This window comes from Macaca mulatta, chromosome 4 (assembly GCF_049350105.2).
Source record: "Macaca mulatta isolate MMU2019108-1 chromosome 4, T2T-MMU8v2.0, whole genome shotgun sequence".
Taxonomy (NCBI): Eukaryota; Metazoa; Chordata; class Mammalia; order Primates; family Cercopithecidae; genus Macaca; species Macaca mulatta.
In genome coordinates, this window is record NC_133409.1 from 145400478 (window position 1) to 145517881 (window position 117404).

The 117404-nt window shown below is 51.7% G+C and overlaps 1 protein-coding gene, 1 long non-coding RNA gene and 1 pseudogene across 40 annotated transcripts; 1 reads left to right on the plus strand and 2 right to left on the minus strand.

Moving 5' to 3' along the window:
• The first annotated feature begins 14552 nt into the window (after nucleotides 1-14552).
• Nucleotides 14553-110865, plus strand: CPNE5 (copine 5). 38 transcript variants are annotated; one of them, XR_013416461.1, is made up of 22 exons: nucleotides 14553-15269; nucleotides 31477-31517; nucleotides 32409-32455; nucleotides 51848-51951; nucleotides 53398-53437; nucleotides 53651-53727; nucleotides 57254-57313; nucleotides 59429-59479; nucleotides 59779-59842; nucleotides 72441-72544; nucleotides 76302-76406; nucleotides 86037-86078; nucleotides 88412-88487; nucleotides 95395-95448; nucleotides 98640-98701; nucleotides 103423-103469; nucleotides 105107-105288; nucleotides 106157-106284; nucleotides 106520-106622; nucleotides 107151-107410; nucleotides 107913-107986; nucleotides 109179-110865. XR_013416461.1 is itself a non-coding variant. In XM_078000082.1 (22 exons), exons 7-22 carry the CDS (start codon nucleotides 57222-57224, stop codon nucleotides 109395-109397), a joined length of 1461 nt encoding a protein of 486 aa, XP_077856208.1. In that variant the 5' UTR covers nucleotides 14553-15269; nucleotides 31477-31517; nucleotides 32409-32455; nucleotides 51848-51951; nucleotides 53398-53437; nucleotides 53651-53751; nucleotides 57219-57221; the 3' UTR covers nucleotides 109398-110865. The 38 variants fall into 38 exon arrangements, 35 of the variants coding, with proteins under 35 accessions (XP_077856208.1, XP_014991740.1, XP_028703451.1 ...); XR_013416462.1 differs by having other exon boundaries at nucleotides 109857-110865; XM_078000082.1 differs by having other exon boundaries at nucleotides 53651-53751; nucleotides 57219-57313; nucleotides 107353-107410.
• LOC144340397 (uncharacterized) lies at nucleotides 61157-95556 on the minus strand. 2 transcript variants are annotated; one of them, XR_013416468.1, is made up of 3 exons: nucleotides 95372-95556; nucleotides 94308-94347; nucleotides 61157-63624 (listed from the first exon to the last, which is right to left on the minus strand). It is a non-coding gene; the product is annotated as an uncharacterized LOC144340397 (long non-coding RNA). The 2 variants fall into 2 exon arrangements; XR_013416469.1 differs by lacking the exon at nucleotides 61157-63624 and adding an exon at nucleotides 90374-90508 and having other exon boundaries at nucleotides 95372-95506.
• Nucleotides 110866-113616: 2751 nt separating the features above from the next.
• Nucleotides 113617-114577, minus strand: LOC106997917 (uncharacterized; annotated as a pseudogene).
• Between the last annotated feature and the right edge of the window lie 2827 nt (nucleotides 114578-117404).

Sequence of the window (117404 nt, forward strand, 5' to 3'; positions counted from 1 at the left end):
ATTTAAACCATCAGATCTCGTGAGATCTCCTTCACTATCATGAGAACAGCATGCAGGGGGAAAATGCCCCATGATCCAGTCACCTCCCACCAGATCCCTCCCTCAACACAGAGGATTACAATTCGAGATGAGATTTGGGTGGGGATACAGAGCCAAACCATGTCGGGGGGATTGCCTGTAAGTGAACCGGGTGGATGTGCTAAGAGACCTGCACCATCCCTGGAATTTGCAGAGGGCCCACCTGTACATTGTTGTGGGACCAAGGGCAGTATGTGTTGTGGTGTTTGCTTCCTTAAGCTGGTAGCTCCTTGAAGAGGGGATTATAACTTTAATGTTTCTTACTACTCTATCAATTTTGGAAATGGTGATTTACTTTATGGAATGGCCAAACAAGGTTCTGTTCCCCAAGCCTTCCCTACCTTCAACCTCTTTCTCTACCTTTCTCTTTTCTCTCAGTAGCAAAAAAGCAAAACCCAACAACAAACTATATAAATGACTTTGTAACTTCCCAGAGATGATTTTTGTATGCAAAGTAATGTTCTACACTCTGGAAAAAATAGAAATATATTTCTTTCAGCCTGAACTGGGTGGACATAATTGGATCTGCCTCTGAGAGCAAGGAATAGCACCTGTTCACTAACCTCCCAGATTCGTAATCCTGAAAATCTCCACTTTCATCCAGGGCACAGGGGTGGTGGAAACATATCATGGCTACTCTGAAGCAAAGAAGGTTCTGCATGCCTTGGGAGGAGAGCCACACAGGCACAGTTCCTTGTTTTTGGAAAGGGACACCAAATACATGTCAAGGCAGTCATGTGGGCCTGTGCCAGTTTTCATAGAGGATATGACCTCAAAGAGTGAAGCTTGAATTGCTTCACAATTTGTGGTTCTGCCAATTAGCCAGAGTTGTAGAAGTTCCTGTTTCCTTATAAGGGAAGCTTGTCTAAAAGGAATCCTGCTTAATTCTTTGGTCGTATGAGTGTTTACATCCTGTCAGGATTAGTACCATTGAGACAGGTCTCATAAAAGTGGGGTGTACTAGGGATAGCTCATTTTTGTTATATCTCGTCAGAGTGAGGATGGCTTATCAGGAGAAAGCAAGGATAGGTTTAAAACTTGGATAGAGATGATCGAAGATAGGTATGGAGGACCACTGAGGGCTCATCAAGGCACAGGAGAGATACAGCTCTCTGCTGCTTCTCATGTGGGAAGAGAAAGAGATTCTAGACATTTGGAGAATGCGTAAAGTTGGAAGTAGATAAACCAATGGAAAAGGCTTTCAAACAGGTGCCCCTGGGATGATGGATAAGAGAAGCTTGGCACTCAGACTATAAAGAATATGGTCCAAGGGCCCTAGCCCAGGGCTTCCCACACTTGACTACATGCAGGAATCACTGAGGGAGTCTGTTAGGAAGCAGCTTCTGACTCAGCACTCAGCCAGAGTCTGCAGTTCTCGCCAGCTCCCAGGAGATGGTGACTGCCGGTCCAGACAACACCCTTTGAGTAGTGAGGTCCTAGAGGTCACATTTGTCCAACATGAAACTGGGGAGGGGGATTTTCCTAAAAGCAAGGGCAGTCAGGACCATGAGCCAATCTTCTGCCTCTTGGAGCAGAGCTCTCCACCTCATCCTGGTGATCTTGGAAGAGTGAAGAGGTTCAAGGCACAGGATGAGCTTCAACAGCTGCTGGCTTTCGCTACTAGGATTGAGCTTTATGAAAGTGTTCTGTTCCCACGACAGTACAACATGGACTTCAGACCCTGGTATGTGGCACTGAGATACCCTGTGTGGACACCAGGGTGGGTAAGATTGTGTGGTCAGTAGACATCACAGAAAATGCAGGGAAAAGAGCATCAACAATGATGACATTGAGGGAAAGAGCTCTGGAACTTGACTGTCGGGGTTCAGATCCCAGCTCCACCACTTACCAGCAGCATGAACTTAAGTTTCTTAATTTCTCTGTATTTTACTTTCTTCCACTATAAAATGAGAATAATGGGCCAAACCTCAAGGGCTAATGTGAAGATTAAATGAGCTAGAACAGGTATTTAGAACAGGAACTGGCATTTAGAAAACACCCCCAAAATGCTAGTTGTTATTACCAGTGGCCCTGGAAGCCACCACACACCCCTCCTGCCTCTTCATCTCAACATGTCCACAGCCTGACCTGTCTCAGCCTCTCACCTCACAGTCTCTCCCTCCCACTGGGCTAACCTCTGAGAACAAGGACCTTGTCTAACTCCCGTCTGTGAGTCTTCCCAACACCTTGTGTAGTGCTTTGAGGTTATTGCTGAATGCATCAAATAAAATGTTCTCCATCAGAAAAAGATTGAGATCCTCTTATAGAAATCACTGTACCCCAACTCTCCAAACCCAGGCTTCAGCTGGTATGGCAGCCAAGCCTTTCCACTGAGCTCTCTGGAAGTCCTCAGCCTGATGTATTTTTGGATTGTGTCTCCAGAATATGTCAAAATAGCGTTCCCCACACAAACACGATTGCTACCCCCAGATCCTCGAGCCAGTCAGAGCCGTCACTGGGGCCCCTTTTGGCACCACATTCTTGCAACATGTGGAGGAGGGAGCATTGAAAAGCACGGTAAAGCGGTGGAGTTTACTGCCTACAAAGAAGCACTTTGTGGTCTCAGAGTCCTGTCACCTAAAGAGTGAGCTACTACTTTTTAGGTAAATGCCAAGATAGGGGAATCTTCCAGCAACACTCTTACAGATGAGAGAGAAGCAAAGTGGGAAGAAAACATGTTAGGGTCTTACCCTAAGGTTGGCTTGGCCTGATTTGGGAATTGGGTTCCCGATTGTCCTTCCAAACGGATAACTCAAGATACTTAATTGCATCTGAAACCACAACCTTGCCAGTTGTGGGCAAGGTTTATGGACCGAGGGCTGTGAGGCCTTTTTGTGACCTTGGATGAATCACTTTACCTCTGGAACTTGGAGTGCTCATTCATTAAGGGAAGATTTGAACTAGCCCCCAGTTTGGGAATCTAGGTCATTCTGAGAAGATTCCTCCAGCTGCCAAGTTTCCATTTAGCATGCTATTTTGGAAATTTGCCACTAGAGGCCACTGTGAATATAGTTTAGCCTTGCAGCTTTTTCTAAAGGCAGAAGCCTGCGGAAGCCTTTCGTGAGTTACTAAGACATGCCTGCTATTTCTTGGTTGTGGAAAGCCAGCAACTGATCAGATTGTGAGAGGGTAGAGTTGAGACGTCCGCCTGGCACAGAATGATCCTGTAAACGTGCTCCGTTGGCACAGGCCGGCCAACCTTCTTTATTGTCTGCGGGGCTGGATGGAGGAGCCCTCTGTGCATGGAAAGGTTGGCTGAGTCCTGTGACTGGGTGCTGGTTCTGTAGCGTACCTTCTAAAGGGCTAGTTCCCTCTTGGCTGCTTAATATTCTGCTTTACAGTTGAATTCATTCAGTCAACAAGTAATTTTGGAGCTCCTCTTGTACATCCACCACCAGTAAATATTTTCATAGAATCAGAGAAAGTCAACGAAAAGGAACCTTAGAGGAAAGCAAAATGTTATTGTCCCTTCTGTGTTTCATGGTCTGTGGATGCTCCTTGTACGTATTTTTCTCTCAATCCCCCAAACCAGCCTCCCGAAGTTGATATCATTATGCCCAATTCCTGGATGAGCAAACTGAAGACCAAAGGCAAGTAGCACAAAGCCTTGTACAGACTGAATGGATGGAATAAAGGGCCGGACCTTGCAAGGCTAATAAAAGGCAGGGTTGGGGCTTGAATATGGGAATTTGGATCCCAAATTCTGCTCTTTTCCTATGATCTCCACCTTTGACATACAGAGGAGGAAGATGAGGTGCAGGAAAAGAATAATTTGGTGGCAGGACAGAGGTTAAAACCTGAATCTCCTGCCTTACAGGCTGGGGGTGTTCAACTGACTTCTCCATCCTAGAGTGTCCCCAGTCCAAGCTGGCTGGCTGGCCCTAGCCTTAGCTGTCTCCACGCTCCTTCCAAGCAGAGCCTGAACCAGGCCTGTGGAGACGCAGCAGGAGGGAGGGCACACAAATGACCCTCATCAGGATGTTTATTGGACCATAACTGTATTATCGTCACCACTCAGCTAATCTCCTAGAAATCACTTTCCTCTCCGTGAGGATCTGGCCACAACTCCATTAAGAGCTGCTGCCCTGCATACCTGTGAGGAAGCTCTTGTACAGCAGAAATAGTGGAGAGGAGGGAGAAGTCATATTTCTACTTCCTCATTACACTGACGGGAGCAAGTGGCAATTTCACATTCACTGTATAAGAAAGGCCCTCAAAGGAAAGGGAGTTCGAAGTTCATGATTTTGGGGGCAACATTCGGCTCTGAAGGAAATGTTTCCTTTGTGCTTCCCTTTTTTTTTTTTAAGACAGAGTCTTGCTCTGTCGCCCAGGCTGGAGTGCAGTGGCGCGATCTTGGCTCACTGCCAGCTCTGCCTCCCAGGTTCACACCATTCTCCTGCCTCAGCCTCCCGAGTAGCTGGGACTACAGGCGCCCACCACCACGCCCGGCTAATTTTTTGTATTTTTAGTAGAGAAGGGGTTTCACCGTGTTAGCCAGGATGGTCTTGATCTCCTGACCTCGTGATCCGCCCGCCTTGGCCTCCCAAAGTGCTGGGATTACAGGCGTGAGCCACCGCGCCCGGCCTGTGCTTCCCTTTTTGAAAGCATTTGTGTTGCTGTTTAAGATCAAATAAGAGAAGGGAAGGAATTTGTGTTTGAGGAACTCACGATATAATAACTCATGTTATTCCATTGATCCTCTCTGAAGAGCTGTGGACCCGGCATCACAATGCCCCTCTCATAGATGAGTCCATCTCATAGATGAAGGCACTGCCTTAGTTGGCTGGGCCTTGGCAGGGCTGAGCTAGGAGTCTATTCTCTCCCTCTATTGCACTCTCACTTCACACAGGGATGGTTTCCCTTCCATTCTTTTTCCCCTTCTCACTCCAGCTGAAAAAATATGGAAACTAGTTTTCAGGCCAGGACTAGTCACTGTCTGACTTTGGTAACTTCCTTTCCCAAGCCTTAGTTTTTCCATCTGTAGAATGAGAGGCCCAGACTCTCATTCTAACTGCATCTAGTTTAAACCTCTATGATTTTATAATGGTATTTTTCTCCCAGAGAGCTCCCAGCACATCCTCATCTAATTGGAATCTTATGCCAATTCTGGAAGGAATGGTAGTATGGTTATATTGTTAACCCCATTTTTAAGCTGGAGGAAGAGACCAGAGAACCCGGCACTCTGTTGCGAACTCCCCCCTGGCCCCCGCCTCAGCAGGCCCATTATCTCCGAGGAGCTGTCAGCAGCAGCTCCCGAGCCTGACACCTGAGCCTCACCCAGGCTCCTGACAGAATTATCAGAGAACTGGGGAACAAATACTTCCCGTCATCGGGGCAACGGTTCTTAGCCAGAGGTGGAGGAAGCAAGATGTGAAGTGTGTCTGATGAGTTCCTCTCCCAGTGTAGGGTCAGAGCTAATAAAACCCAAGGAAATCTCGGCGGACTGCTGGAGATGCGAGCAGGCGAGCGCTGGGGGCAGGGCCACCGGGACTTAAGCTTCCACACAAAGCCAGGCTTGTGGCATTTTGTGCATGTTTCAGTTACCTTCGGCAGCCAGGCAGGAAAATACAAGCAGCTTGGCATGAAAATGAATTTAGAGCTTAAAAGAAAAAAAGCGTTTCACCCTCAGTGGCTTCTCAGGCTGCCTGGGACAGGTACAGCCAGGGGAGGCAGTTCCCAAGGAGCAATGGTGACAAAGAATCTAAGGGCTGGAGTGAAATGTCAGTTCCCTTCCCCTCCCACACACATGGCCTGAGGGAGGGAGGGGTGGAGTCCTGCAGCTTGAGCCGAAGACCCTCACAGGCTGGAGCAGGAGAGAAAATCAGCTGCTCCGTCTCCGCCCTTGATGCCAATCGAGAAAGCATCAAGTGTTGGGAGGCTGAGACTTCAGGGTGGGACCTGGTTTGCTTTTAAGCATCCGAAGAAATGTGAGGACTCATTTTCCATTTCCCAAGATGCTCAAACAAGAGGAAATGAGTTTACATTGAATGGAGAGAGAGAGTTCAGGAGGCCTAAGAGTAGACTGGCTGGCTGTGGGGGTAATGTACTTAAATGAAATTAAACCCAGCACAAAGAAAGAGAAGGAGGCTGAGGCTGAGGCTGGGAAAGGCCAGGCTGTGGAGTACAAGGGTTAGAAGGCCCAGCCCCTGCCTTCAGGGCACATCCCCTGCCAAGGGAGAAAGGGGGAACAGGTCCACCAAAGTGAAGAGTTTGGGTGTTCAGTGGAAAAAGAAACTTGGTTAGATTGGGAGAATCCAGGCTAGCTTCTTGGAAGAGATGGTACTTGAAACATGGGTAGGATTTGGGCCGGGCAGAGAGGAAATGGCAGGAAGAAAGGCCCAGGTGCAACCATATGGGACTGGTTCCAGTTGGATATACCTGGTATTGAGGGTGGGGCAATGAAAGGTCACTTTGGTCTTCCTTGTGCCAAATGGCACAGATGGCACATCCCTGCTTATCAATCAACAGAAAGTCAAGGCAACCCATCCCCCTTTGAAGGAGCTGAGGTGAAGGAAGAAAGGATCCAGGAGACCGATTCCAATCAGGGTGTCTATGAGCTCTTGGCTCTAATTGCTGCTTTTAACCAAACAAACAACGTTGGTTGAATTTCTTTCCTTCTCTAGACCTCAGTTCCCAGATCTGTAAAATCTAGGCGAGTTGGATTATCTTTAAAGTCCTTTGCAGGACTGAGGCCTCTAATCCCATGACTGACAATATTAAGCTAAACATTGGGTTAAATGTGTATGAGGTTGGGGGTGGAGGAGGTTACAGACTGGGATGTCTACACTTGGACATAGTGAAGAGTGGAAGGGTCACGGCCTGGGCACAGATACTGTGGCGCTGGACTAGGCACTGCAGATGTGTGAGGGGCTCAGATCTGGGCCTAGGCCATGGCAGAGGCTGAGGCTTCTAGACAGGCCCCTGAGCCAGGCCGGGGAGCAGAGGCACTGCCCTAAGGAGCAAAGACAGCAGCTTTGGACACACATCGTTCTAGGTTTGCACCGTCTCTGCCGCTGACCTGTGTGAGCTTGGGCAAATTAAATTACTGAACTACTTTGGGCCTTAGTGTCCTTATCTGAAAAGATGAAGCAAGTAATGCCTATTATTCTCCTACAGATTTCCTAGAACATAAACTCAAAATTCACGCTGTAACCCCACTGGACCGAGCTTCTGAGGAGACTGTGTCTCCCTCATCTTACTCTCCCTCATGGTGAACTATGCACAGCACATGGTACAGAGGAGCACAGTTTTGTTAAGTGGGACAATGAGCTTATTGTGAGGATTAAATATGTGATGGAGGCCAGGCGCAGTGACTCACACCTGTAATCCCAGTACTTTGGGAGGCCGAGATAGGAGGATTGCTTGAGGCCAGGAGTTTAAGACCAACCTGGGCAACACAGTGAGATCTTGTCTTTAAAGCATTAAATTTAATTTAAAAAATAAGGTTGGGTGCGGTGGCTCATGCCTGTAATCCCAGCACTTTGGGAGGCCAATGTGGGTGGATCATGAGGTCAGGAGATCGAGACCAGCCTGGCTAACATGGTGAAACCACTTCTCTACTAAAAATACAAAAAATTAGCTGGGCGTGGTGGCGGGCGCCTGTAGTCCCAGCTACCCGGGAGGCTGAGGCAAGAGAATTGCTTGAACCTGGGAGGCGTAGGTTGCAGTGAGCCGAGATCATGCCACTGCATTCTAGCCTGGGCGACAGAGCAAGACTCCATCTCAATAAATAAATAAATTTTTAAAATAAAAAATAAATGTGTGATGGATGTTAAATTCTTACATGCTTATTGCATGGTGGGTCCTTAGTAAACACATAAGAATCCCTTCCCTTCTCTGTGGTGTTGGTCACAATGTGATAGTTGTTAAACAACAAGTAAACAGCTGAATTTATGACAGATGCTGAATAAATGCTTGGGGGTGGGGAGATAGAGAAGATGTGTGTGGTGGGGGAGATTCAGGCCCTGTCTGAGACTGACACATGGTTACCAGGGGTCCTCATGAAGGAGTCACTGTTTTGAAAGCCAACAGTGGACTTGGATATAGTCACCTCACAAACTGGGCACCTACCATGTGTCAGGCCCTGCCCTAGGAGCTTGGGATGCAACAGTGAACAAGACAAAGTCCTTGCCTGCAGAAAGCTTCTATCCTAGTGGGGGAAACAGACAAGGATCATGCTATGAAAAAAAAATAAAGGTGTTTAAGGGAAATGAGAGCAACACGGTACTATGTTGGGTAGTGTGGCCAGGAAAGCCTCTTCAAGGAGAGGGCATTGAGGCAGAGACCTGAGGGGCCTGAGCGACCCAGAGGAGAGTGGTCTGGGCTGAGGGAGTAGCAAATAGAAAGGCCCTGAGGCAGGTGCCTGCAGGGCCAGTGAGGGGCCAGTGTGGCTGGAATGGAGTCAGTGTCAGGGAGAAAGCAGAGATGAAGTCAGGTCACGAGCAGAGCCCAAAGTCCAGCAAGTCCTTTTTCCGCAGAATGAGATGGGAGCCAGGGGAGGGTCTTAAGCAGAGGAGCGACATGACCTGACTTTGGTTCTAAGTGGATACCCTGGTTGCTGTGAAGGTTCTGGTTTCTAGATTGTAAGCACGGGGGCCTCCCTCACTTGGAAAAGCAGGAGTGGCTGGAAGGAAGAGGAGGCTAAGAGAAGTGAGCAGGGAGCTGGTGCCCACCAGGTTGCAGACAGATGCCAGGGCCAGGCAGGGTGGAGGGGTGGATCCTGGGGGCAGAAAGGGCTACTGGGCTGGCAGCAGGAGGGCCATGGGGCTTCTTGCCCAGATAGAACATGGACTGAGCTAGCTGACACTGTGACACAGGGAGAGGCAGAAGGGAGGGGCTGCATGGGCTCTGGTTGGGATGGTGGGTCATTAAGCAGGGAGGCTGCCACCCTTCCAGCAGGAATGAGGGACTGGAGACATGGAGAGCCCCGTGGCTGGCCTCTTGCCACACCTTCGGAGACAGGTCCTCATTGCTCTTCAGAACCTGGCCTCGCTGTTATTCATGGAGTTTCTTATCAAGGGAAGAGTCGGATGACCTTGAGTCCATCACTCATCCTCTTTAAGCTTTTCAGTAAAAGGAGTTTAACCTGGATGGTCTCCAACCAAGTCCCTTCTAGGATTTCTATTAATGGGTGGAATCAGACACTGCATCTCCCCTGCCTCTCTAGTGCGATGATGGTTTCAGTTCCCGCCATGCCCTGTCTTTCCTTCTCTCCCTGGGGCTACCATGAATAGTGGTGCAGGGTGTTTAGTGCACAAGGGCACCCAGCCGAGGGCGTGAGTGAAGGCTCAGTCCAGCCCACGTTCTGCCCAGCAAACCGTGTGCCCTGCCTGACTCAACGTTGCATTTACCCAAAGTAAAGAATGCCTTTTTCTAGTTTGTTCTAGGTGCAGCTGGGCAGCCCCACTTTCCTGTCCCCTGCACAACCCCGCTTCTGCTCTTCTGTGCCCTTTTCTCCTACCATCCCCAGCCTCAAACAGGGGAGAGGAGGGCAGCATTTATAAGTAGTGCTTCGGGAGGGGTGAGGGACAGCAGCTGTCTCTTCTGTGAGGAGCTCTGCCCCCTAAGCCCGGTGGTGCTTTTCCTCTCCTTATCAATGCTGTGAGTTGCCTCTCAAAATTGCTCTGCCGTCATTAACACCGTGGATTAGGTCAGATGAGAGCATGTTTGCAGTCTTGGATGGCAAAGGCAAAACGCTGATGCTGATTATTCCAGATCTTCTGGGCATGGCCCATTCCGTGCTTGACGTTCTTAATCAGAGGGACGAGCGGTAGTTACGTGGCGGGTGGGCCAGGGCCATGGTTGTTTCTAATCTGGCTGCCGGGCCCAGACGGCACGTCTGCAGCACCTGCCAGCCCACGCACTGGCCTGCCTGGACATCACAAGTGACCAGGGTTACTCGGCACTATCGTATCTCTCAAAGAAGAAACAGCTCCTCCAATGGCAACATCTGTGGAGCTGCTTTTGAACCATCAGCAATTCATTTGAGCAAGAGCTGGGAGCATTTCTCCCCTGGGCCTGATCAGTAAGTTTTTTTCTTTTTCTTTTTTTTTTTTTTTGAGGCAGAGTTTCGCTTTGTCGCCCAGGCTAGAGTGCACCGGCGTGATCTCAGCTCACTGCAACCTCCACTTCCCAGGTTCAAGCAATTCTCCTGCCTCAGCCTCCTAAGTAGCTGGGATTACAGGCATGCGCCACCACGCCAGGCTAATTTTTTTGTTTTTTTTTGTTTTTTTTTTTTGTTTTTTTTTTTTTGAGACGGAGTCTCGCTCTGTCGCCCAGACTGGAGTGCAGTGGCGCGATTTCGGCTCACTGCAAGCTCCGCCTCCCGGGTTCACGCCATTCTCCTGCCTCAGCCTCCCGAGTAGCTGGGACTACAGGCGCCCACAACCGCGCCCGGCTAATTTTTTGTATTTTTAGTAGAGACGGGGTTTCACCGTGGTCTCGATCTCCTGACCTTGTGATCCGCCCGCCTCGGCCTCCCAAAGTGCTGGGATTCTGAGGTCAGGAGTTTGAGACCAGCCTGACCAATATGGCAAAACCCTCTCTCTACTAAAAATACAAAACAATTTTTAGTAGAGAGAGGGTTTTGCCATATTGGTCAGGCTGGTCTCAAACTCCTGACCTCAGGTGATCCATCTGCCTCAGCCTCCCAAAGTGCTGGGATTACAGATGTGAGCCTCTGTGCCCAGCTCCTGATCAGTAAGTTTTATGTTCTGGTTGGCCACACAGCAGCAGGGTGTCTTTCAGACCGCCCCTCCTCCAGTGTCCCCTTCTGAAAAGGCTCTGTGCCCAGCGGAGGTTGTGGCCTTGCGTCACGGCCCCTCACCTCCTAGCCTCATATTCTACCTCCACCAACCCTGACCCTGTGCTTCAGCCACACTCCAGCCCCCAATCACAGATCTCTGGCCCTTCCTCATGCTGGTCCCCTGCCAGGAATGCCTGCACAGCCTTGTCCTCCAGGCAGAAGTTCATCATCTGTAGCAGCCGCTGCCTTGCCAGTGCCCACCGCAGCCCCTAACTTTTCCCACTGCAGTGTGCTTCAGTCCCACGCCAGACTGCATTTCTTTGCCTGAGGCTTTCTCTGGCTTCTGGAACCTGCATTGCCCCTCTGTGCTGGTTAGGCCAGAAGTGCCAGGAAATTAATATCCTCCAGAAGCAGCCCTCAGCCACTGAGCCAATGACTGGCAGAAGTTGATATAAACATATCCCAGCTTCCTCACCCCTCTGCAGCCTAAGTTTGAAGTGTGTCCTACAGTCTCCCAGAGTTCTGCAGCAGGACTATACTCTAGTTGCCTAGAGCGATGACTGGCTTGATAAAGCACCTTTTATTGTCTACCTTCCCTTCCCCGTCTCACTTCTGCCCTCATGAATGGATTAATGCCCTTATTAAAGGCATTATCCCTGAGCTAGGCCCTTTTTTGCCATTCTGCCTTCCACCATGTGAGGAAGTGTTTGCCCCTCTGGAGGACACAGCAACAAGGACCATCTTGGAAGCAGAGACCTGGCCCTCACCAGACGCCATACCTGCCGGCACCTTGATCTTAAACTTCTCAGCCTCCAGAAGTGTGAGAAATACATTTCTATTATTATATAAATAATATTTATGATTATAAAGTATTTTGTTACAGCAGCAGGAAGAGACCAAGACACCTCCCGAATGTACTACTCACATACAAATCTTTGTCTCAGGGTCTGCTTCTAGGGGAAACAAACTTCTAAGACATCATCTCAATGTCCATCTCAGTATCACTTCCTTTTTGCAGTTTCCCCTGACCCTGACCCTCCCATCTTCCCATTCCTGGGGCAGAACCATTGGTCACTCTTCTCTGTTCCCAGAGCACATATTTTTTTTTTTTTTTTGAGACGGAGTCTCGCTCTGTTGCCTAGACTGGAGTGCAGTGATGCAATCTAGGCTCACTGCAACCTCTGCCTCCCAGGTTCAAGCAATTCCCCTGCCTCAGCCTCCCAAGTAACTGGGATTACAGGCGCCTGCCACATACCCGGCTAATTTTTTTGTATTTTTGGTAGAGACGGGGTTTCACCATGTTGGCCAGGCTGGTCTCAAACTCCTCACCTCGAGTGATCCATTCACCTCAGCCTCCCAAAGTACTGGGATTACAGGCGTGAGCCACTGTGCTGGGCCTCCCAGAGCCCTTTCTACCTAGCTCAACAGCATTCCTCATGCTGCATTGCAGTTTCTCCCTCTTCATGTCCTGGGGTCCCTAGTAGCCTGGGAACTCTTTGGGGATAGATACTGTGTCCTTTTTGCCTTTTTATTATCTGAGCCTAGGACTGCACCTAGCACACAGCATGTGTCATATACTTACATATTTTTCTTTCTTTCTTTTTTCTTTTTTTTTTTTTTTGGCCAAATAGCCACCAGTGAAAGTGCAATGACTTAAAGGGAATGGAGTGACACAGACAAGTGTCTACATTTTTCTAGAAAGAGACCCTGGGGCTGCTACTCCAAATGCTGTCACTTTGCAAGGTTACTGGATAGAACTTCCATCTTACTACTCATTTGCTCAACAACCTGCAATGGCCTCATTTCATGGATGACTTTCCATTGTCTGGCCCTATCCTAAGAGAGAGTGAAACCTCTTGCTCAGAGTCAGGCTTTGGTCTCAACTGCCTTGTTTCACATTCTCACTATGCCAATCCCCAGCTGGGTGATGATGAGTAAGTTACTTAGCCTCTCTGGGCACTGGCTTCCTTACTTATTAAATGTAGACAATATTAGGTTGGTGGAAGTAACTGCAGCTTTTCCCATTAAAAGTAGTAATATCTCACTTATAAAATTATTTTGAGAATTTAAAATCATGCGCGGTCCCTGTGAATATGCTATAAACCACTGATATTTACAGTTTAAAATGGTAATTTTATGGTATGTGACTAATATCTCAAAAAAAAATTAAGCATGGTGTCTGGCCCAGATCTTTGAAAATTAAACGATGCTAATTATTGTTATGAACAAGGTTTCCCAAAGGCCCTATCACTGGGCCAGGCACACAGCAGATGCTCAGTAAATACTCCTGGAATGAATGGAGAAAATATTCCACAAGTATGCTTTGATCATTGTTTATGCCAGGTATGTGGGGGATGGGGAACATAGAGATTCCGAGTTCAGTTTTGCATCCTCAGGAAGGGAAGACAGAATTATTATCCGTGGAGTGGGGCCTCCTGACCCAGCCGTGCCAGGCTGTCAGAGGAATTACAGCCTCTGCCCCTTGCTGCCTGTTCCAGGAGGCAGAACCCAGTCCAGCTGATTCTGAGCCATGGGTAAATTGTCCTAGGCAGAGGAATGTGTTCTTGTATTTATCTTTGACTGACAGTATATGATGTTCTGGGAATTGAGTTCAAACAGAATCCGGAGGAGCCCCTTATAGTCCCGCTGCCACAGACAAGGCCCAGAGGGCGCAGCTCTGCCCAGCCCAGCACCAGGTTTTTGGCCTCCGCGCCAGCCCGAGGCACATCGGCTTCGATGTGCCAGGAGGTGGATGAGGAAGTGGACGCTCCAGCTCTGCAAAGCTTAAGCTGAGGCTGAGGATGGGCTAGAGTCAAGTCTAGGTGTGCAGCCTTACTCAGGGAGACGCCTCTGCGCTGCAACCTCAGGCCCGGGAGGGCAAGGCTGGGCTAGGGAGGGGGATCGCGAGGGGCTTGGCTGGGAAGAGGACTGCAGGAGAGGTGTCCCAACTCTCCCCTCGCTCCCCAAGCACACAGCACGCGCCTACTCGGTGCTGGTTGCATAGAAGCCCAGGGAGCTCGGGCCGATCTCCCAGTCTGGTTGCCACCAGACTGGGTGGCAGGAGCTTCTAGACCTGGAGGCTGGCTCAGTCGTGTGGTCACGACGGGCGGGGGAGTGGAAGGGCGCTGGCGCGTGGTTTCGGCAGCCGACTTGGCGAGGCCGCGGCTGGCGGGAACCACGGATGGGGGAGGCGCCCATGCACCGACCCCACCTGGGCCACTGGGAAACCGAGGTAGTCCCTCCTGGCACCGGGGTCGCCCCCACACACCTCCCCAGAAGGAGATGTAGGGTCTGTTTCTGGACTGAGACCTGCCCCCGAGTAGGGCGCACACTTAGCAGAGACCCTCCTCCCCAAGCCCCTGGGAAGGGATCTTTTTTGCACACCTCCCTCCCACTTATGCCCCCTCTCCGCCTTGCATAGACCTTTCTCAAAAAAAAGAGACCTCTCCCTCCCCCAGGATGGAGTCCCCTGATGGGAGATAGGGGTGGTGAGTGGGGGCGGGAGCACACGAAGGCGCGCGCGACCAGGACCACTTCTTGCTGTCACCACGTCCCCAGCATCTGGACCGCGTCCCCCGGCCCGCCACGCGCGCACACACACACACACACACGCGCGCACACACACACGCTCACACTCACCCTGCGCGCAGACCCCGCCCGCGGCCCCGCCCCGGCCCCTGCGGGCGCCCCCTCTGGCGCTCCCGGGTGGCGGGAGGCTGCGGCTTCGGGCAGATTTGATTTTCCCGCAGCCCGGGCGCCCAGGAGCCGAAGCCCGAGCCGAGGAGGTGGCGCTCGCAGCCGCGTCCCAGCCCCGTCGCCGCCGGCGCCGAGACCCAGGGAGAGGCGGCGCAGCCCGGGCGCCCCGGGCTCCGCGCTGCCGGCGCCCCGCCACCCCCGCTGCCAGCGCCCCATCCGGCGCCTCCCGCCCCTGACGCCCCTCTCCCTGTCTCCTGCATCCCTTCTACCGCTGCCCACAGACGCGCGTCCCTCTCCTGGTGCCCCTCTCCACGACTCCGCGCGTCCCTCCCGGTGCCCTCTCCCCGCGCCCCTCTGCCCGCGCCCCTCTCTGCCTTCCCCGCTGTGGCCCCGCTCCCTGGGCTCCTTGCCCTTCCCCGCTGGGCACCTAGCCTTCTCGCAGCGTCACCCGAGCCCCCACCTCGATCCGCGGCCCCCGCTCCCTCCGCCCTCTTCCCTCTCTCACTTCCCACGCCCCCTCTTCGCGCTCCTCTCTCCTCCCCTTGCCGCCCAGCCCTGGCTCTGGAGTTGGGGGAGAGCCCAGGGCTCCAGTCGCTCCGGAGGAGGCGTGAATCGCGCAGGGATTGACTAATTTGGGGTGGGGGGTGCGGTGGGCGATGGAGCAGCCTGAGGACATGGCGTCGCTGAGCGAGTTCGACTCCTTGGCGGGCAGCATCCCGGCCACCAAGGTGGAGATCACCGTGTCCTGCAGGTGAGCCTCCCGCTGGCCGGGTCCCCTTGCCCCCGGCTCTGGTCGCAGAGCCCCGAGGCCCCTGCCGCTTCGATCCTAAACCTCCGCGCGCCCCCTTGCCAGAGTGTCCTGGTCTCCAGGACTGCCCCCCTGCCGATCTGCCAAGAGCCCCTGTCCAGCTGCGGGTGGCGACCGCAGAATAGGAAGCCAGGCTGGGGTCATATCCCAGAAAGTTTGCGCTCCAGGCTGTTGCTTCGAGGAGCTATCAAGATACAGGAACAGGGGGTCCAGGCACCCAAGTGGGGAGAGGCAGTTGGTAAAAGGCTGTACTACGGTCTCTGCTCAGGCTATCTCTGATCACCTCATCCTCAAATCACGAAGTGAGTGATATACTCTCATCCCTCCCAGGCTTCTCCAGCCTCTCCCTTCTATGCCCTCCTCTCTTCTCTCTTTGCCCCTTTGCCCCAGCATCCCGATCTCCCCTCACCACTCTCCCCCACCCCACTGTCCTAGACTCTAGGATTTTAAAGCCTTCCTTCATCTCCCTCAACAATGAAATTGACTCCTGGAAAAAGATCAGATTGACTCGTTCATACTGAGGTGTGGATACATGATAACAACTTAAAGTGGCATCATTAAAAAAATAACTTGGGTCAAAAATGTTAAGCCAAAGGAATAGAACACTGATTGTGAAATTGTAGAGTCCAACAGAGGAGGAGGGGGAATATTTTTGTGGGCTACCACGCCCAAATTCTCACTCATGTCACACAGGGTTTGGGGGTAACTTCTTTGTCTAAGAACTGGGTCTGCCCCAGGTTCTCCTAGCTCGGGGGAAGGCTGCCCCAGGCAGTAAGAGGGTATGGGTGGCAAAGGGGGATTTTTCCCTAGTTCACTCTCTGTGGTTGGCCTAGGATCATGTGCTACAACGCAAGCATCACCCACTTTGAGTTTCCCCCACAGATGCCATGCCCCCTGCCCCAAATAACTGGCAGCCTTTCTGGAGCCCTGGCTGTGCCCTTGTTCCAAATCACCCATCTCATCCTCTTCCAGACTGCTCCCTGGTCAGACCCTTCATGAGAGGTAACCTTGTTGCCCCCAAGCCTGTATTACAAAGTTGTGGCATTGATGAGGTGTAGGTAGAGCCAGAGAGGCTGGGCAGGGGCATGAAAGAGGGAAGGACTCAGGGTGACTTTCTCTTGAAGACTTGGAGGTAAGTGAGAGTGAAGGCTGATCTGGTTGAACGTAGCTGCCCTCCTAAGCCAGGCCCTCTGGGGGCTCCTGTAATAGCTCCCAGGTCCCATACACCATGTCCTCAGGATCATCTCCCAACACCATTTGTCATTACTCTGCTGGGCGATTCCTGATGGCCCATTAGCTCCAGTCTCACCTCCTCAGCCGTCAAAAGTAGCACGGCCTCCCCTCCCTTATCCTGCACGCATATCCCTGCGCCTGGGGCTCCCTCCCAGCCTTCAATCATGCCTGTCCTCTTCAGTTGTCTTGGGATCCTTCCCACCTCCAAGCCTCTGAACAGCCCATTCCCCATCCAGATTTCACTCTTCCTTTATCTCTGCAAGTTCATGACCCCCTTCCCCCGAAAAGCCTGGCCTCATGCTCCCCACTTCCAGGCATCCTCTCAACCATGAGGCACACAGCTCAAATCACTGTCTTCTGGGTCCCCTGGGCCCTAGGTACTCAGCCTGGGCCACAGGGTCACTCACATACTGAGGATGAAACCTCTTGAGACATCTCAGGTGTGCAGATGTCATCCCTCCCCTCTCAAAGCAACTGTGTAAGCATTTGAGGGCAGGGATTCCCACCCTGAGACAGACCCATGCACCCTCTACTCCAGTGGAGAGGAAAGGAGATGGAGGGCAGATATTGTGGCTTTGGAGTCAGACACCTTGAAACAGAATCTCTGCTTCACCACTTGGGGCAAACTTTAAGCCTCAGTTTCCCCCACTTGTCAGGTACAAACAATAAGCAGCATGTACTCATGGAGAAGCCTTGTTCACCAAGGTAGCTTGTGTGTTTAGAGCAGTGCCTGGCACTGTGCCAAATACTGTTGGAGGAATTAACTTGCAGGAGTGGAGGAGCATGAAGCACCTAGCAAGCTACTTTGCACTTGCTTGGCACACAGTAGGTGCTCAATAAGTAGCTACAATGATCACCAGAAGGCGGTAGCACCTGGCCCCTCCTGTCTGCTTTCTGAAAGTAAAGATGTCCAAAGGACTCAAACCTCTTGCATAAGAGGCCTTCCCGGGGGATGTGGTTCTGGGGCTGACCCTGGGTCAGTTCCCTTTCGGGGGACATGATCCATGAGCTGAGGAAGACCCTGACCTGGGCCCTACTCATGTTCTCCAGAAAACCAGAGGTGGGGGGAAGTGGGTTTTGGTGGGGAGGGATGAGGAGGGAACAGTCACTTAGAACAGAGGGGAGGTGAGAAAACAGTCTGGGTGGCCTTGAAATTGTAGATGCATCTCTTTGCCTCAGCCTGGCCCAACTATTCAGGTTCCAGAACAGAGAGAGAGGAGGAGGAGGAAAAGGAGGAGGAGAGGAGCACAGGGAGGAGGAAGAGATGCAGAGAGTGGCTTTCTCCAGCATATTCTTCACTCCACGGTCGCCAGTTAAAGAGTCAAGTACCTCCCCCCTGCACTCTGTGGTCAGTGCTGTCGGGGCCCCAGGAGAGGCTGCTCTGGGATGCTCTGCCTTGAGCATCTAAGTGACACCTGCTGGTGGGCACAGAACAGTAGGGCAGGCAGAGGGGCTGGCAGGGTGAGAACTCCAGAGGGTTTCAGGATAGGCAGCTGGGGTAGAGGGGCCAATGTTTCAGGGAAGATTATGAGTTCCCACCTCTGGCTCCCAGGAACACTTGTTTCCACTTGCCTTCCTCCTCATGAAGGGGCCTACCATTTCCTGCAGCCCCAGGAGCCTTCTGCTCTGTGCCTAGGGGAGGATCTGGCACCTGCTGTGCCCATCCTAGGGCTCAGCTAGCTAAGCAAAGCTGCCTGGCACAGGGGCACATCTGAGTCAGAGCACAGGGCCACCATGGGGCCAAGTCTCCACTGAAGGCAAATGACACTGTGGGATGGACAGTTTCAGGCCCCTGATTCAGGTAGAGTATACGATACTCCCAAACAATTATTTTTACTGACTATAGTAAACTCAGGCCCCAAGATTAGAAAGCCTTTCGTTATTTGGCACAATGGTTATGAATGTGAGCCCTGGAATCTGTCTCCTTGGTTTCAAATCCCAGCTGTCTTCCTATGACCTTGGGTAAGCTACTTAAGCTGTCTATGCCTCAGTTTCCTCATCTGTAAAGGAAGCATAATGATCCTTATCAGTTATGAGGCTTAAATGAATTAATCCATGAATAGCGATTGATGTTGTTGCTTATTTGACACCTGGAAGTTAATAAAAATTTGCCTCTATAGCTGGCTCCCAGGGTCTCTGTGTGTCCTGGAAATCTGATCAATCTAGAGATTTTTTTTTTTTTTTGAGATGGAGTTTTTGCTCTGTTGCCCAGGCTGTAGTGCTAGAGCGCAAAGGCGCGATCTCAGCTCACTGCAACCTTGCCTTCTGGGTTCAAGCAATTCTCCTACCTCAGTCTCCTGAGTAACTGGAATTACAGGTGCCTGCCTCTACACAGGGCTAACTTTTGTATTTTTAGTAGAGACAAGGTTTCACCACATTGGCCAGGCTGGTCTCGAACTCTTGACCTCAGGTTATCCACCCGCCTCAGCCTCCCAAAGTGCTAGGATTACAGGCGTGAGCCACTGTGTCCTGCCAATTTAGAGATTCTTAAGGGTTGTTTTGGGAGTGAGTAGGGCAGATGGTTTATGGAACTAGATACCAGTAGACATTGTAAAAAATGTGACTTTAAAGACCCTCCTCCCTTGAGCCAAGAGCTCTTCCTTCCTCTGATGGCCTGTTCTAGACCCTTCCTGACTGTGCAAGCCATCCTGCAGTGTCAATCAAAACTTACCTGTCCGACGTTCCATTATCCAAAGGCCCCACTATTTTTCAGGTCTTCATGCAGGAATCTGGCCCAGCATGTTGGTTAGAAAGAATGATTTGCATTTTTTACATAACAAGAAACCTTTGCACTTGCGCAGGGTCCTGCTGGAGAAGCGATGCACATTTCCACATCGTGGGTTCCCAAGACCCAGGGAAGATGGGGCGGGGCAAGCTGGAAGCAGCCGATTGCTTAGCCCTGCTGGCTGCCCTCTCCCCACCAGCTGGTATGGGGCTGGTGGGCAGCTGTTGTTCTGCCCCAGAGATATTGTTTTCTGCTCTCTGTTCGGGTTGGCGTTTTGCTGCCCTGGAGCCCGAGAGGCAGCCCGGCTCAGGAGCTGTGCCCTGGGCCTCTCAGGAGGGGTGTGAATAGCTCTGAGCGCTTTCTTCTGACAGGCAGGGAGAGGGTGGTTTGGGGGAGGGAGGAGCCTGGGGGAGTGCGGCAGCTGTCAAAGCCAGTGCTAGGAAAAGAAGTCCACTTAGCCACTGAATACACCAAGGTACTCAGGTCAGTGGAGCTAGGGGAATAATAACAGTGGCATTTGCTGAGTGCCTACTGCATGCTAGGCACTTTACATTGTATTAGGCTGAACCGTATGCAATTTCTACACTCAACTTTTTAATTTAATTTTATTTTATTTATTTATTTATTTTTTTGAGATGGAGTCTTGTTCTGTCACCCAGAGTACAGTGTTCTGTCAGCTAGAGTACAGTGGCCCAATCTCTGCTCACTGCAACCTCTGCCTACCGGGTTCAAGCAATTCTCCTGCCTCAGCCTCTTGAGTACCTGGGATTATAGGCATGCACCATCATGCCTGGCTGATTTTTATATTTTTACTGGAGACAGGGTTTCACCACTTTGGTCAGGTTGGTCTCAAACTGCTGACCTCAGGTAATCCGCCTGCCTCGGCCTTCCAAAGTGCTGGGATTACAGGCATGAGCCACCACACCCAGTTGATCTGCTTTTAACCTATTCAAATAAATAGCACCACTTGTTTTTCTTTTCTTTTCTTTCCTTCCTTCCTTCCTTCTTTTTTTTTTTGAGATAGAGTCTCTGTCGCCCAAGCTAGAATGCAGTGGTAGTGGTAGAGTCATAGCTCAATGCAGTCTCCAACTCCTGGGCTCAAGCGATCCTCCTGCCTTAGCCTCCTGAGTTGCCAGGACTACAGGCACACACACCACCACACCTAGCTAATTTTTAATTTAAAAATTTATTTTTATTTTTTAATTTTTTTGTAGATGTGAGGTCATACTCAATTGCCCAGGCTGATTGGCTGATCTCAAACTCCTGATCTGAAGCAGTCCTCCAGCCTGTGCCTCTCAAGTGCTGGGATTAGGTGTGAGCCACTGCACCTGGCCTCACATAATACTTTTACATAATTCAAATTTTATTATATTAGTTCTCAATTGCTACGTGACAAATTACCACAAACCTAGTGGCTTCGATCTACAGCCATTTCTCATTTCCTAGTTTCTGTAGGTCAGAAATCCAGGCATGACATAAAGTGGCTTTTCTGCTCAGGGTCTCACTAGGCTGGAATCAAGGCATTGGCAGGGCTGTGGTCTTATCCAAGGCTCTGAGTCCTCTTCCAAGCTCACTAGTGGGTGTCAGAATTCAATTTCTTGCAGCAGAGAGATTAAAGTTCTGTTTTATTTCTGGTTATTGGACCAGAGTAACTCTCGGCTCCTAGAGGCTGCCCCCAGGCCCTTGCCACATGGCCCCCTCACAGTATGGCAGCTCACTTCTTCAAGGCCAGCAGGAGAATCTCTCCCTAAACTGCTATGACAGAGTCTTATGTAAAGTAACTGTAATCACAAGAGTGAATATCTGATCACCTTTGTTATACAGCATAACCCAATCACCTGAGTGACTAACCTATCATACTCCCAGGTCCCGCCCACTCTCAAGGGGAGGAGATTATACAGACATGTGTGCCAGGAGACTGGAATCTTGGAGGCCATCTTACATTTCTGCCAATCACAATTGCTATGTCTTTTAAACTAGGATAGATAGATAGTAGTATTTTCTCTTTTTGTTGATTAGGAATTTGAGGCTCAGAGAGGTTAAGAGATCTGCCCAAGGTTACACAGTGAGTACATTTTAGAGAGAGGGATCCAAATCCTATTCCCTCAGACTTCAAGGCCTTGAGGGCTTCTTGAGATTGGAGGTTGGGTTCTCCAGGAGGATGGTGGTGGAGGCCTGAGTACCAACTGTGGTAAGTGTGACCAAAAGGTAGGCACTCTCTCCCCAGGGATGGGAGAGGCTTCCTTGCTAACAGATGCCTCTGGTTCTGAGCAGCAAACCAGAGAGAGTCACAGGATGGAAGTCAGCCTTCAATGCCATCCAGACCACACAATAGTAGCTTACCATCCCTCCTCTCCCAGCTCACAGTTCACCCTGTTCAGACTCAAGGCGATCACTGGAGATGTTCTACCCTTGGGAAGAAAGGGTAGGGAGGAGGCTGGGGAATTAGGCTGGAAAGCTCTGGGGCAAAGAGGAATCAGGCTTGGGTAGGAATGATTCAGATGTAGGTAACAGAAAATCTGACTAATGGTGGCTTAAACCTGAAAGGCATTTATTTTTCTCAGATCACAGTGAGTCTGGAGGTAGGTTATATCAGGGCTACTTTGTCAGCTCACTTTATCATCAAGGACCCTGTTGTCTTTCTGTTTTGCTATCATCTTAGCAGTAGGCCTCATTGTTACAAAATGGCTGCGTCTGCTTCAGGCATCACAACTGCATCCAAAGACAGGAAGCTAGGCACGAGGCCAGAGTCCTTGCTCTGAAAAGTTCTTTTTACGGGGAAAGTACAATCCTTTCCAAAATCTCTCAGTAAACTTTCCTTTCTATTTCAGAGGCCAAAGCTGGGTCTCATGTGTACTCCTAGACTAGGGACAGGGGCCATCTTCCTGGATTTCAGGGAGTCGTCATCGGATCTAAACACTGTAGATTCTGTCAGCAGGAAGAGAGTGGGCAGTGTTTGCTGGATGGGCAACCATGGCATCTATGGGGCCATTTGGAAAGCAAGGAGGCTTTCCAAGAGCCTAGAATTTGCATCTCTGAGGCCTGCTCCTCAGGGTTTCCTATAGTCAATGGACGGTGGACAGTATTAGGTGACTGACTCTCCAAGCACCGCTTGGCTGGACCCATGACTGCTTCTCTTTCTGCCAGTTTGCCAGCCAAGAATAAAAAGGCTTAGTGTGATTTCAAAACATTGCAAGGTTCCCTAAGGTCTCTTCTGCTGGCCTCACAGACACCTCACAGTAGCAACAGGACAGCTTTATACCTTAGGGTATGCAAGAATCCTGACCAGGACACTGAAAGTCAGTGCCACTCCTGGCTTATCTTCTCTGGGATCCTGGCCAGACCGTTTAAGTTCTCCAACCTCAGTTTCTCCATTTGTAAACTGGTGAAAAATACTGGTCCTGTCCACATCCTCTGTCTTCATTGTTCTCAAGACTAAAGAGATTAAGTCTATGACATTCTATATAAACTGCAATGTGCTAAATCAGCTTAATTGTGGTAATAGGTACCAATAACTGAACACTACTGACACATTCATTTATTTGATAATTGATATTGATCTTCATTTGCTATTGAGAAGCTTTTTTTTTTTTTTTTTTTTGAGATGGAGTCTTGCTCTGTCACCTCTCCCTGGCCAACATGGTGAAACCCCGTTTCTACTAAAAATACAAAAATTAGCCAGGCGTGGTGGCGGGTGCCTGTAATCCCAGCTACTCGAGAGGCTGAGGCAGGAGAATTGCTTGAACCTGGGAGGCGGAGGTTGCAGTGAGCTGAGATTGCACCACTGCACTCCAGCCTGGGTGACAGAGCAAGACTCTGTCTCAAAATAAAAAATAAAAAGAGTCCGGGTGTGGTGGCTCTAGCCTGTAATCCCAGCACTTTGGGAGGCCAGGGTAGGCAGATCACTTGAGGTCAGGAGTTCCAGACCAGCCTGGCCAACATGGTGAAACTCCATCTCTACAAAAAATACAAAAATTAGCCGGGTGTGGTGACACATGCCTATAATCCCAGCAACTCTGGAGGCTGAGGCAGGAGAATAGCTTGAACCCAGGAGGCAGAGGTTGCAGTGAGCTGAGATTGCACCACTGCACTCCAGCCTGGGCAACAGAGTGAGATTCCATCTCAAAATAAATAAATAAATAAATAGAATTCTGGTCATCATGAAGAGAAGGGGCTGGTGAAGGGTAGAGAGAGGCAGGCATGGAAGCGCATTGCTAGGCAGAAGACTACTGAGGCCTCCAAGTGAGAGATGATACTGATGGTGGCATGGGGAGGAGTGAACAGATTTGGGGTATATTTTGAAGTAGAAATATTTAAGACTTGATGATGGGACAGGAGGGGGAATAAGGGAAAGAGAGGAATTGAGTGTGTTTCCTACGTTTCTGTTTGAAGCTGTTGACTTTACAGCAACTCCACAGGCAGGTATGTGACCCCATGCCCAGATGAGGAAACTGAGATGAAGTAGTTTGTCAGGGCCACATGTGGCCATGTGGGGACTCCAGTTCAGATGCATCTGAGGCCAGAGCTCCTGCTCCCTTCCCTTGGCCATGTAGTGTGAGAGGGACAATTATTACAATAATTAATAACAATAAAAAAGCAAATTGCCCCAGGAAGGAGAGCTCTTTAAGCCATGTGAAAATTGCTTTTTAGACCTTGGTGAGGTTGCTTGGCAGGGAAACAGAGCACGCGGGTGAGAACGGGATCTGAAAGGGGAGATGGGTAAATGCCAGGGGCTACGTGCCAAGGCCTCTCTCCTCCCAGCTCCCGCCCTGCTTTCCTCGGATTACTTCTGCCTTTTAGGTCTGGGAGCCGGGCGGGAGGAGATGGGAAACCCTCCAATTCTCCTCCTCAGTCATTTGTTTGGGAGCAGCTCTGAGAGGCTGAGGATGGGAAGCAGGACAGTGAGGATAAGAGGGAGCATTGCTGGCCCAGATGGTGCTTTGGGAGACCTTGGCTTTGGTAGTGCAAGCACTCCCCAGGGCACCTTTAAATGAGCTTGAGTTTCAGAGTTCAGAGTTCAAATTTCTGCATGCCTTTTGACAAGCCGGTGACACCAGGCACATCACTCAGCCTCAGTGGCCTTGCCTATAGAATGGGAGCAAAGTCTACTTTCTGGTATTGATATGGAATGTAAATAGAATGTCATAGGCTAGGTACATAACAAAGGAATTGGCACAGATTATATACCTGATGGGTGTCATCTGTCTCCCACCCCATTTGCCAGATGTTTATGGTGAATTGCTCTATCCAGAAATGGGGTGATGCTGGTCGGTACCTCAGGGGCCTCTGTGGGACCATCAGGATTCCTGTTTTTGTTGTTGTTGTTGTTGTTTTGTTTTTTTGTTTTCGCAATTCCTACACTCAACTTTCTCAACTTTTTTTTTTTTTTTTTTTTTTTGAGACGGAGCCTCACTCTGTCGTCCAGGCTGGAATGCAGTGGTGTGGTCTCGGCTCACTACAACCTCTGCTTCCCGGGTTCAAGTGATTCTCCTGCCTCAGCCTCCCAAATAGCTGGGACTACAGGTGTCCACCACCATGCCTGGCTAATTTTTGTATTTTTAGGAGAGACTGGGTTTCACCATATCGGTCAGGCTGGTCTCGAACTCCTGACCTCAGGTGATCCACCTGCCTCGGCCTCCCAAAGTGCTGGGATTACAAGTGTGAGCCACCGTGCCCAGCCTTCTGTTTCTTTTATTTATGTATTTATTTATTTTTGAGACAGGGTCTCACTCTGTCACCCAGGCTGGAGTGCAGCAGTGTGATCACGGCTCACTGCAGCCTCGACCTCCTGGGCTCAAGAGATCCTCCCACCCCACCCTCTTGAGTAGCTGGGACTACAGATGCACACCACCACACCCGGCTAATTTTGTTTATTTTTTGTAGAGACAGGGTCTCCCCTATATTGCCCACGCTGGTCTCAAACTCCTGGCCTCAAGCGATCCTCCTGCCTCAGCCTCCCAAAGTGTTGGGATTACAGGCGTGAGCCACCAGGCCCAGCCAGGATTCCTGTTTCTACCTGACCTTGGCTCTCCTGTCCCCACTCTCTCCTCAAGGAAGGCTGTACAACCAGTGGGCAGTGGTGGGCAAGGGTAGTAGGGCTTGGGTCCTGCTAAAGCCAGGCTTTAGGGAGCAGAGAGGGGAGAATGTGGAGCATTCTTAGGTGCCATCTTCATTCTCCACAGGCCTTTATTGAGCACTTATTGTACGCCAGGCACTGCATTGCAACTTACTATGTGAGTTTAATCTCAGAAAACTCCTGGGAGGGTGGGACTGTTATTACCCCTTCTTTACACATGGGAATACTGATGCGCAGAGAAGCTAAGTGACATGCCAGAGGCCATACAGCAAGTAAGGGACAGAGTTGGGTGTTGGATCCAGAGAGGAAGCTTGAAGTCTATGTTCTCAATGCCCCCACTTTTCACCCAGGGTTGGAGGGATGCTTAGGGTGAGTTGTTGGGAGGAAGATAAACCATCTTTTCTTGACCTTTTTAGACTCATGAATGTCTTTGGGTATCTAATGAAAGCTCTCCATATGTATGGTATCCATATATACCAATATGCCATACTTTGCTTATTGGGGACCCATGATCTCCATTAGGGGTCTTGCTGCAGGAAAATGTTTCTGTCTATGCTGCAGCCAAAGCCTTTGCTCAGTGCATTGATGCAGCACTAATGGGCTTTGTTTAGAGACAACCAGGGATGGTCAGTTCACCCAGCATCTCAGCTCAAGAGCACACATGTCTCCTCTCTGGCTGAGGAGTCCCTGAGGCAGAGGCTATGTCTCCCGGTCAGACTGGGCTCCCTGAGGGCAGGGTTGTATCTCCCTTTCAGACGGGTACACCCCAGCCCCTACTGATACCTTTCTATTTTTTTTTTTTGGTTTGTTGTTGTTTTAGAGATGAGATCTCACTGTGTTGCCCAGGCTAGTCTCGAACTCCTGAGCTCAAGTGATCCTCCCTCCTTGGCCTCCCGAGTAGCTAAGACTATATGTGCCCAGCTTCTTTATTAAGCCCCCCCAGATGGGAGGTGTTACCCTGTGGCCCCCCTTTTAGCACCTGCCAGGGGCTCTCATTTTGCCCTTCCAGTGCTTTCTGTCCTTGCTGGGGCCTTAGAGACTTCTGACCTCACAGTCCAGTGAATGACCGTTTTCTCACTGCCAGTGAATTGGAAATGGTTCCTCAAGGGTAAGCGGGGAGGAAAGGGGCTCTTGGCTCTGCTTCCTTGGCCTTGATTTAAGGGACAAAAGAAGCCAGGCTCCAGGCTGCTGTGCAGACAGCGGAAGGGTTGTATGCTCTTAAAAAAAATAATACGTTTTTCCTGTTAAAAAAAATTTCTCTTTGTGCTCTCCAAAGACAGAAAGTGGAGAAAAAGTACTTGTGGTCTGTTCTTGTCTGTGCCCTGGTGTCTCGGGCCTTTCCTCAGGGCGGAAGACCCGGTTTCCTCCCCCAGGCTTTTGGCTGTGTGCCTGTGGGCAAGTGACTCGCTGCCCCTGGGCCTGGAAGTCCTCAGTGGATCAGGGTGAGGATCAGTGGGGGAAGGTGCTTTACCTTGAAGAACCTTCGCTGCACATGTGTGTGGTGTTGTCTGTGACTTTGCAGCGGGGGAAACTGAGGCCCTAAGAGATGGTGTCTCAACATGTGGTATTTGGACGGCTGCCATCAGAGACATAATAGTGGGATATCTGGGGGGCACTTGTGTAAACATAGCTTCTGGAGCCCTGCTTCAGACCTACACAGCCAGACTCTGGGAACAGAGCCAAAGAACTGCCATTTTATACCCGAGGGCAGGGGTGAGCCCCAGAAGTGCGAGGCCCATTGTTCATGGGGAGAAGCCACCTGTCCAAAGCCAAGAGAGGAGGTTTGGCAGGCCCTGAGGCTTCTGTCTGGACAGGCAGTTAGGGAGAGGGATGGATGGAGGCACGTGTGGACGAGGTGTGGGATTAGAGAGAGTGTAGGGTGCAGGGACCTAGGTGAGAGGCAGAAGGCCCTCGAGGCTGAGAGTGGGGAATGGAAGGGAGGCTGAAGAGGGGCTGAGTTGGGGAAGGGACTCAGAAGGGAGCCCTGGAAGTGTGTTGAGGCGGGCTTCTTCCTTGGACCTGCAAGGGTGGAGGTTGCTTGTGCTGTGCTCGTTACCAAGTGTGCCTGAGCATCCACTGGGAGAGTGACGGCTCCGCTCAGCACTGGGCCGAGGACGGCTGACCTCTCTGACAAGGCTGATGAGGCCCCAGGTGCTCCACATATCGAATCTCCACAGCAGCCCTGAACTATTTTTACTTCCCCCACCCCGCTTTACAGATAGGGAAACTGAGGCACAAGGTGAGCAAACCCAGCTTGTCTAACTGCAGAGCCCATGCACTTAACTACTACATGCCACCGCTGAGAAGAAGTGCAAGGGGCTGTCCCTGAGCTTGACCGGGCGCCACCCAGGTGGGGAGACAGAGGCTTCACTCACCCATCTGGCCATTCTTTTTGGTCGTCCTTCATCCATCCAGCTTGCCAGGCCACTACTCTGACTCAGGTGCTAGGCTGGCCTGTGGTAGGGTGGAGAACCCGGTCGTGGGAGGCATGCACAGCCTGTGTGAGAGACAGATACACCCATGATTTTGCAACCGAGCGTGTACAGAGTATGTAATGGGGTCCCACAAGTCACAGGGCTGCACACTACAGTCCAGAGAGCGCTCAGGGGAGAGAGAGGAAGTAGCTGTCCATCAGTGTCCAGGGAAGGCAAAACTGAGGAAGGATAGGAATAGTCTGGAAGGATGACAAGAATAATTTCAGGAGAGTGGAGGAAACAGGGTTTGCTTTATCCTTGGGTGCTGGTTGCCAGGGTGACCCACGTCACAGGACTCAGTGAGGGTCTTGAGGTCACCGGGCAAGGAGCCAGGTGGTTAGACTGTTTCTTAGTCTAGCTGTGTGCCTCTAGCCCACCTGGGAAGTGGGCAGGACCAGGAAAAGCCCCATCTACTTGTCTGATAAGACCTCCCCTTCCCACCCCCCATAACATAACACACACGCGCACGCACACACACGCGCACATACACACACACGCGCACGCACACACACGCGCGCACACACACGTGCACGCACACACACACACACAAACACACACGTATCTAGGCTGACGTCCAGGGTCTCACTCTCTCCCTAGCCTGGATACGACCAGACCCGAGTTCTAGAGCCACACTTGGAGGAGACCCAGACCTTGGAGGAGTCAAGTGTTGCCCCTCGGAGTCTCACAGTCCTGATTTGTAAAGGAGTTGGGAAAGGTGACCTCTGAGGTCCTCTCCAGCTTGAACATTCGAGGATTTTATGTCATTGCTGAATTTCATTATAGAATTCAAAGATAAACCTAAAGCGCTTGCTTTAGTAGAGAAGTCCCCCTCCTCCTTATCACTTTCAGCTCCTCACTGTGCCTCAGGTTCCACTACTGCAGAGTCATGTTTGGTCTCAAGGCATTTGTCCTTTGTTTAAATCAGGATAGACACCCCTATCCCCAAATTTAGCACACTTCAGGATGAGAATGTAGGCCCAGGGATGTCAGCCCGCCTCGGTGTGAATGATTGTATGTAGAAGTGGTGTCTTCAGAGAGACTGTGGTGACTTCGGAGAGACTGTAGAGTAGAGCTGTCTCCAGGGTGAGTGAAGTAGCAGCCCCTGCTGCCTACTTCTCAGAGCTGCCTTGTGTGTCGTTCATCTGATGCTGTCTGTGGAGGGCTGGGAGGTTTATCAGATGGTTTCCAGAGTGACAGCTGACTGGGAGCAGGTCTGATCTGGTGGAGGGGCTGGTTGGGGCCAGGAGAGAGGTGGTTGCCTGTGGGGTCAGGGAGGCCTAGCTTGGGGCGGCTGCCTTGGGGGAGTGGCCCCTGGATGTAGAGACTGGAGTCAGGGAGGGGTGAGAGTTCTCCAGGGACTGGTTTCCTGAAGCTGTTTGGGAATTCCTCTCTTGGTGGCATCTGTGGAAATCTGCTCAGGGACTGGAGCTGGGGGGATTCATGAATGCGATCTGGGGCTTCCCCAGGCACCAGAGGATGCCATGTGTAGGCCTCAGGTTACTGCTGCGTCTGTCTGTCTGTTGGTTGATCTTTGGCTCCCACCTTAGGGTGCGGGGCATGAGTGGTAGGGTTGATTACGAGGTCAAGTTGCCCAACAGACTGTCACTGCTGAGGGCTTTGGTGACAGTGACTCAGGGTAAGGCCTCCTTCTAGACCTTTCTGTCTCTACCACTGCTTGCCGTGGGCCATGGCTGCCCTTTGCCTCTCCCTGGTCTTTCGTGTCCCCATCATGGAGGAGAAAGAGGAACAGATCCTCCTCAGGGCCTCATCTAGCTCTGACATTTGTTTGTTTTGTTTTGTTGTTGTTGCTGCTGCTGCTGCTGTTTTGAGAAAGGCTAGAGTGCAGTGGTGTGGTCTCAGCTCACTGCAACCTCCATCTCCCCGGTTCAAGTGATCCTCCTGCCTCAGGCTCCTGAGTAGCTGGGATTACAGGTGCACACCACCATGCCGGGCTAATTTTGTATTTTTAGTAGAGATGGGTTTCATCATGTTGGCCAGGCTGGTCTCGAACTCCTAACCTCAAGTGATCCACCTGCCTCAGCCTCCCAAAGTGCTGGGATTACAGGCGTGAGCCACGGTGCCCGGCCTAGCTCTGATATTTGAAGTTGGCTTTCACGAAGCAACACAGACCAGTGTTGACTGTTTCTTTTCTCTGGAAAAGCAGTTCAAGTGGCAGAGGCACCTGTGAGGGGTTTGGGAGTGGAGAAGGAAGGTGACAAGATCCCTTGGGACCTCTGGAAGGGAGGCAGGACAAGGCTGACATGGTTGGGAAAAGAACCAAGACTTGAGGGCAGTGTTGGCAGGAGCGGCCACACAGGCAGGAAGGGCTTGCCTGGCAGCTCACCAGGGGAGCAGGGAAGGGGAGACCTGGTCAGCATGGGACACATTCATGGGTAGGTCTCCTGGCGGCCCCTGGGGCTCAGTCCTTCTGGGACTTCAGAGAGACTGTAGGGCAGAGCTGTCTCCGGGGTGAGTGAAGAAGCTGAGCAGTTCGTCCTCTAGCACCTTCCTGTTGGTTGAGTGCTGCCCTTTGGGAGCATAAACTTTCCAGCTCTTTCGGACAGCCTGCCCGAGAAAGCCCTCAGGAGAGAAATAGACACAAGAGGAAACCATGGGTGTGTACAGGAACTGTGAGGGCTAAGGGGATCCAGGCAGGGCATCAACAGCCTTCAAGACTGATACTACCGTCTTGTTGCACTGATGAAGAAACAGGCTGAGAGAGGTTGAATGACTTCCCGGCCAAAGACTGCGTTTCCACTGGGATGTGTTGCTTCCTAACAGCAACAGGTCACTGTGAAACGAGGGATACCAGATGTGCAGGATATAGGCGCTTCCCCTCCACTTCCACATCTTTAAGATGGGACAATGCCTGCCCAGGACCAACCTTGAAGGGCAGCATGAGAATCAGGGAGCTCATGTTTGTAAAACAGCGCACTGCCTGACCCGTCACTGGGGCTCAGTAAGTGGGAGCCTTTATTGCATGGAGGCAGGACAATGGGAGCTTAGCACCTGTTGAAAGACAGTTCTGTCCCCAAATGTTGTGTCCATCATCTTGCTGCTGTGTCGTCCAGTCTGATTATCAGGGCCATGTATTAGCCTTAGCCCTGGTCTTGACCACAGAAGGACGTTATCCAAATGAGTTTCCTTCCCCTGGGAGGTGTAATTCATTAATCCATCAGCACAGATGAGACCATCGAATAAACTGACTGTAAGTAGAGCCTTGAGAAAATGGGAGACTAGATGGATATGTTCTGATTGCTTTATTTTATTTTTTTGAGAAGGAGAGAAGTAATTAAAGGAGAGCTTCCAGAAAAGGCTAAGACATTGGGCAGTTTGGGAAATCGCCCGATGGTGAGGGGCTGTGTGACACAGGGCACCAGGGCCAGGGCACCTACCTGGAGTGCTTGTGGTGATGATGGAGGTGGGAGGTAGGGAGCTCTGCACACCTTAGGCAGGTGGGCTGAGGAACCTCCAGGGCCTGCCCAGTGCCTGGCTTTTAATGAAGTCTAATAAACGATTGTGGAACTCTTTTGCTTGAGGCAGGCCAGAGGCAGCCTCCAGGTCTCAGTAACAGCCTGAATCCCCTGAGGTCGCCTCCTCTCAGCTGGCTGTGCTAACCCCTCCTCTCTCCTCCTCTTTCAGGAACCTCTTGGACAAAGACATGTTTTCCAAGTCCGACCCACGTAAGTCCTGCTCTGACAGTAAGAACGGTAACAATAATAGTGACAACACTATGACTAATTACAGTGGCAATGCTTGAGCCTTTACTGAGTGCTAACCATGTGCCAGGCGCCGTTCAAAGTGTGTCAAGCCTGTTTAATGTTTCGCCCATAGTGTCTGAGAAAGATTACTGCGGAGATTTGACCATTCTCAGCCCACATGCTTGTGAAGCCTCAACACAACAGAGCAGGCTGGGAGGAGCTGGAGGTCTGGGGCCACAGGGTCCCAGAGAAACCAGTATGCCTAAGAGCTCCAATTGGCTGGCAGGTGATCTGGTGGGATGAGCACTGACTTTGGAGTTTCCAGGTTCAAGCCTTGAGCAGTGCCACCCAAGTGTGTGACCTGGATGGGTCTTTGGCCACCTCTGAGCCTCAGTTTTCCCGTCTGTAAAGTGGGACTGATGATAATCAGAGGCCTCATGAAACTGCCCTGGGCTGTAAAGGAGCAATGCGGGTTTCTGATGCTCTCCCCCACCACACCTCTGCCTGTCCTCCATCATGCCCACCTGTCTACCTGCCTCACACTTCAGACCCTTGCTGTGGCCTAGAAGCCAATGGCCCTGAGCCTCCTCCTAAAGGTTGCCCCTTCCAGGCACACCTAGTCTCCCTTCTCCAATGCAACCCCTCTGAATTGGTGTATCTAGAACCCTGTCCAGGCTTGGGGGGCCAGATTCCTAGACTCACTCACCAAGATCTCAGCCACCCCAGGAGACACCCTCTACCCCTACCCAGATCCAACAGTGCTACCCAGGCTGGGTCTGCTGAGGCGCCTGCCCATCCAGGATCCTTTTCATCTGGGACCCCTCCTTCCTCTTGGCCTGAGGTATTAATCTATTGTTTCTCCTCTCCCTACAGTGTGCGTCATGTATACCCAAGGGATGGAGAACAAGCAGTGGCGGGAGGTAGGTGCAGTCCCTTCCCACACCAGAAACACCAGCTTGTTCCTGTCTGTCTGCCTGTCTGACTCTAATTTGGGAGCAATTTCCCTGACGTGTTTCTAACTGCAGCATCTAAGCCCTGCTGAAGGCTAGCAAGGTATGCAAACCACGGAGTCCCATCCCTGTTGTTGCATGAAGAGACTGAAGATGGAGGGGATGGTTCCTGCCCTCAGGAAGCCCCAGTCTGAGGGGAGACATAGCCATGTCCTCAGGGAGTCCCAGTCTCAGGGAGATGCAAAAGGAGTCCGTGCCCATTAAGACCTTGTCTGCTGGCTGGAGGCATGAGTGCAGGTTCTAGCACCAGGCCTCATCCACAGCAACCTTCCTTCCCACGGTTTCTGACTACGGTGAGCGTGGCTTCAGTGAGGTGACTTCCCTGCTCAGAAAACTTTGTTGACTCCCTTCTGCATTGAATCAAGTCCCAGCTCCAAACCCCACCCTGGCTTCCAAAACCCACCCCAACCCAGGATGACGCCCTTTTCCAGCCTCATCTCATTTCCAATTCCCTCCCCACCCCCACTCCATGTGCCTTTTGTCCCTTGTAACAGGGAGTAGGGGGAGAGGGCTGACTTAAAGGGCCCACTCCCAAGAATGGCAGGGACATTTGTGAGGTGAGTGGGGTCTCCTAGATACCCTCACTCTATTTCCCACCCCGCGGCCAGAGGAATCCTATTAAAATCCAGGTCAAATTCTGTCTCTTTTCTGCTCAGAGCCTTCCTGTGGCTCCCATCATGCAAAACCACTGTGCCTTCATGGCCTCCAGTCCCCACACGTTGTGACTTCCTTTCCCTGCCGACCTAATCTCCTGACGCTGAGCCCCTCCCCACTCCACTCCAGTCACACGGCCCCTCCCGCCTCAGGGCCTTTTCACCTGCTCTTCCTTTTTCCTGGAGTGCTCTTTTCCCGCATGGCTTAGTGGCCCTTCCATGCTTCCCTAAGGTTTTAACTCAGATGTCACCCTGTGGAGGCCTCCTCTGGCCACCCTGTCTGACGTTCCAACCTTCCAACACTTCTTATTCCTCTTCACTGGTTTTTATTTGAGACAGGGTCTTCCTCTGTCGCCTAGGCTGGAGTGCAGTGGTGTGATCACGACTCACTGCAGCTTCAAACTCCTGGGCTCAAACGATCCTCCGGCCTCAGCTTCAGGTATTTAGGACTGCAGGCACATGCCACCATACCTGGCTAATTTAAAAAAAATTTTTTTTTTTCTTTTGTAGATATGAGGTCTTAGCATGTGTCCAGGCTGGTCTGGAACTCCTGGACTCAAGCAATCCTCCTGCCTTTGCCTCCCAAACTGCTGGGATTACAGACATATGCCACCCTGCCAGGCTGCTTATTTATCTTGTTTATCATGTTGTCATGTATCAGCTCCATGAGGGCAGAGATTTTCATCTGCAGTATTCACTACTACATTCGGAGCACCTAGAACAGTCCAGCACACAGTAGGTGCTTAATACATGGTTGTTTAAAAAATGAATGGATTAGGAATTAGCCAGGCGTGGTGGCGCATGCCTGTAGTCCCAGCTCTTTGGGAAGCTGAGGCAGGAGAATTGCTTGGACCTGGGAGGCGGAGGTTGCAGTGAGCCAAGATTGAACCACTGCACTCCAGCCTGGGCGACAGAGCGAGACTCCATCTCAAAAAAAAAAAAAAAAAAGAATGGATTAGGAAAGGGAGCTGGGCCTACAGAGGCTGACAAGGCCATGGTGGCTGTTGCCACATTGCTACCTCTGCCTCCTCCCTCCCTCACTGAGTTCTCGCGGGAGAATGTTTTCAGGTGAAAAGAGGAAACAGAGGAAGGGGAACTGGGTGAGGATGCGGGGTCATGGGAGCCTCTAGCTCCTGTTTGAACAACAAAACCTCCCTCCTTTCTCTTGGAGAAGAGGATCTGGCTGAGCAAGGACAAGGTTGAAGTCCAGGAGGTGAGGGGCCGAGGGAGGAATGTTGTTTTCTTCCACGGTGGGAGGTGGGGTGCGCTTGCTGGGCGGCAGAGCTGAAGCTGGCTTGCAGAGGCCTTCATGGCTGCCTGAGCTGGCTGGAGATTGCACTTGCTCCAGGTGATCAGAAGAGGCACCAGAATGGGGGGAAGAGGTGATTTAGCCAAAGGTGTGGCCCTATTGGCCTTGGCAGCCCCACCCCATGCCCATCTCCACTGACTCCTGGGAGGGAGGCTGGTGGGCTCCTGATAGAGACTCTGCCTGGGGTCTCCACTAAGAGATGGGTAGGAGGCAGCTGTGAAGAACAGAAGGATGCAGGCTCGTCCCCAGGGTCCAAGGAAAGGGGAAGGGAGGGGGACAGTGCACAAAATGACCGATGCCGAGAGCCTGAGGGTGAGGAGGCCTTCCCAGACTTAATAAAGGCTTAATAAAGTCTTAAATCAAGTCTGAGTGACACTTCAGTAACCCAGGCTTTGTTAATGAATTTCCCTTCTTCGTTGGTGGACTGGCCGGAACTGTCTCCCTCTGCCCCCGGTCCCCAGACTTGGTGGGACCAAGAGGTTGAAAGGGGTGAATTTTATTCATGAAACATGTGGGAAGTTCATCTGTAAAACAAATACAAAAAAGAAAGAAAGAAAACATGTGGGGGCCGGGCTCAGTGGCTCACACCTGTAATCCTAGCACTGTGGGAGGCAGAGGTGGGCGGATCACTTGAGGTCAGGAATTCAGGACTAGCCTGGACAACATGGAGAAAGCCCATCTCTACTAAAAATACAAAAATTAGCTGGGTGTGGCCCATGCCTGTAGTTCCAGCTACTTGGGAGGCTGAAGCAGGAGAATTGCTTGAACCCGGGAGGCGGAGGTTGCAGTGAGCTGAGATCGCGCCACTGCACTCCAGCCTGGGTGACAGAGCAAGATTCTTCTCAAAGCAAAAACATTGCCATTGCACCTGTAATCCCAGCTACTCCGGAGACTGAGACACGAGAATCGCTTGAACCCAAGAGGCAGAGGTTGCAGTGAGATAAGATCGCGCCACTGCACTCCAGCCTGGGTGACAGAGCGAGATCCTGTCTCAGAAAAAACAAAAACAAAAACAAAAAAATGTGGGAAATATTTCCACAGGGGCTGGGCTAAAGTTTACTATTCCACCCTGTCCAAGAGTCTATGCCAATTAAAGCATAAACCAGATTGCTAGGGAAACATTTAGCCTGCTTAAGTGAACTACTTACTTTTGAGGCCTTTTGGCTGCGCTTCATAGAAACGAGGAATGTGTTAATGTCTTCGTGATTCTTGAAGGAAAGTCTGGAAGGGCTCTTCAGAAGGGCACTCTTTGGTGAGCCATTAATTACATTCTGTAATTGAGAGTTGTCTCCATTTGGTTGAGGGTTTCTAATTATTCAAGTCACATCTTGTTACTACACCCGCCGCAGGGTGGAGTAGAGGCAAGACCGGTGGCCTTGGTGTGCAATACACCTGTGCTTGCTCCTGACTCCAGCCCTTTCTGGAGGTGGGACCTAGAGCAAGTTACTTAACCTCTCTGCACCTCAGTTTCCACATCTGGCATCAGAGGGTAACTCCTACCTTATAGGCCTATAGTGAGGGTGAAACGAGATGACGGAAGTAAAGTGCCTTGGTGCATGGTCAGTGCTTAGTAAATATTCATTATACAGCATCATCCAAAGTGTTTGGGGCCTTGCTAGTTGCTCTTCCCATCTCAGTTAATATTTGCAACAGAAAGCATTTATGAAGTGCCAGGCAATATACCAGGGGCTGGGGAAGATAGGGAGATGGGTCAAAAGAACAGAGCATCACCAAATGTATGAATTGGAACTAGATATGCAGCCTGGGAGGGGAGATGCATGTGGATGAACAATCCTAATAGGAAATGATGAGAAGGGAAGTATGGATGGAAGAAAATGGGAATTCAGGGAGGGAAAGTCGCAGCCGGAAGGCCACGTTCAACTAAGGCATTTTGACAGGTCATTTGGATTTTTTTTAATGGAATTTGAGCCCAAATACAAGCCATTTGCCTGGGGTGCATGATGTGGAGCAGAGGAGGTATGGGTTGGAAGGAACTTTCAGGATCATCTGGCTCAACCTCCTCATTCTACAGATGGGGCAGGACTGGCCTCAGTCTGTGGAGAAGCTGAGTTGAGCTGGGTTTCAGGTTTCAGTGATGTGCGAAAACCCAGGGGCCCAGTAGCATCCTGCACTGTTGAGGGATGTAATAAAGGGGTGGATAGGGTTCAAGGAAATCAATGAAAGACGGTGAGTCTCAAGGGTAGCAATAGGAGGGAGCCATTACTACTCCAGGCCTGGGGAGGAAGGGGAATCCTGGTTTCTGGAACCCCAAGGGACTTCCAAACAGGACCAGGAGCCCCAGTGGAGGGACGTAGTCAGCTCAGGCAACCTCATTCTCTTCCTGCCTTCCTATCTCCTGCTGGTGCCTCCCACTGGTGGAACCTCACTAGGAGACCTAGGGCCAACAAATCACTGGGGCAGTCAACTTGGGTCAGCCTTCCTGGGCACAGAGCAGTGTGGGGAAAGGCCGGGAGTGGAACCAGAGGGGCCAACGGAGGCCATCCAGCACAGACAGAGGAGCATGGCTGGTGTTCAGGGTGTGAGGCTTGCAAGATAGAGGAAGAGTCAATACAGGGAGTTCATGGATGTCAGGCTGAGGACAGCTGGAGTTGTAGAGTGAGAATATCAGAACAGAAGGGTCTGTAAAAATCAAGGAGGCTGACCTCATTTATGAGAAGTGAGCAGGACCCATGCCCAGACTCCAGGAGTGAAGATGGCAGAGCTCAGCCACATGGGCCACCCCTAGGGCACATGCTGTTTCACACAGCTTTATTTATTTATTTATTTTTGAGTGAAGTTTCATTCCTTTTGCCCAGGCTGGAGTGCAATAGCATGATCTCGGCTCACTGCAACCTCTGCCTCCCAGGTTCAAATGATTCTCCTGCCTCAGCCTCCTGGGTAGCTGGGATTACAGCTGTGCACCACCATGCTCAGCTAATTTTGTATTTTTAGTAGAGACGGGGTTTCACCATATTGGCTGGGCTGGTCCTGAAATACTGACCTCAGATGATCCATCCACCTCAGCCTCCCAAAGTGCTGGGATTACAGGTGTAAGCCACCACACTCGGCCTTCACACAGCTTTTTGTGGAGAAAGGAAGATGCATTTAAACATACTGGGGAGAGCCTAGCCAACATGGCAAAACCCCATCCCTACTGAAAATATAAAAATTAGACGGGCATGGTGACGCACACTTGTGGTCCCAGCTACTTGGGAGGCTGAGTCAGGAGAATCGCTTGAACCCAGGAGACAGAGGTTGCAGTAATCCTAGATTGCACCACTGCTCTCCAGCCTGGGCAACAGAACGCGACCTTGTCTTGAAAGCAAACAAACATACTGGGGATGGCAGAGGGGCTGTAATTCCTTGCTTGATTCTCTGTGCGACCCACAGAGGAAAGTATCAGAAATGGAGAATGAAAGAAAAGTCCAGATTGTCTCTATGGAGCTGCCCCTGGATGGAAGACTGCCCTTGCAAATAAACAGGAACCATTCCCGCCACTCCTCCATCTAGTTCATTGCCCTTCAGGAACAAATCACCTCTCTGTTACCAGAATCTTGGCTGAGATATAATAATCCTGTGATCGGGGGTGGGGGGAGTCAAGTGCAGGCACAGCACTTTCTCTGTAGCGGGGTTTGCATGAGGCTGCAGATAAGCCAGTCCCGGGAGGGATGAAATCTGCTCTCGTGGCCCCTGGCTGCTGGCTTTCAGCTGGTTTTAACCATTTGGATCATTTTTATGCCTTCTGAGAAAGCTCCATCTTCCCAGCACCTAAATATGTCACCGCATTTCATGAAAATTGACTCAAGATGTAATTTTAGCCTAGAAAATCAAGCACTGTTTGCATCGAGGCGGGCCAGGGCCTGCTGCATGTCCTGGGGAAGGTGGGATGGCCGGGTGGGAAGAGTCCCAGAAATGCTCTCACTGGGAAGAGGGACACGAGAGGGAACCCTTCTAGGCTCCCCATTTGAAAAGTGGGTATGGAGATACCTACCCCTCCCTTACCAGGCCGCTGTCTTGGCTGAGGGCCTGTTGGAAAAAGAAATGGGAGTCACAGAATCTTAGGGTGTCCGGCAGATCGCCCCATACCACTGCAGTCATGTGGCCCCAGCCACCACACCCACATGTCCCTGCCAAAGCGCTCAGTCTCTTTTTTGAGCAAAATTATCCTGTTTAACTTTTCACCGGCAGCTGAGATTGATGGTTCATCTCTAAATATTCTGAACCATCTTCCTCGGGGCAACTTGACGTGTGTCTTCGAGCATGTGTTGGGCACCGTCTCAGTCTTTTCAGGCTGCTATAACAAAAATACCATAAACTGGGTAGCTTATGACCAACAGAAATTTATTTGCACAGTTCTGGAGGCCAGTAAGTCCAATATCAAGGCACCAGCAAATTCAATGTCTGGTGAGGGCCGGTTCCATCTTGCTGTGTCCTCACATGGTAGGAGGGATGAACACACTCTAATCCCATTCATGAGGGCTCTGCCCTCCTGACCTAATCACTTCCCCAAAGCCTCACCTCTGAATACCATCACAATGAGGTAAGAATTTCAACATGGATTTCAGAGGGACACAAACATTCAGACTACAGCAGGCACCTACTATGTGCCAGGGAATGAATGTTGGGGGTGCAAAGGGGGACCAGACACTGCCTACAACCGGAGGAGCTCACTTTCAACCCAGGGAGATGATACCAACAACAGTAATGATAATGGCAAACATGCGACAGTAATGTGCCAGACACTGTTCTGTTCTTTTTGAGATGGCGTCTTGCTATGTTGCCCAGGCTGGAGTACAATGGCACAATCACTGCGCACTGCAACCTCCACCTCCCGGGTTCAAGCGAGTCTCCTGCCTCAGCCTCCTGAGTAGCTGGGATTACAGGTGTGCGCCACCACGCCTGACTAATTTTGTATTTTTAGTAGAGATGGGGTTGGTTTCAGGCTGGTCTTGAACTCCTGACCTTCAGTGATCCACCTGCCTCGGCCTCCCAAAGTGCTGGGATTGCAGGCGTGAGCCATCGTGCCCAACCATAGACACTGTTCTAAGTACTTTATCTGCGTTAACTCAATGAATCCTCACAACAATCCTATGAAGGAGGTATTATTATTATTGGCCCCGTTTAACAGAGGAGGAAACTGAAGCTTTTTATATCACTGTTTCCTGTCCCTTTACCAACCTGAGCACTCCTCCTGGACAGCATGTGTCCCCGTCATTCCCTTCTGCAGCCCAGAGCATCATGGGCTGGCTCCCTCCACACAGGGGCTCGCCCTAGATCCTCACTGTCCTCCCTGCTGGCCTCTGCATGTTATGTGTCTGCTTCTGAGGATTGCACATCTAGCGACACTATCTGGTATCCCGCTGATCTTTTGGCAGGTGTTTTTGACTTAATTCCTATTGAGTTTGGGGACTTCTGTGTCTTTCTCCATGAGTTGCTGTCCAAATAGCATTGCCAAGTTCCCTACCTCGGACTTGGCAATGAGTTTTTGAACCTAAATCTGTGATTTCACATTTATTGCCTCATGTGTCGTTTGTTGGATTCAGTCCGTTGTTACAGTTTATGAAGACCAAGGTGGATTACGATTGTGCATTCAGCATCTTGGTCATGCCTCTTGGTCCTGGGTCAGCTGTAGTCCTCACCCACACAGATGACAAGGAATTGAATGGGATGGAGTGCTGGGTTCCTCCACTAGAGACCTTTTCCCAGATTGACCTCAGTTTTTTAATTGACCTTTGGGGTGGGTCGTTCAGTTACCTATGTGTGTATTTTCCCATTTGGTCCCTAAAGACATCATGAATAACAGTCAAATGCATTTGTCAGATGAGGCCTGAACTTGATGTCCAAAACCCTGGGTTTTCATACCAGCTCTGACATTTACTAACTGTGTGACCTAGGTGAGTTATTTATCTTCTCAAGTCTCAGCTTACTAATCTATAAAATGAGGCTGAGAGACCTTCGTGGGTAGACTAAGGTAATGCTTGTGAAAATGCCTGGAAATATTAACTGCAATCTACCATTGACCTGGGCTCTCCATCACAGTGGGAAAGGCCACCCTTGGAGGTCCTGTGAACTAAGCCAACCCTGGTGGCACTGGAGCTGCGGCCTGAGTGGTGCCATGCATCATTCTGAGGGGCAGGGTGCTCTAGGTGGAGGGAACAGCGAGTGCAAAGGCCCTGAGGCGGGAGCAAGCTTACAGCATTTCAAGGACAAAAACAAGGCTGGTGTAGTTTGAGTGGTATGAACAATGAAGACAGTGGGCAATACAGTCACAGAGGTCATCAGTTTCAGATCCTGTAGAGGCCATAGAAAGAGTTCCAATACTGATCTAAGTGTGATGCTAAGCTATTTGAAAGTTTTATTTTGTTTTGTTTGAGATGGAGTCTTGCTCTGTTGCCCAGGCTGGAGTGCAGTGGCTCGATCTCGGCTCACTGAAACCTCTTCCTCCCGGGTTCAAGTGATTCTCCTGCCTCAGCCTCCCAAGTAGCTGGGACTATAGGCATGCGCCACCATGCCCGGCTAATTTTTGTATTTTTAGTAGAGGCGGAGTTTCACCATGTTGGGCAGGCTGGTCTTAAACTCCTGACCTCAGGTGACCCTCCCACCTCAGTATCCCAAAGTGCTGGGATTACAGGTGTGAGCCACCACGCCTGGCCTATTTAAGGGTTTTAAGTAGGGGAGTGATGCAGCCTGGTTTATGGTTCAGAAGGACAGCTCTGGCCACTGTGTGCAGAGTGGACTGCAGGGGAAAGGGCAGAAGCAGGAAGATAATTTGCAGTCTTGTGGAGGTTTTGGAATAAGACTGTGGTGGGCAAGGACACTGGGGATCCAGTTTGTTGAATGCCAAGAGTTTAAATCTGAAATGAAATAGCCGTCTGCCTGCCAGGCCTTGAGCCCAATTTAGGCTCCCTGTTGACCTGGCCTTGGTCATTCCATATAGACCATAATCTAAAGATATAAAGGAATGAGTGGACCATCAGCATTGCTAAGGCACAAAGCGGAAGGCAGGCCTCTCAAAGAGGTGGACTCCAAGGCAAGCTTGGGGTTGTCTTTCTGGACTCTCCGCTTTTTGCAGAGAAGTCTGCCTCTGCAAAGAGAGGTCCCTCCTGAGCCTTAGGTCACTTGGAAAGCCTTTAGTGGCCTTTGCTTTTGTCATGCAGCTGAATTTTCAGGGCTCTGACTCCCTGTGATCGGGGTTAGGCAGTCTAAGACCAAAGCTTTACTTTAGGGACTAGATGGGTCTATGGGCACCAACTCACAGTCTTAGGGTTAGGGCTTTAAAACCTGCTTTGGCACAGTGAGGTGCTGTCTGGGATGTCCCTTCGAATCCTGACTTTGCCACTTTCTCCTTAACCTCTCTCTGAGCCTTGGTTTTTTTCATCAGTAAAATGGGATCCCGATGCCTGCTTAGTGGACTGTGGTAGGGACCACATGGCAGAATCACTTAGCAGTGCCTGCCTGTGCTCAGGACTTGTAAACATTCTTTTTATTATTATACAGTACCATCAGGCAAGCTGTAAAGAGGCTGTATCCCCTTTCCTGCCCCTCCTTAAATAAGAGGGTGACTGACATGCCTTCTACCCTGTACAGTCTCCACATCAGCAGCACCCCATTGTCTCCCTTGGCCCTCACCACACCCAGATGAGGAAGCAGAGCTCAGAGGGATCCTGGCTTCGCCCAGCAACTCAGCTAGAAAGTGGCAGAGCCAGGATGTGAATGTGGTTTTCCAAGTCGGGGTCCCTGGTTTTCTCCTCTGCCCAGGCCACTGACTTTCAAAGTGGGCTTCTCTTGTTTGTTTGTTTGTTTTTGAGACAGAGTCTCACTCTGTCGCCCAGGCCGGAGTGCAGTGACACAATCTCAGCTCACTGCAACCTCCACCTCCTGGGTCCAAGCAATTCTCCTGCCTCAGCCTCCCGAGTCGCTGGGATTACAGGCACACACCGCTACCCCTCGGCTAATTTTTGTATTTTTAGTAGAGACGGAGTTTCACCATGTTGGCCAGGCTGGTCTCAAACTCCTGAGCTCAGGAGATCCACCTGCCTTGGCCTCCCAAAGTGCTGGGATTACAGGCATGAGCCACTGCACCTAGCCCAAAGTGTGCTTTTCTATCCCCAGGATTTGAGGGTGGCAGCTCCAGGACCAACTGTGAATGTGTGTGTAGCTCCTGCCTCCCTTTCCTCCTTCAAGCAGAGGTGTTCATTATTTCTGGGTAATACATTAGACATGAGCCTGAGATTTCATTTGAAGAAAGGAGTTGGCTTTTCTAGTAAACCCTGAGTTCTAGGCCAGGTCCCCTGGTGGCTGATAGATCTGTTTGCTTTTCAGTGTTAGTGTCCAGGTGCACTTTAGAGTTGTGGCTGAGCTGTTGAAAGTGTGCACTCCAAAGTCAAGTTTAAAAATGGGCCTGCCACCTGCCCAGCTGGGGGATCTCGGCTGGTGCTTAGGCTCACAAGCCTGCTGTGAGGAGTAAATAAGCTAATTCGTGTAAAGTGCCTGGCCTGCAGAAAAAGCTCAATAATGGCTCTTCTTATAAGAAGCCCTAAGTGAGAAACCAGTGCTTTATCTGGAGGAAGGAACCATTGACAGTATCATTTCAGACATCGTGATGCCATTGGGCAGGAGCTATCAATGTTTTGGGGTGAGCTGGGGGACAAGTCCCAGGACCCCCTCGATGATGCTTGCCTTCCTTTAGGGTGGGGACTGCTCAGGCCTCCCACCCTCTACAGTCAGATCCGGGGCTAGAAGGCTGGGGGTGGGGACAGGGCGGTGGAGAGTGTTTTGTCGGTAGCTTGGCAGCCAGGCTCATTGGTAAAGGGTCATTCCCCCAGGAGCTGGGATGATTGAACAGATTATCTGAAACAATGGCTAATTAGGAACTAAGCTTCTTGGCAGGAAGTCTTTCATTCTAAGCTTGGTAAAGTTTCACACCCTACCCTGGTCGCTGGGCAAGATACCGAGATATGGAGGCTTCTCTGTCCAGGCCTGAGAACAGGGAGGCCTTTAGAGCCTGGGCTCCCCTAACTCAGGGCCCCTGTCTCCACCTCTGCCCTGCCTTACCTGGAAGCCATAACAAAACAGGCAGCCATTTGGGAGGTCACCGGGCCAAATAAAGGAAAGGTGCCAAGGTCATGGCTCACTCCCTGTGATTTTAGGCAAGCCCCATCTCTCTCTGGACCTGGTTTTCCTCACTGCAACAAGGAGGGGTGGCCACAGAATTCTGGACTCCTTCAGTGACAGAACCAGAGAGAACCTTCCAGACCCAAGATGGTGGCCCGCCTGGCATGGCCAGATCCTCCGTGCTCCTCCAAATCCCCAGGCCCTCTTTTCCTGTCCCCAGATCTCAAGCCACTCTTCCCAGCCCCTGGGCTCCCCAACCTGGCTCCTGTTCCCAGGGCCAGCCTTGGAAAGCACATTCCCTTTTTCCGTTTCTATTTGAGTCAGGTAGCTTTCTGGCCTCTAATTTTAATCCTGGTGAACATGATTCATGAGGGGCCAGGGCTGGGCTCTGCAGCCAGGCTTTTAGAATCCCCAATTAAGGAGCCATCAATAATATATGAAAAGATCACAGGGAGTTACAGCTGGGGAAAGGTGAGAAGCTTGTGAGGTGGAGAGCAGTCTGTCAGCTCCAGCCTCCTATCCCACTGGCACAGCCCCTGGGGGCTTTGCAGCTGGGGGATGGCTCCGAAGCTCCATCCAGTTGTAATTTGTAAAAAGGCAAGAGCTGCCTAAATCCAGGCCTGTGAAGATTGTTCAGGCTTGCGGTGAGCCACCCATGCAGGCCTGAGGTAGGGGCTGTGGTGAGCACGAGGGATGCTCTGCCTTTCTCACTCCTGCGAGTCCTGGCCCTTCCTCACCCACCATGGGTTGCCTCTGGGAGGGCTTCTCTGGCCTCCAAGAGCTCTGTTCCTTCATCGGTCAAGTGTGGATGATAATAATTTCATCTCCACGGGGTCATTGGAGGGGTTAAATGAGATCGTGGATGTGTGGAAGTGTTTTGAAGCTGAGAAGTCAGGATACCAAGCGGAAGGAGGAGGAGGAGGAGGAGCGGGAGGAAGAAAGAAACCTGAGCAGGAGTGTCCCCAGACTTCTGGGTGAACCAGGGCTCCACTCAGCGCTGGGAGCCCCACCGGCTGGGTTACTGTCAGCATCCGTTTTCTAATGAGCTGTGTGACCTGGTCAGAGCAGCCCCCCGCCCACCTTCTCTGCCTTTGTTTTCTTTATGTTCATTGAGAGGATTTGGTTCCTTCCAGCTCTAAAATCAGGTCCTAGGTCAATTTGGGGTTTTTTTTTGGTTGTTGTTTTGGTTGTTTTTTATTGTTGTTGTTTGTTTGTTTGTTTGTTTTTGAGACAGGGTCTTGCTCTGTCGCCCAGGCTGGAGTGCAGTGGCATGATCACGGCTTACTGCAGCCTCAGTCTCCTGGGCTCAATTGACCCTTCTGCCTCAGCCTCCCAAGTAGCTGGGACTACAGACGTGTGCTTCCATGCCTGGCTAGTTTTCTTATTTTTTGTAGAGATGGGGTCTCACTGTGTTGCCCAGGTTGGTCTCAAACTCCTAGGTTCAAGCGATCCTCTTGCCTCCCAAAGTGCTGGCCCAACTTGTTAATATTTTTAAAAGGAAATTGCAGGAGAGTGGAGGACTATCTCTCTCCTCTCTCTCTCTGTCAATCTCTCTCTCTCTCTCCTCCCCCCTCCCCTCTCTCTCTCCTGTCTCTCTGTGTGTGGGGGCTGCAGGGAAAGGGATAGAGGTTGGGCAGGGTATTAGGTCAGGGACACTCACATTATCACCTGATCTATGGGTCCACCCAGACCCACAGGAAGTGTTAACAAGGGAGCTGGCACAGTAACCCAGAAGTTCAGAGACTGCGCTAGGGAGTAGAGAAACTACAGGGAGGAAAACTGTCAGACCTAGTCCCAGCCTCCATTCACAGCATAAGCCTCTTACAGGTTAGTTAGCACCCAGGCTTGCATGGCGATGGGAGAAGGCAGTGCTGCTCTCTGAGAGGGAGGTAGAGGGCCTGCCTCGTGGGGTCTGTGGTCCTCGAGGGAAGCAGCCCCTCCTAGAACCATGGAGCTGAGGCTGGGCAGGAGTGGGAAGAAATACCCCAACCTCTGTCTCTTCCGTCTCCCATCTGCCAGTGCCTCCCACTGGCCAAACCCCACTGGAAGCCACAGGGTGAGGAAACAATAGTGATCCTGTTCAAAGGGAAGCAATCTCCTGGAGGATGAAGATGGGAGCTGGGGTGGGCAGCAGGCAGCAGCACGAGACTCTCAGCCTCCAAATCAGCCCAGGCCCGACTGCCAGCCCCAAGAGCTCCCTGCGGGCTGGGCGCCTATGTCTCGACAGAGGCTGGCCCCTCCTGGCCCCATAGTTGGATGTGGGGCAGGAAGACCTTGCTTGCCCCACCTGGGTTCTCAACCTCAGCCCTGCTCTGGGCTTCCCTCTGAGGGCGGTCTGGTGACACAGCTGCCTACCTGCCCCATACCTCCCAGCTCTCCTGTGTGGCAGAGTCCCAGGGAGTCACCTAATTTAGTCTCCAAAGAAGTTTCAAGTCTGCCCCCACTTTGAGGGTCTCGCTAGAGCTGATGGTATGTAATTAATGCTGCTTCATTGATATTCATGGAGCTTAGTCATAGAGGTTTTAGGAGCATCTCTTGGGGCATGTCAGCTTTTTCCACTGAGTTTTGTTGCCAGGGAGAGAGCCTTTCAGAAGGCAAACTCCCTCATTTCCAGGCTTCCTTCTCATTTGTACTTTTTCTTTCCTTCTGCCCAGTAAGAGGCCATCCCAGCCCCGGGAGTCAGGGAGGTCCCCTGTCACCTCCCCTGTCACTCAACCTCCTGCCTAGTTTTCATCCCTCAACCTCCCCAGTGCACACTTGCCCGCCTTCCCTAACAATTCTCTAGGGCTCTCTGCATCACATCCTGCATGCAGATCTCTGGGTATCCTTCAGCCTTTTTCATCAGAATTCCTGTGCTTACCAGTGTTTGGTGGTCTGTGAGCAAAGTGAGGATCCCTCACTCCCAGTATCCTCAGAGCCCAAAGTGTGGACAGAGGGCTCAGAAAGGCTTGGAAGCATGGACAGGCACGCCCAGGGAGCTGGCAGAATGAACAGGGCTGGCTGCGCTCCGTATTACAGGTGGTGAGGGGTTAACCCCCCTGCTCCTTCCCTAAGCAGGATTTGCTGTACAGCAGTTAGATTGCATGCCTTCCTGTGGTTCCCAATGCTCGGGTGCTAATATCTCATCTCTCCAAGTCCCTTCTGGCTTGAAAACTCTATAAGTCTATGTAGAATGAAATACAGCCGCCAAATTGATTTTTTTTCAATGTCTCTTCAGTTGTGTTTCTGCCATCATTAATGGGGTGTACATTGGGCCTGACGGGACCTGGTGGCTTCTCAGATTTTAAAATCCAAGTTTTAGCATTTTTTTCCCCTTTGTTATTCATCCAAGTAATGAAGGCTATAAAACATCTCCAGTAAGTCCCCAGATTGTGGATTTGGCGGTTGTTTGTGATCTGCATGTCTTAACTACCTCTGAGGCTTAGTAATCTTTCACTGTCCAGCCTAGCTCGTGTGCCCCTTTCCTGCTCTAGGAGATATTGGGAGTGGGCTTGCAGTGTCCTGTTTCCGGGGGAACTCCATTTTTTTCTTAGGCAGAATCAATCTCTAGGGTATTCCCCTCTATTGAAGCTGCAAGTGCCATTTTAAAAGCAGCCTTGTCATCTTCCTTAATGGGTGTTTTCCTTGGAGCCTATGCTGGGGGTGGGGCGGGGTGGGGAGGGAAACTGCGTAAAGGATGCCTGCTCCTTCTGGGCTGGGGCTTATCTAAAATCCTGCTAGAGGGATGCTTTGAGGTTGTTGAAGGAGGAGGGCAAGTGTACTGAGAGGAAGGAAGGAAGTCCCTTCCTTAAAGGAGGATTTTCTCAAACCTGGGTGTTTACCTGGAATATTTTGCAGGAAAGCCATTAAGAGACATGTTCCTTTTGTCTGAAGGCAGGAGGTATTCATCAAGAAGAAGAGCAGGAGAGGAGAATGCAGGAACTCTTTTGGAACGGGGTTATGCATTGTAAGATTGTTACTGAATTTAGGGGGTGGGAAAGGAACCCAGTCTTATTCAATCTGATGTCCTCTCCATTGCTTGACACACACTGGGACTGGGATAAATGCTTGTGAAGTAAACCTCATCTTTATTTGATTTTCATAATGCTTGATGACTCCTCACAGTTAGATGCAGTAGAAGTATAATGGGCTTTGGAGTTAGATATACCCGGGTTTAGGTCCCAGCTCTGCCTTGCTGTGTGATCTTGGGCAAGTTACTTAACCTCTCTGATTTTTAGTTTCCTCGTGTGTAAAATACCTCACAAGATTTTTGTGAGAATTGAATGAGATAACTTAATGATCCACTTAACCTGGTGAGCATTTAGTAGGGGCTCAGTAAATGTTAGTTTCCTTCCCTCCTCCTGCTATATTCTCATTTGTTAGTGATTCTCAACTCCATCTGCACATTATGATCAGATGGATCACATTATGATCCCTTTTTTAAAGGAAACTTTAAAAAAGCAGTTGTTCAGGCCCCACCCACTGAGATCTGGATTTAATTGGTCTGTGGTGGGGCTTGAGCATGAGCTTTAAAAAGCACCTGTTAAAGCATATTTTTTTAAAAAGATAAAATCATGACTACCATACAAGTATAAAATTAGCATGACAAGTATTTATTATCAAAGCTTGTTAATTAATGAGGAAACCAGTAAGATGTTGCAACCAGTTCAAATAATTCAAACAACACACACATATAGATGATCAGGAATGCTGAAATGAATTTACACATAGATGCAAAATTGGTCAATATCCATATGGCACAAAATGTTTAAAACCGCTCCTCGTGCATTGTATGTATTCAATAAACAGCAGCTGTTATGATCTAAACTTGCGACTGTGTATTAAATGCTGTTAGGTCCTGGGCTGCAAAGATGAGGAGAACTTGGATTCTCCTGCTGCTTGAGAAGCTCACAACCTAGAGGGGTAGAAAGAGACTCAAAAAACTCAGTAGATCATTATCAGGCCACGCAGTAAGTGCAGCCTTAGAGATGCAGGAGGACAGTGGGCGCGCACAGGAGGGGTGGGGAGTTGGAAAACAGGATGGCCAGGGAGCTAAGGCTCCAAGCATTAGGAATTGGCACATGTGGGGCCCCTTAGGAGGCTGCCATGGTAGTCAAGGTGACAAGGTGAGAAAGTGATGAGGCCGGACCAAGGCCACAGCAGAGGAAGAGATTTAGCAGATGAGATTGATTGGAACATGAGATTGACTCGCCAAGGGAGTGAGGGACCACAAGATGCCAAATCTAGTGTTCCATGTTACCTGGAGTGGGAGCTTCCCTCTCTAGTGAGATGGAGTCTTTCTCTGTCACCCAGGCTGGAGTGCAGTGGTGTCATCTCAGCTCAGTGCAACCTCCACCTTACACTGGGTTTAAGTGATTCCCCTGCCTCAGACTCCCAAATATCTGGCACTATAGGTGTGTGCCATCACGCCCGGCTCATTTTTGTGTGTGTGTTTTTTTAGTAGAGATGGAGTTTCACCATGTTGGCCAGGGTGGTCTCAAACTCCTGACCTCAAGTGATCCGCCCGCCTCAGCCTCCCAAAGTGCTGGGATTACAGGTGTGAGCCACCATGCCTAGCCCCTTTGGAAGTTTCTAACTTAATTCAGGGTAGAAGGGACACTCAGGGTAAGCCCCAGGTAACCCAGGGCCTCATCTACCACATGTGTGAGGGACCCATGTGCTGGTGTTTTCCTGGACTGCAGAGCCCCATCAAGGAAGACTGACACTCTGACACTCAGAATTATTAAAAAGAATTAACAGCCCATTTAAAATATTTTGCTTTGCACCTGCCTGTCTTACTGCTTTGAGACTCTGGTAAATATTGTAACGAACAGCACCCCTGCCTTCATGTAGCATACAATGTGGTGGGTTTTTCGTTCATTTGCTTTTGTTTTGTGAGACAGGGTCTCTCTCTATTGCCCATGCTGGAGTGCAGTGGTGTGATCATAGCTCACTACAGCGTCACCCTCCTGGGCTCAACCATCCCCTCACCTTAGCCTCCTGAGTAGCTGGGACCCCAAGTGCATGCTACTATGCCTAGCTAATGTTTTTCATTTTTTAATTGTGGGAAATAAAAGCACATAGCATAAAATTTTCCATCATAACCTTTTTTTTTTTTCTGTTTTTGAGATGGAGTCTCGCTCCGTTGCCAGGCTGGAGTGCAGTGGCATGATCTCGGCTCACTGCAACCTCCACCTCCTGGGTTCAAGCAATTCTGCTTCAGCCTCCCAAGCAGCTGGGTCTACAGGCATGCGCCAACACACCCAGCTAGTTTTTGTATTTTTAGTAGAGACGGGGTTTCACCATGTTGGCCAGGATGGTCTTGATCTCTTGACCTCGTGATCCGCCCGCCTCAGCCTCCCAAAATGCTGGGATTACAGGCATGAGCCACCGCGCCCAGCCACATCATAACCATTTTTAAGTGTACAGTTCAGTAGAGTTACAAATTTGCATTGTTGTGAAACAGGTCTCTAGAACGTTTTCATCTTGCAAAACTGAAACCCTTAACCCATTAAACAACTCCCCCTATACCCCTCCACCCTGCCCCGATCACTGCCATTCTACTTTCTGTGTCAATGAATTTGGCCACTTTAGATACCTCCTGTAAGTGGACACATACATTATTTGTCCTACTGTGACTGGCTTATTTCACTAGCACAATCTCCTCAAGGTGCACCATGTTGTAGCACATGACAGGATTTCCTTCCTTTTTTAAGGCTGAATGATAGTCTATTGTAAATGCAGTGGTTTTGAACTTCACCTCTTAGCCCCCACCCCTTTTTTGAAACAAAAATTTTGCTCAAAATGTCTACTGTATTGAGCAGATACAAAAGAGAGCTGCTTTGATGGGATGGTTGGCCTGGACTCATGCCCACTCTGCCCTCCTCTAAGGCCTATGGAGCCTGCAGGAGACTTGGATCCCAGTGGACCACCACCTAGCCCAGTGGTTCTCAAAGTGGAGTCCCCAGACCCACAGCATCAGCATCACCTGAGGACTTCTAAAATGCAGATTCCCAGGCTCCATGCTAGACCTACTGAGTGACAGCTTCTGGAGTGAGGCCCTCCACAATCTGTATTTTACCAAGTTCTCTAGGTGATTCTGATGCCCAAAGATGGAGAGTGACTTGGCCTAAAGTCATTTGCGAAACTGATTGGGATTCAATTATTGACTGCCTATTATGTACAAAATTCTAGAATATCAGCTGCAAGGGCAACCAAGACAATTCAGTCTCTGAATTAGTTAGCTATTGCTGAGTAATAAATCACCTCAGAATTTGGTGGTTTAAACAGCAGGGAGGAATCTGAGTGCAGCTTTGATGTGTCCTCTGGCTCAGGGTCTCTCACAAGATCACAGTGAAGGTGTGGGCTGAGGCCTCAATCATCTCAAGGTTCAACTGGGCAAGATTTGCTTGCAAGCTCACCCAGTGGTTGTGGGCAGGATTTCAATTCTTACGGATGGGCAGATTGACAGCCGCTGTTCCTCACTGGTGTTAGCCTGGGGCCTCCTCCTTTCCTTGCCGCCCTCTTCATAAGGCAGCTCACAACATGGCAGCTGGTTTTATTAAGTGGGCAAGCAAGACAGAGCAAGAGAGGGTGCCCAGACGGAAGTCATAGTTGTTTATAACATAACCTTGGAGGAGACGTTCTATGACTTGTGCGATACTCTGTTCAGTACAAGTGTGTCACTAGGTCCAGCTCACATTCGAGAGGAGGTGATTATGCAAGGGCATGAATACCAAAAGGTGGGGATCTTTTAGGAGGTGGTCTCCTACGGTCCCTGCCTCTGCCCTTGTGTTTGCAACTGGGGAATCCAATAAGTACACACCTAATTGTGGAATCAATTCTCAGTCATGGAGTGGGCACCAGTCAGAGAAATAAAATTCTCTGGCTGGAGGAATCAGGAAGGCTTCCTGGAGGAGGTGGTATTTACATCAGGCCTTGAGGGAATGAGGATATGCCACTGGCAGAGACGGGGAGGCCAGGTGAAGGGAAGGGCCTGCTCAGGTATTAAGACCATCAGCTTGCATGGAGATGGGGAGAAGCCATGTGGGTTGGAGCCATACTGTACGTGGCTTCCACTGTCAGATGCAAGAACTCATGCTTTGATTGGGAGGGGATGGATGTCAGGAGCCTGGAGAGACAGGGCTTTCATAACTGCCAGAACCAGGACTAAGGGGCTCTGAGCCCAGTGCTCTCCCCGGCCCTACCAGCCCAGCCCTGAGGTTTACCCTCCAACTTCTCTTGCAGTTCGGGCGCACTGAAGTCATTGACAACACGCTCAATCCCGACTTCGTGCGCAAGTTCATTGTGGATTACTTTTTCGAGGAGAAGCAGAACCTCCGTTTTGATTTGTAAGTGGAAGATGGTGCTGAAGATGCAGCCAGGTGGGGAGGAAGATTGCTGGGAGGTAGGACCACAGGCCTGTGGTTGGGGGAGGTGGGAGGAGCTGAGATATTAGCGGGAGCCCAGGTTGGCCTGGGATAGAAGTGGCAATTAGCTGAAGTCTGCCTGCACCCTTACCAGGAGAGACAAATTTAACAGTTTGTCTCAGTTAAGTTGGGAATGGCATCAGGCAAGCTTCTTGGTGCCGGGGAATGTCCGCTGAGGAAAGATCCTGAAGGCAACTCTTGGCTGTGCCTCTGGGAGCCCTTTTCTCCCCTGGTAACCAGGAGGGAGCCACTGGCTGCTTCCTCTGTCTAAGCGTGTTCTGGGAGAGGGTCCCTGCAGCCTCCCCTCCCGCAGAGGTGGCCTGGCTGGTGGGGCTCAGGCATCCAGCAGCCACTGGAAGATGAGAGTGCCTTTCTCCTGACATTAAAGATCAGGGTGGGATTTCAGGCTTGGTAAACAGGCCGGGGAGTTTGTGATGTTGTTTTTATGGGGTATGGGATGGTTTGAAAAGTCTTTGCCCCATAGAAGAGTGGTCAGAGGGGGAAAGAAGGGGGTTTGGGACCTTAGGGAGCAAAGGAAAGAATGCAGTGGAAGGAAATAACTTTGGAGGGAATGATGGGAGGTACTGAGGCTGAGGAGAGTCAGCACAGCCCATTGTAGAGAAGTCACCTGGTGACATTTTGGAGAGGGCTGATAAGAGAGTGACCATCCCTCAGCAGGAGTCATCTGGGCCTGGCATGGCTGTTTGGCCACAGAGATGCCAGTGGGTGGGTGGGAGACACTGGGGGAAGGTGGCAGGTGAGGCTCCAGGTGAGCAGACCCCAGGTGAGGGGAGGAGGCCAGCTGCAGCATCACGCTGCCTGTAGACGGCTGAGGTGAAGGTGTTAATGCCTCCCTCCTTCTTGAGTGACCAGGCCCGTGGGCAAGCTCGGCAGGCCTGGGTAGGGTGAAGCCATAAGGGAAGGTCAGAAGCAAGGTATTAGCACCACGGGCAGCCAAGGCTTGGCTGCGAAGATCAAAGATGGGAAACTCTGTAAGTGAGGGGAATGAAAGGTAAGGTGGCTCAGCCACCTGTGAACCAGCCGGGCCAACAGAGCTCATTGATTTAATTTTTTCCATTTTTAATGAGGTGTAACATACACATAGTGAAGTGCGTAAATCTTAGCGCCTACTCCACGATGCATTTTTACATCCATTTCCACCCCTCTGACCATCACCCAGCTCAAGGACAGAACATGTCCAGCACCCAGAAGGCTCCCTTTCATGCCTTCCAACAATTACTCCTGGAAATATTCACTGCGTTGGGACCTGTTTTTGGGGGACAGGGGCCCTGACTCAACTTGAGAACCCAGGCAGGATTAGGCAGAACATCCGCAGCTGCCTTCATCATTTCTCTGTGTTCCCTGCAGATACGACGTTGACTCTAAGAGTCCCGATTTATCCAAACACGTGAGTTCTGCCAGTGACTGCTCGGCAATTCCACGGTTTCTGAAATGCCATCCTTCGGGTGGGCCTGGGGCTTTGCTGGGACGGAATGTGTGTCTGAGGCTGCGCCCTGTCATTTGAGGGCTCTCACGCTTCCAGGAATTGTGCGATGGGGGAGGTGGGATAGCTGTGAGCAGAGTGGGTGACACTGGTCTCTTCTGTTCCCTGGACATGCAGGATTTCCTGGGCCAGGCCTTCTGCACCCTTGGAGAGATTGTGGGGTCCCCTGGGAGCCGCCTGGAGAAGCCCCTCACGTGAGTGTCTAGGTTGCTTTCCCGGTGGTGGGCCAACTTCCTGCCCATTCTGCTGGGAGCTGGCTCAGGGCGGGGGCAAAGCAGTCAGCTGGCTATGACTGGCATCTGCAGGTTGTTAGGAATAAAGAGACCCCATGCATCACTGCTGTCACGGGGCTTCTAATCCAGGTATTTCAGGGGAACCCAGGCTGGGTTATTAGAGCCCCATCTCCCGGGAAGGCTCAGGAGGGAATAGACTAGGCACCATATAATCTATTCCCACCCTGACCCCTATCATAGTGTGGAAGAAGAAACTGAAGCCCAGAGAGGGGAAGTGACTTGCCCAAGGACACACAGCTAGAAAGAGGGACAGCTGGGATTTGAACCCAGGGCTCTACACACATAGCATATTCCTAAGACTGTTCACAGTTTATAGGCCAGAGCTGGCTACAGTGAGGCCCCTCCCATCCCATCCTGTCCCTGGCAGTCCCTGAACTTAATTTGCTTTTAGGGAAAAACTGTTGCTCTGAAGCAGGCTCTGGGATGAGGAATCCCAAGGCTTCTCATAGTGCAGCCTGAGGATGTCTTCAGGGACAGCCAGGGCTGGCCAGGTGGTAAGGGTGACCTCTCTTGTCCCTATTACTCAGGAAGTCCCAGGGGCAGGACCTGTGCCTGTATAAACAATTCTTACCTTTCCCCACACTGGGGAACACTGGTCACCATTTTTTGGTGTCCATGTTTCTCTGGACGGCCACCCTCACACTTTGCATTTAAATAAACTAATTTAACTGGATCCCGAGCCTTTTGAATATTTTAGGTTGACACTCATGGGCAGGGCCCAGGAAAGAGAGGGCAGACTGGGACGGGCATCCAGGCCACAGGGCAAAGAGCCCAGGAAAGGGAGATCATTAGCACCCCGCTTGCTTCTGCCAAGTTCCCACTGGATGCTGTCCCCTCACCATGATCAATCATTGCAGTGTGAACCGGGCACGGTGGCTCACACCTGTAATCCCAGGGCTTTGGGAGGCCAAGGCAGGTGGATAGCCTGAGCTTAGGAGTTCGAGACCAGCCTGGCCAACATGGTGCAACCCTCTCTCTACTAAAAATACGGAAAAATTAGCTGGGCATGGTGGTGCACACCTGTAGTCCCAGCTACTCGGGAGGCTGAGGCACGAGAATCTCTTGAACCCAGGAGGTTGCAGTGAGCTGAGATTGCACTACTGTACTCTAGCCTGAGCAACAGAGCAAGACTCTGTCTCAAAATAATAATAATAATAACTGCAGTGTGTGTGTGTGTGGTCTCTCTTCCAGATCCTTGCCCGGGACCCCCAGTAACTCATGGTCCCAGGGCTCCTGGAAATGTTTCCTTGGCTCCCAAAAGGTCTCATCTCTGGGTTCCTAGAAAACAATGAAAATAGCTATCATTTATTGAGAACAGGGGGAAAACCCCTGTTTTGGGGGCCTCTGTAGCTTATAGAATTTGAGGGCCTCTTGAAAAAAAGGATACAAAATTCACATTCATATTTGGTAGGCCCCTCCCTCTTAGGACATATTTCTAACAGGTTTGATTCATGATTTCATATTCTTTCTCTAGGGACATCTGCCCCTGTGCCCACTTCAGTGTTAACATGTGCTAAGTGTAGCACACCCATTAGCATCTGCTCTTTCCAGCAGCACCCCCACCCATGACTTTACCTGGGTTGCCAGGTTGGAGATGCCCTACCAGGGAGGGTGTCTGTGCTTCCCAACTCCCAGCTACCTGGGTCCAAAACCACTAGTCATTTGGGTCTGTTTCCTGCCTGCTGTCACCTGGTCCACCGTTGATGACAGGGAACTCTTTCTGGGGGTGGGGGAGTATTGAGGGAGACTTCCTATGGAGATGGCTTTTGAAACTGAGCCTTAAAGGACATGCAAGATCTAAAATATAGAGGTTGGCGGGGCACAGTAGCTCACGCCTGTAATCCCAGCACTGTGGGAGGCCAAGGGGGGCGCAGATCACCTGAGGTTGGGAGTTCGAGACCAGCCTGACTAACATGGAGAAACTTCATCTCTACTAAAAAATACAAAAATTAGCCCGGTGTGGTGGTGCGTGCCTGTAGTCCCAACTACTAGGGAAGCTGAGGCAGGAGAATCGCTTGAACCTAAGAGGCAGAGGTTGCAATGAGCTGAGATCATACCACTGCACTCTACCCTGGGTGACAGAATGAGACTCCCTCTCAAAAATAAAATAAAATAAAATAAGATAAAATAAGATAAAATAAAATAAAATACAGAGGTTGATGGCAATATTGGAGGAGGAGGTGGACCTTTTACCTCATCAAAGATTTTATGTGTCTTAGTGTAGTTGTCTTCCTGACTAAACCCTGTGAAAATCTCCTGTTTACTGGACATATATTTTGGGCCAGGCATGAGGGTCAGTATTTTGTTTGTGAAATCTGTGTTAGTTCACTGGGGCCGTTGTGGCAAATGCCACAAACTGAGTGGCTTAAAAAACGAAAATGAATTTTCTCACAGTTCTGGAGGCTAGACATCAGAGATTAAGACGTCAACAGAGTTCACTTCTTGTGAGGATGGCTGTCTTCCTTCTCATCTCTGTGTCTTCACATTGTCATCTCTCTGTGCACCTCTGTGTCCTAGTCACCTCTTCTTATGAGGACACCAGCCATTGGATTAGGACCCACTGCCATGACCTCATTTTACCTTAATTTCCTCCTTAAAGACCCTATCTCCAGGCCGGGCATGATGGCTCATGCCTGTAATCCCAGCACTTTGGGAGGCCAAGGTGGGCGGACCACCTGAGGTCAAGAGTTCAAGACCAGCCTGGCCAACATGGTGAAACCTTGTCTCTACTAAAAATACAAAAATTAGCCCAGTGTAGTAGTGCGTGCCCGTGGTCCCAGCTACCCAGGAGAATCACTTGAACCCTGCAGGTGGAGGTTGCAGTGAGCCGAGATTGCGCCACTGCACTCTAGCCCAGGTGACAGAGCGATACTCTGTTTCAAATAAAACATAAAAAAATAAAAATAAAAAGAAAGACTCTATCTCCAAATATAGTCCCATTCTGAGGTCCTGGAGATAAAGATTTTAATACATGAATTTTGGGGGATACAGTTCAGCCCATGTCATGATCTCATGTGATTCTTCCAGCAGTCTCCCCATCTCGCAGTCTGGATGCGGAGGCTAGAAAGGGAGAACAGGGGTTCCCAAACTGCAGCAGGCACCAGTGTCACCACAGATTGCTGGGTTCCACCCGGCAGAGTTCCTGATCCCGCGGGTATGGGCTGGGCCTGGGAATTTACATTCCTATTAATAACGTTCCCAGGACACGCTGGTGCTGCTGGTCTGGGCATCCCACCTTGAGAACCACTGAGGGAGAGGAATTTGCCCAGAAGAAGGGCTCTGCTTGCTCTGGCCTGTGACTTTGATCCTGTTTTAATGACTTCCGGAGCAGTCGCTTGTCTCCAAGCATCTGGATGCCAAGTGTGCTGGCCTGTCTGGATGGGGGTACTCAGCTCATGGCATGCTCTCTCTTCCCCTCTCTCCACAGGATAGGTGCATTCAGCCTGAATTCCAGGACGGGCAAACCCATGCCAGCCGTGTCCAACGGGTAGGTCACCAGACATCTCTGGCCCTGGAGTCCTTAGACATTCAACCAGCTCTGCAAAGGGGGCCTCAGAGTCTGGGCCTCGTCCCTGCTCCCATCCCTGTGAATCTGGCCCTGATCCAGGGGACAGAGAGTCCTAGGTGCCTCCTTAGGCACCCAGGCTCTTTGGGCCCTGAACAGAAGCCCCGACTTGGCAGCGAGCCCCTCCCCCATCCAAACTAGAGCTTGGGCATCTCAAGCCCCGGTGGCTCCTGGGACTTCAGGGAGAGGGTGGGGCTTACAGGTGAGGGATGTTGTCTAGGAATAGCGGGGCTGGGCACTCTCTGTTCCCTTCCTGTCTCCCTGGCCTGGTTTCTCTCGGCCCCCAATCCCCATCCTTCTCTCCCCCTCTTTCCTCCCCTCTCTTTATCCTTTCCCCCCTGTTCCCCTTCCTTGTTTTGGCTGCTGGATGTCCGCCTCCTCCTCACCACAGAGTAGATCCAGCTGAATCCCCACTTTTCACGTTTGCTCGTTTGCTAGCCAGCTGCGGTGGGCCAGCCTCACTCCACCACCCTGACCATCTGGTTTCGGCTGGCCTCATGCAAATGTGGCCAACGCAGAGCCTCCCCCTCCTTCCCTCCCCTTCTTTCCCGGTTGGGGAGTTCCCACCCTGGCTTCTTTCTCACGCCCACTCTCCCACTGGGGCTGGGGGTGGGGGAGTGCAGGGCAGGGAACCTCTGCCTGCAGGGGCCTCTGCAGAAGGGCATTTTATTGGGGTAAGCAGAGCTCCCCTGGCCTTCCCTGAAAGCTGTCAGGAATTGAGGTTGCAGCAGCTGGATATGCCACTGGGCCAGCTGCAGGTGGGGAGGGGGCCTCCGGGGGCCTGGGATGCTCACCGCCCAGGGAGAGCGTGAATGCTAATTCACCAGGAGAGTAGAGAAGCAGCCACTGGGGAGGCAGCGGGAGGCAGACAGAGATACAGCGGCAGGGAGGGAGAGAGAGAAAGGAAGGCCAAGAAGGTGGGAGCAGGTTGGGGCTGGAGAGGAGGGAAAGAAGGATCGGAAATAGAAGAAGGACTCAGAGGCAAAGAGAGGAACAGATGGAGAAACATGGGGCGGAGGAGGCTGGCGTGGAGGATTCTATCTCCCTGGGCAAACAAATCATGTCTTTACTACCATGAAGGACCGGACCAGGGGGTGGGGAAGGGCTTTGAGGCACTCAGCTCAGCTGCTCAAGTCTAGAGGGACAAGCTGGCAGGCACTGTCCCCTGTCCGTGGCAGGGGATGCCCCAGATGTGGCCCCTGCTCTGCTCACCTGATTTGGAGAGATCTGGGCTGTCCTGTCAGCGCCCCAGGGCCGGCTTCCCTTCCTCCCCTGCCTCCTCTGTTTGAGAGCCTCTCCCTCCAAGAGCTGGTGCTGGGAAGAGTTCCATCAGTGGTTCTCAAAGTGTGTTCCACAGACAACATGCTGGTGGCCCTGTGGCTGGCCTGAGGTGTGAGGCTGGATTTTACCGGCATTGCACAATTGTGAAGCAAAGGGTGCGGGGAGGGGGATGCTGCTCACTGCGGACCTTCTCTGTGCCAGGCACTGTGTGGGTATATACAGTCACATTCATTATATAGGGGAGAAAACTGAGGCTCAGAGAGGTACAGGAATGAGCCCAAAGTCACAGAGCTGCTGGACAACCCGACATTTTCCTCTCCCTCCCAGTGGCCCCTCCCCCACCTCTGGCTTAGTCCCAAACATCGGAGTGGGCTGGGCTGGTGCCCAAAGCCCATCTAACCAGGGGGAGAGGTGGTTCAGGTCCCCTGGGTGGAGCCCCAGCTGAAGAACTGCCCTCCTGGAGGGATGTGCTGGGGTGGACCGACTTCATGGACCTTGACCTGGTTGCCCATTTCACTGGGGAGCTGTACAGTCGGCTGGGATCTCTCACTCCCAGGGAGACCCCAGCCAAGGCACTCAAGGGGACGTAGCCATGGGACAGAGCCTGGGCAAGCTACCAGCGAGGGTCCACCAGCCCTCCTGCCTTCCTGCCTCCCACGACACATCAGAGTGGCTCAGAGCTGGACTGTCCTGGGACTCTGGGGGTCAGCTGGGTGTGAGGTGGGGTGGCTAGCCCATGAGGTCTTTTGCCCACAGAAGTGGTCTTTGGATGGAAAGTTTGAGAACCACTGGTCTGGAAGCCTCCGGGTGAGTCTGGATGCTTTTCCAATTCTAGGACTTTCACTGCAGGCACTACCCTTCCTGGTGGGCTCTCGGGGAGCAGGGGGTGGGGCAGCTCCAGGCTTGGGGACCCGGCCCCAGGAAGCAGTGCACTAGGCCACACTGCCACAAGGATTTCAGGAGACTCTGTCTTCTCAGGGGCTTTGGGGCAGATCTGCTGGATGGTAGCGGGAGGGGGAGGCTGGGCAGGGATTGATTGAGGGAGTATCAGGTTTATGGCTCTGTCTTTGTCTGGCTTTCCATTCTTTCATCTTCTCCTCTCCCAGTGGTGTCCCAGGAAAGAAATGTGGCACCATCATCCTGTCCGCTGAGGAGCTCAGCAACTGTAGGGTGAGTGGCAGAGGATTCCAGCACAGGACGTGGTTGGGGTGGGTGGTGACGGAGTGCAGGTTGGCCTCCCTGAGCCCCTGGAGGGAACCAAGGGTAGACAGGGCTCCTGATGCTGACCTGGCTGTCATAGAATTCTGCAACATCGGAGCTAGTGGGTGTTTTCCCTTTTTATAGCTGAGCAGACTGAGGCCCAGAGAGGAGAAGGAACCTCACCCACAGTCAGCAGCAGAGCCCAGCTGAGCTCCGTCCCCTGGCTCCCATGCCAGGGCTCCCTCCCCTCCCCATCACGGCCGCCACTCACGTGTCCTTGAGCCGAGACTGCCTTGGCACCAACATTGTGACAGCAAAGACCTTTTCAGTCTTGAAGGAAGCCTGGGTGCTTGACATTTAGCTGTCATTTTTCACTTTCATCTCTGGAGTAGGGTGACACCCCGCATGGGGCGGATGGAGAGTGTCTGTGCGCGTGCATATGTTGGGAAGAAGTCTGCAGTACCAGGCAGCCCTTGGTCTTGCTTTTTCTGTAGGACTGTTGGGGATCAGGAGATGGGGACAGCTGAGCACACCAAGAAGGGGCTCAGGGGACCTCATGATTAATAATAATGATAAAGTATCATAATGGTGATGGTCAGTATTTGTCAGGTAATAGCACTTTACATAAGTTATCACTGCTCTTGACAATCATGCTAAGAAGTAGGTACTAAAATGTTACTCCCATTCTATGGATGGAGAAATTGAGGCTCAGAGAGGCAAAGTCACCTGTTCAAGGAAGACAAGCAGCAGAGCCACGATTCTAGTCCAGGTCAGCTTGATTCTAAGATCTGGGCTCAGCCCCGAAACCGCCGCTATCTTAGGTTACTAAGAGTGGCTATAAAAGTGGGAAAGTGGTGGAACTTGGAGAGAAGAGGAGGAGGCTGGAACAGACGCAGGGAGGGGCAGGGTGCAAGCATAAACAAAGCCTGGGCTACCCTGGGAACACAGCTTCCCACGGGGCTGGGAGGGATGACCAGGAGAAACAAGATTTTCCTACCTTCCTGGGAGGTCAGTGCTACGGATCAACTGTCGATCAATATTTACCCTACTAGAAATTTAAACAGAATTTTAAAAAATGTATGTATTAATTCCTTTAGAAATAACAATAGTTGAACCCATTATGGGTCAACATAAATAACATATATTTTGAGGCCGGGTGCAGTGGCTCACGAGATTGCAATCTCCACCCGCTCACTGCAGCCTCTGCACTCCAGCCTGGGTGACAGAGCGAGACTCCGTCTCAAAAAATAAATAAATAAAATAACATATTTTGAAAAACAACAATAACTTACAATAATCATTTAATGAGAAGAGTGGCCGTGTTTTACATTTTTGCAAATCTCCTTAATGTCTGACTTAATGGAAGACATCCAGATTCTCATGGCTGCTTCTGTAGTCAATCTATTGTGATATCCCTGTCGAATAACCTCTGGAAAACTCTTCATCGAAATTATTACGAAAATAGTGTTGACCCCACAGATCCCCCGGGGTTCCTGGTCCATACTTTGAGAGCTGCTGGTATAGAGATATAACAGTGTTAGAGAACATGAATTGAGTCATTATTTTGGGCCATACACTGTGCTAAGTGGTTTACATGTATTGACTTATCTAATGTATTATAATACATAATGTAGTATGTAGTATGATGTGTTGTAATATCTGATGAATTACGGTCCTCATTAATTTTCCTCACTTTTATAGATAAGGAAACCGAAGCACAGAGAGGTTAAGTGACCTGTCCAGGGTCACACAGCCACTGAGTAGAAGAGATTTGAAACTTGGCAGTTTGCTTGTAGAGCCAAGGTCTTTAACCACTGGGCTGTGGTGTTACAAACTCTGTTTCCAAGGACTTCCAGTGGAAGAATAAGACACGTGAACACAGAATCGATAGTACAGGGCAGTATAGAGATGACCAAAGAAATTCATATGCAACTGCTCACCCTGGTTGCTCTGCTTATCTGTTTATCTCAGTGGATCTGAAGGCACTTGGCAGCGGGAATGAACCCTACCCAATGTGTACACCCGGGGCAGGACTCGGGGTGCAGTAGGCGTTCCTGAGGACCCATCACGAATATGTGGCTGAATGCTTAGAAAGCACAGACCTTGTGTTCAACACCGGGTCATGGACAAAACACACATGTCCGCTGAGGATCTGGATGCCACTGGAGTTCAGACAAGGGAGAGAATTCAGTTGCCCTGTGGAAGAGAGCTGTTGCAGCTCCCAGAGCCTCCGTTCTCCACCTGCAGCTTGGCGCTGATAGGGTTAAAGGAGTTCATGAATGTGAGTGTGTCTAACAGATGCCTAGGAAAGGGTGCATCCAAATTCCTTGAACCTAAATTCAGTGTTTCCCCAAGCTTCTAGCCCAGCTGGTGACTTTCTTACTAGTTTGTAACCAAATAAAGTCACATACATGAAAGCGCTTTGGAAATTCTAACGCTCTAGACAATGCTGGTGGCCGTTACTGGTCTAGCATTCCAGGGGTTGGTAAGCAGTCTTAGGTTTAATACTTATCAGGTATTAAATCCTCCCTCTTCCTCCTTCTTTCCCAGTCCTCCCTACTCCTTCACCCGGGGATGGCAGCCGTTTTCTTGATTTAAGCTCTTCCAGCACAAGGGGTCTATGTCGGAGGCAGGGAGCGCCCTCCCTTCCTCCTGAGATTGTCAGCTCCTTTTCTTCTGGGGCATCTTTAGCTGAGTTCTGTCTCTCCCTAGAATCCTTGCAAGGAAAAGAGACTAATTCCCAGCATCTGGCTGAATTAAAATAATTACATCTGAACAGCTTTGCTTCGTCTTTCCAGCTCAGCATTCAGTGGGAGGATCAAAGGAAGAGGGTGGGGTCTGAGAGATGATTTTTCACCAGAGCAGGGCTTCCTGCTCAAATGAATACATTTTGCCGAAGTAGACAAACCCTCTCTTCATCCATGGGGACGGCGTGGGCGGGTGGCAACCAGCAAAGGATGACAGTGGACTCCAGCGTGTCACCAGCATAGTTTGACAGGTTATAGAAAAGCCTTGTTCATCTGGAATTTAAATGCCAAAGAAGTTCCCACAATCAGAATTTGATCCAAATACTATCGAATGGTACTTGATGTTGACAGTGATGAGGCCGGTCTCCCGAAGGGCCTTCTGAATCACCCAAGGTTCAGTTCTGCTCAGCAGTAAAGCGCTTGTTACTGCCTGTAATACTGGCCAACATTTGTTAACGGAGACTCTCTTATTTAGTCTTATTTGATTCTGACCGCAGGGCTGGGGGGCTGGGTAGGTGTGAGTGGCCCTGTTTTATGGATGCAGAGAAGTTAGTGGCCTGCCTAAGATTGCTGGGATTCTAGCTCAGGCCTTGGACTCCTAATCCTCAGTCTTTCCCTCACCCTGGGAGCCTCGAGCCCTCACGGTACAGGGAACAGTCACCGACCTTCTGTTCCTTGTGGGGCTATTGCCCTCAACAGGCAGGCTGGCTTTGAGCAGTGGAGGCTGGAGTTCACGCCTATAATCCCAGCACTTTGAGAGGCCGAGCAAGGCAGTAGAATAGCTTGAACTCAAGAGTTCCAGACCAGCCTGGACATCGCAGTGAGAACCCCCTGACCATCTCTACAAAAAAATATTTTTTTAATTAGCAGGGCGTGGTGGTACATGCCTGTGGTCCCAGCTACTCAGGAGGCTGGGGCAGGAGGGTCACTTGAGCTTGGGAGGTCACAGCTGCAGTGAACCATGATTGCACCACTGCACTGAAGCCTGGGGAACAGAGTGAGACCCTGTCAAAAAAAAAAAAAAAAAAAAAGTAGGGATTGTTGTCAATACAGAGGGTTGGATAGCTCTTTGCCCTTCACTTCCCAGCCCCTTGGTTCCCCCTAGAGACCTGTCAGCCACCCAGACCTGCCTTGCTCTGGAGTCAGGATAGTATGTCCATTCCACCTCCTAGTCAGGTCCCTCCACCCGACTGGCCGTCCCAGCCAGGATGGTGGTGGTGGTCATGAAGGAGGCAGTGATGGAGTGTGCCTCACCTCTCTCGAGCAAAGGGAGTTAGAACTTCACACCATAATTGCCCCTGGAGGCCTCACCACCCCTTAGGTATCACCAGCGTGCTCATGTATTCTTTCATTTCAGTTCAGGAAATATGCTTTGACTGAGTCCCTGCTCTCCCAGAATTTTTAGTTAGTGTGAGAGATGGAAATGCCAACCAGCAATCACATTAGAGCAGTGGTCCTTAGCCCTGTCAGATCCAGTGCCTCTTCTTACAACAACTATTTGATCACACTCTTGACTATCCTGAAGGAAAATGTGTAGATACAATGTAATATGTCAATATATAGAGACAGGTGGGAGAATGAGCCCTTCCAGTTACCTGGGGAAGATTGGTCCAGGCAGACAGAACAGCCTATGCAAAGGCCCTGGGGCAGGAGTGATGGATGATGAGTCAGAAAGATGAGACTGTAGGTGTTGATGGTGGGAGTCGGGGCCAGATTGTGTGGGACCTCAGAGCTGGGGAACTTAGCAGCCTGGATCCCAACACAATCAAAACTTTCACTGTTCCAAAGACAAGCTTCAGGGAGAGGCCAGTTTCTCTACCTGAGAGATGAGGGAAGAGGGAAGAGTCATGGAGAAAGAGAGATGAGAAGGAAAAGTCAAGTTAAGTGGGGGAGGTGGTGAAGGTTCTTTGCGACTCAGAAGTATGCAGGTTGACACATAGGAGAGACGTGTGTTGTGGCTGGGACTGATATGAGCATCCAGTGTAACCAGCATTCAAACATCACCCTTCTTAAGGTTAGTTTGAAATTTTTTGGTCTCAGAAATAATTTATCTGGCCTTAAAAACCAAAGCAAAACAAAAACATTTTTCCTGATGCTAAAAAAAAATAACATGTTCATTATGGACAAGTTGGAAAATACAGAAAAATATAAGTAGCATGGAAAAATCACTCAGAGATAATCACTGTTGACGTTTTGATGTGCTTCCTCCAAGGCTTTCTTTGAGTGTCCATGTACATAATTTTTCTTATAATTGATGTAATATAGTGTCTAGTTTTATAGCCTGCCTTTTCCTATATCATTATACATTTTTAGAAAACATGTAGTTAATAGCTACATGTTATTTCTCTATTGTATGGATGGGCTATAATTTATCAAAGCTGTTCTTTTTAGGAAACAATATAAACAATACTGTAGTGAACATCCTCATATCCAAATCATCCTGTTTTTCTTTTGAACTTCAGTTGACAGATTTTGGTTAGTATCCCAGAAACACAGGCTCAATGGGTGGGAGGGAAAACGGTCAATCTGGGGTTTTCAGCCTCTGAATGACCAAATCAACAGATGCACAACTGATTGGATTGTTTGGGAAGTCCGTCATTAATAAACAAAGAAAAGCCAGCTTGGCCTCAACATGGTTATTACAGTCGATGCATAAAGACAGGCCCAGCCTCTCAGACCAGCTTCTGTGCCCACCATCTGTGTATGAATAACCTCCAGCCTGTGGGGTGTTCGCTGACGTCCCAGGTTTCCTGCTTCTGCCGTCCTATCCCATGAGCCCAGCTCCAGCCTCTTCTTCCTAGAGGGTCCTACTCACAGAATCACCCCCAGCTCGCTCCTGGTATGTTTCCTCCTGCTGGAGTGCTGAATTTCAGAGTTGTGACTAATGATTCCTTTTCTTTTTCATTGATGTCTTATTTTTTTTCTGACTAAAAAAGATAATATGTAAATTCTAGGAGATTTGGAAAATCCAGCACATTTTAAGGAGAAGACAATAAATGTACTGTGGCCCCAACCATCTATCTAAAAGCGCTTTTTAATTTTTTTTTTTTTTTTTTTTTTTTGAGATGGAGCCTTGCTCTGTCACCCAGGCTGGAGTGCAGTGGCACGGTCTCGGCTCACCGCAACCTCCACCTCCTGTGTTAAAGCAGTTCTCCTGCCTCAGCCTCCCGAGTATCTGGGATTATAGGCGTACATCACCACACCTGGCTAATTTTTGTATTTTTAGTAGAGACGGGGTTTCACCATGTTGGCCCGGGCTGGTTTTGAACTCCTGGCCTCAAGTGATCCGCCCTCCTCGGCCTCCCAAAGTGCTGGGATTACAGGCGTGAGCCACAGCGCCCGGCCTACATTTTTTAAATTGTTATTTTTTTAGAGATGGAGGTCTCACTATGTTGCCCAGGCTGGTCTCAAACTCCTGGCCTCAAGTCATACTACCGTCTCAGCCTTCTGAGTAGCTCGGATTCCAGGTTTGAGCCACTGTTCCTGGCTTTAAAGGTGCTTCTTAGGGCATGTAAGTTGTAGGGCACGGTGATTAAGAACTTGGGCTTTGGATCCAGACCAAAAGCCACTGCTTACTCCATGTGTGACCCTGGCCTTTTCTGTGCCTCTGCTTCACTTATAAAATGTCTTCATTTAAAATTTTGATATAGCTTTTGCATTGATTTTGATTTTTTAAATGTCACATTAAAAAATTTTTTTTGATGACTGAGATTTTGGGCCCCCTTTAAATTTGACACTCACCTCATACTTGTTCTGAATCTGGAAGCTGCCAGTGAGACCCAACAGCCTTCTTCTGTTCTCCTCCTGCTGGGGGTTGCTGCCCTGTCTCCAGCCTTCAGCTCACCTGCTAACTCCCCCCTCCCCCCGGCCTGACCTCTAACCTTCATAGCCCTCTTCAGGGCAGGGAGGGCTAAGGTGCCAGAGCAGGCCTGGCCGCCCTGGAGAGCAAGGCTGTTTGCTATCATCTCCCCAGCAGCCCCATTAACATATGGAGAGATGCAAATGGAGGCAATCCTGATGTTTTCGAAGAACTTAATATGTTTTTTAAAAAGTTAGGGTGAAAGACAGAAATTGCAGGAAATTATATATTGCAGGAGCTGCTTTATCTTCTCTGTGATTGATTCCAGTGATGCTTCTGGTGGGAATGGAGTTTCTTTTTTTCTTTTTCTTTCTTTTTTTCCCCTCTCTCTCTCTCTCTTTGTTTTTGAGATGGAGTCGCCCAGGCTGGAGTACAGTGGCCTGATCATGGCTCACTGCAGCCTCCACCTCTCGGGCTCAATCCTTCCACCTCAGCCTCCTGAGTAGCTGGGACTACAGGCGCACACCACCACACCTGGCTATTTTTATGTATTTTTAGTAGAGATGGGGTTTCACCATGTTGTCCAGGCTGGTCTCGAAATCCTGGGCTCAGGTGATCCTCCCACCTCGGCCTCCCAAAGTGCTGAGACTACAGTTGTGCGCCATCATGCCTGGCCAAGGGGATGGCATTTCATGAGATCAGAGAGCATGGCTCTCAGACTGAGGCTGTCAAACAGCTGAACCTCTGACCCTCAGCCAGAATTTGCTGCTCTGTTATCCTGCTGGTCCTGTCCATCTTATTGCCACTTTCTCCAGCCTCTTCTTGGGTTCACACCTATGTCAAGGGGTTGAACTATTCACAATCTCCCACTTGTTTCTGTGACTGTTGACGAAAGGCAGAGAGACCTTCCAAAGCGCAGCCCCCAGGCGGTTAGTTACATACTCTTTGTCTCAAGGACTTCCCTGTGGCATGGGTACCCATGAGGGAGGAAGTTTGCCTTCGTTTCAGTCTAGAAATTTCTCTGAAGGTCTGTTTTATCCCCCACGGATTCTACAATGGTGCAACAACACAGATGATCACAGTGGGCTTCTGGCAAATGTTCCTGAGCCTAGATTGTGTTAGGGAGGGCAGATAAGGCTAAGGAACAAAATCAGCCGCCAACCCCCAGCAATGCCTCACTTATCTGCCATCAGGGTTAGGGGGAGAAAGTGTGGCACACTGGCCAATTTTTCCAGTTAGCTGAGTTTCAGAGCCAGTCTTTTTTTTTTTTTTTTAACTAGTTTGCACAGAGGCCTTTCTAAAATGGATTTCACACTTCTCTGACTTCTCAAACTGAGATTAGAACGTAATTAAACTTATCTTGATGATTTGAGGTCATCATTTGGAATCTCAGTTATTAATCTTTGGAGCCAGACTGTCTTGTTCTCATTTCAGCGCCTCTTACTAGCTGTGTGCCTTCAAGCAAGGGTGTTAACCTCTCTGTGCTTTGGTTTCCTCATCTTTAAAATGGGAATAATAGCCAGGTGTGGTGGCTCATGTCTGTAATTCCAGCACTTTGGGAGGCTGAAGTGGGCAGATCGCTTGACCTCAGGAGTTCAAGACCAGCCTGGGCAACATAACAAGACCCTGTCTCTGCAAAAAAATTTAAAAATCTAGCTGGGCATGGGGCATGGTGGCACACATCTGTGGTCCCAGCTTCTCAGGAGGCTAAGGCAGGGGGATCGCTTGAGCCCAGGAGGTTGAGGCTGTGGTGAGCAGAGATCACACCACTGCACTCCAGCCTGGGTGACAGAGAGAGAGAGAGAGAGAGAGACCCTGTCTGAAAAACAAAACAGGAATAATAACAGTGCCTCCCTCATAGGGTTGTTGAAAGGATTCAGTGAATTAATACATATAACATTATATCTACCTACTATAGCACGTACTAGGTAGAACCATTTTTTTTTTTTTTTTTACTTTTATTGCAAGTTCAGGGGTATATGTACAGGTTTGTTATGTAGGCTAACTTGTGTTATGGGGGTTTGTTGTGCAGATTATTCCATCACCCAGGTATTAAGCCTAGTACCCATTAGTTATTTTTCCTGATCCTCTCCTTCCTCCCACCCTCCACCATCCGATGGGCCCCAGTGTGTGTTGCTCCCCTCCGTGTGTCTTTGTGGGTAGACCCATGTGATATTGCCGTTTTCATAGGCAAACAACAGCTGATTATGGGCAGTTTCACACGGTTCACCCCAGTATGAGGTGGCACTCTGCAAGTGTTACCTCCTGCTCTGTGTGAGGCACTGTGGACCAGGATGTGACACAGGCCATCTCTTTTCGCCTTCTCCACAGGCTTACAAGGGGGCGCTATTCTTAGATGGCAGAGCTAGGATTCCAACCAGGTGGCCGTTGGCTCGTTTTTGCTGTTTTGTGTGTGTGTGTGTGTGTGTGTGTGTGTGTGTGTGTGTGTGTGTGTGTGTGTTTGTTTTTATTTTATTATTTGAGACAGTCTCCCTCTTGTTGCCCAGGCTGGAGTGTAGTCGCGCGATCTCGGCTCACTGCAACCTCCATCTCCCAGGTTCTAGCGATTCTCCTGCCTCAGCCTCCCGAGTAGCTGGGACTACAGGCATGAGCCACCATGCCTGGCTAATTTTTGTATTTTTAGTAGAGACAGGGTTTTGCCATATTGGCCAGGCTGGTCTCAAACTCCTGAGCTCAAGTGATCCATCCGCCTCGGCCTCCCAAAGTGCTGGGATTACAGGCATGAGCCACCGCGCCCCCCGCCCTTTGTGCTGTTTTTGGCCATCGGGTGCTAGGCTTAGACAGCAGCCCTCCCAATGGAGCACTGAATGTCCCTGGAACTTACGGCCTGTCAAGTTCTTTTATTCTTTTCTAATATTTCTCCCCCATTCGTGATCTCACAGGGACTAAGGGGTTCCTAGGAAGCAAAACTAAGTGCTGTTGCCTCTGGGTTTTGTGGCCTCTATTTTGGTTGTTCCAAGTGTATGCATTTTATAGTCAGCCAGTGCAGGCTGAACAGGTCCTGGGTGGTTTGCCTGTGTTTATTCAGGTAAGATTGTCACTCAGGCGACCTCCAGATTCGTGCGAGGTCACAAACCCTGGCCGGGGCTGGGAAGGCTGGGGGGGATCCTGGCTTTCCTCACTGTCCCCTGAGTGTCAGTGCTCCCCACAAGAGATGGCTATTTCAATGTTCCCCATGTGGCATCAACTGCTCAGCTTAAAAGGATCGTGGTGGTCATCCCATTCCACACTCCACAGACGAAGAGACTGAGGCTCCGAGAGCTCGGGTGACCTGCTCAAGGCTACGCAGAGCCAGGACTGGAGCTCTGAACTCTGAGTTCCTTGCTGGGGCCATCGCCGCTGCTCTCCTGGGCAGAATCTGGGCCTCTTGGTGCTTTTCTGATGCCACTGCGGGTCACCTCTGTGGGAAGGAGACAGGGCCAGCTTCACAGGCGCGTGGCCTGTGTAGTCACACGGGGACCTGTGCTTGGTTTCATGCTTTGCTGTCACTATCTTGAATCTCCTGATTGTTTTTGAACAGAGGGCCCCTCATTTTCCTTTTGCACCAGGCCCCCCAATTTATATAGCCAGCAAGTCACTCATCAAGTCCTGGGCCATGTTCCTTTCCCAGGCCATGGATGGGGCTCTCTAGGGGGGCATTTAAAGTGCTCCTTCCATCCAGCATGGGACGGGATTCGAATTTTCTCCTGAGGAGGGTGTGCCTACCCTGCTGCTTTAGAAGCCTAGAGATTTTTCTGGAGGGATAAGAGTGAAAACTCTGAAATCTGACTGTCTGAGTTACGCACTCTAGGACTTTGGGTATATGATTTAACCTCTAAAAACCTCAGTTTCTTCATCTGTAAAATAGGGAAACAAGAGTTATTTTGTATGGTTGTATAAAGTACGAAGGCTTAACACAGGTCCTAGCATCTAGTTAAGTGCTCAGTAAGGCAGCTATTCTTTTATTCCAGGCCTGAGGTCCTAGATTTCTCTGGAGGCTCAGGGATTCTTGGAGCTTCTAGGGCCTTGGAAGCCCCCAATCCAGCTTCCTTCTCCCTGTCTGGTGGGCGATGATGAGAGGCATAATACAAGCCATCATTACCTGGGCATCTCCTTGGGCAGGTCATTCTGTCTCCAGCACCACCCGTCCTTACAGCCTCTTCCCCATCCCAGTGTAACGGGAATGCAGCCCCTCCCTGCCCACACAAGTCCAGAGTCTGAAGAAATCAGCGGATTCTAAAGAAAGCAGAGAAGTGGTGGAATGTAATTTGTTCTCTCTCAGCGGGGCAGAGTGGCATACTGGAAGAGGCATGACTTTGAAATTAGTTTATTTATGTGTAAATTTTCTGCTTTACCAGTTACCAGCTGGTGATCTCGGGCAAGTCACCTAACTTCTCCAACCTCCAGCTTCCTCATTTGTGAAAAGTAACAAAGGATTATTTTGAGGACTAAATATGATAAGGGGTATGAAGTGCTGAGCTCAGTGACTGTCCTACACAGACGGCATCTAATAAATGTTGAATGAGTGAGTGAGTGAATGAATGAAGGGAGGCTGTGTTTGTTGTCATCAGATGTCCCTGAGGGAAGGCATGTGAGGTGTTGGAGGTGGGAGTGAGGCAGGGACAGAGGTCACACACACTGTGACTGGGTGGGGGAACAGGTGTTCAAATAATAATAGCTCACACGCACACAGCGCTGTACTCCTATGAACTCATTTTATCCTCATGAGCCTATGAGAAAGGCACTGCCATTACCCCCATTTTACAGATAGGGAAACTGAGCACAGAGAGGGTGAATAACTTGCCTTAAGTCATGCAGCTAAGGAGGAATGGGACTGGGACTGAAGCAGGCAGCCTGGCTCCAGCAGCCATATTCCTAACCACCGTAGCCACCGCTCAGTCTTGTCACTGAGAACTTCGACCTCATGGGAGCTACGTCTTCTTCTCTGCCACTGTTTTGGTCCTCACTGGGCTATGGGTCAGACTTCTCAAGGCACTCCCCCTCATTAAGAGGAAGGGGGATGTGTGAGGGAACAGAGTGACCCCAAGAGTAGGGCAAGTCCTGGCGTCTGGACACCAGAGCCCTGAGCTTAGCCGGTTCGAAGCCAATTTGTCAGGATGCAGAGTTTTCAAATTGCAGAGGCCACACAGGAGGGGTGAAGGGGACGACGGGGACATCTCTTCCCAATGCTCCATTGGCCCCAGCAAGCTGAGGGACTGAGGGGTCCGGAGATCCGCACCAGGGCCCGGACACCTTCTGTGCGTGTTGGGTCAGCTGGGGCAGGGGGCAGGGCTGGGGACTCAGCCGGTGGGCTCTGCTTGGTGAACTTGGGGAAGCCACTCCCTGCTCTGAGCCTTTGGCTTCTTAGCTGTGAAACGGGCCACAGACCCCACTGTATCTACCTGAGAGCACTGGGTGAGCCTCCTATGAGCTGGTGGGTGTGAAAGTGATGCTGAAACTCGAACTTCCTCCAGGAACCACATATGGGTGTGAGGCGGTGAGGCAATGTGGCCAGAGAGAGGGCTTTGGGGCTTGCAGATCAAGCTCAGACTGGCCTTGGGTTTGCTCTGTCACCTTTCCAAGCCACTCAGTGAAAGTGTCATGAAACCATGTGTGTTCACATCTATCGAGGGGTTGCCACGTGCCTCACTCTGCCACGTACGTCACACCCTTGATCTCATTTAGTCCTCATGACAAGCCCGCAAGATGTGTGCTATCATCAGCCCCATGTTTCAGAGGGGAAACTGAGGCTCCAAGAGGTCACCTACCTTGCCCTAGTTCACACAGAGAACGTGGCAGAGCTAGGATTCAAACTGAGGCAGCTGTGGACTCCACATGCTTCCCCACCCAAGTGGTCTGCTAGGCCTGCTGGGGGGCTGTCTGAGGATGGAATAAGGGCCTGGCACTTAGTCAGTGCATTCCAACCAGGGCTGGTGCCTGGACTCCTCATGCTTGCCAGGGTCCGGGAGCTGTGCTTCCACCTTCTCCTGCCTCACACCCTGTTCTCCCTCCCTCCCACCAGGACGTCGCCACCATGCAGTTCTGTGCCAACAAGCTGGACAAGAAAGATTTCTTTGGGAAATCTGACCCCTTCTTGGTATTCTACAGAAGCAATGAGGATGGAACGTGAGTTTTCTGGTGGCACTTGTGCACTGTGCCTTCTTGTCCCTTCTGGAGTCAAGGATGGACGGGTGGCGGTGACTTACCGGGCAGGGTGGCTTGGGCTCATCTCCTGCTCTAGAGAGGGCAAGGGCTCCAGGTGGAAGTCCAGGACGCCAGGGTAGTGCCCTGGGCACCTAGGTGTGGTCAGTGGGAGGTCGGGGCAGCCTCTAAGCTGGCGGTGCCATTCTGTAGGTCTCAGCGTAGTACTGAGTGGTGGGGGCTAGGTATTTGGAGGGTGGGGGACTAGGCAAAAACAGGGCTAAGGCAGGAATAGGGGGCCAGTCCCTCATGGGAAACCTCTGATAGCTCCTTCATTCTGCACAAATCAGCTCCTATCTCCAAGCCCAGCCCCCTGTCCCCACAGCCCTCTGAGCAGCCCCCAGCCTGGCCCCCCACTACTGCCCACACAACAGGGCCAGTCTGGACCCTTTCCCCTGCCTGGCCCCACACAGGCTTCATTTGAAACTCCAGACTTTGAAGCCCCTGTTTCCTCCTCTCTTCTCCCTAATCTAGAAGCCACCCACAATAAGATGGAAGCGTACACAACATGTTGGCAAATGTAGGTCAGCAATATATGCCGGGAGACAGATTCTGGGTGGAAGGTCTGGGGACCTAGGTCCTCCCCAGCAGCCTGTTGTGTGACCCTAGGCAAGTGAAGACCCCTCTCTGGGCCTGTTTTCTCATCCAGTTGGATTACGTGGTCGCCACGGTCTCTTTAAGCACCACAATTCTGGCAGGCTGTGGCCACTTACAGGCTGGATTCTGCAGAATGAGGAAGCGATGGGGCCAGGGAGGTTAATTAGAGAAGCGCTGCTGGAGAAGGGAAACTTGGAAGCGGGTTTTGAAGGAGAGGAAGAAAATGGGTCCCCGCCTTGGGGGTGGGGGGAGCAGGGAAGAATAAAGGGCTAGAGAGGGGAGAAACGTTTGGGCAAAGCAAGTGTGCCCGGAGGGCAGAAAGACCTTCCCCCCAATTCCCCTTGAAATTTTGTGTGTGTGTGTGTGTGTGTGTGTGTGTGTGTATGTGTGTGTGTGTGTGTGGTGGGGGGGCAGGGGAGTGGCGAGGAGGAGGTGTGTTTCAGTTCAAGGGAAAACTGATTTAAAAATCAGTTTTCCTGAACGTACAAAACAAGGGAAATTAGGTATGATCATTTGCATGACAAAAGGATTCTTTGTCTTACCAAAGGACTCCCAGAAGGATTTCTTTAAATAATTCTGTTGACTTTGACTTGACTTGACTTGATTGGGGGAGGAAAAGGCCTGCATATTGTTCTGGGCATCCACACAGGTCCCCTCCAGAGAGGCAGAGCCAGGGTCAAGCTGGGCTTGTCTGGCTGAGGCCGGCTGGGAGGAGGAGAGGGATTTGGGAGCAGGAGAGGGGTGCACTGCAAGGGGTGTTTGGGAAAGATTGCTCTAGCAGAGTGATGTGTAGGATGGGTGGGGAGGGTGCGGGGAAAGGGAGAGCCTTGTGACTGACACGGTGAACAGGTGGGAGGTGCTACCAGCTCCCACCCTGGATCTGTGCCGTGGAAATGCAGGGGAAGGAAGTGGGGAGGGGAGGAAGGGGGCAAAAGGACAATGAGGGGACCTCAGTCGGCCGGACTTGGATGGGGACCGAAGTCAGAGCTCTCTCCCTGGCAGTGGAGCCAAGGGAACCCAGAGTGCTTGCAGAGCAGCCGGGGAGCTGGTGGATCAGACCGGGGAGGTCGTGGGAGTTTATTTGGGGCAAGTTTCATTCCAAGTGTGAACTGGAGCATTCCGGGGGCAAGGAGAAACTGATCCCTCACGGGGATCCCGTGGGGCACTGAAGAAACTGATCCGGAGGCCCGCCTAGAGGTGGGCCGGTATCCGGCCCCTATGAAAAGGCAATGGCTGCGCTGGTGAGAACAGAGTGGTCACTGAGGGTCTGCGGGGAGAAGACTGGAAGGCCTGTAGAGACACCCCCAGTTAGGAAGAAGGTCAGTGAGGGAGCCAGGAGAGGGAAGTGTCACACTAGCCACAGGAGGAGGGAGAAGGCAAGGGGGCACCTGCTGTGCCCCTGGAGCTGCACTTAGAACACCTGGTCAAGCCTGGCTCTCAAGTGAGAGGAGGGAAAGGGAGAAGTCAGTGGTTCCAGAGGTGGGAGGCTCCAGAGGGCCCACAGGGGTCTGTGTGATGGTCGGGGGGTAGTATTTGGAGCCCAGCAGGGCTTCTGCACAGTATCATCCTCTCTCCCTCCAGGACCACCCATTCCCTACTCCTTGTTGTCCCTCCAGCTCTCCTCCCCCCACTGCCCCAGGCTCCTCTTCCTGCCTCACCTGCCTGCCCCAGCCCTGGGCAGCTGTGGCCCCTCCTGCTCCCATCTCCATTCCCATCCTCGCCACCAGCTCTGGGGTGTGTGGGGAGGTCTCCCACATGCATCTCCACACTCCAGTGGGTGGGCGAGAAGGAGCAGAGAAGAGAAATGCTAAGCCATGGTGACAGAATGACATTTTGACTTGAAAATTGCCAGAGAAGAAATGACACCGGCTGTGTGGGTATGGGCGGAGCCCAGGCACTTATTCAGCTGACCTTTCCAACCAGGGATGTAGCTGGGGCTGGTGGTGGGAGATCTCAGAGAGACGCCCCTGCCCCTGGCTCAGCCCTGGCAGTGGCTGCCCATCCATGTGGCAGGGCTGGCTTCCAGGATGGGGCCAGCCAAGCATGGCGTGGGGCGTGGGCAGGGACACCAGATTAGGGCCCATCTGGGATAAGTCAATTCTGTACTTTTAGTTTGCAAAGCGGGTTCATGGATTCAGACGGGAAAAGCAGAAAGGGTCTTAGAGCTCATCTAAGTCAGGGGCTTTAATTTCATTGGACTGACATACCAGTGAAAGCTATGGAAACTCGCCCCCAGAAATGCATTGATTCATTTGTAAAGAATTATTGAATACCTACGAAGCGCCAGGCACTGTTCTAGGCACTAGGGATGTGCCAGTGATCAAAAAAGACAAAAATCCTTGCTCTTATGGAGCTTACATTTTAGTGACGGATCATGAGCAGAATAAATAAGGAAAAAATAGACTATATCAAAATGTCAAATGGTGACAAATGAAATAGAAAAAAAAAAGTCTGGGAGGAGTCTAGGGGATGTGACAGGCAGGAGACCAGGCAGCTGTCAATTTTAGATATGGTAGTCAGGGAAGGTTTCGTGGAGATGGTGTTTGAAGGTAGTGAGGAGTGAGTCATAAAGATGGAAATGGGGGAGAGAATATTCCAGGCCAGGGGAGCAGCAGGCACAAACAACCCATACACCTAATTTCTCCCAGTGTTTCCGGGATTCACAGACCCCTAAAATTCATCTGCTCATCCTTCTGTGGATTGCAGATGGAGAATCTTTGATAGAAGGTAACTGCCTGGGTTTACAGGTGAGGAGCTGGAGGCCCAGAGAGGGGAGAGCTTGCTCAAGGTCACACAGTGAGGTGGCCCCAGAGTAGGGGCTAGAACCCAGGGCTCCTGACACCCTGGGATTTGTCCCCACCTCCAGGTCCTTGCCTGGTACAGGAACCCTTTCTGCAGCATCACCAGCAGATGGCCAACTAGTATCAGCTTGGCTCCTGTTGGTGACGGGCAGCTCATCACCTTTTGAAGCCATCATTTCCATCGTCTGGGAACCAGAGATGTGAACCAGTTGACTGCTCTGTTGACCTGCATTCACCTCCCTTGGTTTGGGCCTGACAGCCTTCCCTCTCTTCTTCCTCACCAGGTTCACCATTTGCCACAAAACGGAGGTCATGAAGAACACCCTAAATCCAGTCTGGCAAACTTTCTCCATTCCCGTGAGAGCCCTCTGCAACGGTGACTATGATCGGTGAGATGAGAAAATGTCCCTGCTTTTTCCCTTCTGCTCTGGGCCCGCCCCAAGCACAAGTGAGGGAGGCCTCGTTCATATCAACATGGTCAGTCCCGTCAGCAGGAACCAGGCCTTCTGGAGCTGTGCAGTGGGGGATGCCCTGCACAGGCTGGGGCTTGGTGAGCCTCTCCACTCTTCTCCTGCTGCACCCGGCAATGTCTGCCTCTTCACAGCCTCACAGATCCTCCTCTCCCCACCCGCCCCACCTCTTTCCCCTCTGTCTGGCATCCCCACGGGTGGGAAACTCCCAAGGCTAGGGGGATGGGAAGTGCCAATGATTCCAGGGAAACCCAGATGGGTGCCCCGGGTGCCCAGGCCTGGAGCTCAGCAGCTTGTCTTTTCATTGTTCCCAGTGGAGGAGCAGATGGCAGCAGGGAAGCAGGGTGTTGATGCAGGCAAAGGCAGCTGGTCCCAACTCCTGGCCAACAGACTGGGGAGTCAAGATCCCAGGGATACATCCTGCCAGCCTAATTGCCATAAACAAACGGGGTAGGGGTGGAATGCAAACAGCTCCTGGGATTTCTTTCTCTTTTTTGGACAGGGTCTCGCTCAGTCACCCAGGCTGCAGTGCAGTGGCAGTGGCGCCATCACAGCCCACTGCAGCCTGGACCTCCCAGGCTCAAGCGATCCTCTCATCTCCGCCTCCTGAATATAGTTGGGACTACAGGCACCTACCACCAAGCCCAGCAATTTTTTTTTTCCAGTACAGACTAGTTTCACCATGTTGTCCAAGCTGATCTCAAACTCCTGAGCTCAAGCAGTGCACCCGCCTCTGCCTCCCAAAGTGCTGGGAATACAGGTGTGAGCCACCACGCCTGGCAGATTTTTTTTGTTTTTTAATTGAGATGGGATCTCACTCTTTCACCCAGGCTGGAGTGCAGTGGCACAATTTTAGCTCACTGCAGCCTCCGCCTCCCGGGCTTAAGCAATCCTCCCGCCTCAGTCTCCCGAGTAGCTGGTACCACAACCATGCACCACCACGCCCAGCTAATTTTTTGTGTTTTTGGTGGAGATGGAGTTTCGCCATGTTGCCCAGGCTAGATTTTTTGTTTTAACATATGCCCACTCTTATTACATGTTGGCTATCATCTTCATCACCATTTAAGCGTAGATTGTGGAGGGTGGATACCATATACCTGGTTGCTAATCCTGACTCTGTGACCAAAAAGCGCCGTCAACTTGGGCAATTCTTGACCTGTCTGAGCCTGAGCTTCCTTATCTGTAAAATGGGTATTTAAATGTCTGTCTACTATACAGGACTGCATTGACGCTCACACGACACAACCTACACAACGAGGCTCTGGTGTGCCTAAAACACCAAATTTAGCGTCTCATCCACAGATGTTTAGGGAACCCCTGTCATGTACCAGGCACTGTGCTAGATGCTGGGAAATCAGCAGGGAACAAATGTGCAGTCTCCACCCTTCACCCAACCTCGTGGAATTTACATGCCAGTAGGGGAGGCAGACGTTAATCCAATAATCACATAAGGAAACATGTAATTATACGTTGTAGCAAGTGCCCGGAGACAGTGGGGCCACCCAAAATGGGAGCTGTGAGACTGTGTTGGTTTCTGTTGAGTCACGAGAACCTATGCCCGTCTCCTGGTGATTGCCGCAGCTCAGGTGGGTGAGCTGGTAGGGGGCTCAAGGGCAGGGCTCTCTGGACAGCCAAGAAAGCTGGGCCTCTTCAGGTCACTCCGACAGGAACACTAGGGTGTCGAAACAGACACCTCAGGTCAGGTGTGGTGGCTCACACCTGTAATCCCAACACTCTGGGAGGCTGAGATGGGCTTGAATCCAGGAGTTCAAGACAAGCCTGGGTAACATAGCAAGACACCCATCTCTACAAAAAAAAATTTTTAATTTAAAACTAAATTTTAAAAAATTAAAACATTACAAAAAATTATCTGGGCGTCGTGGCGCACATCTGTGGACCCAGCTACTCAGGTGGCTGAGGTGAAAGGATCATTTGAGCCCAGGAGTTCAAGGCTGCAGTGAGCTATGATTGCACCATCACGCTCCAGCCTGATGTCTCCAGAAAAAAAAGAAAGAAAGAAAGAAAGAAAACCTTAAAAACAAAAAAAAGAGAACAAACAAGCAAACAAAAACACAGGTACCTGGGGGCAGCTGGGAGCCTGACAAGGCGTGTTAAGGGGATGGATGATGGGCAGATGAATGGCCTCTAGGCACCCCTGTTTCCCTCTGAAGAAACCCCCAGGCTGCCAGTTTGAGACATGAGCTTGCTCTTTTCCCTGCCTCTTGGCTGGGACAGAAATGCCACAGTCTGTTCCACAGGTGGTCATTGAGTGCCTCCTGTGTCCCAGCGTGGCGCCTCTAGCTGTGCGGCATTTAAGCGAACGGAGTCGCATTCCCATCTTTAAGGAGCCTGTGGTCTGACCACAGGGAGCACAGATGTGCACATGTATTTTAGACAGATAAATAAGTGCACAAAATAAGACTGGGAACAAAGACTGTCTTAGCGCTGCAGTCAAACAAGCCTCTGTTACACGTCTAGCTGGCTCCTGGGGCTTCTAGAGTGGGTGAGGGGATGGGAGGACAGGCTGGTTGGAGCAATGAGTTCTAAAGAAGGCCCAGGAAAGGCTGGAAATTCAGGGGAGGGGGATCCTGGGGACAGGGGCATGGGAATAAAGGGAGATGGAAACAAAGTGAGAGGAAATTCAAGGTAGGGGGATGGGAGAGTGGGCCAGTTAAAGTCTCACAGGGCAGAAGGAATTGGGGATCCCTGGCACAACTGCCCTGAGGTTGCTGGGGGCCCAACTGACCCCCCACAACCCTGTATCTCTAGGGAGGAGCTCCCAGGGTTGCAGAAGCCAGCTTTGTCAGGGACAGTGAAGGGGGCAGCACGGCTCAGAGGCCTGGCTTCACCACTGGGCCATTGGAGGAGGTGGGTATTTATTTGGTGGGAGGGGCAGGCTCCCACCTCCCGCTCTGAGTCAGAACCTAGCCCCACCTCCCTGCAGGATGGCTGCAGAAACAGATCTGCCATGACGTGACAGACAGTAGTGTTAATCAAGGAGGCCAGGCATGTCACTCTGGCTCTGAGAGCGGTCAGGCCTGTCCCCCCACCCCCCAGCCCTAGTGTAACCCTGTAACCCACGCACCCAACAGCCACTCAGGAGGTGCCAGCATCGGAAGGCCCTCCAGGGTGGGCAGGGGAGGGCCCTGTGCAGGAAAATGAGGCCACCGTCCCCTCCTTCCAAGGCACCTCTGGGAGCCTCACAGAACCATAGTTGATTTAACCCAACAACCATGTCTTCCAAGCCAGTCAGGCCCCAGGCACTGTGTTGGGGGCTGTGGGGGCCTATTGAGCTATTGGACCCAAGCCTCGCTCTTAGGTTGCTCCCAGGCCAGTGGGGAGACAGACAGGTCATAATAATAGCGAAGACTCCTATAGCACTTAACCATGGGCCAGGCCCTGCTCTAAGTGCTATATATAGGAACTAATTTAATCCTCCCAACAATTAGCTCGTTGGAAAGAGGTGCTGGTGCTATCCACATTTTACAGGTAAGGAGACAGACAGGCCCTGAGAGATTAAGTAACTTACCCAGTGTCTTGCTGCCAGATGATGGTAGAACCAGGATTTGGACCCCGGCAGGCTGGCTCTAGGTTCTGTGTTGTTAATCCCTATGCTCTGTTGCCAAATAGCCAAGACATGGCATGACAGAGCTGTGACCAGGGTACATCTGGGGGAGGCTTACTAATGAGCACCTTGCTCAGGGGTTAGGGACAGTTCTGCTTTCTGATTAGAGGTAGGGAAACTGCTTGGATTGGTTTTAGTCCTGAAAGCATTAACGTCCTTCTGGCTTTAATACCAAATAATTCAGAGGGGAGAGGAGAGGGGAACGGCAACAAGAAAGAAGAAGACCCAAAAGGCCTTGATACCTGCCTGGGTAAGGGAGTGAAAGAGGGGAAGGGATAATGGTTCAGCGTTCGACGGCAGGAAAAGGCGGCACCACCAACAGAAATGGGCAGTGTGATCGGGAGCCAGATTCTCACACACACAGATTTGTGTTATGCAGTTCTTTTCACAGCCTATCTGCAACCATTTTTAAAAAAATTATCCGTCATAAGTTATAAAGATTATGTTTGTTGTTTGAACACAAGCTGCTGCTGTTGAGAGGTTGGGGAAAGAGAGGTAAACATGGTTTCAGCCACATTGAGAGGAGGCAGCTGTGGACCAGGCACAGCTAAAGCAGGAGGGGACAACAGTCTGGGGGTTCCCAGGATGGGGGTGGCCAGAGATCTGGTGCCCTGGGAGACACTGGTGGGGGTACCAGAGGCCAGGAGCAAGAAAGAAGAGGAGATGGTCAGAGGGATAGCAGGAAACTAAGAGGAGGGCAGCACGGTCAGGGAGCATCCCTTCCTATTGTGAGAAGAGGTACAGGAGGATGAGAACCAGGCCTGATGAGAAAGGTCATTGTTCTTGGAACGATGGGTGTAGAAGCCAGGTAATATGATTACAGTTACTGAGGACTTAGGACATGGACCAAGTTGTATTCTAATTGGTTTAAATGCATTATCTTATTTTGCGAATTTAAATTTTACAATAACCCTAGGAGCCACGTACTAGTGCTGTGCCCATTTTACAAGGGAAATAGAGGAGAAGATATTATATAACTTGCCAGAGTAAGGAGAAGCTGCATTTCCCTCCTGTTGAAATTGCCTCTGGCCTGGCCCTCTGGCCTGGAGTCTCCCTGCCTTTGCCATGTGTCCAGTCCACACAAGGCCAAACCTGAGTGACCCAGCTGAGCAGAGCTGAAGTCACAGGAAGTGGCATCAGGGTCAGAGACAATCCAGCCTTCCAGTGGGGTAAAGTGGGGTGATGACAAAAAGCACTTCCCCTGCCTTCCTGGAATTTGCCCTACTCTCTTAATCGTTCTGTGACTTGAGGATTTGTCCCTGTGAAACCACAGTTGTCTGGGTCAGGCTGCTCACACCTTGATGCTGAATGAGTAGATTTTAAAAGGGTGTTAAGTGTGTGGAGTCCTCACCTGGAGAGAGGAAAGGAGTCACCACAGCTTCGCACTTCTGCCTGGCACCCTTGATGTATGACTTGCTTCTCTTTTGCATCTGGCCACAGATGAGCTTCCAGGAGGGCCAGGCACCCTATCAGGCACCTCCACTGATGGCCTCGATGAAGGGTGTCTTATCATTCTCGGTTTTCACATGCAGAAGCTGAGGCTCAGACGGGAGGCACAGTCACGGCAGCACTGCCCAGTGTTGCACGGTGCAAGCTGGGGGCCGAGATGGTTGCCAGTCTCACTGCCTGCCCCAGGTGAGGCCCTGATGCTCCTCTTCCTGAAGAGTTGAGTGTTAGACTGACTCAGGTCCATTTAAGGCAAAACCCCTCAGGGCCTGTCAGCTCTCGGGACTTGTAAGCCTGCAGGGAAACCTTCCCCCTGCCAGGCAGAGGCTCATTAGGAGGCAGACCTTACCGCTCGGCTGGGAGGGAACTAGAGAGAGAGCTGGTTGGTGTGCAGTGGGGGGCAGCCTGGCGTTTTGGCTGGTGTCTCTCATCCATGCTGACTTGACCAGGCTCACACCTATCTGGCTCTGTCATTGCGGCCGTAGGTGTCCAGAGGCCCAGGTCACTGACTCCTGGCATCACCACTGACCAGCTGTGTGACTCAGGGAAAGCCACATACTCTTGGCCTCCTTTTGTGATGTTGTAGAATGAAGGTATTATTACCTTCACAGCCCATTTCATAAAGTTGTTAGGAGCTCTCAGTCAACCAGCAAATATGTATACAGCACCTGATATAGGCTAGGCACGGTTCTAGAAGCTGAAGATACAGCAGTAAACAAACAAACAAAAATCCCTGGTCTCATGGAGCTGATATTTTCAAGAAGCATGGGAATTGTTTGGGAGACAGGAGCTTGGATAAAGGGATGGAGTGTTGTAGACAGGAACGGAGCAACTTTATGTGTCCAGTGCTGACTGTATGTGGAGATACTTCACTTGCACAGCAGCTCCAAAGTGGGTGTGACTTTTCTCGATTTGGAAAGGAGGGGAGTGTCTGAGGGTTAAGCCAGTGGCTCAGGGCAATAGACCTAGTACTTGGAAGAGCTGGGACTGCCAGCCAGGGCTGCTCACCCCGGAGCCGAAGGTCTTTTCTGCCCACCTTGCCACCTCCTAGGTTAGGCCTCAGTTCTAAGCCTTTTTATGCCAGATAAGGTGTTCATTGGGTGATCTGCAGAAGCTCATTTCATTTTCCCACACCCAACAAGCCTGTTATTTTGGGTGCTGGCCCCAGAAGTCACGGTCAGCCAGACTGCAGCTTTTGTTGGCCCTGTGCTAAGGGTTTGGGAGCCAAGTCCAGCAGGTGACAAGTAGCATCTGCAATGACTTCAGGCAGCCCAGCCAGGGTGGACGGCCACAGAACTGTGAATATGGCTGGGCACGCTGGTTCATGCCTGTAATCCCAGCATTTTGGGAGGCCAAGGTGGGCGGATCACTTGAGGTCAGGAGTTTGAGACCAACCTGGCCACCATGGTGAAACCCCATCTCTACTAAAAATACACAAATTAGCTGGATGTGATGGCATGTGCCTGTAATCCCAGCTACTCAGGAGTTTGAGGCAGGAGAATTGCTTGAACCCGGGAGACAGAGGTTGCAGTGAGCTGAGATTGTACCACTGCACCCCAGCTTGGGTGACTGAGTGAGACTCTGTCTCAAAAAAAAAAAAACAAAAAAAAAAAAAACAAAAAAAACTGTGAATAGAGTAGTGAAAGCCTTATTTGCCTTATCCCCATGGCCTTCCCCTGTCTCTGGGCACTATTTCTCTCACCTCCTTCTCTCCCAAGGCTGGAGTTGCAGCCTTTGAGCTAATCTGACCTCCAGGCTGCAGCCATCCCTGGAGCCTTAATGGAGGCCAGGCCGAATTTGCGCAGGAATCTCACACTCAGTGCTCTCAACCTGGGTTGCAAGTTCAAATCCCCTGGGGAACGTTTAACAATTCCCATGCCCAGGTTGTACGCCAGACCAATTGATCATGAATCTCTCAGGTAAGACATTGGTGTCAGTATTTCTAAAGCTGACACCAATGTGTCATCTTGGGGGATTTCAATGTGGAATCTTGGGGGGATTCCAAAGTGCAACCAAGTTTGAAAACCAGTGCAGTCTTCTAGAGAAGGTCAGTGGCTCTGGCTGCAGGCTAGAATCCATCACAGAACTTTTCAAAACTACCCGGGCCTGAGTCCCATCCACACCAATTAAATCAGGCCATCTGGCCTGGGATTAAAAGTTTCCCCAGGGATTTTGTGGATATCCAGGACTGTCACCACGACTGGGGTCCTCCTCCAGCCTCTGAGCATGTGGCCATCACCCATCTAGTCACCTGATGTTGGTGGTCAGAGGAGAGCTATTCTTTGCTGGGGTCTCTGAAGGTCCCCTGCAGAGCTTAGCAGGCTGGGGAAGGACTGGGAGGCCACTAGGCAGGAGTAGAGAGATTTCAGCCTTGTGGGGCCATGACCGAAGTCCTGGACTGGGAGTCAGGGACTTGCTCTTCTTCTGGCTCAGACCCTCAGCTGGGTGACTCTGGGCAAGTCACTGGAGGCTCTTAGGGCTCAATTTTCCCATCTGCCAGTGGGGTGGAGGCCATCACTCCAGAGCACACACAGCACAGTCACTAGGGAAGCCTTGCAAACGGATTCCTGAGTCTTGCCCAGAGCTGGGCCTGGGAGTCTGTGTCTGAAAAACTGCCACTGATTTGGCCAGGCAGTCAGGCTTGAATCCAGAGTTGCAAAGCCCAAGTACCTGGGCTCAAGTGTCCCTTGATTTAAGTAAATTTCATATGTAAGACTATCAGAGGCCAGGCACCATGGCTCATGCCTGTAATCCCAGTAGTTTGGGAGGCCGAGATGGTTGGATCACTTAAGGTCAGGAGTTTGAGACCAGTGTGGCCAACATGGTGAAACCCCATCTCTACTAAAGATACAAAAAATTAGCTGGGCATGGTGGCACATGCCTGTAATCCTAGCTATTCGGGAGGCTGAGGCAGGAGAATCACTTGAATCCGGGAGGCGGAGGTTGCAATGAGCTGAGATTGTGCCACTGCACTCCAGCCTGGGCAACAGAGCAAGACTCCATCTCAAAAAACAGAAACAAAACAAACCAAAAATCCTATCAGAGAGCAGATGAAGTGGAGGGAAGGCGGCGTTTTTGTAGAGGCCCTCCCATGCGCAGGCAGGCTTTACTGGCTTGTTCTTGAGCTGTTCTGCAAGGCCCTTATTACTTCTCCTTCCAATGGTGGTTTATGGCTCAAGGAGGTTAAGTGACATTTCAGGTTCCATAGTGAGGGGCCCAGGTCTAAGCCTAGGGCTGTCGTGGTCTTTCCACTCTTTCCAGCTCATCAGCCCACCTTCAGGGGCTTAGGTGATTTTTTTCCCTTTCCACAATAACTCATCTCAAAGAGACATGGTTTTTTGTTTTTCACAAGAATTTAAAGGATTCCTTTAAATGGTGGGCTTCTAGGCCTGCCCCATTGTACAGGAGTCCAGTGCACAACCTATCGGGCATTCCTTGGTTCAGAACAGTTTCTGCCCTGCTTCGGTGGATCTGTCCCCTACCCCCAGTCCTGAGGAGGCTCATCTGAAAGGAGACAGCGCCTCCTCCTGGGGGGGCCCCAGAAGCCCAAGGCTGACTCCTGGCAGGCCCGAGGAGATGGGCGAGATGATGGGATGTTAACAGAGACAGGCCCAGGGAGCTGCCTCTGTGCACCCCACTAAAAACTGGAGGCTGAAGACCCCAGCTCCCCAGGCCCTTCCCACCTCCCCAAACCTGACCGTGCTGTGGGACCCTTGCAGCTCCCCCGTCCCTGGGCATCCCTGGAGGACCGAGCAGCTGGCGCCAAGGGTTAACTGCAACCCTCCACCTCCCTCCTCCCAGCTCTGGTCCGCTAGCCTGTTGCCATGGGAACGTGGCTAAAAATAAAATGGGCTCTCAAAGCCCATCCACATGCATAGGAGTCAAAACAAACTAATTAAAGCAGCCAGGCTAAAATATGAAGATAATTACACCCTCACTCAGGAGCCAGTCGTGGGGATGGAAAAGCTCAGCGGGCCATCCCCGAGCCAGGGCCCTGGGCTCCTCCCTGATGTGCAGGGCTGGCTCCCACACCCAAAGCCCTCAGATCGTTAACAAGCAGTCTTGTCCCCCTCCCCTCTACCCTGCCGGAGCCTGAGATCCGGGGAGCACCACACTCCCACTCTGCCGGCTCCTCCACCCCTGGTGAATCCACAGTGCGGCTCCATGCTGGGCTTAGGCCCCTTCTGCAGTGGCCAGGAAGAAGGTGGGGTGAACTGAAGTCTGCAACTGTTTTTCCCACATCCTCCTTGAAATTCTGGGTGGTCCCTACGCAGCCCTGGCTGCCCTGTTCCTAAGGCCTTTCCTAAAAGACCTCAAGGAGATCCTTGTCTCTCAGGCCACTGCCTCCCCACCCAGGGCCCTGGGGCCTAGAGGGAGTCCTGGCCTCCCCATCTGGTCTGGGAACATGAAGAGGGCCCCATCCTCAGCCACGTGGGTGTGGGGTTGGGCCCATCCCAGCAAAGGCCTTTGTTTTGCAGGACCATCAAGGTGGAGGTATACGACTGGGATCGGGACGGCAGGTAAGCAGGCAGGAGGGCGAGAAGGTGGTTGGGGATGGGGACAGCCACTGGGGAGGGGTTTGGGCGCTGCCCTCCCATGGGGAGCTGTGACCAGGCTCCCACCCGCAGCGGCTCTGCGGGTGAGGGAGCCTGGGTTTGTGTGTGTGTGTGTGAGGAGTCCTCTGCCACAGTAGCTCCTCCCCCTCCAGCTCCACGGAGGCACCAAAGGACCTCTTTCCTGCAGGATATGATGTGAGGGGCATAAGAGGCCTCCTTTTCCCCAAATAGCTGCCCAGGGGCCTGCCAGTACCCGCAATCTCCCCACCCATGGCAGAATTTAGGGCTTTCTGAAGAGTGCATGCTCTAGGGCACTAGTGAACCTCGAGCATTCATGGACACATTTTCTGTGTGAGGCCTTGGGCTAAGCACTGTGGGGTGACCGAGACACAGATGAGCCCAGTCCTCCGAGACCCCCCACAACCTGGCGGGGAGGCCAATTGTACCCGTACGGCCCTCAGCTCATCAGAGGAGCTGTTTGCAGAGAGCCAGGACTGAGGGAATGGGCCGTGGGAAGGGTGAGCTAGGAGGCGTGAGTGGACTCATGGGCCGTGAGACAGTGCTTGCGTAGGGCTGTGCCTGGCTGCTGGGAGGGTGCTCCCCACTCGGGGTCTTTGGGAGGCCAGTACTGCTGGGAATCCATAGAGGAGGACAAGAGCAGGCCTCTCAAAGTTTCAGTCCAGAAGCCTCCCTCGCTTCTACTTGTCGGTTGAGCCAAATCCAAATATGTCACCCTGACTTTTGTGACATTTCCATTCTGTGGCACTGCCAAGGAGTGACTTAGGAGGACTTCAAGGTCCCCCCAGTGTCCTCTGCTACCTCCCAAGTCTGTGATATGGACAGGGGGTTTGTCTCATCTTATGTAAAGTGCTATGCAAATACAGCTCCAGGTGAGACCCAAGCCCCCTTCCAAGGAACTCGCCTTCCCCTGAGGCCAACCATCCTACAAGAAACTCCAGAGCCGCTATGGCCTCCCCTCCTTGCCTCTCAGCTACCTCACAGTCAGCTTCTTGTTTCCACCTGCAATTTGCCTGGTCTTACCCTGGCGTTCCCATACTTCTTTGCCTGGAATAGTCTCCTCTTTTGTGGCAGTTGGGGCCAGCCACCAGATGCCACTGGGTCCCACCAGGAAGTTGCTCACAGTCAGAATGCTGAGAGCTGTAAATATGTAGACACAATACAGTGTAGGCTCATGGGGGAGGGCGGGGCCCCAGAGACACGTCTTGGGCATCAGTCTCCGGCTGGATGCCCCAGGCCAGCACGTTGACCACGGCCCTCTGGCAGTGACCGGGAAAGCTAAAGGAGCCAACCCTGGGGTCAGTGGGAGTTCTGCCGTGTACAAGTCTTGGCCGTGCTTGATGTAAGCACTCCAGAGGTGTGGGCACTGCAGAAAACACTTCTAGACACCCAGCTGGACATTGCTCTATTGTGTTTTAAAAATAATCTTATTAGAGAAGGGTTTAATGAACACTTTTAAACCCATCACCTGAATTTAACATTTGTTCAATTTTATTGTATTTGCTTCATCTATGTTTTGCTAATGTAGCTTAAATTATAGACATCATGGCATTTTACCTTTAAATACTTCATTGAAAATGTCTAAAAAATAAGGGCATTTTCCCACTTACTCACAAATGCCATTATCATACTTGACACATTGAACAATATTCTTTCTTTTCTGAGATAGAGTCTCGCTCCATCGGTTGCCCAGGTTGGAGTGCAGTGGCACGATCTCAGCTCACAGCAACCTCCACCTACTGGGTTCAAGCGATTCTCCTGCTTCAGCCTCCGGAGTAGCTGGGATTATAGGTGTCCGCCACCACGCCCAGCTAATTTTTGTATTTTTAGTAGAGATGGGGGTTTCACCTTATTGGCCAGGCTGGTCTCAAACTCCCGACCTCAGGTGATCCACCTGCCTTGGCCTTCCAAAGTGCTGGGATTATAGGTGTGAGCCACCGCGCCCAGCCACAATATTCTTAAATACCATTCACTATTCACTTCATATTCAAATTTCCCCAATTGTCCCCCAAATACCCTTGGTCAAACAAGCATCCAAGTAGAAGTGGGTGCCGTTCTTCCAGGGCCCTGTTCTTTGCTGGGTGACAATTAGGTTTCTTCCTCTGTGGGCAACACTGGGCTCTCTTCCCATGGACCCAGCCTGTCTGCTGGCATGTGCCCCTGGAGTGGAGTCTCAGGTAGAATTGGGAGCCAGAGAAATATGGATGTGTGCAAGGCTGGGGCTGGGCAGAGGCAGAGCCCAGCCTGGCCTTGGTCTCAGCAGCCATCTTCCCTTGCAGCCATGACTTCATTGGGGAGTTCACCACCAGTTACCGGGAGCTGGCCCGTGGGCAGAGCCAATTCAACATCTATGAGGTGAGGTGGGCACCCGAAATCTGGGGTTTGCACTGCTAAGTGGCCCAGTCACTGAGGACTATAGTGAGCCATGCACTGGGCTGGGGGCTTTGTGCTTCCCTGAGAGATAGGCGTTATTGTCCCATTCTACTGTTCAGGAGACCAAGTCTTGGAGAAGTGTGAGAACTTGCCCAAAGTTCCACTGTTCAGTAAGTGACAAAATCAAGACACAAACAACCCAGACTTGGCTGATTTCCAAGTCACTGAGTTATAGTGCCCCCATAAAGAGCGCTTCCCACAAGCGAGAGAGATAGGAGCACGGGGGACCAGTGTACGAAGGTTCTGGGCTTGAGACCTGAGGTCCTGAGTTCAAGGTGGCCTTGTGCTTTCAATCAGAACAGTTTCAGGGCCTGCTGAGTATCTTACCCGTTTCAGTATGAAAGCTTCAAGAGAATGAGGTCAGGATACCTTCTTTGTTCTAGCCCCAGAGCTGGAGAGCCTTGGACAAGGCAGCTGATCTCTCTGGAGGTGTAACAGTAGCATTTGCCCCCAAGGGACAATATCCGCGTGTGTGTGTGCATGCGTGTGTGTGTGCGTGCGCGCGTGTGTGTTGTGTTCTCCCTCTTTTTTTTTTTTTTTTTGAGACAGGGTCTCACTCTGTTGCCCTGGCTCACTGCAGCCCCAATCTCCCAGGCTCAAGCGATCCTCCCACCTCAGCCTCCCGAGTAGCTGGGACCACAAGCATGCACCACCACGCCCGACTAATTTTTTAAATTTCTTGTAGAGACAGGATCTCACTATGTTGCCCAGGCTGGTCTTGAGCTCCTGGGCTCAAGTGATCTTCCTGCCTTGGCCTCCCAAAGTGCTGGGATTACAGGCCTGAGCCACCGCGTTCCACCGTGTGCTCTCCCTCTTGCAATTCCATCCCCACCTTCCAAATCTAGCTCAGGTCCTGCTCTTCTGAGAGGTCTTCCCAGCCACTCTTGTCCCCGTGCTTTTTTTCTTGTCTGAGCTTCCACAGACGTCATGGTTCATGCCAAAACCACTTAATGGCAGATACTTATAACCCAAATAACTGCTTGGGTTCATATCCTGACTCTACCACTTACTAGCTATGTGACCTTGGCTAAGTCCCTGAACCACTCTGTGCCAGGCAAACTGAGAATTAAACAAGTTAATGGAACAATGCCTGACGCAGAGGTCAGCACTGTCTTCTGTCATCATCTGCTGAGCACTGTGTGCCCAGAGACTCACATTTTACAACCATCCTACCATCCTGGCACTGTCCTCACGCTAGCAGCCACTCAGCCAGCGAAGTTGAAGAGCTGGCCTTGAGTTCTATTACTGAATCCAAATCCCATGCTACCCCCACTCCTTTGCCCTGTATGCCCTGTATGTCGGTTCTGAGTGGGCAGGTCTTGTGTTCCAAGTAGACTTTCCAAGGGCTGGTGAGGTGACAGACCTTTCTGTTGCCTCCCCTCACTGGCCAGGGCACTGCCGGGCACACGGTAGGTGCCCGTTATACATTCACATGCTGAAGGAGATTGAACATGGCTATTGTAAAGATGGAGTGTGGATGAATTTCTTTGAAAGGGCTCTAATACAGTACATTGCTTTGTTTTCTGCATCTGCAAAGAGAGAAGCTGTCTTTGTCCCTGCTCTCCCACCCCACCCCAGGCAAAGAGAAGCAGACGCCACCGTTCTCTGGCCTCCTTTGACACCGTTCTCTGGCCTCCTTTGAGGAGATTTTAGGGAGGTGAAGGGAAGGGGTCAGATCTCTCGGAGCTTGGCTGGTAAAGGTGCTTGACAGGCGCGGAAGGAGCCGTTTCTCTCAGGCCAAGAGCAGAAAGCATTCGATTAACTTGTTTTCTCAGTTGTTGATCCCTGCTTCTTTGTAATTAACAAGAGAACGTACCACAGTGGGAGGCGGAAGCACTGTCTTCACACTTCGGAAGGCCATCAGCTGAAAAAGGAGCTCAGCTCTGGCAGTCCCGCAGGGAGGCCGGTTTGGGGCAGGAAGGCCTTGCTAGAATCAGAACTGCCTGAAGAGGGAAGAGGCTTCAGCCAATAAAGACCCATGCCTCGGGCCCTGGCATTGCCCTGGTGTCAGGCTCCTATGTCCAGCTGTCTGCTGGCCCCTCCTGGGGCTCAGCCTTCCAAAACTGAATGCATTGGCTAAACCTCCCACAGCACTCCCCTCCTCCTGGCCAGCCAGCTTCATCTCAAATATTCCCATCATGGAGGCTCAGGGTACCTGGGGAGTCATACTTAACATCCCCATCCCTCACTCCATATCCAGTCCACAACCAAACACTGCCCTTCTACCACCCATGTTTTCTGACATGGTTCCCTTCATCTCAGGCCACCACCACCAACCTCATCATCTCCCCCGTGTGGGGCTTTGCCACAGCCTCCTCACAACCTGCTTTCTTCCTTCTGTCCTCTACACAGTAACCAGAGTACTCCACCAAAATAGTGATCTGACCACATCGCTCCCCTGCTTAAAACCTGTCTAGGGCATTCCACCCACCACCTTAGCCTGGTTCACACACGGGAGGTGGGAGGAGATACTGAAAGATGCTTCTACCCCAGCTGAGATCCACTGACCTACAAGGTGAAGTCCAAGCTCCTTCATTCAGGATGCCATTTCCCCAGCCAGCCACCCGCAATCTGTGAATGCATGCTTTTTGTTTTGTTTTGTTTTGTTTTGTTTGAGACGGAGTCTCACTCTCACCGAGTCTGGAGTGCAGTGGCACAATCTCGGCTTACTGCAACCTCTGCCTCCGCCTTCAGGCTCTAGCTATCCTCCCACCTCAGTCTCCCAAGTAGCTGGGACCACAGGCACACACCACCACCCTGGTGATTTTTTTTGTGTGTGTATTTTTGGTAGAGACTGGTTTTTGCCATGTTACCCAGGCTGGCCTCTAACTCCTGAGCTCAGGTGATCCACCCGCCTTGGCCTCACAAAGTGCTGGGATTTCAGGTGTGAGCCACCACGCCTGGCTGTGTATGTAAATAGAAACACACATCGCATGCCTTTGGAGGCCCCTAGGAGTGGCCCCTGCCCCTTCCCTCTGCCCATTTCCACAATCGGCCCCATCCTGCCATTTGAGGCTCTCTGAACCGCCGTACTGTCTCAGTCTACAGGGCTTGATTCACACAGGTGCCTCCACCTCCTGTCTTCTCCTGGGTAGGAGCTGTTGGTCCACGGAGCCTCCCTGTGGGTGTTCCTCCTCCAGGAAGTTGTGTCCACCTGCACACCTGCTGCACCCCAGAGCCTGGAGTGGACACTTGTCCGTGTTCCTGGGGTCCCCTCTGGCTATTTTCTGTTTGTGACACTACCCACTCCCTCAAAGACCATGAAGTCCTCAGGGTGAGGGTTGCGTTGCACTCGCTGCTGCTCTCCTGGCCCCTAGGAACCCCTCAGTGCCCACCACCCCACCCCACCTAAGGTGCATAGGAGGGAGAATTCCAGACCTGATTCAGACCCGGCCTGACCACCAAGAAGAGAGAAAAGAGGCGACCTAGTGGAAGGGCGGCTCCTGGGCTGGCCCCTAGGTGGCGCTGGCCCCCCTGCATGGGATTCACCATGGCGGGACTGGAGAGGCTGAGGCTGAGGGCATGAAACTTCAGGGTAAACAGGGATCTGAGAACAGAGCATTGCTTTAACATTAAAGCAGTTATACTAGAGAGTGGAAATGTGGAATACAGGCTAATTTAAAGATAACATAGAAAGCTTAGAAGAAATGTGCTTGTGGCCAAATCTTTGGTTACTCTCAGAACTCCAGGTTCGTTCTCCCCAGCTAGGAGGGCTATGTTGGAGCAAAAGTTTGAGATGCTCTCCATTCCGATAGTTCAACACCCTCAAGGGAGAGATCGGGAAACTGAGGCACAGTGCAGCACTGGGGCTGCCATTTTGCCCTCATCTTAACAGCTTGCCTACTTAAGCTGTTTTCCCATGAATGTGTCTGTGAGCACCTCACCATCCGGGTAGCCCCATGGAGGGGGCGTCCTCCAGTGCTAAAGAGGGTGCTCTGGTCTTCTCTCCCAGGCTCTCCCACCATCTCGCCCAGGCTCTCAGTTTCTACCTGCACAGCTTGCCTGCCCTCCCACGTGAACTTCCCACCTGTGCCCCAAATTCAGTTGCTTCCATGTCTACCTGGTCACCCCAACCCCTCCCTCTCTTGAACCTCTATAGCCACCCTCAGGGCCCAAGAGGCGTGGTCACTTCTTGACGATGCTGTTCCTACCATAGCTCATCACCTGTCCCAATACCCCCAAGTCCTCATTACCTCTTGTAGGGACTAGTGGTGGCAGTAATAGTAGTAGTAATAATTTTAAAAAATAGCAACTGAGAGGCCGGGCGCGGTGGCTCAAGCCTGTAATCCCAGCACTTTGGGAGGCCGAGACGGGCGGATCACGAGGTCAGGAGATCGAGACCATCCTGGCTAACATGGTGAAACGCCGTCTCTACTAAAACATACAAAAAACTAGCCGGGCGAGGTGGCGGGCGCCTGTAGTCCCAGCTACGCGGGAGGCTGAGCCAGGAGAATGGCGTGAACCTGGGAGGCGGAGCTTGCAGTGAGCTGAGATCCGGCCACTGCACTCTAGCCTGGGTGACAAAGCAAGACTCCGTCTCAACAACAACAACAAAAAAAATAGCAACTGAGACTGGGTGCAGTGGCTCACACCTGTAATCCCAGCACTCTGGGAGGCTGAGGCAGGAGGATTGCTTGAGCCCAAGAGTTTGAGACCAGCCTGGGTTACGTAGTGAGATCTTATCTCTACCAAAAAAAAAAAAAAAAAAAAAATGGCCAGGCATGGTGTCATGTGCCTATGGTCCCAGCTACCGGGGAGGACTGCTTGAGCCCAGGAGGTCAAGGCTGCAGTGAGCTATGATCCCACCACTGCACTCCAGCCTGGGCCATAGAGCAAGACCCTGTCTACGAAAAAAGCAACAGACACTTATAGATAATACTTACTACATTCCAAACTCTGTTCTAGGCATTTTGCTTTTAATGGCCCACTTAATCCTCATACCTTTCCAGGAGGCAGGCACTTCTTATTCCCATTTTACAGATGAGGAGACTGAGGCACATTGAGGTTAAGTAACCTGCCTACGGTCACACAGCTATTATTAGGTGGCAGAACCAGGCAAATATTTCCTGGATGTGCTTCCTCCTCCCCTCACACTCACCTCCACCAGGCCCCAGTGTCCTAGAGCCTGCTCTGATTTTGTCTTCTACCAGCTTGGAGGTCATCAGAGTTCCCTGCAATGCCCTTCAGACATTTTTCACTGGGCATTCTAGGCTCTCCTCCAACCAGCCCAACTTACTCTTCCACCCTGTGGTTCTACCATCAAACTGGGCCTGGGTTCTATGCATTTCTCCCACAGAACCTCCTCTGACATCCATCTCTCCATGCCCAGAGCCTTCCTGTCCCTCTAAGTCTGCCTTCAAGACTGCCTGCTCCAGGGAGCCTTTGCTGACACTCCCACCTAGAGTCGTCTTTCCTTCCTCCAACTCCCCTGACACTTCTGTGATCCCCCTTTTTCCGTGGCCCTTGTCACTTTTTGCCCTGAGGATATATCTTCTCTCTCCAACAGAGGTGATGATGCCAAGGGAGAAGAAACATGTTTTCACCCATCCCATAAATATATGTCAAAGAGATCTGTTTGTATCTGTTATCAAGGTGGCACCAATGTATGCACCACTGGCCTGGGGGCAGGAAACCTGGTTTCTAATCCTGTCACTACCCAGATGGCTGTGTGACCTTAGGCAAATCACTTGGTGTCTCTGAGCTTTAGTTTCCTTCTTTCTGGAAGTAGATAGCGATACTCACCCAGACAGAAGAGACCATGGCAAAGATCAGCTGACAACCTCTGTGGCAACAAAGACAGGGAAAGGGGAAATGAGTTCACCAGAAACCAACAGGCAGCACAGGAGGTGTGAAAATTGCCTGGATTTGTTTGATGGGACATTAGGGAAAAGTTGTGCCTTAGACTTCCTTTATTAAAAACAAAACAAAGAAAAACTGGTGAGGGTCAAATGAGAATACAAATACAGTAAGTGCAGAAGTCTGGCGGGGGTCCGCAGTGCTGGGTGGCTCTCGTCACTGAGCCCAGTCTTGGCTTTGGCACCACTGGGATTCGGGGCTGCATCATTCCGTGCCATGGGAGGCTGTCTTGTATACTGTAGGATGTTTACCAGCATCCCTGGCCTCTACTAAGTCCCTCAGTTGTGAAAACCAAAACTGTCTCCAGAGGTTACCAAATGTTCCTGGGGGTACAATCACCCCCGCTTGAGATCGGTGAGTTAGCCACCAACAAGCCTTCTCTGAGCACCTACTCTGAGCCTAGCCCCACGGTTTGTCTGACACAGGTCTGCTTTGGAAGTTAAAGCTTACACTCAAAGAATAGCTAAAGAGGTTCCTGCTGCCAAGTAAGAGGGATGGTGATGGAGAGGGGAGCCTCAGAGGCCCTGGGCAGCCCTTGGGCTGGGTCCCAAAGGAGAAACAGGGGAGATTGGAACTGGCTGAGTGAGGAAGGGGGTGCATTTTGGGTGAGGGGAGCAGCCTCAACCAACACAAGGGACAGGTACGGACAGGGCTGCTTTGCAACACCAAGACTTCTTTGGCTGTACTGATGGAGGGTGTGTTCCAGGGAGCAGTTGGAGAGAAGGTTAAATAAATATTCCTGGTTGATCGTGGGACCCTGGGTCTGATCGGAGAGCCCAGTTGTGTAATCCAGACTCAATACCAGTCTCCCACAAAACCTCCTTAAACCCTACTCCCCTGGCCCCCGTGGTCTTCACACCCCACACTCTAATGGGGCTGGGCTTGGACCACACCCAGGGGTGGGTGGAAGCCCTCAAGACCCACTCTGACTGCCTGGAAGCACACCTTACCTGGTAACTGGTTTTTCCTGCAGGTGGTAAACCCGAAAAAGAAAATGAAGAAAAAGAAATACGTGAATTCTGGCACAGTGAGTAGCCACACCCCTCTCTGCAGCCGGGTGTAGACATTCTGAGCCCCAAGCTAGGTCTGGTATCAGGGAGGCCCGTGCGTCTGTGTGTGCGCACGGGCGGAGTGTGGGAATCAGACGTGGAGGAATCAGACGTGGAAGAGAGATGGGGTGGGGAGGGGTGGGGAGGGGTGGGGAGGGGTGGGGCAGATGGAGCAACAGCCGGGGGAGGGAGTTGACTTGCAGACCACACAACAGGCGCTGGCCGTATCTACCATGAGGAATCGCAGACACCCACGGGACTTCCTGCAGGAAGGAAGAGGAAGAGAAGTCGTATTTATTGGGCCCCTACCTTGGGAAATTCCCCATGCCGGTGCTTTTCACAGGTTGTTGCCCTGAGAGGCAGATATTATCATCCCCTAGTCATGAAAGAGGAAACCAAGGCTGCAAGCAGGAAAGTGACTCAGCCAAGGTCACACAGCTAGAAAGTGGTAGAGACGGGAGTCAACATGACATCTCACTCCAGAGCTGGCAGCTGCTACGGGCGCTGCCCCTGCTTAACCGTGGGATGACATTTCCTGGGATGACACGCCAGCCTAGTGGCTTCTGGGGGCTGGTCTTCAGGACATTCATATGTTTATTCAACAAATATTTACTGAGTGCTACTGTGTGCCAGGCACTGTTCTAGGCACATCGGACACAGCTGGAAACAAGACAGACCCAAATCCCTGGTGCTTATATTCTAGTGGGGGGAGACAGAGAACAAACACACACACACACACACGCCTGTGTGTGTCAGTTGATCATGAGTGCTATGGAAAAAGTATAAAGGGTAAAGGGACAGGCAATGGAGGAAGTATTGAGGATACCGGGAAAAGGGAATTCCAGCATTCCTGCTGTAGAGAACAGCACGTGCAAAGGCCCTGAAGTGGAGCTCACAGTGCATTTCTAGAACAAGCCACTGTCTCTGCTGTGCAAACACACCCAAGTTCATCCTCTCTGTGTTCCTTCCTCACTCTAGAGGCCCATGGCTAGTGCAGCCAAGCCTGGGCATTTGAGTCAGGCAGACTGTATCTCCAGACCTAGAAGAGGTCTTCGGGAGCTCTGGGGTTCCTCTGAGGAACCTCATTTTCTCTGTCTGTAAAGTGGGACTAATAAATTATCCCCACCTTGCCACTGCACAGGGCAGCTGTGACAGACACATGGGAGATGCAGGCTTGTGAACTGTAAAATTACTCTGCTCATTCGAAGGGGACTGAACACCATTTCTTTGATTGTAACTGCTTCACAGACTGGGGCTTGGAATCATATTTCCTTTGTCCCAGGCTGCGGCGTTTCTTAGTGGGGATGCTGTCAGCGTTGAGGCAGGGAAATTATTCATCTCACAGGATGTTTAGCACCCCTGGCCGCTGCCCATAGCTACCAGTAGAGTCCTAGTCATTATGAGAACCCCTAAAACTCTCCCACAGCTTCCCAAATTCCCCTAGGAAAGACAGCACCCCCAGCATTCCCCAGCTGGGAATAAAAAGATTCAAAAACCACTGATCTCATCCAGCCTTCTTACTTTAGAGATGAAGAAACTGTGGCCTGGAGAGGACATGTGATTTGTCCCAGGTCACACAGTGAGTTGGAGACAGAGCGGGTCCTTGTCTCTTGACTAGGCCCAGGTCTCTTGACTTTCCTTTACTCTAGCATTTCCCTATCTTCACCAGGAAAAATCACCCAGGATGCAGAAAGCTTGTTGAAATACAGACACCCAGGCCAGTTCCCTGGGATTCCACTTTAGGAGGCCCAGGAATCTGTGTTTAGTGGGCCTTTCATCCCTTACTTACGGTCCACAGAATCCCCTGGGGATCTTGTGAAAATGCCAAGAATCTGCATTTCTGCCTTTCTACCTGGCATCGAGGTAATGCTGATGCTGCTGGTCTAGGGACACTACACTTTGAGGAGGGGAAAGTCTGCTTTCACCCTGAGAGCACCTGGGTGAACCTGCATGGTTAGGGCTGTTAGGGCATTGCTTCATCCTGAGGGTTGGAATAGGGAGTGGTCATTCCATGCAGATTAGACTTACGTGAAGAGCTAAAAATAAAAAGATCTCTGAAACGTTCATGCAGCTCCAGAAACTCTGCTATAATGGGTCTGGGCTGCAGGATGATCTAAGAGCTCCCCAGGGCATCTCATGGTCATCAGTCAGGGTTGAAGCCACTGCCATGGTTCACTCCTAGTGAGTCTGAGCTGCCACACTTGGAAGGAGGCCTGCAGTTCATCCAGGTGCCTAACACCTTAACCGCAGTAGGTGGGGGTCTTACTGCCAAGTAAGGGTGGTGCTCTCACCTGGCCCTCCCAGTGAGCCTGTAAAAACGGCTGAATCTTCATGAATAGGGGGCTCTCAAACTACCGGATAGGAGTTCGTTCTCTTACACAGGTGAAACATCCTCTGCCCTAATCTTGCCTCATTTAATTGGCCTAGGATGCCAGGCTTTCATTTGTCTCCTTGATTCTAAATTGTTATGACACTGAGCTGCCAGGTAGCTGCCTGTCTTGGCAAAGCCAAAGCTAACTTTGCCAGGGCATAGGTTAAAAGGCCTCTGCTTGGGGGAGGGGGCCTGGGGTGGTCAGTTACCTCTGGGGAAAGGATGGGCTGCTTATGAGGGAGGGTCTTGGGTCTCAGAGGAATGAGATGGGACCAGTAAGATTTAAGATAAGCACAATCCAAAGAGGCACATTTCAGGACTAATAGCTCTAGGCACATGGAAGCCTGAAGCTGGTCAGCACTGGCAGTTTGTTAGGCCTATGTCAGGAGGGCCCCCTTGTCCTCCACACCCCACCCCAGGCCCCTGGGGCTGGAGAGCCAGTGCCCACTTAGAGGAAACTAATGCCCGTGGCTTGGACTCCAGCTCCACTGACACAGATGGGACCCTTCCGTCCAGGTCAAGAGTGCAGGCTCTGAAGTCAGACACACCCTGGTTTCAGATCTCCTTTCTGCCCTGGCAGTGTCCTTGGGCACATTGCGTCACCTCTTTGAGTTTCAGTTTCCTTGGCTATAAAGTGGGGATAATAATAGTACTTCATGGGGTGGTGTGGGCAGTGCATGCAATCATGCATGCAAAACTGGCACATGCCGAGTGTTTTGTCAATGTCAGCTCTCGAATCGTAACCCATCTCCCCTGACCCCAGGCTCCCCACTGACTAAGCTCCCTTTTGTTTTCAAGGTCACCCTGCTTTCTTTTGCTGTGGAGTCAGAGTGCACCTTCCTTGACTACATCAAAGGAGGGTGAGAAGAGATACAGCCAATTTCATGGGCCTTGGGGAGAGGGAAAGGGCCCCACACACCGACAGGACCAGCTCTGGCCCCACCCTGGCCTCTTCAAAGCCCTGGTTGAAGGCTGCAGTGCTGGGCTCTGAGCAAACCCTGGTGTCTGGGCTGAGACAACTCACCCAGAGCCCTGCACATCCCCAGATCCCGAGCAGCTTGGAGGGAACTCCTGAGCCAAGGAGGCTGGCCTGGGTCATGTCAGGTCTCCATGCAGAGACCGGACCTGGAGCTGGTAGGGACTCCGTGACAGAGAGCCAAGGACTTGGGGAGGTAGAAAGAACCCTGCAATAGGAGTCAGAAGGCCCAGGCTCTAGAACCCTCTTTGTCATTAATTTGCGGGGTTCCTTTGGGCGAGTCATTTTGCCTCTCTGGGTATCAGTTTCCTCCTCTGTACACAAAGAGAACAGAGTAGTTAAGTGTTAAGGTTCCTTCCAGCTCTGAGCTTCTGACACCTCTGATCTGTCTGGTTGGGGGAGGGGACCATGATTGACCTGCTCACTGTTACTAGGGCCCTGTAAGGGCAGTAGGATTGGGGATAAGCCAAGGGTTGGTCCTGGGGACAGCAGGTGGTCAAACACGAGTTTAAGGAGCAGAAAGAACCACCAGGGACAGTGTCTAGGCCCAGACAGATGGGGGAGCCAGGAGGCTCCAGCCAGCAGCTCATGGAAAGAGCCTGGCTCTAAGGATAGAGCCTACCCAGCGTGCTCCCTGCCAGGACAGGTGCCAGGTCAGGGCGTGGGCAGCCAAGAGCCCGCAGGTGAGTGACTGCACCTGTCTGGAAAGGAGACAGGCAGAAGCAGCTGCCAAAGGCTCATCCCAGCCAAGCGGGCCCTTGGCTGCCTGGTTCTCCAGGGCAGAGAAGTCAGGTCCTGGGAAGCCACACTCACTTTCCCATGACACCACTCCCTGCTGCCTTGAGCTTGTAGTCTCTGCAAGCTCTCCTCCTACCCACTGAGCACACACCCTGCCTCCAGTCACCCAGGGGCTCCTCTGCTCTTACCTGCCCCTCCTCTGGGCTGACTCCAGACCCTGCCTTTGTACTCTTCCCCCATCAAAATTGCTTCCCTCTCAATCCCATAAGCAGCCACCCCTTACAGTCCATAGCACCTGGCAAGTCTCAAACACCCCTCATCCTGTTTATTTTTATTTATGTTTATTTTATTTTATTTTATTTTATTTTATTTTATTTTATTTTGAGACAGAGTCTTGCTCTGTCACCCAGACTGGAGTGCAGTGGCACAATCTCGGCTCACTGCAACCTCTGCCTTCCGGGTTCAAGAGATTCTCCTGCCTCAGCCTCCCAAGTAGAGTAACTGGGGCTGCTATAGGCACACACCACCACCCCCGGCTAATTTTTGTATTTTTAGTAGAGATGGGCTTTCACCATGTTGGTCAGGCTGGTCTCAAACTCCTGACCTCAGGTGATCCACCTGTCTTGGCCTCCCAAAGTGCTGGGAGTACAGGCGTGAGCCCATCCTGTTTATTTTTCTCATTTGCATAGTACCCCCAACTTACAGAACACAGTGGGCAGGATCAGGACAGTTATCCCCATTTTACAGAGCTTGCCTGAAGCTACACGCCTAGATGGTGGCAGGGTTCCTTCTCTCATAACATGCTGCCTTTCATTCTATAGTAATGACTCAGTCTTGGCTGCCTGACTCGCAGTTAGCAGGTGGGGTGGGATGAAGATGGAGGCTGATGAGTTAAAGGGCTGGATGCTGTGAGGTTTCATGGAAAAGGAGCCCTCAGAGGCTGAGCTAAGCTGGTGCCACCCATACTGGGCAGATTGTAGCCCCAGAGCCAGCCCTCTCTTTAAACTCTCTGGAAAACCTGAGTGAGGGAGCTGGCTGCAGGGACTGAGAGCCTGGCATGCATGCCTGGGCAGGAAGCTGATGTCTAGGGATCCTCTCCTCCCTGGCCTCCCTCACCTGCCACCTGGACCCAGGAGGAAGGGTATGGGTACCCTGGCCTCACCGTCAGAGGAGGAGCTGGTTGCTCAGCAGCCTGTATTCTACTCTTAGGCAGGAGAGACTAGGCTGCTGCGAGTAATTTTCCCACAAGAGTATCTGCTTTCCAATTGCTTCCTTTCCCAAGGCTTTTCAGAACCCAGAGCAGGGGAGGACTAGTTAGAGTAAGGCCTGCCTTTCCCCTCACCTTGTGTTTGGAAGAGCCAGTCCAACAGTGTCCTTCCAGTATAGTCCCACAGCCCAGAATCATCCTCCCAAGAGTGGCCCTGGGAGCAGGACTTTGACCCTCCAAATGTCTCCCTACCTCTAACAAAGGCATGTGTTCTATATTCCACACTGAAAGGTGACAACGAACAGCAGATGAGTATGGTAGGTCAACTGCTGTAACACATAATTCCCTAATCTTAAGCCTTCATACAAATAAAGGTCTGTTTTTCATCTGTGGGATGGCAGGGTTGGGTGGGGAGATGATCCACGCAGTCATTCAGGAACCCAGGCTCTTGCTAGCTTGTGGCTCCTTCTCTCCTACTGCCTGGAATCCTCTGGATGCTCTGCCCTCAGCCAGCAGAAGAGGGTAAAGAGGGTGGAGATGACTGTCTGTGGTCAGCAGACCCTGGCTTGGGTCTCCTGCTAACCATGTCCTTGACATTTCCCTGGGGGTAAGGGTTCCATGAGCAGCAGCTCAGCTGTGATCAGGTGGTTTCTGATAGGGACCTTCTGCTGACAGAGCTGTGGTTTCTGATAGGCACCTTCTGCTAAATGCAAGTGAGGTGAGGCCTACCTGATCTTACATCATCCATGGTCCCAACAGAATTACTAGAACGGAGTTTCCCCCAATGTGATCCCAGCCTCTTGTCCTCGTAATCCCTGGATGAAGGCAGTGGACGTTTGTTCAAGAGGCAGATTCTGGGCGCCACTCCAGACCAACTCAGTTGGCATTTCTGGGGTGGAGCCCTGGAATCTTCTTCAGCAAGCATCCCTGGTGATTCTATGCTCACTGCCATGTGAGAACCATAAGACTAGACTTTATCAGGGACTTGTGTTTGTCAGCTTTGTTCTGTTTGGACCCGGCACAGAACCTGGAATGGCCAAGCCCTCAGAAAGTCTCAACCCTGAATCTGAATCCTCAAAACCTAACTTTTTATTATAGAAAACGTCAAACACATGCAAATGTGGAGAAAAGGTATAATCAACCCCCAAGTAACCTTCACCCAGTTTCAGCCATTACCACATCATAGCCAGTCTTGTTTTGTGCACTCTCCCCTTCATTCAGTTATTTATTATTCTTTTTTATTTTAGTGGGTTTTTTTTTTTTTTTTTTGAGGTCTCACTATGTTGCTCAGGCTGGCCTTGAACTCCTAGTCTCAATTGATCCTCCCATCTCAGCCTCCTAATATACAATTTGAAGTAAATCCCAGCCATCATATTTTATCCCCAAATGCTTTAGGATGTCTCTCTAAAACATAAGGACTCTCTCTTTATAAAACATAACCACAATACCATAACCACACCTAAAAAATTAACAATTCCTTAATACTAAATATCTAGTGAGTGTTTATATTTCCCCAATTATCTTATAGTTTTAAAATTGGTTTGTTTGAGTCAGAAATCCAGGCAAGAGCCATAGGCTGTGATTGGTAGGTTGATCTCTTAATTGTCTTTTCATCTATTAATTCCCCCCAAGCACCTGAATGGCTTGCTAACACAGATTCCTGTACCCCACCAAGGGAATCTAATATTCAGCCAGATGTGGTGGCTCACATCTGTAATCCCAGCACTTTGGGAGGCTGAGGCAGGAGGATTGCTTTTGCCCAGGAGTTCAAGACCAGGCTGGCCAATATAATGAGACCCATGTCTACAAAAAGAAATAAAAAAGTTAGCCAGGTGTGGCAGTGTGTGCCTGTGGTCCCAGCTACTCAGGAGGCTGAGGTGGGAAAACTGCTTGAGTCCAGGAGGTTGAGGCTGAAGTGAGCTGTGATCATGACACTGCGTTTCAGCCTGGGTGACAGAGCAAGACCTCTTTTCAAAAAAAAAGATTCAGGAGAGCTACATGGAGTCTGAGAGGCCCAGCATATTCCCAGGAGATGGTGCTGCTGCTGACTCTGGTAGTGCTTCTACAGAGTTTCCCAAAGACTGGATTTTGCTGGCTGCATCTTCTGTGGTGTCATTTAATGTGTTCCTCTGTCCCCTGTATTTCCTGTAACTGACTAGACAGCTCTGGAGCCTCAATCAGAATCAGGTTCAATTTTTTGGTAAGACAACTTCATGGGTGGTATTCTATACTTTCTCTAGGAGATGCATAATGTCTATTTGAATCTCTTTTTTGTCAAATGAGTTTTTGTCCCGAATCTCACTCCAAATTTGAGCCAGCAATCCAATGAGACTCAACCTCACCCAGCCTGCTCAGGTGGGCCCAGGGGGCAGGGTTTGTGGAGGAAGTAAGTGATCATAGCCGCATGCCCACACAGAACACAATCATCTTCAAAGAGCTTTCCTGCTGCCTAACTCTTCTGATGCTCATTAACCCTTTTAGGGGAGCATAGCTGGCATTACTATCTCAGCACTCCAGAACTAGAAAGAGATGAGTGACTTCACCAAGGCCACATACCTGGCAAGCAGCAGAGCCAGGGTGGTAGCCAGTGTCTAGCACTGTCCCCTCTCCTACAGCCCTGCCTCCCTCAGGTGACTCCCCTGCTGTTCTCCCTCTTCTAGGACCCAGATCAACTTCACTGTGGCCATTGATTTCACTGCCTCCAATGGTGAGTTGGGGGATGGGCAGAAGAGCAGGGTGGGAGGAGAGAACTTTTAAGGGCTGTGGTGTCTGGCCCTGGCTGGGACCATGATCCTCATACTCTCTGGCCTCTTCCTCACCAAAGAGGAGGTACCTAGGTCTGGAGGACCAAAGATACAACCAAGATGGCAGAGGTATCCCCAGGTTGGACCACTGACATAAATCTGGGCTCTGAACCACAGCCTTGTCCTTGAGGAACACCCAGTCTCCCTGGAGGAATGGGGTTGTGTGTACTCTGGGCCTATGGAGAGCCCTGGAGATGTTTTACCCCGGGATCAAATCTCAGCTCCTCTGTGCAGTCCAACCCACAGGCTGGAGTGGAGAACCACAGCCAAGACTGAGCTCTGTGATGTTCAGGGAGGCAGGATCCAGCCCAGGGACCCCGGTCTTTACCTGGCTGGGGCTGCCCTGGCTTCTTTCCCTCCTCCCAATTTCTCCAGTGTCAGCCTGTGGCTGGGTCACTAGGAGCAATCACAGTGCCAAACCTCACATGATTAGAAACATCACAACCTTCCTTGGGCTGTAGACTCTATTAGGGGTGCTCAGTGCTCATTTTTGCGCCAATCAAAAATGCCCAGGTCCTGCCCTTAACAGGTGTCAGGAGCCCCTCTTATAGCTGTAGGTCCTAGCATCATAGAGCACTGGGCAATCAGAGCCGGGAGGGGCCTTAGTAATAATAACACTGAGGATCATTATCATAATATTGATAGCACCTGTTTAATACTCACATCAATCCTATGAAGTAGGAACTATTATTGCTGTCATTAGGTGAAGAGACTAAGGCTAAGGTTAAGGAACTTACCCAAGATCACATAGCTAGTAGGAGGTAGATAGGATTGGTATCTTGGCAATCTGTGCTGTACTCCCTCTCATCAATGAACAAATAAGTTAAATATAGACTATATTCATAGTGAAGAGGGCTCTGGGGGGGAAATCAAGCCAGGAAGAAGGATAGGAAGGATTGGGGGAGGCTGTAATTTTTAATAGGCTGCTTGGAAAAGATCACACTGAGGAGGTGACACTTGAGCAGAGACCTGAAGAGGCCAAGGAGCAGGCCATGTGGACATCTGGGGAAAAGTGTCCCAGGTAGAGGGAACAGCCATTGCCAAGGTCCTGAGGTGGGAATGGCGAGGGGCTGGTGAGGCTGGGACTGGTGAGTGACAGGGAGGAGGGTAGGAGATGACCTGGAGGCCAGCTCATGTGTGCCTTGCGGGTTCTCGTGAGGACTTTGGGTTTCATTTTGCGGGAGGTGGAAGCGTTGAGCGTTTTGGGCAGAGGAGAGGCATGATCTCTCTGAGGCGGATAGGCTCAGTCACTGCCGTGCTGGGTATGGGCTGGAGGCACAAGGGCAGAAGGAAGCGGGGAGATCAGTTAGGAAACTGCTGCATCCTATAAGCAAGAGTATGGTGGTATGGGGAGGAGGAGAGAATGAGGAGGGATTCCGGATCTGTTTTGCTGAAGGATTTAATATAGGATATGAAAGAAAGAGAGGAGTCAGGGATTAATAAAAGTTAGGGGTGCCCTTGGACACCCCCTTCTTCATTCTGAACCCAGGGTGACTTGGTGGGTCCAGATGGTCAAAGGTTCCCATGTCCTGTATTGCAGGGAACCCCTCACAGTCCACATCCCTGCACTACATGAGTCCCTACCAGCTGAATGCCTACGCGCTGGCCCTGACCGCCGTCGGAGAGATCATCCAGCACTATGACAGCGACAAGATGTTCCCTGCCCTGGGCTTCGGGGCCAAGCTGCCCCCCGATGGCAGGGTGTCCCATGAGTTCCCGCTGGTAGGAGGTCCCGCTGGTGGGAGAGAGGACTGACCAGGCTGGGGGTGTGGTGACAAGCTGGGGGTGGGGGGACATTTCCCTTCCTCTGAGCCCAGGGACTTAAGGCTCAGCCTCAGTGGGGGTAGACTGCCTGCTGTGTGTAGGGGGCTCCAGAAACCCACCCCCTTCCCTGATCACAGATGCTGCCCCTCCACATCTGAAGTGCCTGCCCATAGCTGGCTCTGGCCTCCTTGTTCCTGACAAGACGCAGGCGGAGGTGGAGGCGAGCTGTGGCTGACCCATCCCTCAGGGCCCCAGCAAAGCGGACAAGGTGGTGTGGGTTGGGTATCCCTGAGTCAGTGCTGAGATGGGATGAGGTGGATCCCCGGGGTGATGTGGAACGTGGCATCATCTGGGCGGCCTGGGCCCTGTGGAGATGACTGCACAGGCCACCCCTTTCCCTGGCTCCCATGAGCTGGGGACACTCAGGCACAGCAGATGTCCCTCCCATGCCTGAGGGTGCAGGGTGCTGTGCTGGGCCCAGTATGCATGTGGACAGATCAGCCACAGCTCCTTCCTGAGTTGCTCAGACCCACTTGGGCAGAGTGGGTTTACCCAAGGTTCCCTGAGGGAGGCAGCCAGGGATCTTGGGGCGTCTCTGAACAGGTACACGGAGCTGGGTAAGGAGCAGGTTTGGACCCAGCTCACCTGAAGCACGTGCTGCTTCAAGATGGGCCCTGGTAGCTCCCTCCCCTGCCCCGCCACCCCACACCAGAGAAGAGCTGGGGGAGCCCAGGCCTGCTGACCTCCCCACCCGGCTCTGTTCCCACACATTGCGCACTCCCGTCCTTCCTTCCTGGGCTCAGCCTCCCCGCCCTCTGTCCCCTAGAATGGCAACCAGGAGAATCCCTCGTGCTGCGGCATCGACGGCATCCTGGAGGCCTACCACCGCAGCCTGCGCACGGTGCAGCTGTACGGCCCCACCAACTTCGCCCCCGTGGTCACCCACGTGGCCAGGTGAGTGCCACTGCCACCGCCTCCAGGCACTCACAAGGCCTCCGTTTCCATACTGGCTGCCTCTGGGTGGGGGGAGGGGGTGTCTCTTCCCACACACTTGCCTTTCAGGGAGCCCTGACCCTGAAGAGATTCCCCCAAGAGCTGTCACCCTCCAAAGTGTTCAGGGTCCTTGTTTAGCGGGGAACATGCCCAGAGGCCCGGCAGACAGACCTTAGTCCCTGCCTGCCCCACCCAGGAATGCAGCGGCTGTGCAGGACGGCTCCCAGTACTCGGTGCTGCTCATCATCACAGACGGGGTCATCTCGGACATGGCGCAGACCAAGGAGGCCATTGTCAATGTAAGCAAGGAGTGTGCAGTGGGGAGGCAGTTTGAGGGGTGTCTTCCTCCCCCTTAGGGGAACCCTGGGAGTGTGCCTACCTCCTTGACTTTAGGGAAATGCTTGGAGGTGACTTGGGCGGGGCTTCTCCTTTCCCTCCCTCACTGGGCCCCACTGCCCTTGTCCGCCTCCTGACCTCTGGCTGCAGAGTCCGGTGCTGGATAGTGGATTCTGGGAAGTGGAAGGGGTGCCCGGATCATGAGAGATCTGGCTGCTGAGCACTGTTCCCACCTCTTAATCACAGTGGGTTGTCTACTCCCCCCAGACCCCGATGGCTCCCTCATTAACCCATCTCTAGGACTGCTTCCCCCTTCCCCAGGCCGACCTGGCCAGGTCAAGGGAGTGGGAGGGGAGGCTCAGAGTTGGGGAAGCCCAGGAACATGGCTCTCTGAGCCAGTGGTCTCCCTGTAAGAAGGGATGGGGTGACTCACCAAAGCAGACCTATGACCCATTCCCCCCACCACCCTCCCTCTCTCCTCCGGGCCACAGCCTGGTTTCCCTTGCTTTTTATCTGAGTGCCCTCCCTCTCCCTACCCCCATCCCCCCTTTTCTGTGTTCCTCTGTCTCTACATGTTCATTCTCCCTTTTCTTTTCTGCCCACCCTTTCCTGTCCCTGCCCCTGATTTCTCCTTCCTTTTAACCGGGTCCCAAATGGGTCCAACCTTCCCCTGCCCCCCATGCTGTCTCCCAGGCTGCCAAGCTCCCCATGTCCATCATTATCGTCGGCGTGGGCCAGGCAGAGTTCGACGGTGAGTCCAGCTGCTGCCCTCCCCTCCTTTCCTTCCCTAGCCACGTACCCCTGCCCCCACCCCAGATGTTTCCCCAGAGGCTGCGGGCCCTTGGGAATGATCCCTCCCGAAAGAGTAAGAGCTCCCGCCTGGGCGTGTGTGTCTGGGTGAGTGTGCAGGGTGTGGGGTGCGTTTGTTTGCGCAGCGAGGGGTGTGTCAGATCTGGGTGTGCACCCACACCCACATCCCAAGGCTGTGGGGAGGAGGCCCCAAGTCACTTCTTTCTCCTCCAGCCCTGGGATCCTGGGGAGTGTGGGGAGCCAAAGCACTGGGCTCGAAGTCAGAGGCTCACCTGATCAGTGAAACTGGCCCCGGCCTCAGTTTTCTCGTCTCTAACATGGGGCATGGGCCAATGGTCTCAGCCCCAGATTGGCCCGGGATGGAAGGACAAGTCCACTCTCCTGCCAGGCCCAGGGGTCCACCATTAATCTCACCCCCCCCCATGACACTGCTCCCCTCACAGCCATGGTGGAGCTGGATGGTGACGACGTGCGGATCTCCTCCCGGGGGAAGCTGGCTGAACGCGACATTGTCCAGGTGAAGCCCAGACTTTGCCTGCCCCACGGGAAATTCAAGAGTCCCTCTAGCCAGGCGGACCTCACACCCCCTTTGGGGGCTTCCCTGGGGAAGGGCCTGGGAGGGAGGCACCAAGAGCCCCAAAGTGCCCCAGTCGTCACCGAAGGGAGTAGGAGTCACTCCTCAGCCATGCTGTGCTCTGGGCTGGGCCCCTCTCTGTCACACCTGGGACACACTCCTAACATTGTGAGTGCCCAGCCAGAGGCCAGAACCCTCTGCCAGCCCTTCCTCAGCCCCCAGGCCTCTGTGGTCAGCCTCGTTCTGTTTTTTTCTGCCCCTTGAAGGCCGAGGCAGTGTCTTTAGCGTTGCTGCAGCCTTCTCCAAGAATGGGCATTGCTTGGTTAACTGAATCAATGTAAGCATCTCCATGAAGGATGCAAATATAATGAGCAGAAAGATCTTTGTCCTCAGGGAATTTCCGTGCAGTCACGCGGAAGAATGCACCCTCCGCAAGCACTTCCCCCACTCATCCCCTGCAGAGGAGGCCCTAGTGCTCAGGAGATGTAGAAGACAAAACTGACATCCTCCATACCCCCTTGTCTTAAAAATTGGGGCCCAGTATCCCAGGGGTGGAGACCAAACACAGGAGGCTGGAAACCAGAGCAAGGACAACCTGGGAGGCAGGACCAGCCCATGCCAAGGCCTGGAGGCAGGAGTGAACCGGAGGAGGCGCTCAGGATGGAGGGCACCCTCTGGGAAGAAGCCTGGCATTAGGCATTGGCCAGGTTAGCCCCAGAGAGAAAAGGAATGAAGAGAGGCCAGAGAGAGAGAGGGCTCTGCTGGACAGGTCGGGGGAGACCCAGGAGGGCACATGCCCCAGAAGTCAGGGATTCAGTTGGTATTTTGGAAGCACCTACTGAGTGCTGTGCTTAGTGCCGAGGTGGAGAATCTTGTTCCATGGTGTGTCCTGGTGTGGACTAGGGCTCAGTATTTGTCAAGTGAATGAAAGAATAGTGACTATGACTGTAGTTACTTACTGCCCAAACCCAGGGAGTTGGGGGATACAGTCCCTCAGGTCATTCACAAAGATGGGGGGATTGAGTCAAGTGAGCAGAGGCTGGGATTGGGGTGGGGATGCAACCCCAGGCCTGGAGATTTTGGGGACCAGGGTCCCACAGGAGGCACTGCCTGACCCTGCCCTCCCGTTTGCCAGTTTGTACCCTTCCGGGACTACGTGGACCGCACAGGCAACCACGTGCTGAGCATGGCCCGCCTGGCCCGAGACGTGCTGGCAGAGATCCCTGACCAACTGGTGTCCTACATGAAGGCACAGGGCATTCGCCCACGTCCCCCACCCGCAGCACCAACCCACTCGCCCTCGCAGTCCCCAGCCCGCACGCCCCCTGCGTCCCCCCTGCACACACACATCTGAACCTGGTCTCAGCAGGCAGGTGGCTGGGGCCTGGGAGAGGCCAGGTGAACAGGAGGCCGGGGCCCCAGACTCCCCGAAGTTGGCCTGCCCGGCCTTTGGGACATCTGTGTGCCTGGGAGGCTGCCAAGGGGTGGGACTTCTGAAGACCCCCTCCTCAATTTCTTGGCCTCACTTATTGCCCAGACCCAGGGAGTTAGGGCCGCACAGGTGACAGCGGGGTACACAGGGACCTAGCCCTTCTCTTCTTCACCAGTACCTGGCTCTAGCCCAGTCAGGAAGGTGTAAACAATAGGGGTGATTGGGGGTCCCTGTCGCCCACCCCCGGCAATCCTATTTGCTTCCCTGTCACCCTGAAGCCTGGGGTCGGCCTCCTCCAGCCCCCCATCTCCGTCCCATCCACCCATGGTGTCTACTATCACTGACCCCCGCCCTGTGGTCTATCCTGTGCCCAATTTCCAGTGAACCCCATGAAGCTGATGGGTTTGCAGGAAGGCCTGAACATGTGCCCCCTCCCAGGGACACTGGATGCATTGGGAGCCCCGGGGACCCACGGGGTGCTGTAATCATGGACCGTCAGCCATGTGATGGGCCTGAAGTGGAGGCTGCTCAGCACAGAGCCCTTTCTGGTGCCTCTTGAGCTCAGTACAATGCAAGTTCTAGACACACAGCCTGTGGAGGCCTCTCCCTGGTGTGGGCCCACAGGCACTTCCACGGTTGACTCCTGGCTTCAGGAATCCCCTCCTCCCTCCAGAGTCTTCCCAGGGCCCTCGGTGCCCATGCCTCTGCCCACCTGGAGGCCTGAGTAAGGAGTGGCTCAGCCCCATGCTCCCACACTGCCACTGCTCTTTGCCCTGTATCCCATGAGGCTAGGAGACAGGAGCCCTGGGTTTGAGCCCTGCCTCCCCCAACTGCCTAATGTGGGAACCCAAGCAAGACCCTTCTACCTTTTGGCCCTCAATGACAAGAGGGTTGACCAGATGGCCCCACGTTTTCCTTTAGATCTGACATCCTGAGGGTCATTCATCCCATGCCCAGCTCCCCCACATCCTACTTCTAACTGATGTGACCCTACCCGAGGCCGCCTTGGCTTTTGTGTCACCCTGTTCCATCCCATCACCCCAAACACACCCTAGTCCTTCAGCCTTGGGCTCTGGCATCTGAGCCTGAGCGCTGCCCCTGCTGTGGGAAAGGTAGGGAAGAAGGGGATCTCCCTCCTGGGCCCACCCAGCCGCCTTTGCCCACTCAGGGAGCAGGTCATGCATGCCAGTCCCTGTTGCCGCATGGAGCTCCTCAGCCCACTGACCTCTCCGTGCCTGGTGCGGGCCAGGCCCCCGTCTTCTGCCTGCCTCTGCTTCCCTGTCATGCATGGTGGTGGTGTTTCTACGGTGTCTGGTTCTGTGCCCGTCTCTGAGACAGTCTCTGTGTGGAATTTGCCTTAAACTGAAGTAAATTTGGTTCTTTTAGTAAAGCATGATGTTTTTCTTTCTTCTCTGAAAAATAGCACTGACGTTGCTGTTTGACAGGGTCCATGTTCTCCTCTGTGGCTTCCTTCAATTGTTTGATTCAGTAGGACTTACAAGCAAAGGCCACGTGCCACGCTCTGTGCTAGGCATGGAGGATGCAGCCATGAACAAAGCACAGGCCCTGTCCCCACACAGAGCTTACAACACACACACAGATAGTATGGGAGAGACACAGCAAACACATCAATAAATAGGCTAGTAACATCATTTCAGGTGGTGGCAAGAGTTCTAAAGACACATGAGGGAGGAGGGTGATGTGTTCCATGAGGTGGCTGGAGAGGGCCTCTCAGAGGAGGTCATGGTTGAGGTGAACCCCCAGGAAGTGAGACAGGGAGCCACGCTGATATCTGCGGGAAAGGGGCTCTAAGTAGAGGGACCAGCAGGTACAAAGGCCCTGTGGTAGGAGCATCCTTGGTGCGTTTGCAGGAGAGCGGGGCAGGTGTGGCTGGAGCTGAGTGCAGGAAGGGAAAGTGCTAGAGATGGGGTTGCAGAGGTGAAGAAGCCAGAATGCGTGGGCCGTGTAGGCCATGATGAGGCCTTTGGCATTTACTGAGTGAAACGGGAAGCCATTGAGGAGGTGAGAGAAGTGAGTAACATCATCAGAATTTCCTCTAAAATAAATGGATTGCTTTATTGCATTTGATCACTCATTCACTCATCTCTCAACAAGTATTTACCAAACATGAGTGCCTGGCCTCACTCAGGCATTGGAGACCATGCTGGAGATGCACACACAGAATTGCACCCTCAAGGGTGCCCCTGCTCTCGGGCAGTGAGCGAGGAAATCCTACAACCATGGTGTACTGACACCAAGCCATCAGAGGCTGGGTAATCTGTGGGCACCAGAGTCACTGTGCCATGAGGAGTCTGGCGTCCCCTGTGCAGTGGGGTCGTCACCCCCACCCCCACCCTTGTAGGGTCATCGCGTGGCCAGAGTGACGAGTACATAAGGTTGCACATGACGTACGTGACATGCACCCAGGACCCACTGCATTTTAGGTGCCCAAGAAACACTGTTTTCCTCTTGTTCCTCTTCACATGTAAATCCCTGTGGCCATGAGGGACCAGGGATCATAGCAAAAGGGGATTTCTCCCTTCTCTGGGCAAGTCTGTTCCCAGATTAGCCCTCCAGGCAGCCATTCCCACCCTGAACATCACAAGAAATTTGGAACTAATTATACCAAAGTTTGGGACTTGTTTACTTCTTATGATTTTATAGTAAATGGGTGCTGATTCACGGTTGTCCCTATAATTAACATGCCCCTGTGACTTACATTCTGATACGCTTTGAGTGGGAACAGGGTGGGGTCACAGCTTGGAAGGAGGGAAGTTCCCATAACCAGCAGCTCATGTCACCTCACCACAGGGGCCATGGGAAAGTGTCAGGAGAGGGTGCTTGCCTGGCAGAGGGACTGAGGCGCAGAGCCACTGCTGGGGGCGGGACAGGACGCCAAGAGCATCTTTGCTGTGCCCGACACCGTAGCATCTAGTGGATTCTTTCCCAAGGTGTGGTCCACAGAACACTGGCTCCCTGGCGTGGAGCTTGGGAACCTGCCTGCTGTGCTTCCCTCTCGAGAGTTTCAGTGGCCTTTTGGGTATTCAAGGCTCTGTTAAGTCCTACAGCAAAGGGACCAGTTTGCTCTGGTTCAACCCAACGTTTCTCAAGCTTTGTATCACAGAGTCTGTGTGTGTGTGTGTGTGTGTGTGTGTGTGTGTGTGTGTGTGTGTGTGTGTGTTTCGCTGGTAACACTGTCACTAAGCAGAACATGCTGTCTTGGGAATTTCAGTAGAGACAATCTCCCGGGTTTCCAGGCCAACACAGAAGACTGAGGCCTGCCCTGAGCAGGCCAGAGGGAGGGCACCGAGGGTGGGAAAGATGGGGACCTCAAATTGGGCTCTGGAGAGAAGAAAAGGGCTCTGAAAGGGATCCCTGCCCCAGGTGCTTCAGGAAGAGAAGCCACAGGGAAGAAAGGAGGGCTTCAGACATTCGCAGTCCCAGACTCATGGCTGCATGGTTGACTGGATTTTTGTCCCGCTATTGGACTGAGGAGTGTGTGGAACAGAGCTGGAGGGGTGGGCAGAGAGAGGAAAGGCTGTCCCGCCTCTGAGCTCACCACCCAGGCTGTGGCTGGTCCTCTGCTCCCCCTACTTAATCTCCTGGCCTTCAGGATTAAGGACCGTAGGCTATTACCCCCCAGATCATTCTCCACCCACTTCTCTGCCTTTGGAAGCCCCTCTGCCTTCCTCTTGTCCACTCACCTCAAATGCCCCTGAATTAATACAAATAAAATAGTAATAGTAGCAATGACCAGCACACATATGCACTTACTAAGCATCTTTCTAAGCACTTTACATGTGTTTAAATTCATCTTCATAACAACCCTGTGAAGAAGGTATGTACTATCGTCATCCCATTTTCCAGATGAGAACACCGAGACACAGAGGCTCAGGGTCACACAATTAGAGAGCAGTGGAGCCTACAGGTATCTGAGCCTGAAGGTGGAGTGGGAGGATCCACCTGGTTACCTAGAGATGTGAGCTCTCACTGAGCCATTTAGTTGCCTTGTGACCTTGGTTGGGCCCTCTGCCCGCTGGGTCTCAGTCTCTCCACTGGTAAAATAGAGGGGGTGGGCTGTCAGGCCCCTAAGGGTCTTCCCATCTCCCTTGAGTCTCAGACCATCCATCAGCCTATACTCTTAGACCCCTGCCAGGCCCCACAGGCCTCCTGGGGCCCTGTCATGGCCAGGCTGGACAGTCACCATCACTGTGGCTGCCACTCCCACATCTCTGGGATGCCTGGCCATCATCGGCCTGCAGAAGAGGTCCCTGAGTCCTGCCCAGAAGGGGCGGGAGAGGTAGAAGCAGAGGATAGGGCTGACAGCACACTTGGAGTAGGCCAGGAAGGTGCAGAGGCTGGAGGCCACAAAAGCAGCCGGTGTGGCAGGCAGGTGGCCCATGGCTGTGTTCTCTTGATGCTCCTGGATGCTCTCTCCCATGGGACCTCCGGGCTGTGTCCATAGGAGCCAGCCCACGTGGCTGAAAGAGCAGCCCAGCCCCAGCATGCATGGCAGGAAGGCCAGGGCTCCCAGCAGGCTGAAGTAGTAGCAGGAGGTCCCAGCAGGGCTCAGGAGCAAGAGGCAGGCCTGGGTCTCGGGAGCCCCCACTGTCTCCTCCTCCACTGCCACCCTCTGGAACAGCCAGTCGGGCAGGGATGCAGTAAGGCCCAGGGCCCACATGGCCCCACAGAGCAGCAAGCAGCTGCCCCAGCCAGCTGGGAAGTCCAGGTCAGGCAGGGCCACAGCCACGTGGTGCAGGAGAACCGTGGCCACCACGCTATAGAAGGTGCAGAACATGGTGGCTAATGGTGCAGATGGCAAGGCCCAGCCACCAGTCGTGCTGCAGGAAGCTCAGCAGCAGCACAGGCACCACGCAGGCCACGAAGAGCAGGTGAGATAGCGTGATGTTCATCATGAGGTTTCGGGTCAGGGCGTGGAGCGGGTGGGGGGCGCCCGGGTCCCGGCCCACCACCAGCAGCATGAGCCCATTAGCTTACAGCCCCACCAGCAGGACAAGGCCACAGACCCCGGCAAAGATGAGTCGGAGCAGTCACTCAGGTGTGGCCGTGAGCTGCATGTCGAACGTGGCATTGGGCTCCATTCTCCTGTTTCAGACACACAAGGACAAAGTAGAAACCAGTCAGCCCCAGAGGCCGCCTTCCCCGTTCCTGCTGAGCCTCCTTTTCTCACAGACCCCTACATGTAGTGGGCCCAGATACATGCCTGTCCTTGGCACACATTAGCTCCTGCAGACCTCATGACAACCCCATGGGATGGACTCCATCAGTGCCCTGGGTTCAAATCCTGCCTCTGCTACTTGCTAGCTCCAGTACCCTGGGAGTTATTTATTTATTTATTTAGAAACAGAGTCTCACTCTATCACCCAGGCTGGAGCGAGATCTTGACTCACTGCAAACTCCACCTCCTGGGTTCAAGTGATTCTCATGCCTCAGCCTCCTAAAGTGCTGGGATTACAGGCCTAAGCCTCTCCCCCTGGCCCCTGGGAGAGTTACTTAATGTTTATCTACCTCAGTTTCCTCAGCTGTAAGAAAGCAAGGAAATAAAAGAAATAAAACAGATGTCGATAGTAACTGTTATAAGTGATAAGACTAGGATAATTTTCATTTTCTTCTTTAAAATTTACTTCTAAAATTTCTGCAAGGAGTACACATTGCTTTCATAATCTGATAAATACATATGTGCATACATACATACACACACGTGTCTATTTTTTGACAAAACCCTGCCCTGTGAAACAAGCAGGTTTAATCTGAGGTTCAAATGGGAAAGTGGGTCTGAAAGGGCTTTGAGAAGGTGTGAAGCCCCTCCCAGTGGTTCCCAAGCGTCTCTGCAAGTTGGGACCACCTGGAGAATTTCACAAATACAGAAACCTGCGTCCCACCCCCAGAGACATGACATAGTTGGTCTGGGCTTTGGCGTTTTTGAAAGACCCCAAATAATTCGAAGGGCAGACCAGCTTGGGAATCACTGCCCTCTAGGTTATGCTGTGCAGGCCCCTGGCAGGATGGGGGAGTCTGCGCCCAGCGGTCAGACCTTTCTCCTCACCCCCACTGTGTCCCACATGTCAAGGGCAGGGGGAGCCCCCGACTGGGAGGACTCTGGCTGGAAGATGGAGTGTAGACATACTAGAGTCAGCCCAGTGGCTGACGTCACCACTGGCCGCCCTGCAGGCCAGGCCAGGGCCCGGGAGCTTTAGCTGGAGAGAGGCTTGCCTGCTAACTCAGTACATATTTCCTGAGCATTTGCTCTGGACCAGGTTCCGGGAATCCAGCAGCAAACAAGACACAGCAGAGGAGTCCTCATTGGAGTTGCCCGCCCCTTTTCTCCCACACTGGGGTGGGGACTGGAGACACCCTTCTCCTGCAGGCTCAAAGCCAGGTTTGAAGGAGTCTCTGAGTCCCTCCTGCAGAGCCCCAGCCTGGGGGACTTAGCTTGGTCTCTGGGGCCCCAGGGCAGCAACGTGCCTGAGGGCAGCTGAGGAGAGACTGGAGAGGGGGCGTCTGTGAATTCTGATGTCGACCACCCTCCCAGGTCCCACCGGCTCCTGGGACTGCAGGAGGAGGGGCAATGAAGGACCTGTCCTGGATGAAGGCTGTCCTCCAGCCACTTTCCTGGCATTTGTCACTGCCTTTTTTGTCACTTTTTCCTGGTCCACACCCACCAATGACACGGACTATTACTGGAGAGGAATTGGCAGGGAGCAATGCGAGGCTTCAGGGGCCTGGCCCCTGCTTCCCGGAAGCATCCGCATTTTCCTGTAAACAGTTGCATAACTTCAGGGCTAAATCTGTGGGTACCGGCGTTTGGGTTTAACACCGTTTCCAGCACTTACTTGCTACGTGACTATGGAGAAGTTACTCAGCCTCCCTATGCAGTAGTCTCCTCTTCTGTAAGATTGGGGAACACGCCTGATGGTGTGAGGGCTAAATGAAGTAACAAGAGCTAAGTGCTCAGAACAGTGCCTGGCATGCGGTAGGCACTGGGTAAAGGAGGGATGTCATTCTGCCCCTGCTCCCCCTCAGTTCCAAAAAGCCCTCTTCTCTTAGAGCTCCTGCCCAGCCTTCCTTCTCTCCCCCTGCCCTCCCTTCTCACTCAGCAGCCTGAGTCCCCTTAGCCCAGTCCCACCCTCCTTTTCTTAATCAGACTCTGGCTAAGCCTAAGCCAGAGCCCCCTTGGCTGACATGCCCCAAGAACTCACCACTTGCCTGGAAGTTCACTCTGAAGTCTACCTCAAGTTTCTCCTGCTGCTGTCGTTGCCTGCTGTATGCTACTCTGAGGTTTCTGGGTCCTGTTCTCTGGCTTGTGAGCCCTTTGACAGTAGGAAAGGCTGGTGGTCCTTGCACAGTTGTGCCCTGCCCAGCAGGTGGATCCGGCCCAAGAAAGCCAAAACTGGGTTCTGGGCAGTGTGGAGTTTCTCCCAGAACTCTACCTCCTGGGAATCTGAGTTGCTTGAGGCCAGAGCAGAGCTGAGATGAAACGGGGAGGCCTGGGGGCCACTCCTGTACCAGGCCCCCAAACGACAGGAGCTATGTCTGCTCTACTGCCTCTCCCAGGAATCACACCCTGCCTATCTGCCTCATTAACTCCCTGGCCCACAGGACAGAGATGTTGGTGCCTGCCAGGTCCCTGGGCCCCAGAGAAAGAGCCATTAGCAACTACAGGACCTGTCTCCCGTCCTCACCCAGGGCCAGCATCACTCACTCCAGCCCACACCCCTCTCTCTCTCTCTGAGCACACCACAGTCTAGAAACTGTTCAGTTCAGGGGTAGGCTTGTGGGCTGTGGGAGGGGACCTGAGATGGGAGAAGACATTGGGGTAAAAAAGGATCAGTGAAGCGCCCAGTAAAAGAATCAGCTAGAGGGCCGGGCGCAGTGGCTCACGCCTGTAATCCCAGCACTTTGGGAGGT

Excerpts from the sequence above, each read along its gene's own strand:
- CPNE5 (XM_078000069.1), top strand. The coding sequence starts at position 15,175 with ATGGAGCAGCCTGAGGACATGGCGTCGCTGAGCGAGTTCGACTCCTTG. Across the intron at positions 31,518-32,408 it reads GTTTTCCAAGTCCGACCCAC|TGTGCGTCATGTATACCCAA; the intron begins GTAAGTCCTGCT and ends CTCTCCCTACAG. Across the intron at positions 57,314-59,428 it reads ATGCCAGCCGTGTCCAACGG|AAGTGGTCTTTGGATGGAAA; the intron begins GTAGGTCACCAG and ends TTTTGCCCACAG.